The sequence below is a fragment of the Chlamydotis macqueenii genome, chromosome 1 (genome assembly GCF_036417535.1).
Source record: "Chlamydotis macqueenii isolate bChlMac1 chromosome 1, bChlMac1.mat, whole genome shotgun sequence".
NCBI lineage: Eukaryota > Metazoa > Chordata > Aves > Otidiformes > Otididae > Chlamydotis > Chlamydotis macqueenii.
Window position 1 is genome coordinate 120,485,829 of NC_141556.1, and position 132,814 is coordinate 120,618,642.

At 45.3% G+C, this 132,814-nt stretch overlaps 4 protein-coding genes across 4 annotated transcripts; 3 read left to right on the forward strand and 1 right to left on the reverse strand.

Annotated features, from left to right (window-relative positions):
* The first annotated feature begins 12,235 nt into the window (after positions 1 to 12,235).
* On the forward strand, positions 12,236 to 39,131 carry LOC147602258 (uncharacterized). Its single transcript, XM_086753201.1, has 14 exons — positions 12,236 to 12,386; positions 13,344 to 13,418; positions 14,176 to 14,427; positions 15,421 to 15,533; positions 15,866 to 16,085; positions 16,264 to 16,413; positions 16,717 to 16,800; positions 17,504 to 17,746; positions 19,734 to 19,817; positions 20,417 to 20,529; positions 22,183 to 22,387; positions 23,715 to 23,846; positions 36,754 to 36,786; positions 39,075 to 39,131. Exons 1-13 carry the CDS (start codon positions 12,236 to 12,238, stop codon positions 36,774 to 36,776), a joined length of 1,845 nt encoding a protein of 614 aa, XP_086609327.1. The 3' UTR covers positions 36,777 to 36,786; positions 39,075 to 39,131.
* LOC147602259 (uncharacterized) lies at positions 12,395 to 13,262 on the forward strand (the record flags this gene model as incomplete). The annotated part of the gene is made up of 2 exons (XM_086739895.1): positions 12,395 to 13,010; positions 13,183 to 13,262. Coding segments are annotated over 2 exons (696 nt in total), but the record flags the coding sequence as incomplete, so codon positions are not given.
* A 6,756-nt stretch (positions 39,132 to 45,887) lies between the features above and the next one.
* On the forward strand, positions 45,888 to 104,676 carry ABCG1 (ATP binding cassette subfamily G member 1). The gene is made up of 15 exons (XM_086765775.1): positions 45,888 to 46,002; positions 49,066 to 49,309; positions 80,704 to 80,821; positions 81,587 to 81,719; positions 83,127 to 83,177; positions 86,189 to 86,334; positions 87,012 to 87,135; positions 88,224 to 88,338; positions 89,031 to 89,179; positions 89,364 to 89,465; positions 91,541 to 91,709; positions 92,464 to 92,564; positions 93,041 to 93,199; positions 94,581 to 94,699; positions 96,091 to 104,676. The coding sequence occupies exons 1-15, from the start codon at positions 45,961 to 45,963 to the stop codon at positions 96,317 to 96,319; spliced, it is 2,001 nt and encodes a 666-aa protein (XP_086621901.1). The 5' UTR covers positions 45,888 to 45,960; the 3' UTR covers positions 96,320 to 104,676.
* Positions 104,677 to 110,644: 5,968 nt separating this feature from the next.
* LOC104485076 (uncharacterized) lies at positions 110,645 to 113,971 on the reverse strand. Its single transcript, XM_010127330.2, has 3 exons — positions 113,815 to 113,971; positions 112,626 to 112,772; positions 110,645 to 111,060 (listed from the first exon to the last, which is right to left on the reverse strand). Exons 1-3 carry the CDS (start codon positions 113,888 to 113,890, stop codon positions 110,645 to 110,647), a joined length of 639 nt encoding a protein of 212 aa, XP_010125632.1. The 5' UTR covers positions 113,891 to 113,971.
* Between the last annotated feature and the right edge of the window lie 18,843 nt (positions 113,972 to 132,814).

Genomic DNA, 132,814 nt, shown 5'->3' on the forward strand with positions numbered 1-132,814 from the left:
CAGCGCCACCACGTCCTTTGGCCTCCCTTCCACGTCGTCGGCCAGCCCCTCCACGACCACGATGGCAGGTGCAGAAGGGAGGACAGCGACTGTGCCCACGCCAACCACAGAAGGGACATCACTCGGGCTGTCTGCCGGGAGCCACGCGACCAGCCCCACATTCTCAAGCTCCACACCCCATGCCACTGGCACCGGCATGGGCACAGCAAGTGGCAGTGCTGTCTCCCTGACTCTCAGGCCCAGCTCCACAGCTTCCACCAGCTCCTCCTCCTCCTCTCCTGCGGGCTCCTCAGCTGACACTCTCAGCCCGCAGCGAAGCAGCACCAGCAGCACTACAGAGGCGGGCTTGGCCACCACATCCCACCCATCCACCGAACGCCCATCCTATTCTCCTTCCTCCACTCTGGCCGTTACGAGCGTTGGGACAGCCGCTCTTACGACAGAGGCCGTGACGCACAGCCCAGCTGCCAGCACGCCCAGCCCCAAGCCATCGGCTTCCGCCTCCGGCACGTCCACCGCCTCAGGTACCACCCAGGCAATTCTTTCATCCACGCTGGCCGCTACCGTGGAGACACAAACAGTGCGGCTCACCTCCAGACCCCTCACGCAGGGCCTGGCCACGGCGGAGGCCGGGACCACTTCACCTTCAACGAGGAGCCCCATGCCTGCCACGGCCTCTGTGGCTACCCGTTCCACGACTGCTCCCGGCCAAGGAGAAAGTCCCACCACGAAGCAGGGCAGCGGCACGCCAACTGAGCCCAGCGCCACCACGTCCTTTGGCCTCCCTTCCACGTCGTCGGCCAGCCCCTCCACGACCACGATGGCAGGTGCAGAAGGGAGGACAGCGACTGTGCCCACAACGCCAACCACAGAAGGGACATCACTCGGGCTGTCTGCCGGGAGCCATGCGAGCAGCCCCACATTCTCAAGCTCCACACCCCATGCCACTGCCACCGGCATGGGCACAGCAAGTGGCAGTGCTGTCTCCCTGACTCTCAGGCCCAGCTCCACAGCTTCCACCAGCTCCTCCTCCTCCTCTCCTGCGGGCTCCTCAGCTGGCACTCTCAGCCCGCAGCGAAGCAGCACCAGCAGCACTACAGAGGCGGGCTTGGCCACCACATCCCACCCATCCACCGAACGCCCATCCTATTCTCCTTCCTCCACTCTGGCCGTTACGAGCGTTGGGACAGCCGCTCTTACGACAGAGGCCGTGACGCACAGCCCAGCTCCCAGCACGCCTAGCCCCAAGCCATCGGCTTCCGCCTCCGGCACGTCCACCGCCTCAGGTACCACCCAGGCAATTCTTTCATCCACGCTGGCCGCTACCGTGGAGACACAAACAGTGCGGCTCACCTCCAGACCCCTCACGCAGGGCCTGGCCACGGCGGAGGCCGGGACCACTTCACCTTCCACGAGGAGCCCCATGCCTGCCACGGCCTCTGTGGCTACCCGTTCCACGACTGCTCCCGGCCAAGGAGAAAGTCCCACCACGAAGCAGGGCAGCGGCACGCCAACTGAGCCCAGCGCCACCACATCCTTTGGCCTCCCTTCCACGTCGTTGGCCAGCCCCTCCATGCACACGATGGCAGGTGCAGAAGGGAGGACAGCGACTGTGCCCACAACGCCAACCACAGAAGGGACATCACTCGGGCTGTCTGCCAGGAGCCACGCCACCAGCCCCACATTCTCAAGCTCCACACCCCATGCCACTGGCACCGGCATGGGCACAGCAAGTGGCAGTGCTGTCTCCCTGACTCTCAGGCCCAGCTCCACAGCTTCCACCAGCTCCTCCTCCTCCTCTCCTGCGGGCTCCTCAGCTGACACTCTCAGCCTGCAGCGAAGCAGCACCAGCAGCACTACAGAGGCGGGCTTGGCCACCACATCCCACCCATCCACCGAACGCCCATCCTATTCTCCTTCCTCCACTCTGGCCGTTACGAGCGTTGGGACAGCCGCTCTTACGACAGAGGCCGTGACGCACAGCCCAGCTGCCAGCACGCCCAGCCCCAAGCCATCGGCTTCCGCCTCCGGCACGTCCACCGCCTCAGGTACCACCCAGGCAATTCTTTCATCCACGCTGGCCGCTACCGTGGAGACACAAACAGTGCGGCTCACCTCCAGACCCCTCACGCAGGGCCTGGCCACGGCGGAGGCCGGGACCACTTCACCTTCCACGAGGAGCCCCATGCCTGCCACGGCCTCTGTGGCTACCCGTTCCACGACTGCTCCCGGCCAAGGAGAAAGTCCCACCACGAAGCAGGGCAGCGGCACGCCAACTGAGCCCAGCGCCACCACGTCCTTTGGCCTCCCTTCCACGTCGTTGGCCAGCCCCTCCACGACCACGATGGCAGGTGCAGAAGGGAGGACAGCGACTGTGCCCACAACGCCAACCACAGAAGGGACATCACTCGGGCTGTCTGCCAGGAGCCACGCCACCAGCCCCACATTCTCAAGCTCCACACCCCATGCCACTGCCACCGGCATGGGCACAGCAAGTGGCAGTGCTGTCTCCCTGACTCTCAGGCCCAGCTCCACAGCTTCCACCAGCTCCTCCTCCTCCTCTCCTGCGGGCTCCTCAGCTGACACTCTCAGCCCGCAGCGAAGCAGCACCAGCAGCACTACAGAGGCGGGCTTGGCCACCACATCCCACCCATCCACCGAACGCCCATCCTATTCTCCTTCCTCCACTCTGGCCGTTACGAGCGTTGGGACAGCCGCTCTTACGACAGAGGCCGTGACGCACAGCCCAGCTGCCAGCACGCCCAGCCCCAAGCCATCGGCTTCCGCCTCCGGCACGTCCACCGCCTCAGGTACCACCCAGGCAATTCTTTCATCCACGCTGGCCGCTACCGTGGAGACACAAACAGTGCGGCTCACCTCCAGACCCCTCACGCAGGGCCTGGCCACGGCGGAGGCCGGGACCACTTCACCTTCAACGAGGAGCCCCATGCCTGCCACGGCCTCTGTGGCTACCCGTTCCACGACTGCTCCCGGCCAAGGAGAAAGTCCCACCACGAAGCAGGGCAGCGGCACGCCAACTGAGCCCAGCGCCACCACGTCCTTTGGCCTCCCTTCCACGTCGTTGGCCAGCCCCTCCATGCACACGATGGCAGGTGCAGAAGGGAGGACAGCGACTGTGCCCACAACGCCAACCACAGAAGGGACATCACTCGGGCTGTCTTCCGGGAGCCACGCGACCAGCCCCACAATCTCAAGCTCCACACCCCATGCCACTGCCACCGGCATGGGCACAGCAAGTGGCAGTGCTGTCTCCCTGACTCTCAGGCCCAGCTCCACAGCTTCCACCAGCTCCTCCTCCTCCTCTCCTGCGGGCTCCTCAGCTGACACTCTCAGCCCGCAGCGAAGCAGCACCAGCAGCACTACAGAGGCGGGCTTGGCCACCACATCCCACCCATCCACCGAACGCCCATCCTATTCTCCTTCCTCCACTCTGGCCGTTACGAGCGTTGGGACAGCCGCTCTTACGACAGAGGCCGTGACGCACAGCCCAGCTGCCAGCACGCCCAGCCCCAAGCCATCGGCTTCCGCCTCCGGCACGTCCACCGCCTCAGGTACCACCCAGGCAATTCTTTCATCCACGCTGGCCGCTACCGTGGAGACACAAACAGTGCGGCTCACCTCCAGACCCCTCACGCAGGGCCTGGCCACGGCGGAGGCCGGGACCACTTCACCTTCAACGAGGAGCCCCATGCCTGCCACGGCCTCTGTGGCTACCCGTTCCACGACTGCTCCCGGCCAAGGAGAAAGTCCCACCACGAAGCAGGGCAGCGGCACGCCAACTGAGCCCAGCGCCACCACGTCCTTTGGCCTCCCTTCCACGTCGTTGGCCAGCCCCTCCATGCACACGATGGCAGGTGCAGAAGGGAGGACAGCGACTGTGCCCACAACGCCAACCACAGAAGGGACATCACTCGGGCTGTCTTCCGGGAGCCACGCGACCAGCCCCACAATCTCAAGCTCCACACCCCATGCCACTGCCACCGGCATGGGCACAGCAAGTGGCAGTGCTGTCTCCCTGACTCTCAGGCCCAGCTCCACAGCTTCCACCAGCTCCTCCTCCTCCTCTCCTGCGGGCTCCTCAGCTGACACTCTCAGCCCGCAGCGAAGCAGCACCAGCAGCACTACAGAGGCGGGCTTGGCCACCACATCCCACCCATCCACCGAACGCCCATCCTATTCTCCTTCCTCCACTCTGGCCGTTACGAGCGTTGGGACAGCCGCTCTTACGACAGAGGCCGTGACGCACAGCCCAGCTGCCAGCACGCCCAGCCCCAAGCCATCGGCTTCCGCCTCCGGCACGTCCACCGCCTCAGGTACCACCCAGGCAATTCTTTCATCCACGCTGGCCGCTACCGTGGAGACACAAACAGTGCGGCTCACCTCCAGACCCCTCACGCAGGGCCTGGCCACGGCGGAGGCCGGGATCACTTCACCTTCCACGAGGAGCCCCATGCCTGCCACGGCCTCTGTGGCTACCCGTTCCACGACTGCTCCCGGCCAAGGAGAAAGTCCCACCACGAAGCAGGGCAGCGGCACGCCAACTGAGCCCAGCGCCACCACGTCCTTTGGCCTCCCTTCCACGTCGTCGGCCAGCCCCTCCATGCACACGATGGCAGGTGCAGAAGGGAGGACAGCGACTGTGCCCACAACGCCAACCACAGAAGGGACATCACTCGGGCTGTCTGCCGGGAGCCACGCGACCAGCCCCACCTTCTCAAGCTTCACACCCCACGCCACTGCCACTGGCATGGGCACAGCAAGTGGCAGTGCTGTCTCCCTGACTCTCAGGCCCAGCTCCACAGCTTCCACCAGCTCCTCCTCCTCCTCTCCTGCGGGCTCCTCAGCTGACACTCTCAGCCCGCAGCGAAGCATCACCAGCAGCACTACTGAGGCGGGTTTGGCCCCCACATCCCACCCATCCACCGAACGCCCATCCTATTCTCCTTCCTCCACTCTGGCCGTTACGAGTGTTGGGACAGCCGCTCTTACGACAGAGGCCGTGACGCACAGCCCAGCTGCCAGCACGCCCAGCCCCAAGCCATCGGCTTCCGCCTCTGGCACGTCCACCGCCTCAGGTACCACCCAGGCAATTCTTTCATCCACGCTGGCCGCTACCGTGGAGACACAAACAGTGCGGCTCACCTCCAGACCCCTCATGCAGGGCCTGGCCACGGCGGAGGCCGGGACCACTTCACCTTCAACGAGGAGCCCCATGCCTGCCACGGCCTCTGTGGCTACCCGTTCCACGACTGCTCCCGGCCAAGGAGAAAGTCCCACCATGAAGCAGGGCAGCGGCACGCCAACTGAGCCCAGCGCCACCACGTCCTTTGGCCTCCCTTCCACGTCGTTGGCCAGCCCCTCCACGACCACGATGGCAGGTGCAGAAGGGAGGACAGCGACTGTGCCCACGCCAACCACAGAAGGGACATCACTCGGGCTGTCTGCCGGGAGCCACGCGACCAGCCCCACATTCTCAAGCTCCACACCCCATGCCACTGGCACCGGCATGGGCACAGCAAGTGGCAGTGCTGTCTCCCTGACTCTCAGGCCCAGCTCCACAGCTTCCACCAGCTCCTCCTCCTCCTCTCCTGCGGGCTCCTCAGCTGGCACTCTCAGCCCGCAGCGAAGCAGCACCAGCAGCACTACAGAGGCGGGCTTGGCCACCACATCCCACCCATCCACCGAACGCCCATCCTATTCTCCTTCCTCCACTCTGGCCGTTACGAGCGTTGGGACAGCCGCTCTTACGACAGAGGCCGTGACGCACAGCCCAGCTGCCAGCACGCCCAGCCCCAAGCCATCGGCTTCCGCCTCCGGCACGTCCACCGCCTCAGGTACCACCCAGGCAATTCTTTCATCCACGCTGGCCGCTACCGTGGAGACACAAACAGTGCGGCTCACCTCCAGACCCCTCACGCAGGGCCTGGCCACGGCGGAGGCCGGGACCACTTCACCTTCCACGAGGAGCCCCATGCCTGCCACGGCCTCTGTGGCTACCCGTTCCACGACTGCTCCCGGCCAAGGAGAAAGTCCCACCACGAAGCAGGGCAGCGGCACGCCAACTGAGCCCAGCGCCACCACATCCTTTGGCCTCCCTTCCACGTCGTTGGCCAGCCCCTCCACGACCACGATGGCAGGTGCAGAAGGGAGGACAGCGACTGTGCCCACAACGCCAACCACAGAAGGGACATCACTCGGGCTGTCTGCCAGGAGCCACGCCACCAGCCCCACATTCTCAAGCTCCACACCCCATGCCACTGCCACCGGCATGGGCACAGCAAGTGGCAGTGCTGTCTCCCTGACTCTCAGGCCCAGCTCCACAGCTTCCACCAGCTCCTCCTCCTCCTCTCCTGCGGGCTCCTCAGCTGACACTCTCAGCCCGCAGCGAAGCAGCACCAGCAGCACTACAGAGGCGGGCTTGGCCCCCACATCCCACCCATCCACCGAACGCCCATCCTATTCTCCTTCCTCCACTCTGGCCGTTACGAGCGTTGGGACAGCCGCTCTTACGACAGAGGCCGTGACGCACAGCCCAGCTGCCAGCACGCCCAGCCCCAAGCCATCGGCTTCCGCCTCCGGCACGTCCACCGCCTCAGGTACCACCCAGGCAATTCTTTCATCCACGCTGGCCGCTACCGTGGAGACACAAACAGTGCGGCTCACCTCCAGACCCCTCACGCAGGGCCTGGCCACGGCGGAAGCCGGGATCACTTCACCTTCCACGAGGAGCCCCATGCCTGCCACGGCCTCTGTGGCTACCCGTTCCACGACTGCTCCCGGCCAAGGAGAAAGTCCCACCACGAAGCAGGGCAGCGGCACGCCAACTGAGCCCAGCGCCACCACGTCCTTTGGCCTCCCTTCCACGTCGTCGGCCAGCCCCTCCACGACCACGATGGCAGGTGCAGAAGGGAGGACAGCGACTGTGCCCACAACGCCAACCACAGAAGGGACATCACTCGGGCTGTCTGCCGGGAGCCACGCGAGCAGCCCCACATTCTCAAGCTCCACACCCCATGCCACTGCCACCGGCATGGGCACAGCAAGTGGCAGTGCTGTCTCCCTGACTCTCAGGCCCAGCTCCACAGCTTCCACCAGCTCCTCCTCCTCCTCTCCTGCGGGCTCCTCAGCTGGCACTCTCAGCCCGCAGCGAAGCAGCACCAGCAGCACTACAGAGGCGGGCTTGGCCACCACATCCCACCCATCCACCGAACGCCCATCCTATTCTCCTTCCTCCACTCTGGCCGTTACGAGCGTTGGGACAGCCGCTCTTACGACAGAGGCCGTGACGCACAGCCCAGCTCCCAGCACGCCTAGCCCCAAGCCATCGCCTTCCGCCTCCGGCACGTCCACCGCCTCAGGTACCACCCAGGCAATTCTTTCATCCACGCTGGCCGCTACCGTGGAGACACAAACAGTGCGGCTCACCTCCAGACCCCTCACGCAGGGCCTGGCCACGGCGGAGGGTGGGACCACTTCACCTTCAACGAGGAGCCCCATGCCTGCCACGGCCTCTGTGGCTACCCGTTCCACGACTGCTCCCGGCCAAGGAGAAAGTCCCACCACGAAGCAGGGCAGCGGCACGCCAACTGAGCCCAGCGCCACCACGTCCTTTGGCCTCCCTTCCACGTCGTTGGCCAGCCCCTCCATGCACACGATGGCAGGTGCAGAAGGGAGGACAGCGACTGTGCCCACAACGCCAACCACAGAAGGGACATCACTCGGGCTGTCTGCCGGGAGCCACGCGACCAGCCCCACCTTCAGAAGCTTCACACCCCACGCCACTGCCACTGGCATGGGCACAGCAAGTGGCAGTGCTGTCTCCCTGACTCTCAGGCCCAGCTCCACAGCTTCCACCAGCTCCTCCTCCTCCTCTCCTGCGGGCTCCTCAGCTGACACTCTCAGCCCGCAGCGAAGCAGCACCAGCAGCACTACTGAGGCGGGTTTGGCCCCCACATCCCACCCATCCACCGAACGCCCATCCTATTCTCCTTCCTCCACTCTGGCCGTTACGAGTGTTGGGACAGCCGCTCTTACGACAGAGGCCGTGACGCACAGCCCAGCTGCCAGCACGCCCAGCCCCAAGCCATCGGCTTCCGCCTCGGGCACGTCCACCGCCTCAGGTACCACCCAGGCAATTCTTTCATCCACGCTGGCCGCTACCGTGGAGACACAAACAGTGCGGCTCACCTCCAGACCCCTCATGCAGGGCCTGGCCACGGCGGAGGCCGGGACCACTTCACCTTCAACGAGGAGCCCCATGCCTGCCACGGCCTCTGTGGCTACCCGTTCCACGACTGCTCCCGGCCAAGGAGAAAGTCCCACCATGAAGCAGGGCAGCGGCACGCCAACTGAGCCCAGCGCCACCACGTCCTTTGGCCTCCCTTCCACGTCGTTGGCCAGCCCCTCCACGACCACGATGGCAGGTGCAGAAGGGAGGACAGCGACTGTGCCCACGCCAACCACAGAAGGGACATCACTCGGGCTGTCTGCCGGGAGCCACGCGACCAGCCCCACATTCTCAAGCTCCACACCCCATGCCACTGGCACCGGCATGGGCACAGCAAGTGGCAGTGCTGTCTCCCTGACTCTCAGGCCCAGCTCCACAGCTTCCACCAGCTCCTCCTCCTCCTCTCCTGCGGGCTCCTCAGCTGGCACTCTCAGCCCGCAGCGAAGCAGCACCAGCAGCACTACAGAGGCGGGCTTGGCCACCACATCCCACCCATCCACCGAACGCCCATCCTATTCTCCTTCCTCCACTCTGGCCGTTACGAGCGTTGGGACAGCCGCTCTTACGACAGAGGCCGTGACGCACAGCCCAGCTCCCAGCACGCCTAGCCCCAAGCCATCGGCTTCCGCCTCCGGCACGTCCACCGCCTCAGGTACCACCCAGGCAATACTTTCATCCACGCTGGCCGCTACCGTGGAGACACAAACAGTGCGGCTCACCTCCAGACCCCTCACGCAGGGCCTGGCCACGGCGGAGGCCGGGACCACTTCACCTTCCACGAGGAGCCCCATGCCTGCCACGGCCTCTGTGGCTACCCGTTCCACGACTGCTCCCGGCCAAGGAGAAAGTCCCACCACGAAGCAGGGCAGCGGCACGCCAACTGAGCCCAGCGCCACCACATCCTTTGGCCTCCCTTCCACGTCGTTGGCCAGCCCCTCCATGCACACGATGGCAGGTGCAGAAGGGAGGACAGCGACTGTGCCCACAACGCCAACCACAGAAGGGACATCACTCGGGCTGTCTGCCAGGAGCCACGCCACCAGCCCCACATTCTCAAGCTCCACACCCCATGCCACTGCCACCGGCATGGGCACAGCAAGTGGCAGTGCTGTCTCCCTGACTCTCAGGCCCAGCTCCACAGCTTCCACCAGCTCCTCCTCCTCCTCTCCTGCGGGCTCCTCAGCTGACACTCTCAGCCTGCAGCGAAGCAGCACCAGCAGCACTACAGAGGCGGGCTTGGCCACCACATCCCACCCATCCACCGAACGCCCATCCTATTCTCCTTCCTCCACTCTGGCCGTTACGAGCGTTGGGACAGCCGCTCTTACGACAGAGGCCGTGACGCACAGCCCAGCTGCCAGCACGCCCAGCCCCAAGCCATCGGCTTCCGCCTCGGGCACGTCCACCGCCTCAGGTACCACCCAGGCAATTCTTTCATCCACGCTGGCCGCTACCGTGGAGACACAAACAGTGCGGCTCACCTCCAGACCCCTCACGCAGGGCCTGGCCACGGCGGAGGCCGGGACCACTTCACCTTCCACGAGGAGCCCCATGCCTGCCACGGCCTCTGTGGCTACCCGTTCCACGACTGCTCCCGGCCAAGGAGAAAGTCCCACCATGAAGCAGGGCAGCGGCACGCCAACTGAGCCCAGCGCCACCACGTCCTTTGGCCTCCCTTCCACGTCGTTGGCCAGCCCCTCCACGACCACGATGGCAGGTGCAGAAGGGAGGACAGCGACTGTGCCCACGCCAACCACAGAAGGGACATCACTCGGGCTGTCTGCCGGGAGCCACGCGACCAGCCCCACATTCTCAAGCTCCACACCCCATGCCACTGCCACCGGCATGGGCACAGCAAGTGGCAGTGCTGTCTCCCTGACTCTCAGGCCCAGCTCCACAGCTTCCACCAGCTCCTCCTCCTCCTCTCCTGCGGGCTCCTCAGCTGACACTCTCAGCCCGCAGCGAAGCAGCACCAGCAGCACTACAGAGGCGGGCTTGGCCCCCACATCCCACCCATCCACCGAACGCCCATCCTATTCTCCTTCCTCCACTCTGGCCGTTACGAGCGTTGGGACAGCCGCTCTTACGACAGAGGCCGTGACGCACAGCCCAGCTGCCAGCACGCCCAGCCCCAAGCCATCGGCTTCCGCCTCCGGCACGTCCACCGCCTCAGGTACCACCCAGGCAATTCTTTCATCCACGCTGGCCGCTACCGTGGAGACACAAACAGTGCGGCTCACCTCCAGACCCCTCACGCAGGGCCTGGCCACGGCGGAGGCCGGGACCACTTCACCTTCAACGAGGAGCCCCATGCCTGCCACGGCCTCTGTGGCTACCCGTTCCACGACTGCTCCCGGCCAAGGAGAAAGTCCCACCATGAACCAGGGCAGCGGCACGCCAACTGAGCCCAGCGCCACCACGTCCTTTGGCCTCCCTTCCACATCGTTGGCCAGCCCCTCCACGACCACGATGGCAGGTGCAGAAGGGAGGACAGCGACTGTGCCCACGCCAACCACAGAAGGGACATCACTCGGGCTGTCTGCCGGGAGCCACGCGACCAGCCCCACCTTCTCAAGCTCCACACCCCATGCCACTGCCACCGGCATGGGCACAGCAAGTGGCAGTGCTGTCTCCCTGACTCTCAGGCCCAGCTCCACAGCTTCCACCAGCTCCTCCTCCTCCTCTCCTGCGGGCTCCTCAGCTGACACTCTCAGCCCGCAGCGAAGCAGCACCAGCAGCACTACAGAGGCGGGCTTGGCCCCCACATCCCACCCATCCACCGAACGCCCATCCTATTCTCCTTCCTCCACTCTGGCCGTTACGAGCGTTGGGACAGCCGCTCTTACGACAGAGGCCGTGACGCACAGCCCAGCTGCCAGCACGCCCAGCCCCAAGCCATCGGCTTCCGCTTCCGGCACGTCCACCGCCTCAGGTACCACCCAGGCAATTCTTTCATCCACGCTGGCCGCTACCGTGGAGACACAAACAGTGCGGCTCACCTCCAGACCCCTCACGCAGGGCCTGGCCACGGCGGAGGCCGGGACCACTTCACCTTCCACGAGGAGCCCCATGCCTGCCACGGCCTCTGTGGCTACCCGTTCCACGACTGCTCCCGGCCAAGGAGAAAGTCCCACCACGAAGCAGGGCAGCGGCACGCCAACTGAGCCCAGCGCCACCACATCCTTTGGCCTCCCTTCCACGTCGTTGGCCAGCCCCTCCACGACCACGATGGCAGGTGCAGAAGGGAGGACAGCGACTGTGCCCACAACGCCAACCACAGAAGGGACATCACTCGGGCTGTCTGCCAGGAGCCACGCCACCAGCCCCACATTCTCAAGCTCCACACCCCATGCCACTGCCACCGGCATGGGCACAGCAAGTGGCAGTGCTGTCTCCCTGACTCTCAGGCCCAGCTCCACAGCTTCCACCAGCTCCTCCTCCTCCTCTCCTGCGGGCTCCTCAGCTGACACTCTCAGCCCGCAGCGAAGCAGCACCAGCAGCACTACAGAGGCGGGCTTGGCCCCCACATCCCACCCATCCACCGAACGCCCATCCTATTCTCCTTCCTCCACTCTGGCCGTTACGAGCGTTGGGACAGCCGCTCTTACGACAGAGGCCGTGACGCACAGCCCAGCTGCCAGCACGCCCAGCCCCAAGCCATCGGCTTCCGCCTCCGGCACGTCCACCGCCTCAGGTACCACCCAGGCAATTCTTTCATCCACGCTGGCCGCTACCGTGGAGACACAAACAGTGCGGCTCACCTCCAGACCCCTCACGCAGGGCCTGGCCACGGCGGAGGCTGGTACCATTTCACCTTCCACGAGGAGCCCCATGCCTGCCACGGCCTCTGTGGCTACCCGTTCCACGACTGCTCCCGGCCAAGGAGAAAGTCCCACCACGAACCAGGGCAGCGGCACGCCAACTGAGCCCAGCGCCACCACGTCCTTTGGCCTCCCTTCCACGTCGTTGGCCAGCCCCTCCACGACCATGATGGCAGGTGCAGAAGGGAGGACAGCGACTGTGCCCACAACGCCAACCACAGAAGGGACATCACTCGGGCTGTCTGCCGGGAGCCACGCGACCAGCCCCACATTCTCAAGCTCCACACCCCATGCCACTGCCACCGGCATGGGCACAGCAAGTGGCAGTGCTGTCTCCCTGACTCTCAGGCCCAGCTCCACAGCTTCCACCAGCTCCTCCTCCTCCTCCTCTCCTGCGGGCTCCTCAGCTGACACTCTCAGCCCGCAGCGAAGCAGCACCAGCAGCACTACAGAGGCGGGCTTGGCCACTACATCCCACCCATCCACCGAACGCCCATCCTATTCTCCTTCCTCCACTCTGGCCGTTACGAGTGTTGGGACAGCCGCTCTTACGACAGAGGCCGTGACGCACAGCCCAGCTGCCAGCACGCCCAGCCCCAAGCCATCGGCTTCCGCCTCCGGCACGTCCACCGCCTCTGGTACCACCCAGGCAATTCTTTCATCCACGCTGGCCGCTACCGTGGAGACACAAACAGTGCGGCTCACCTCCAGACCCCTCACGCAGGGCCTGGCCACGGCGGAGGCCGGGACCACTTCACCTTCCACAAGGAGCCCCATGCCTGCCACGGCCTCTGTGGCTACCCATTCCACGACTGCTCCCGGCCAAGGAGAAAGTCCCACCACGAAGCAGGGCAGCGGCACGCCAACTGAGCCCAGCGCCACCACGTCCTTTGGCCTCCCTTCCACGTCGTTGGCCAGCCCCTCCATGACCATGATGGCAGGTGCAGAAGGGAGGACAGCGACTGTGCCCACAACGGCCACCACAGAAGAGACATCACTCGGGCTGTCTGCCGGGAGCCACGCGACCAGCCCCACCTTCTCAAGCTCCACACCCCATGCCACTGGCACCGGCATGGGCACAGCAAGTGGCAGTGCTGTCTCCCTGACTCTCAGGCCCAGCTCCACAGCCTTCACCCGTTCCTCGTCCTCCTCTCCTGCGGGCTCCTCAGCTGCCTCTCTCAACCCGCAGCTAAACAGTGGAAGTCCCACCACAAAGCAGTGGCGGAAGACAACATCAGGGTTTCATGCCAAGACATCTTTTTCTCTCCCGGCTACATCATTATTGACCTCCTTCACAACGAATTTTATTAAATCAATTTCTGTCAATTCTTCCTTTACTCTTCCTTGCTGTAAGTATTTTTATATTTAGTACTAATTTTATTTGTTTTTGTTGAGGTTTTAATTAAATGTTTTGTTTTATTTTATTTTATTTTTGTTTTTGCCAGTTTCAGCCCTTGCTGATATGCTGTGTGGTTTTTGTAACAGATGTAAAATGCTGTGTAGTTGTGTTTTGTGGGTAAAGTTCTGGAACTGGGAACTTCAACTGTTGGTCTTTATTTGACTTTTGACATTTCCTTTATGGAGTATTAGAAAAATTTCCTTCTTTTGTAGAATACTTTCATATTTATTTGTGATAATTCTGTTCTTGTTTTTTTCAGGAGTTATTCTCCTCTAGTGAATGTCTTGTTTTTGCCAAGTGGCTGTCTGCCTACTTCAAGGAAGATTCATTAATGAATCTTTTGTCATTTTTTAATAGATAAAAAGCAAAGCAAGGACAGAAAAGTACAGATTGCAGCCTTTTCCCATTTTGCAGACAAGAATATTGAGGACACGATTTCCATTTTTAGAGCATAATAGTATTCTTCTAGCTTTGAACACAAATCTAAGGAGTCAAATCTATCCTGATTTCTAGTTGTAGTGCTCTCATGGAGTTCAATAGGAGATACGCACATGCATGATAAGGTGTAATTTGGACTTTCACACCTTTATAAAAACATTGCAGAGACTTTTGTTTTCAGTTTCGCATTTTGGCATTAATACTTTATTCCTTACAGGCACACAGACTATAACTACAAGTCTTACAGTGTTTTTCTTTTTGCTTTTTAGCTCCTATCACTTTTTCCATACGGCTGGAGAACGTGACCAGTACAATGGTACAGTTCAGCTGGAAACCTCAGAGTGGCACAAGGGACAGCCCTTACAGAGTGCGTCTGCAGGGAGGCTCTTCTGAGACGGAGAAAAGTCTAAATGAAACAAGTATTATATTTGAAAATCTGCTTTCTGATCATGAATATCAAATATCCGTTAATGTTTCAACTTGTTCTAAGAACGTCCATACCTCCTTGACAGTTCGAACAGGTATTTCCCCAGGAACGTGTTGTTTTTTTTTTTTTCCAATAGCAAACTGACACATACATGGCCTGAAGCTGAAGCCCTTTTTCACTGAGCATCTACCCAGACATGAATAAGCCATATAGTGAAATGAATCGGTAAAGGGAGGCCAAAGTTTCAGACACTAAACGACCGCCTGCAAATTTTTTGTGAGGCCGAGATCCAAAGCCTCCTTTGTCCTCCCGCAAAATTCAAAACTTTACTGAACTAGAACCACAGTGCTTCAACACGTCAGTCTCTCCCAGCTGCATACTCTTTACTTCCCAAGCCTGTCCTGCTCCTGCATCTTCACATGCAAGTTGTGCCCACTTTTGTGTTCCCAGTCACATAGCAGTCAGTAGGTTTAGAGCCACAGTCCTCCTGTAGCCACTTAGCCCAGGAAAGCCCGGAGTCCTGCATCTCCTACTGCTTGCTCGCTTTACAAATTCCAGCTTCTTCCTCAGTAGAAGCAGCAGCTGCAGTATGGCAAATGCTTCCAGTAGGATATACCACTGTAGTTAAGTTCACCTATTCTCTTACCTACTGCCTGGAGTCTTGCGCTGTCCTCCCATGGGACACCATCTGTGATTCTGGAAGCAACTGTGCCAGGTACAAGAAGCGGTATGTTGGAAGGAGCAGAGTCAATGCACTGCAAGTCAAGAGCAGGCCTCTTGCAGGGACTGATGTTCAAAGCTGCCTTGCTATGAGGCACATAACCCAAAGGTACTGTGGTCCTTCCCCTTCGCATCATGTAACAGCTTGTTCTTTCAGAGACACCTCAAGTAAAAGGTGAGGAATACAGTGGTTAGTGTGTGGTACAGCGTATTTCTGAGATACATTGCAGCCAACTGTGGTTCAGGGAGTTAGCCTGTTTGCATTCATCTCTGGTCTACTCTTATCCTTAGAGGTACTTAGCTGAGGAACCATTTTTAAACAGTACCTATACTTTGTCTGGTTATTCTGTCTCTAATATCTCCACAGCTGCTGAAGTCTTCAATGGAACCACTAGGATTACCAATGAAGTTTTCGATCCTCAATATTGGAACAAATCCAGTACAGCATTTAAGAATTTTGAAACGAAGTTCATTGAGGAGGTATTTTGCTTAGGAATTCTAACCCCGAACTTATTTTCTATTGAGCTCTTAGTAATGTAAGTAATCAGGAGGATCTGAGTATGAATAATCTTAAATGTGAGTAGGAAAGATCGTGTGATGGTTAGAACAAAGCTGTACTTATTAAGGCCATACTTCTCATTTATCTTGTGGTCCTCTGATGCCCTGGTTTAGAAGAAATTCTGTCTGGGAGTTATACATATTCCCCTACTGTGAGAGATGCTTCTAAATGAATTACGTCCAGCATATTGCTCTAACAACTCTTTATGTTAAAGGAGAAAAATTGATAATAACTTAAACCTTTTACCTTGCAGATAAAAAAAAATCTGCCATGGAAGTTCGTAGAATTGATGAAGGAAAACAAAATGCATGTCGTCATTAACAGCATCAAGAATGGCAGTGTGATAGTGCTCTTCGACATCGTGTTGGATGTAGGAGAAAATGTGACAGGAACAGAGATTTCAGATGCTTTTATAGAGGCCCTTAACCTGAGTACAGTATTGACAGCTGATCTTAAAAAGACTGTTATAGAAGGTACGAATTTGTTCATCACTGTCAGTTCAAGTAGAAGTGCATATTTCACTGATGGCAACACCCAGTGAAATGGGGTTTAGGTGGGGAAAGGCAATTGCAAATAGCATTCTGTTTATCTCTTTTTCCAATGCTGACTTAAAGCCTTGTTCTTCTTCTGTTTTGTTTAACTTCACTGTAGCAAGGAATAGTTGTCAACCAGGATTAAACGACTGTTCCCAACAAGCTACCTGCACTGCTGAAGGAGCCACTTATTCCTGTCAATGCAAAAAAGGATTCACGGATTACAGTCCCCGAGTTCCAGGGAGAGTTTGTCAGCAAAACCAGACACGTAACTGCTTTATATAATCTTTTTTTATTTTAAAAAAAAAAGCTTTAAAAATTTGCATATAAAGTCTTTTCCCTCCGTTGACCCTCCCTCAGGTAATAGTTAATTATGATTTCTTACACTTTGATGGCCTTTGATGGATTGGATTTTACAAGAGAATGGGTATCACAGTTAACTATCTAGGCAAACAATGGAGACACATTTTCTGGGCTTGTTTTTTGGAAGTTGTTTATGAAATTAAATAGCATAAACTTGGTGAAACATAAAAGAAATTCTACTTACTGCCTCAAAATTGCTATTCTACAGAACAGACGACTACAGTCCCTCCAAAACTTACAGGATCCACAGCTAATTCCATTTTCACTACTACATTTCCATCAGGACTTTGCAGTAAGTAAATATTTGATACTGAATACTAGAAGAAAAATTATCCAAGATGAGTTATTAAAATCAGATACCATATTCTTGTTCATCAGTCATATCAGCTGTGAAGTAAAATCTCTGGATATAATTTCAGAAAGGGAAGCCTGAAAGAACTGCTGAAAATACAGAGTCATACAAATATCAATCAAGACAGTTTCTACACCTTGGTAAAGCCTTCCTGAACCCAGTGAAGATCCACTGGGTGCCCACCTGCAGTGATAAACCACTGTGATAGGTTATTTTTCTTAATGTTATTATGAAGCACATTATTAAATGCCTGTCTACTGCTCTAAACTTAGGGTTTCCTGGTGGCATTTTAGTAATCCATCATTCTGATGGTAGCAGTATGAGTCAAATAGCAGTCCATCTCAGAACACTCATCAGAGCAGCTGCCTTGCCCCAGTGAGAAAGACTAGAAGCAAGTAGAATGTCACCTATTTGTGTTTTGGAGACATCAAATAAAGTACATTAATGTATGATTTACATCTATAGAGACAATCGTTTATTACTGCTGTTGTGGGAGAATGAGGTGAAAGGCTAAAATCAGCCCTTAGAAAACTCACAAAAAAAAATGTATTGGTTTAATTTGTATTTTTTTTTGCTTCAATATTAAATGTGCACAATTGCAGAAGTGAAATGAACTGCTGTATGAAACTTTTTCACTTTGCAGTGCCAGTGTCCATCAAAGTGCAGAATGTGACTGAGGAAGTAATACAATTCAGCTGGACCAGTGGCAGGAGAGGCAGCTTGTATACCATCTCCCTCAAGGATGGAAACCAGGAGATAAATGAAACCACTACAAAAGAGACAAAAGCTATGTTTAAACATTTACTTCCTGGTCACGTATACACAATATCTGTGGCAGAATTCTCTTGTGCTGAGAATAGATGGACTTCAGTCAGTGTCCGAACAGGTATTTCCTTGATCATCCCAGCATTTCTTTTTAATGAATATACTCTCAGAATATCTCTCTACAACCTGAGCAACCTGATCTAGTAGGGGATGTCCCTGCTCCTTGCAGGGGGGTTGGACTAGATGACCTTTGAAGGGCCCTTCCAACCCTAACCATTCTATGATTCTATGATTCTATGATTTGGATTTGATTTCGAAGACTACTATTCCTGTAGGTTGTCTTTATTTATCTGACTCATCTCCTTACTTGGATAGGACTATTTGGATTAAACAGGAGTTTGCAAGAGAAAGTGCTTACTTTGTAGAATTTCTGACCATGCTGTGTTGTTGAATCAGACAATTCTGCACAAAAATCCAGACATTTTGGTGGTAAATTTAACAGGAAATATTCTGGTAATGTGAAGTTCAGGTTGTACATGCTTTTGTGAATGAAAGCAATCATTAATTGTCATTGATATCTTTTAAATTTCATCCTAAGATATAGACATTAAGACAAACTGTTTAATTGTATCACTGTACTAAAGCATAAAAAGTAGAACATATGCTATATGTATCTGACAATTTCAGATACATTTGGAGAGTATCTTTTGGGAAGTGTAAACTCCTGGATGTTTACGTCCTTTCCCTCAGCCAAATGCTTGCCTCCCAGGTGACATTGTCCTCCTTAGAAGCCATTTAAGGACTGTACATATAACCTAGATCCAACATTTCAGCATCCAGGGCACTCAACGGGACCTTCTTGGTTGAAGTGTCTGTGCACTGATAGTCGTCATGTCATAAGTACCTCTGCAAAAAAAAAGTTGCAGGCAGAAAGGAACTTGCTGTTCTTGAAAAATCTTCCTCTGACCACCTCTGACCCCACAAAAGCTATGTAGTGCCCTGCCCGTAGAGCAGTGCTGAGCTTGACATCCATACTTGCCTCTTAACAAGGTTTACAAGTGGTCTGTTTATAGCTATGTAGTTATAAGGTAAAAACTATAGAGGATTCTCATTTATAAACGATCTTGAGAGGCCTTAGACGTGTCTCCTCCACTATTCCAAATGAAAAGCAGTTCCAGACATGCAGTGCTCTGATGTTTTGAAAACATTTATCAAATTGCCATCCTAAAAGTAGGAGCCATGGAACTGCTAGCCACAGCGTCTCTTTGTTGCAACCATTTTTTTCAGCTCTCTAATGAATTGTCTGATTATTCTCAAAACCCTTCTAGGGCAACTATTCTAGCAGTTGAATGTGGGGTTCATTCTTATGGACTTACCCTCTGTCTTAGGCTGTAGGACCACAGAGCCAAGGAATTCTCATTGTAATTTCCATTAAAATCTTTCCATACTGCAGTCCAGTGGCATTCATTTATCAGTTTCCCTATTCTCAAAAAAAAAAAAAAAATTCTGTTTCCTGTTGTAATCTGAAGCCATTAGCCCTACCAGAAAAATTAAAAAGAGCAATAAGGACCAAGTAATCTGGATTTTATGTGGAGTTACAGATTATTTTCAATTCTGTGAGGAGAACTAGAGTTATATCCAGTGAGCTAACTGTGTAAAAACTGCAGTACCACCCTTTACTACTCTTTTGGCCCATTATAAGTGCAGATTAGCCTGTCCAGACAAACATACTGAGGTTTTGAAACTCCATGATGCATATTGTTTTCAAATGAAATTGCATGTGACTTTTACTTCTGGAAATTAGATCTAGTTTACCTGAGTTGTATAAGCATGTAACAGCACAACCTACATCTCTAACTCTCATAAGAAGTTAGAGTTCTCAACATTATTTCAGTAAAGTTCCCAAATACCACCTACCACCTGCCTCTCTTCTGATACACTCCATTTTTATAATCTGCAGTTCTAAGTCCTCACTGGGCAAAAGGAACTGCTGCTTAGATGATTCCTTGGCCATGATTAAATGCTTTCACCTATTTAATCACTTTCTTACGAGCAACAATCATGCATGCACAGAGGCAATTATCCTGATTTTAAAATTTATTTTACAGATGCTGTTTCCTGTTTCAACACAACTGAGTTTTGCTTACCACAAAATACTGGCTGTCCTGACTTAAAATATGTTGTATGCTCATGTAAGTTTTACAGAATTTTAACATTTGTTTGTTCGTAACTATGGGGTATCATTTCACAATATAGTCTCTTTCTTGAGTATTTCGTCATCTACTTTATTTTGTCACTTCACATACCGTTTGAAGTTCACACTTCTTAGGTAAGGAAGCTGCCTTCATCAAACTTCAGTGGCAGTTTCCAGCTCTATTTTCAGTCTGAACTTTTCTATTTAAAGTATACTTCTCTTGCCTTAGTGCTCATTCAGCTCTTCAGGAGGATTTAAAGATACTCAGTGCCTTGCAGAATCTAATAGACTGATCTTGCTTCTGCTGAAATCAATGGGAGAGTGGCTGTTGACTAGGGAGTAGGATGCACCTTGAATAATATATGAATGCCTAACAAGTTGTGAGGATTGTGATGGCTGACAAATTTGAAGAGGAAGAGATTCAACTCTGAAGGTTCAGAAGCCAGTGCACTAGACACACGATACACTTTCTTATTATATCATTAGTTTCTGGTTTTATCAACTAGTATTACAAATACATGAGATAATAAAGTCCAAAAAACAAGTGTGGAGTGACATCCTGGGATTCACCTAATTGTTTAACTTTTTTTTTTCCAGATTACCAAACATTTGCTTGCAGTGTTTTGTTAAAAAGCCAGACATTTAATTACACGCTTTACAACTTGGATAGTGAAGACTACAAAACATTGTCTGAAAGTATCAAAACAGAAGTAAGTTGCTGCAGTCTTCTTTGTCATCATGAATGAACTAAAAGAAAAGTTTTGCCATTAGTAACATCAGTGTCCTGGATTCATTGATAAATCAAGATTGTGACAGGAGAAAAAGAGAATCCCTCCCTGATAAAACAGTATAGGAAGCACAAGAACTGTATTGACCAAAGAAGAGAAAGCGTGTTGCCCAATGAGGAGGGGTATGTTCTGTAACTCGTCCTCAAATGTAAGATATTTAGAGAAAGGCACTTCAAAGTTATGTTTTGTAAGCACAAGGAACATCCCATTGTGTTTATTTTCTCCCTCCTTATTAAACAGATGCCTGTGGATATGGAAAAATAATAGTACTCAAAAACATTTCAAGACATACTTGGAAATATGGGACCTTTACAAGTGTGTAGTGTTAGTCCAAATCATTGTCAATTTGCATCATGGTAGCAGTTGCAGGACTGGAGGATGTATCAAGGAGTCCATATCTGGAAGGAACTGAGGAAAGAAAGTGGAAGCTTAGAGACCATGGGTGAGCTTAGTAAAGCTGACATGCAGAAGCAGCAGTCTGCTGCTCAGCTGTCTTTGGCAGGATGTTAAAGAAAAGGACTAATGATTTACACACCTATCAGGAATTCTCATATATATATATATATATATATATATATATATAAGCGCATGTTAGAGAGGTAAAATGACTGTGAGATTGGGGTAGATTGCTTTTAAATAACTAACAAAGGAAATTATTTTTAGTGTGATTATCATACCTTTTAGCTCAGAATCTCCACAGATTTCATAAGTAGTAATTAATTTGTCCTCACAACACCAACTTGGAGGTGACCTTGTCTTATGACTGCTAGCACCTTCATTTCATGGATAGAAAATTTACTTTAGTAAATTTAAAAAGCTTCCTTCATCCTGACTGAATGTATCAACCAGTCTTGCTTAGAAGGGAGGACTCCTTTTTCTTGTCCTATATCCACATGAAAGCACTGGGCAAGACTGTACTTTTGGACACATCAGTGTAAACCTGAAATCATTCCAACTGGTGTAATGAGAGTACACTTAGTTTATGCCAGAATGATTAAGGGACAAATCGGACCCTTGTCTCTCTTTGCATAGTTATTCTGTATCATCATGACTTTGATCCTTTGGTGACAAAAACATTTCAGCTGTTCTAAACCTCTAACATCAAGTTCTGAGCTGGTAGTGTGTGCATGACCATGCCTGAAGTTTAGTTGTACATGTTAAAAACGCTAGAGGACACTGAAGATAACTTCAGAAATGTTAGGTGTGCTTTATAGATTCCAAATTTTGTACAGCTGGGGTCCCATATGGGTTTGTAGCTTGTGGAGGAGGATAACTAATTTCAATGCATTATCCACTGATAGCTACCTAAACAGATTACCGCTTTGGAAGTCAAACTTTGATTTCATATTTTCAGTCATAGACTGTGTGTTGTTCCAGAATCCTTCTTCAGTAGGATTTTTAGTGGTATAGAAAAAAATTACTGTCCTTATTCATTTATTTGTTATTCCAAAGAGATTACCGTGAAATAATTATAAGTGCAGAAAATGAATATCCTGATGTGTGTATGATGTGTGCATTGCTGCTCTGCCTCAGTTGACTAACAAATGGAAAAAATATCAATTTCAATTTACACAGGTTGTTAGAGAAATGCGCATTAAACTGAAAGACGATCACTTTGATATCATTATGCTTGGATTCAGACCTGGGAGTGTGATTGCTTCTTTTATTTCTCTACTGCAAAAACAAGAGCACATCGATGCGAATGTTATACAAGCATACTTAAGTCAAATATTAAAGAGCAAGTTTGGTGACCAAACTGAAGTAACTGTACAACGTAAGTGCTGTTGAAATGGCTTCTCTGTCATAGTGTGGGGATTAAAGGGTCAAATCTCCTGCTTTTCAGAAAAGCTGATAAATTCTTTATTTTAAGAGATTCAATTATTTCAGGTAACCTATTTAAACATTCACAGAACACATAGTCCTGATATCGTGTAGATTATGGATCCACTTTAAGGAGCCACTGCACATACCCAGTTCCAGACTCAAAGGATGGGTTCTCTTCACATAGAAGGAAGGCTATGTGACTGTCTTGTTGCAGTGTGTACCATCTTTGTACCCTCCACACTGATCCTAAAAGATTGGCTGTCAGCAGAGAAGGGGATGAGACTTCTTCGGTAGTGGCATCTGCAATACTTCTCTCTGTATAGAGCTGTGAAGGAAGGGTTCACCTCTTCTGTTGGACAACCATTGAAAATCCTTGGCCTCTGCTTCCCTCACCAGAGGCAGTGTGGATTTAGCAACAAAAAGTACTGCAAGATGCAGAAGGCCTGAGAGGGAAAGTAGAAATTGTGCAGAAAGATATTCCTCCAAATTCAGTATCTGTAATGTTCACGGTAGTGGTAATGTGCTTACTGCCTTGAGCTGCTATGAGTTGTGGGAGTTCCCATGTGGGACTTCCCATGTATGAGTTTCCATTCATGAGATTCCATGCAACGTAGATGCTCCTTTTGTGCCAGTTAATACCCTCCCTTTGTAAAACACTAGCTAGCACTATGATTTAGTCTATGTGCCGTTCCACGTGTATCTTTACCCCAGAGATGAGGTATGCTTACATGTGCTACAGGCCTTTCATTGCCTTTATCTGTCAATCAGGAAGCTTTCTGGTTTTGGCCTATCAGTTCAGAGACTTTGGTTTCAGTGGACTGTCTTGTGGAGCAATACATGGGTAGGTGTGAATACAGCTGGTAGACCAGGTCCCAGTTAATTTCACGAAGTTGCTTGTGTAAGTATAAGGAGGACTGTGAGGGTTAAATTATGTACAGCTCCTTTTCATACCTTTCTCACACCTTGGAGTGACCCTTTGTTGAGGTACAGAATGGAGTTCTCTCCTTTCAGAACCTCCCAGACACTTTCCACCAAGCAAATCCTCGGAGCTGCCGGTTACGGATGTCACCAATAGATCACAGGGACCTTCAGAGACAGAGAGGTCCATAAAATTTCCTAGTTAACAAATCTTTACTACGTACAAAACTATTTTTGATATTATTCAAAAGTTTCAAAGCTGTCAGTAAAATGCAGCTGTCACTTAGGGCTCCAAGCTTTCTTACACCTACTTTTACTATTTCTAGCTAACATTTCTAAAACATGTTTAAAATTTTCCGCTCTAGCTGCTCAGTCATCAACTGGGGAAAGTTCCGCCTGGAAAGTGGCAGTGATTGTCCTTGGAGTTCTACTTGGAGTTGCGTTAGTGCTGATCATTCTGGTAACATCGGCTTACATCTATATGAAGAAAAGATCGGGTAAATATTTGGTTGAACCCAAAGGACTCTTGGGACATTTTGTTTACAAGAACTTATAATATAAGTCATCAGTTTCATTTACATATTTTGGGTAAGAGGAAAAATTAATATATTTGTCTTAAAATCCTATATTAATTGTTTACATTAACTTAAGATAACTCTACCTGCTCCTTCTCAATGTCCATCATCAAATTCCTGAGCTCCTAAAAACTTGTAATGAATCATCCTTTTAACATTGCTCTCAGGTCCAGAGTGGGGAATTTTCCTCGTTGTACATATGGTAGAGTGAGGCACAGAGAAACTTCTGTTCAGACTATCCACTGCGGGTATTGCAATGATTCCTAACGAGTGACTACAAAGACAGACAGGATCCGAACAACTCAATATTCTTATATTCAGATGACACAGCAAACAGACTGACTGATCTTAGTACCTGTGGCAGGTCACCTGACCACAAAACTGAACCCAGAGTCATCTGGGTGCTTTATGCACTTGGCCAAGGGTGATTTACCTCACCTGAGATTTTTATCGCCATATGAAGATGCCTCTTTCTCTCCAGTGACTGCAGAAGGAGCCCAGGGCAATTAGCGTTCTAGCACGTGCAGGTTGGTTAGGAGTCTGAAGGGAAGTGGGACAGGTCCGGGCTATACAGACTTGCTATAGGAGTCTCTGGTGGAGCAGGAATTTGATCTGGAGGCTTCTGAATTCAAGGTTAGTTTCTTTAATTGTTGGGCTATGAAGAAACAAATGCCTTTGTGTGAAAAACGTATAGCATGCTAAATACAGGTGTGGTTTAATAGGAAATCAGTAATTGCATAGCCTTAACGTGTTACTAAATGGGGGAAGGGAGATAAAAGGTTAATTTGGGCTGAAGTATTTTACTCATCTATTTTTGCCTGTCAGAAATGGTTGCTTGGGCAAGGTTGTATCATATGGTGCCATTTTGCCTTGCTGTTGGTAATCCCAAAGTAGAGTCTGCTAAAAGCAACCTGGTGGATCCTGTGGCATTGGACCAGACCTTGCGCTTTAGAGCAATGCAAAGAAATGGTCTTTATGTGTTTTCACCGCTCTCAGCTGCAGTCCCGGTGAAGTTATAGTATGTTTCTCCTGTGGTGTATGTTTTCTGCTTGGAACATGTTGTTGAACAAATGATACAGAGCAGTATATTGCTCTACATATTTTTAATAGGATTTCTATATTTAATCTCAAACCAGTTCTCCCTGCGTCTGTGTATTTTGTCTGTATGCCAATGCTTTGCACTCATATCAAAGCACTGAATATCCTGTGATGTTGAGGCCTTGGCTTCTGCCTCCCAAGCAGTTCAGGCCCTTTGTCTTTGCCGATTGCTTTACAGTTAGTTGGCATGGGTTAGAGTAAGGAGGTGTCCACAATTGTAGCATGTTGTGGGACATCAGCAGACAAAGGACTTCAGCAGAGCAGTGGTGCACAGGCAACTCTGCTGTCCTCTGGGTGCAGTCAGTGTTAATTTTTTTTTAATACCTCCTTTCCTGCGCTACAGTATGGCTCCTGGAGGAACCTTGCTGAGGATCCTGGTTAAGCAGAAGGGTGAAGCCATCTTATGCACTGGCCTTACTGCAGAAAGGCTGATTTAGTTCAGGCTGCATCATCACCCTCATGAGGGAAGTCACAGCCTTGCTCCTCTGTCCTTGGCTTAGCAGCAGCGTCACTGTGCGAGGCCAACGGGCTGTGCTGCTTGAGAAGGGGAGGCTGTGTGAGTACCTAGGGCGTCTCTACGCATAAAGTTGTGTTGGTGGTTTATGTTCCTGTCTGGAATATTACTGGGTTTTTTTTGTAATGACCTATGAAAGAGGGGGCTTGCATGACTTACTCTCCCTTTCCTTCCATGTATTATTAGCTTGGCTGTCCTTCTGCTCAGGTCTGGGGTATGGAGTCACAGCTCACCTCACTGATGGAAAGTCAATGTGATTAATATTTGTTAAACTTATTTTATGTGGGTTTTAAACATAGCTAGCTCTGGTGCTATATTCACTGAGCAGTCACTTGACAATGTATTCTGCCAGTGAATACAAGTTCTCCAGTGAGCTGTGTGTTGAAAATACAAATGAGCACTCTTGCTTATGTTAATACTGTTTTCTTTCTTTTTTGAGGGGTCTACTTTGAGTAACATACTCTTGTTGTGAGTAAACCTTTCTGATATCCTTGCAAATAATGTTGAAATAAAGACCATGTACAGCAGGCTTGTACTATGGAATCCTGGGACTTTTTCATGCAAAATATATTTAAACTCTCTAAAGAAAAGCGGTATTTTAAATGATTTGCTCAAAAAAAAGCTTTACAAATAAAATCTCTATTTTTACAATTTTGCATTCTGAAGGCACCTGCTGTTCTTGTTTTGTCGTGTAATTTGGAGCCTCTTCTAGCTGCAGGAGGGGAGGGTGGCCAGTACTATCCACAACAGCTAACCTTGGTTCAGAGTACAATTACACACAAGCACAATCTCTCTGAGCTAGATTAAACAAGAGAAGCTAGATTCTAATGGATCTAGCCTTTTTTTTCCCCCCTACTCAAATACCAATCCCCCTACTACCATCTCGAGGTGTCTGGACTCTGAGAACTATCTGAAAACAAGGGCAGGAGTAGCCAGAGCTCCCTTTTCCACAGGAGATCACTTCCTTGCTTCCAAGCAGCATTCAGACAGGCTCGTGTATATTCCCTACTCAGAGAGATGCAGGCCCAGCAAGTGGGACAGGGAAATAAATGGCTGATGGTAAGATACTCAAAGGTATCTAGGTAGCTGGCTTCTGTTGATGCCAGTGGGATTTAAGCAGCCCCTACATCTTTGTGGGTCAGAGTCTATACAACTGAGGAAAGGCATTTTGCCTGTTTCAGACTCACATTTTTTTCCCTGGAACTGACTCACATTATTACCCAGAAAAACTTGAGCTGCTCTGGCTTCAAGAGATAGGGATGAGCCAGTGTCTGAACAGCAGAACTACACAAGTCTGGTTTCATAGGGGATGGCATCCTGCATGCTCTTCACTCCATCACTGCAGTAACGCACCTTCCCATGTCCATGACCTCCCCTGTCCCCAGTCCATGGCCATTCCACGGTGCCAGCTTTTTTCCCACAGTGCCTCCAGTCTTGCCTCTTCCCTCTAATCCTCTAGACCTGTTTGGCTGTGCAAGAGATGGCATAGTCTGGGCAATGGCTGAGCAAGCAGTATTAAAAGCCTCTGATTTTCACCATACTTCAGTGACCTCAGTATACTTGAGACCTGTGAGCCTCTCTCTGGAGGCATCTGCATTGTTTCAAGTTCAGTTGCAATTGGCCAACACTTGCAAAAGTTTTTTGGAAGGTCAAACAGCTGAATAGACAGATGGGCTGGCAGACCAATTGTCAGCTCAGTCACACAAGTCGTGTCTCCTTAGACAAGTAAACTAAATAATACCTGGATAAATATTAGTTTGGGAGTTACGTAGTGCCCCCAAACTTTTCAAATGCATCTCCCATGCTGGGGATCTCATGATTGTCAGCAGGGCTGCTGTGGAGCCTGATAGGCAGCCTGGCTGTGGGAGGAACCGAGTCAACAAGGGTTACCGGGGCCATCATCTTTCTGGATGTAGCACCATACCTGGCCCTTGGCTGCTATTGTTGTTTCCCATCTGAGAAGCAACTTGGAGCTCTCCTGCTTTGTTTTTCACTGAAGCCTGATGGAAGCACTCCAACCCTCGGTATATGTTTTATCACTTCACTTTGATATAGATGGTCAGAATCTCTCACCATTTACATAGTCTATTGCGCAGGAGGAGAGGAAAGTGTTTTCAAACAGAAGAAATTCTGCAGATAATGGTGCAGAGGTGAAGAAGGTTCTGGGACAACTCACCTGTGGGACTGATGGGATTTCCAGTGCAGGGGAATTCTCTACAAAATACTAAAAGTTAGAAGTAAATTGCTTAAGTTCATAAATGTGGACGATAATAAACTAAGAAATAAGTGGAAATTTTAAAATGTTAGAAAGCATATATTGCAGGACAGCATGAAATATGTGTTAATCTGAAAGTGCAACACTGACCAGCACACATTAACCATAGCTTAATATATCTTCTATATTTTATAGAGACAGGAGGAATGTAGCCAGATAATGATAACATGTTTTGCTCACGTGAACCTCTGCAAGACATGCCTTCTGAGTCTTTAAGCCGGCATGCAAATGAGAGTATCAGATAAGGTTCACCACATCTGTTAAACTTCTACCCTGTTCTGCAGCAATTCTGAGATTTGGATGTTTCCTTTCTTGGCAATGTAGCCTTCTAGCCACTGAAGAGGCTCATGACATGCTATTATTCTTATGAGTGTCAGTGGTATAAGTATCTAGAGAAATACTCTAGCTTGCTATGTAGACAATCGCTATGTCATTACTATGTCGGCTCAGAAGACAAGACCCACCTAACCCAACAGCTTTCAGATAAGAGGCAATCTCTCTCTTTTGAGGGACTCATCCTATGGCGGGTGATATAAATCTCTGCTGTCCAAGTTTTTAGCTAGCTTCTAAGTGCTAGGCAGCTAAGCTACCATTCCCATTGTGTATGTTGTGATCAAGGTGACGGTCTTAGGAAATACTGTGTTCTGTTCTTCTTGAAATAGATAGCAATCTGCCAGCTGACTTCCTGGTGAGACTGGGGACCCAGCTGGCCTCTGGCCTCTGTCATGTCCTGTGATAGCCCTGGAACTGACGAGATGAGACTCAAGTCTTCTGTTGATTTTTAAATAAGTTCCCTTTTCCACAACTTCTTATTCTAGTTGCTGGCAATAACCAAAACCTTTGTTCCAGCTTAATAAGTAAGTTATCAGAAGCTGTGATGAAAAAGATGGTGCTATGAAACCGATGGTGCTATGAAACCAGGACCATACTCAGCTGTTGCACTGCATTCCCATGGGCACAGGCAGTTCTGAACTGGTGTAGTCATGCCGTGGAAGAGCAGGTTGTGCAGTCATCATTGCCTACCCGATTATGTGGGCTATGCTAGGGATTTCCCTTAGTGCCCTTGTCATTGTAGACTGGTGATGGAGAGTGAGCACTAAACCTTCTTTAAAGGGGAGAAGCAAAGCAGCAGGACATGCTCTCAGACTCAACAAGAGAGGCCTGGGAAAAACCAGGATTGTCATCTCTCTCCTGTGCCCCTCCAGCCTGTGAGCCAGGTGCCAGAGGAACTGGCTGATGAGGGCAGAGAAGCCACCAGGCCAGAAATTCCCTCTGCAGAGAGCTGGCTGTACAACATGGTGAAACAGACACTGAAGTGAGACACTAAAGGATCTAAAGACACTCAAGTTAGACAAAATATCGACAAGAAGGGTCAAAGCTACAGATGATCTAAGACAATAGCATAGTGCTGTGCCTTACTCAAGCTTACCTGCTTGCTAACCTCTCCCCAAACAGCAAGAAAATGCTTTGGGACCTCAGGATATCCTAAATATATATTGACCTATAGATGAAAGAGTGCATGCATGCACTCAGCATGGCCTGGAAAAAAATGAACTGCAGGATTTGGGTCTGGGTAGGACCTCGGCAGCTGGTGCCAAGAAGCATGCACAAGCTCCAGAGACATGAGAGAGCCAGTCCTCCCAGCCCACATTACCTGCACACGATACTGCCCGGCTTGACTACGGACTGTGGCTAGGCCTTATGATAGACTTTGTAATAAAGAACTTGCTGACATCTGCTTTAAAATGTAATAGTGTGGAAATAATTTAGCAATAGAAATATTACCATTGGTAATCCAAGCAGGCCTGCGTTATTTTTATTCCTCTTCTTGAGAGCTTGGTTGTCCCAGGACATTGCATTCTGGGGACCCAAATTGGTAACACACCTGTTTAACTACCATTGACTGAAACTTAACTACCAGGCTGAAACTGGTGCTTCTGCCTGCTGGAAACCCAGTTTCCACTTTATGAGCAGAGTCAGACAGCACTGCTGCTGAAAAGGGGTTGGGTTTAAACCCACCCATCTGCCAGTCGTTTCCAGTGCTAACTGGTTCTTTTAAGGACTCAGTTTCCAAACATTCAAGAAATTTAGGGCTGTGCTCAACTTGCGGTTAGAAAGCCTGCAGTGAGAAACTGGGCTCTGGCCAGCTCACATCCCCTTGGCTGTCTCATGGGCCCAGCTAAAAGATTATCCTGAGCAACTGAAGCTCTTTCATGCTGTAGGGCCTGGGTCACATCTCTCTTCAGTTACTGTTGCTGTCAGGGGGACATGCGGTCTTCACAGTCAGATATATGTGAAATTGTGCTAGAAAATGTAGCAATAACGAATGTTTTAATTCAGAGAAATGTAAGCTTTTGTTAGTGGTAGTGTACGTGCCCTGTTCTAAGCTGACTGTGATCCTGTGCTGGCAGCAACGCTAATGCAGGATTACAGACTACTCAGAATGCTTTTAGGAAGCTTTTGGTCTTGCTAGTGGTTCAAGGCATTGCCTACTTGACCACTCGAGTCACTGAAGGCAAATTCAGCTTACTTTTCTGCAGTTCTGTGCTCTTCCAGTTTGGTCGGAGCTGTTGCAGTGAGCCAGTGCAGCTGCGTGATCCCACAGCAGATGTGCACAGCCAAGCAAAAAAAAAAAAAATAAATCTCCAGGGTTAATTAGAAAAGGGTGCGTGTGTGTGGGCAGACTTCAAAGCTACTTTAGTGCCAATTATTCCTTCTCCTACACTTCCAACTTCATAAAGGTGGGCTTTTTTATGATGAGACTAGATGAGTATAACAGCACATCTGAGTTTCCAAAAATCTTGTTAATGCCTTGATGAGACATGGATGGAAACTATCGGTTCATGAAGGCACCCGATGAAGAACGTGCTGCACTGTGCAGCAGTGGCCACCAGATGGTGACCCTGTACCGGTATCAGCTGCTCCAAGACCTGTTTGCACTGAAGTCTTTAGTAATTCCCGAAATCCTGTCTCAGTCTGCGGGACAGGGCAGCCTGGAAACTTACTTTCCTTTCAATGGTCTTTGCAACGCTTAAGTGCACTTGCGTCCTCACTTAAAGCCATGCAAGTGTCTTCTTTTCCAGCGTGTGAGATGGCATAAGAGTTGGGAAGTGAATAAATTTCATCACTTCGAAGAGGTGACATGGAGCAAAGAGATACTGGACAGGCAAGGGGAGCTTCTGGTGCCTGCGGGTCACCTGGGCTGTGCCCTGGCAGCAGACTCTGTGGCCGTGCTGTCACAGGCACGAAAAGTGATGCAGCTTTCTAGTTACACATGCAGTTAAGCTTATGGAGGAATTACGCTCAAAAAAGAAAGGGACCAAGACGTCTGTGGGAATCTCAGTGTGATCCTACCTGTCTCTTTGAGCACCTAAACACCAGTTTAAAGCATAGTCCTGAACTCTATGAATACGCTCAAAGAAAAAGGTATTGTTTCCTCCCCATGCTCCTCTTCTGCTCACTTTTATGTGTTCTGGGTTGGTGCAAGGCGATGCGGGAACAGAGGGTGGCATGTTGGCAACGCATGAAACCAGCGCACCGGTCAGAGAGCAAGGCGCAGTCATCTGCAGCCTGAGGCAGGGGACTGATGTGCTTGTTGGACTTTGCCACTGCTGTTGTGGCAATGCAAATCACTAACTCCTTGTCACTGTGGTCCGGTATTGATAGCAGCTCCTGAAGTTTTATCCACCTCATTGCAACAATAAGCATCCTATTCTTCTGATTAAAAGCTTAATTGTACATCAAGTACATTCAAAATCTTAATTCGATTCCTCTTCTCACATTCAGAAGGCTTATGCAGTGTATGGACTCTTCATCTTTTCAGCTGTTCCTCGTGGAGATTTTTACATTGAATCCATTGAGTCAGCAACTTAAGTAAATTAATACTTAAAAAATTGATAATTTTATGAGTATGGCCAAATTATCTATGTAAAAAAAAATTCCTATGAATCAAAAATGTAATTAAATATTTGCTTTCAGATAATTAAAAATCATTATATTCAACTGTCATTTTCCTTAACTATCACTCATTTTCCTTAACTATCACTAAGGTGATTTCACATCTAATCATTCCACTTGTCTAAGGAAACGGATAGCTGCAGAGTGCCAGCTATCAGTGAGCACGTTTGCTTTTGAGTATCACATACAAGAGCCTGAATATTGCACCATTAGTTTTTAAATCCTAATTAGTGTTTAAGGAAAGGTCCTTTTCCTTCACTTCTGCTGAATGGTGCCTAAATCCATGACTCACTGAAGTCAACCCAGGAACAAGGAAGTAAGAATGCGTAATTGGTGACATACATGGTGACAGGAGGCTATCTGCTTGCCTCAGCTTCGTCACTGCTGCCTCGCTCAGTCTATAGGACAAGTGCAATAGCCCTACAGCCACGTGGTATTGGGCTGTCCTACAGGGCCAAAGGGATGGGTGCTATAATCTGTCGGATCTCCTGTCTTTCCAGAAGTGGACTCGGGAAGAGCAGCTCGCCCTTTGCCCAGGGGTGGGGAGCTGGGGGTGGCCACCTAGCAGAACTATCTGGGAGGAAGGAGCCCTCCCTGCAAGAATCACGGCTTTGTCCCTTCCCAGAGATGCAGCTGTATTTGCTGTGTGATGTTCTGACAGGGATGAGGACATTTGTCTTATATTGGCCTGGCCTCTGTTGTCAATGGAGAAAAATGAGCACCTTCAGGATGTGATTCATCTGCCCTGCTTTAGATGTCTACTTCAGATGAGATGAAATCACCCAGAAAGGTCTGCTTCTCTCCATTGACTCTAGAGGGAACCTAGAGCAACACTAACTCATAAACACCTACATTATGAGACAGCTGCAGGTGCTTAGACAAAAGCCTGCTCCTCAGCTTTCACGCCTATGGGAGAAGACAGCAGCTTTGTCCACCATGGCAGCACCTGCTGGGGTGGGTCAGCAGGTCTGTGGGATGACAGGCCTGGGCAGGACATCACAGTGGGTCATCGAGAGAGAGCAGCAATTTTTGTAAGCATAGGGAGTTCAGCAGTAGCAGCACCTAACTGGGAACCTGTGGCTCTGCAGGCACACAGCTGGCACAACAATTTTTCTCTCTTCTCCAGGATTTTGACAACAATGGTCCACAGGGTCTACTTACTACAGCACCTTTCATGACTGGTGTCTCCCTTCCTCTTTTTGCTTCAAGTATAACCGGGAGGGAGGTCTTACTAACGGGACTTTGGCCTTGGAGGATGCCATGTGGGATGGGACATACTTCCCTCACGTCTTTCCACCCCAAATCCCTCTCACCATGCCTGTCAGGACTCATCTGACTCCAACAAACATGTGTTAGAGAAGATGTGCAGCGGCACCAGCACACTATTGCACGTGACCTTGTCTCCATCACAGTGCTGCAGCCTCCCATCTTATGCAGCCTGCATGTAGAGCTGCAGCAAAATCATGTTTATCAGCAAAGGCTGGGCAAGCCAGGACCTAGCAAAGGCGTGTGTGTGTGCAGATTATGCAGGAGGAGTGAAGAAGACAGAAAAAAAAAAAGGATTAAAGTAAGGACAAGCTGAAAATTCTTTTAATGCTAACTTGTCAGTGCATATTCTTAAAGCCAAGGAAATTAGTTAAAGAGAGTTGTGACTGCTTTACTCCTTCATGACAGATCACTGCCCAGCCTTGCAAACTCACTGTGCCTGCTGCATGGGGTCCTCAGAGCAGTGAGGACGCAGGGATGTGCTATTACTGTGCAAGCCTGATGGGAGATGCCTGTTCTGATTCTCGCTGTGAGCAACCTGCCTGCCTCAGACAAGCAAGCTGGCGGCAGGAGACGTCTCATCTGATAGCAGGATGGAAAACAGATAAATCCGTCCTCCTCCTCTTTTATATTTTGTGTGGGCATGGAGCCCTGTGGTTGGCCTGTTACTAACAATGAGTGCGGTCACACTGCTCTGAGAACAATTTCCTCAATTCTAGCAAACAATACTGAAAAATGTAGAACAGAAAGTTACTTTGCAGTTTATGCCATGCTTGAAAACTCCCTTTTTCTTGAGTTGTTCAGTCTCATGCTAGTAACTGGTTCTTGCATCGCCATAACAACTCAGTATTTGCTGGGTTGTCCTTAATGCCTTTTACAACACGATGGTGCAAACGTGTGCAAGGTGTATTTACAGCTCGCTTACAGGAAAATATGGTCTAGGCTGTCACTGCCAAAAATATCTAGCAAAGGCAGCTCTCGGGTCACTGTAAAGGATAATCTGATTTTATTCTGCTTGTGCAATGTCAGAAGTGATTGATATCTTAAATATGAGGAAATGGAGTTTCCTGCTTTGTCCGACAGCTTGTACTGCAATTGTCTCTCTCTCATTCCCTTTTATTAAATGATCTCTCCATGGGTAGCTGGGAAGAGTCTCCCTTTTCATTCTCTACATTGTAAAATGCAGTTGGTAATTACTTCACATTAGTCATTCTTTCATTAAGGTTACAAGCACCACATTTAGTGAGTTATTTATTTTTTCAGTTGACTACTCAGCTCTTAAACGAGCCAGGGGAGTTGAGGGGCTTACAAGAGAGTGAAATGGCTATTCAATTTTGGAATTCCTCTGGCACAGACTCAGAGGACACAACTGGCTGTCATTTTTTCAGACCAAAAGCATTACACTGGAAAACTGCCAAAGCCAAATGGCTCTGCAGGAACCTGCTTGCTTTCCTGTCAGCTTGCTCAGCCCCTGGCTGGGGAGGCTGCAGGTGCTGGCCTTCAATCCACTGCGCCAGCTAGGCTGGCAGGGAGCTGGGCAGTGAAAACTTCCATCCATGACCTGCCTCAAGGCTCCTTCTTTTCCTAACCCTCTTCTCCTCTTCATCTTCCTTCCACAACAAAAATCTAGTAGGCTGCTACAAAACTGGAAGTATATCTTGGATAAAATGACGTTGAGACCTTCCCACCCAATGTGGTGTTACGTTGTTATTTCTGTCAAGCCTGTCATCCTGTACTCAGAAAAGTTATCTGAGCTGAGTTTGAGGAATTGCTATGTTTGTTTGGGATGCTCAGGTGTGTGGTCTTGCCCTTAATGACACAGCCTGCTGCCACTGAGTGCACGTTACACCACGAGCATATGCGTGCATGGTCGCAAGTAGCTTCTCACCAAGGGTGCTCTACATCTGGAAACTCCAGATGTCCACAGTGCATGTACAGATGACGTGGAAAGCAGATCTGAATAGTTCAAAACAGGAAATGGAAACAGAGGGATGCTCACCGTCCATACACTACACAGAGTGCATCTTGGTGGTAATAAAAGTAGAAAGATTTTAACACGGGAGATGTGTTGTGCTCTGCAGCTGTCAGTAGTGAACCAACACTGTCATTTTTAAAAGTACCTATCTGGTAACAGTTAAAAGCATTGTGCCCAACACAGAGTAGCTAGGCACTTTCTGTCTCACTGGACTGGAACCCAGTGGTTGCTGAGGACCACTGATCCCAGTCTACCTGTTTACAAGCAAGGCAACAAGAGAAGAGTCCCAGCAGTGCTCTGTATATGGGACAGCCCCACCATGAACCCGACCTGACTCATAGTACTGCAGAAAACAGCAGAGTAATTTAATAAAATTTGGAAAGGAGCTGCATGGTGTGAGTAAATCAGTGAAGACAAAGAAGTACTTTTCAGGCCCTTCAGATGGAAGATGGTGCTACGTAGCACTTGCTGGCACTAAACTTGTAAATCATTGGCCTGGGGAGTTTACAGTTGTGACTCCTAAAAGCATCTCTACAGAGAATCTTGATCACGTTGAATGAAACTTGGAGTCCAGGGGGAACCTCATTATTCCTAAAAAATGTTGCACTAGAACTCAGAAAAGCCTGGAGCAATTATGTTGGGGTCTGTGACACCAGCTTAAGTCAAATTAAAAGAATGGCTTGAATAATGAACTGTAATATCAAACATGATGTGTAATGCCATGTGCTGAGAAGACTGTGCTTTTCCCAGTCTGCTCTAGCCAAATCAGCCCTTTTCTATGAGCAGGTAGCAGCCTGATTTATGAAAATATATGCATGGTCACATGTGATATAACTACACTCTTGGGAGGTAAACCATCACAACTTGGTATCCTACAACAATCTGTCCAATACTGTACAATACCATAAACCAAGATAAATAGTTCAGCAACTGGTAAACTAACATACCTCAAGGGAGTCATCACTGGCAAAGCTTCTAACGGGCATGCTTTGATTAAGATTCCACCGGAGATAGTGTTAGGCCTGAAGTAATTAAATATTTGCATTGGTGATTCAGAAATAAATACAACTCCTCCACTGATTAAGGTGTGTGACTTATGCAGAATGGTAAACAAAGAGGCTAGAACTGTTGCATGCAACGATCTTGACTTCTTGATAAGGTTGACCCACTTAAGTGAAACGTATTTAAGTAGCTGACTGCAGAGACACACTTTTAGGAATAAGGAATGAAGGTCATGCCTACAGAATAGGATGTTGTATCCCAGCAGGAATGGATTCAGAAAAGGATTTGGCAATCAAATGGTAAGCAAAACAGCACGAGCTCCCACAGTTACGCTGTGCCCAAAAAACGTTAATGGGTTGCTTGGATTAACAGCACATAAGCAGGGCAGAAGTAAGGTAACCTTAACTCTGAATGTGGCGTTATTGGCGTCAACGCTGGAATGCTACATCAAGCTTTGGCATCTGCTGCTCTAAAGAGAGGCTGAAAAGGTATAAAAAAGAGCCACAAACGGTTAAATGGCAGGAGAAATGGCCTTACAGAGAGCCCTAAAGGGTTTAACGCATTTAGATTATCAAAAAGAAGGCTACAACTTTATTATTATGTCTAAGCATCTACCTTTTTGGGACTGAGGGAGGGAAAAGTACCAAACTGTAAAGGGCTTTTTAACCTGGGTAATTACACAGGCAAAGCGATAGTTGAAAGCTGGGGTAGACATTTAAATACTCTACAAATTCTTTTACAGGAAACGACTACCTGGTGGAATAAACTATCAAAGGTAATCTTGCCCTTCTTTGATTTGGTACCTTCAAATAAAGCTAGTATACCTGTCCAGAAGAGAGCTGAACATTGCTGACTCCCGTACAGGGTAATTGAGCGTGGCTGAAGGACCGGTGACACACAAGGGACCAGACTAGCAGATACAGCCTCTTAGCCTGACACGTGTCACTCTATCAGTGGCCAAATATATATGAATTAGGAGAGGCTCACCGTGAAAGGCTTTCACGTCACGCCTGTGGACTGACTGAGGAAGTCAGGCACTACCGAATGCTACAGCTGTGAGGTTTGTGACGGTGCCAAATTATTTGCAGGGTTCCAAGTGGACCACTCTCCAGCCTCTATTAGCTGTGCCAGGGACTCCAAGGAGCTCATCTCGCCAAACTGACAAACTGTCACTCTGATAACCATGACAAATTTGAGTGTGGTTCAGTTTGGCTCCCTCATGGGTAATGACAGCTCTACTTCCTTGGGAGGCCTCCCAGTGACCAGGCACCTTTTGCAGAGTGCATCACACTCATTTCTTGCTTCTAGATGTAATTTTGGACAAAAGCAGTACCAAGTACATCTAACAAGCCAACAAACATGTACTGAGCTTACCAGCTCCTCCTCCTTTCTGCATGTAGTCCTGGCAGGTGGTTGACACAAGTGTGTTGGGCCTTTGTTCCCCTGTCAGTCTCATGTGAGCTACTGGAAAGAATGAGTGGAACAATTTTCCAATGCCTGGTTGACAACTATACAGTTTTGAGGGGGTTTGTAGCTTTCTTCCTCTGAGCTAAAGCAGAACAAGCAACTTCTCTCTGAAACTGAGACTCCCAACAGACAGGTCTTGTTGCCTGGGAATCACGGTCATTATCTCCCAGGGATGTCAGAGCTGCAGGAAATGAACGTATACATCTGCAGGGAGCTCAGAGGGAGGTTCGTGTCACTTATAAACTGATCTTTGACATGTGCCAGATGGCATGATAAATAACCAAAGTTTCTCTTCTGAGTCTTACATCTCTCAGAGAGAGTCTAAAATCCCAAATCTTCTGCACTTTGGCTGCCAAGCATGTACAAAACCACCTAAGGCAGACAGGGCTGGGAAAAGGACTGTTTTTCCTTACAATGTGGAGAGCTGGAGTGCTTTTCTGGCAGGCACAGTAACTGCTCCACCTAACCTGGAGCAGGGGGCAGTTGAATCGGTGACTCCTGTCCTCTGTAAAAGAGCTGTACATTCTGGGGTGAAACTCCTGCCTTCATGAAGTTGTTCCACCTCACATAGAAACGCAAGGGGAGGGTGGCATTCACACCCCTTCCCCACTTTTTCAAAGCACAAAAACTGCAAGGGGTGAGGGACCCAACGCTTTCCCCACGGAATACTAATTTCAGACCTTGTCCTCTCCAAACGGGCCTGTCCAAAACCTTTCCTGAAACCAAGCAGAGACTGAATGAGTGCCCAGTGGCAGGGCTATCGGGTCTAATGAGATAGATGCTGTTTGCAGCTTTCTGTGAGAAACACAGGAGTTGGTGTCATGCCTGAGAATCCCCTTTGGAAATAGCTTTCAGGGACTAAGTCCAAGTCCTCCAGGCATGAATCTTTCCTTGGCATGCCCTTCTGCCTAACTTTTCCTGCTGATGTCTGTGTATCCCTTTCCCAGGTGCTTGACTCTCTCCCATGGCACTGTACAGGGTGCCTAAGCTGGCAAAGGATTTCAGAAGATTGGTGCCACATCTAATTTTCAAGTCACCATGTAAATTGATACTGCAGTCTTTTCATCAGACTGTGAGAATATTTCCTTCACCTAATCTGCTCATGACAGGCTTGCTGAAGTTTTTCCCCTTGGTTATCCCTGCATGAGTGCCATCACCTGCTCTTTGTGCTCAGACCCTGAGGCAACAGCCTGGGAAGGTGCAGTCCAGGCAGACATGATGCCTAAAATCCAGCTGCTCTTAGCTGTGACTTCCAGCCATTAGTCTGAGCACTGTGTCCACATGTCTGGTTATACTGAGGGCAGTATGATTTGAGGGGGACTGCACTGTAGGAATGCAGAAATACATCTGAAATAGCCTCTGTGCTGGGGACTTTTTCTCTAGAGCCCTTTTCTGCTTCCAGCACGATATATAGGTGACAGAAAAATTTGCTTTCTCCTCTTATGATAACAGAGGGAAAGTAAATTTGCTGTGAGGGTGCTATGTTGACATCAACTGAAAGTAGTGAGTCCATATAAATTATGCTCTGTTTCTGACAAAAGAACTCTATTTGTTCCAGCAGGAAGAGTGATGATGTGTTTTCTTGCTCCCTCCTAGAGTGCCTTGGGATCGGCTGGCTACGGCAACTGAGGGCTACCTAGATACAGAATAGCGGACCACCATCTCCTGAAGAGCTGAGCTAATCCATTGCACCTACTATTACTTCTTTCCAGTGCTACCCCCCTCAGTTTGCTTGAGACAAAACACTCAGACAAAAACCCCCTTGCATCAAAGTGAGCGCTGTGCGCCCTACTGATTCCCGTGAGTACGACGGAAAATAGCCACAGAAATGAATTGTAGTTACAACTGGTCAGAAATGGGTTGGTGGTTTACTCTCGAATTTCATGCCTCTGGATCTCAGAGGAGGGACATTTGAGTACCCAGACATAAAAATACTGATAAAATCTCACCTAAAATAAACATGTGAAACCTCTTGTGTTATTCCTGGAAATGTTAGCTGAAGACAAAAATGGCATGAGAACACAGCTTAGGTGGTATCTGTCTCTCTAACACTGGCCACGGCTATGTCAAGTTAGGGGTCTGGAGGCCTCTCCAGTTGATAGGGAAGCCAAGATGGATCCCGAATCCGTCCCAAATCAAGGTACAGGTTTATGAAGGAAATACTGAATTTTCTTTTGGGGATGCCCATTTCTCTCCACTGACTGAAAGAGAGTCTGCGTGACTAGCTTAGATACCAATTTTCCAGGCAGCTAAAATTAGAGACGAATCCCACCCATTACACAGTGTATACCTAACCTGAAAGGAATGACTGATTACGTTCTTCAATATTAAATAGATCTGAAGGAAGATCTGTTTAAACTGACTGATCACATTCTTCTCAAATAGCATCAGGTGAATATTTCCAGTACAGATAGGGAAGTATTAATGTCATGTATAAAAAGACATGACAAAATTGAGAGGGGCTATGACTATTGCTCCAATAAATAGGGAAGGGGAACAACAGGAAGGGAGAAGAAAAATGTGACTGAAGTCAGGGATTTATTGTATTTTAGTAAGATACTTCTTCAAATTTCCAGCCCACTGCCAAAAAGTACTGTAAGAGCCTTTTTAGTTGGAGACCGGGTGCAAAGCTGCTAATAACTTTCTAGTAGTAAATGAAAGTTTGATATGTCACTGGTGGTTTGTTTGACGTATCACCTGAAAGTAATATGGATGTTGATGTCTTTCAAGTCCTAATATACGGGAACTTAAACAGAGAACAATATCTCTTTATTTAAAATAATTCTCTTCCAGTAAGACACTGATTTTTTTTTTCCTCACTATGCTTTCCTTTCCTCTGTCCTTCTCTTTTCAAGCACAATGAAGACTCATGGCTACTAGCGGCCAGAAACCCAGGCTCTCAGCCTTTCTCAGGATCAGACTACAAGCTTTTTCTCAACTTCACTGAATCACAGAATGATAAAATCATAGAATGATTTGGGTTGGAAGGGACCTTAAAGATCATCTGGTTCCAACCCCCCTGCCGCAGGGACACCTTCCACTAGACTACATCACTCAAAGCCCCATCCAACCTGGTCTTGAACATTTCCAGGGATGGGGCATCCACAGCTTCTCTGGGCAACCTGTTCCAGTGCCTCACCACCCTCGCAGTGAAGAATTTCTTCCTTATGTCCAATCAAAATCTACCCTTTTCCAGTTTAAAGCCATTACCCTTTGTCCTATCACTACATACCCTCATCAGAAGCCCCTCTCCAGCTTTCTTGTAGGCCCTCTTTAGGTACTGGAAGGCCACAATAAGGTCTCCCTGGAGCCTCCTATTCTCCAGGCTGATCAGCCCCAACTCTCTCAGCCTGTCCTCACAGGAAAGGTGCTCCAGCCCTCTTATCATCTTTGTGGCTGTCCTCTGGACTCGCTCCAACAGGTCCATGTCCTTCTTACATTAGGGGTCCTGGAGCTGAATGCCTTGCTCCAGGTGGGGTCTCATGACAGCAGATCAGAGCGGGAAAATCATCTCCTCATCCTTAGGCTGTTCAAACCTACCGATACTCTTTCCCCTCTTATTTCACTAAACCTATGGAAATAATTGGGGTAAGGCATAAGAAGAGAGGAAACATACTTCAGAAACCATCCAAAACTGTGTATATTTTCAAACAGCAAAGTGACACTCTGTCTGCGATAAGCTGCTGTTGTTGGGTTTTTTATTTAGGTCAATAACTGCGTGTGTTTCACAGTGGGGTATGTTTTTGGGGGCACTCAGCTCCTTTGATTTCTTAGGTAGATTTAGAAACATAATCCTGAAATGAAAATCCCAAATGTTTTTATTTGATAAATGTTTTTTTTTTTTAAAAAAAAGGACATTTTTCTCAAAAGCTCCTTAAACCCTTTCGATAGAATTCCTTAAACTCTGCCCAAACCAGTTTAAATTAACCGCAAGTTGCAAATAGTTAAAGCCAAGATATTTTTTGAATTAAAACTCCATCTAAAATACTTTGTCTTTTATAGTTAATACTTTCTTTTTCTCCTCTGCCTCTTCTATGCTTCTCAGTTGAACTTTTCTTACATGTTGTATCTCAGCAGCTAAGTCCATGTTAGCCTCTGCATTTCCCCAGGCTATACGCTTCTATACGTGAACCAGTTCTTGTACAGAGACACCAAAGCTATCAGTACTGCAGCAAAATGCCTCCCGTGGCTGTGCTGTAAATCTACCCTCTCCTGTCGTTTGTGCATTTCCACTTTGCCCTGCCCTTCCCAGTGCATTTCCGCTTGTAATGTCCTTTTGCTTTCCTGTCTACTGTCTGTAATGCTTACCATGCTGTAAAGCCTGGAAGCTACTACTATTTCCTCATCTATTTTAGGAGCCAGAGTTTTGTCCCTGCCTGCTTGTCCTCACCTTCATTTGTAGCTTCCCTTTTTTTTTTTTTTGTCCTGGATTTTTTTTAACACGGTTTTATATCTCTCTCCTCTTTTTTTTTTTTTTTTTCCCACAGAGTTGTGTTCTTGATCTTTTTGTCTGCAGGGACCAGGGGATCACCTGTGAAGTTAATGGAAGAGTTAATGAGGGAATGTAGGAACGCAGGAGACTGTTATTTTTAGCATGCTTGATCTTATGTAATCATTTTTTCCCTGTCTGGTATCAAAATAGATACCAAATAGAACTTGGTTTCTGAGAAACCTGTTTTATGCCTCAGTCATTTACAAGAAGCTTACTTAAATACTGATACTGCGGCCACCATGAAAAAGAGTAAGTCCTCAGGATCTGATAATGGAAAAACTCTGGAAAAACTCTTGTGGAAGGTAACGGGAGCAGCGCTTAATGCTGCAGAGTTGAGCTATCACTTGTCTTCGTGTCACGCCTAACATCTACGCCTCTGTGCCACCTCATACAGTAAGGGCAGTTTTCATGCACACAGACAAAAGCTGTAGGACAAACAGGCAGTTAAGCCCACACAACTTCAGCCATAATATTGATACAGAAGCCATCACTTTTTTTTATCAGGGGAACAGAATGTTGCATGGACACAGTGCAATGCTACCCCTTGCATGCTGCTGGCCTGTGAATGAGGGGCAGCAACACGACCAAGCCAGCGACGCGGGCGAGCCCATGGGGCAGCGTGGGCAGCCCTGCAGCGACCGGCACCGCGTGTCTTCCTGCGAAGGATGGGTTTGTGAAAGGTGCGGTTCAGCCCTTAGTACCACCAGCAGCTTACAGACGGACATAAAACTTTTGTTTGTGCAGCAGTTCTCAGTACTGTAAACCTGAGGTTTGTTACAGCCTTTATGTTGTTTTCCTTACTTCCTCTGGAGACTTTAAGAAGTTAAAAAAGAGGAGAATAAGCACTGTGCTGGGTCTGTATCACACATTCGTAAGGACAGAGTACCTCCCGCTCTCTCTGTGTATTCATTCCTCCTTGCAGTGAAAATATGTGACGCCTTTACGCAATTTGTTTTACTCCTTAAATGCCTCAAACATATACAGCAGTACTTCACAGCCCTTTTCAGGTCCTGTAGGGAGATAATGCAACCTTCTCAATGTTTGTAAGGGAAAATAAAGCTGGCAAGCTTGAATACATTTTAGGTGCTATAGACACGTGCTCCAAATCAAGCTACTTAAAAATTTGGACCCTCACTGGAAGAATGCTTCATAATTTCTCTTTATTTCTAATATTAGGAGATAACTGTATTTCAAATTTCTTCTCAAACACAGTTCAAGTCTTCATTGAGGACTCCTGGATGGGCATATCCATCTTTGGTCTGGTATTCCACAGCAGGAAGGCATTTCTTCCTCAATACATGAGTTATAAGTAAATAATTTTCTGCAGCATCTACAGACTGAATCCAAGGTCAAGCACAGTGAGTCTCCACACTCTATTCCTTGGCAACAGGATGTAGCCAACAGTAAAAGTTCCTACATTTCCAAGAGCGAGTCTTCTCACATGGAAGGCATATCTACTGAGGCTTATTAGCACATTCAGGAGCTACAACTATGTCAGGAAGTCCTTGAGCCAAAAATGGCTGTAGGCTGGGAAAGTATCAGGGAGACACCTGATACACGCCAGCCCTGTGCTTAAGCTCTTCTTTTGAGCACCCATCTCCCGGCCACTGCCAGGAGGGAGGGTACTGCGGGAGAGGGGCTCCCCTCCGACCCAGCGTGCATGTTCTGTGCAGCAGTTCCCTCCACAAAGTGCTGTGCCACCTACGGTAAACACCCCTCCACAGCTCAGTGAGGATAAAATGCTTACCTGCCTGCCAGGGGCTTTGTGAAGATTACCTCTGTGTCAATAGAATGCTTTGTGAGCACCAAATGTTACAGCAAGCTCCCTGGCTAGAAGATTCCTCACAGATTACGAACTTGTCTATATAATGTTTGGTAGATGCTTTGAATCCAGTTCTCAGACCCCTGCTATAACTTATCCCCTCTTCCTGCCGCTTCCAGAGGAATAGAGAGGGAGCCTCACCACACGCCAAAACCAGGCCCAGTGGGTACGTAAATTCAGAGGCACTTCAGATTCTCCTAGGGAAACTGGCTGCCTGTGGACTGGGTAGGTATACCCTTCTTTGGATAAAGAATTGGCTAGGGGGCCGTGCCCAGCGGGTGGTGGTTAATGGAGTCAAGTCCAGCTGGCAGCCTGTTACAAGTGGTGTCCCCCAGGGGTCGGTACTTGGGCCCATCTTGTTCAATATCTTTATTGATGACCTAGACGAGGGGATTGAGTGTACCCTCAGTAAGTTTGCAGATGACACCAAGTTGGGTGGCGGTGTTGATCTGCCTGAGGGTAGGGAGGCCCTTCAGAGGGATCTGGATAGGCTGGATCACTGGGCTGAGCTGAATGGCATGAGGTTCAACAAGGCCAAGTGTCGGGTCCTGCACTTTGGCCACAATAACCCCATGCAGCGCTATAGGCTCGGAGCTGAGCGGCTGGAGGACTGTGAAGAGGAAAGGGACCTGGGGGTGTTGGTTGATGCTCAGCTGAACATGAGCTGACAGTGTGCCCAGGTGGCCAAGAGGGCCAATGGCATCCTGGCCTGCATTAGAAATAGTGTGGCCAGCAGGAGCAGGGAGGTAATCATCCCCCTGTATTCGGCACTGGTGAGGCCGCACCTCGAGTACTGTGTTCAGTTTTGGGCCCCTCACTACAAGAAAGACATTGAAGCCCTGGAACGTGTCCAGAGAAGGGCAACAAAGCTGGTGAGGGGTCTGGAGCACAAGTCTTATGAGGAGCGGCTGAGAGAGTTGGGATTGTTTAGTCTGAAGAAGAGGAGGCTCAGGGGAGACCTCATTGCACTCTATAGCTTCCTGAAGGCAGGTTGTGATGAACAGGGGTTTGGCCTCTTCTTCCAGGCAACAAGCAGGACCCGAGGAAATGGCCACAAGTTGTACCAGAGGAGGTTTAGATTGGACTTGAGGAAAAACTTTTTCTCTCAAAGAGTGGTAAGGCACTGGAACGGCCTGCCCAGGGAGGTGGTGGAGTCTCCGTCCCTGGCAGTGTTCAAGAGGCGGCTTGATGAGAAGCTACAGGATATGGTTTAGTAGCTGTGGCAGCAATGGTAGTGGGAAGACGGTTGGACTGGATGATCTTATAGGTCCCATCCAACCATGTGATTCTATGATTCTATGATTCAGATGGTCCGTGGGTCTTCCAGCATCTGTCTGCTCGGTGAACTGCTTGGGCAGAGCTTTTGGCCACCAGGTAGCAGGGCTGATGAATCCAACTCAAAACCCAGTCACGGATCTAGATTCAAGTCAGCAGCACCAACACAACCCTAATGGCACGGGAGCACCACCCCTCGCACTTCACAGACAAGCCCCATCTACGCAGGGCTTCACTGAAATGCAGGCCTTCGATTTGAGAAGAAAAAGAACAAAGATGGAACCTCAGTGACAACCTTTGTTTCTCTCCATTTCCGAACCACTCTTGCTCAGCTTACAAATGGACGGCGTGCAAGGCCCAGGGCCGGAAGAGCCATTCCCTCCTCGCCCAGGGCAGGATGGCACGAGGCGCGACCGGACGACGACTCGACTCCCGGTTTCCTCGGGGAAGGCCATGCCGCCTCCACACCAGACGCAGGTGAGGAAGCCAGGCCGTGAGCCGTGCCGGTCAGGAGCACGGAGGCGATGCCCGGCAGCCCTCCTCTGCGACGGGCCAGCCGTCCTCAGCGCCCGGTCCCCCGGAAAAGTGCCTGCCGCGTGTTTCGGCAAAGGGAAACCCACGGCCTGGTGCTCTCAGTGGGGGGGGACGACGCCCACGCCGGAGGGGCTCCCCCCGCCCCCGACCCCATCCCGCCGGCTCCCCCTAGCCCCGCGGCGGGGCTCACGGGGGCGGGCCGGGGCGGAGGCGGCCCCATCGCGGCGGGAGGCCGCTCCCTCCCTCCCTCCCTCCCTCCCTCCTGCAGCCGGTCTGGGCGGGGAGGCGGCACTCGAGGGTTCGGCGCGGCGCCGGCGGAGCGGGAGCCGCCGCCAGCAGCCGGGCGGGCAGCGGGGCACATGGCATGTCTGATGGCGGCTTTCTCCCTGGGCACCGCTTTGGTAAGGCGCACCCTGCCCTCCTTCCGCGGGGCCGCGCCGTGTGGAGGGCGGGCGAGGTGTGGGGCTGAGTGGGAGGGATGGAGCAAGGGGTCGGCGGGGCGCCTTCCCGCCCTCCTTGAGGGAAAACCGGGGCTAGGCGGTGGGCCAGGGGCTGTGTCCCGCCGCGGGGTGTCCGGTGCGGGGCAGCCCGGCGTCGGCGGCGCATGGCGGGGTTTGACCGCTGGTTACCTCTGTGCCGGAGCTGAGGCCGGGGGGGGGTTCGGGGGGGGGGGGGGGGGAATTAGCGGCTGCTCCGAGCATGCTCCCTGCGCCCCGCCGCCTCCGCCGCGGCTTTGCGGAGGGTCCGGAGCTTTTGCCTGAGGCCCGGGGCGAGCGGCAAGGTGGGCGGGAGGCGGCTGGGCAGGGAGCGGGCGGAACCTCCGTGGCCGTCCCGCTGCGGGAAGCGGGCGGGCGTTCGTTCGCTCGCTGCCGTGCCCAGTGGGCGCCGGGGAGGGAGAGAGGGACCCGGCTTCTCACGGGCGAAGTGAAACTCAGTGGGAAATAAACCTGTGCGAGAGCAACTCGGGCGTGCGCGCCGGCTTTGGGACCGGAGGCTCGTCCTGTCTGAGGTGGGGGGCGTGAAATGGAGGGCGGTGGGAGAGGCAGGGCTTGTCGGAAACGGCCGGCGGAGAGAGGAGCGGTCGGTTGCTGCCGGCGGATACACGAAGGGGACTTGGCTCTTATTGAGGAGGGGCTGGGGTGCCTCTGCGGCTGTGGGAGCCACCGGAGTTGCCCATCTCTTGGCGAGCGGGGGCGATCCCGCGGCTGGGAGCCGTTTATCCGCCAGCCCGGGCCCTCGGGGGGACCCTCGCCTACAGCAGGTGGTCGCTGGGGAAGTGAGGGGGGGCTGTGACCGAGGGCTGGCAGGACCCTTTCCTCTTCTGCTGAAAAGAGGCATTTCGGTCTCGTGGGTGAGTGAAACGGCGTGTTTGATGTCCCAGGGCCAAAAGTCTCCGGCTTTGTACTCCCAAATGGTTTAAGTTGGCAGAGACGAGCAGCTTGTCCAAAGGGTGTTTCTGTTTGGATTGGTCTAAACTGGAGAAGCTCCCACCATCCCCTCAATACTCAAGGTGACCTGCCCATGGAGTCACAGTTTTTGGATGTTTCCTCTGAGGTGTGAAGGTGCTCAGTTAGTTCTTCTGAACCAAACAGCTTGTGAGTGCCAAAGTAAGCCTTGGAAACGTGCAGGAAAGAAAATCGTTAATTAAACTTCTCGTATTTTTTAGGGAAGAGGGAGGTTCCCCTCCTTTCATGGTTCAGTTCTAAGATGTTTTGCATTGCACTCATTACGTTCAAATTACATGCCATTACAGTCAACTGTTTAAGAAATTGGGAGTAAGCGTTACTGGATACCCGACCTCTTGAGTAAGTTGAGAGCACGATTAAAATCACTTTCTTGAGAAAACGTGGTAAGCGGAGCTGATTCTTACATCCAAAACCTGGGGCTTGTGCTTGAAGAACCTGAAGCCGCTCACTCTATCGTGGTTATGTGGGACTGTTTTTTTAATATTTTTCATTAGTGTTCATGGCAAGTGACTGATCTGAGCAGCACTGCTTTTATAATGTGAATGGGAAGACCACTGACCATGACAGAGAGGATGAAAATGGTGCAGTGAAAAGGAGGCGATGTGAGTTGTTAGTTGCATTGGAGGGGGACAAGTTGAAGGAGACGGTGGCATGACCTACAGCACTTTATTTGGGAGCGTTCAACACTGGTGCCTTGAAAAGCAGTGCAGTTCGTATGCTTTCCAAGAGATACCTTTGGGGACATGTAGGTTGTTGGACAGATGTAACAGCATGGAAAGCCTAGCACATAAGCCAGTTAAAGAGGTCTCTTCCAGTACAGATCTGCATTAAAAATACTAAATTTTCTAATAGACAGCTGTGCAGATGGTGGGCCCTGCTTATGACATACTCCCAACAACAGATGACAATGAACAGCCTCTGAACTGTTCAAAATTCTATTTGGCTGAAGAAAATTCATGATTGTTTTACTTCTGGGTTTGTACTCATCCTGTTGATATTGGTGCAAGGTGCCCATGCAGGGAAAAGGAGTAGAAAAAGTTCAGATTTCATGTGCGTAATAAAAAAGAAGAGAAAGGCAGGTAGCAGACCATTGTCATGGTCAGGAGAGGGGAGGAAAGATATTCAGTCCAAAAAAATGCCAAGTGGAATAGCCCAGAGTGCTACAGTGGGAAAAGCATAGTAAGAGGCATGACTGTAAGCATAGAGCATTGGCCTTACAGTGTCAGGGGTGCAAGTACCAGAGCAGGCTTTAATATGTTTATGTAGCTCAGTAGATTTCTGTTAGGGATCACTGTCAAGCAAGGAAAGCGTGCATGGATTTTGGATGGGAAACACTGTTTCCTAACAAACCTCTAGGAAAGAAGTTGTACAATTTCAGGCTGCAGTCCCCAGAACTGTCAATGCAGGAGAAAATAAGGCACAAAATAGTACATTTGAAAATTCACAGAAGTATGACTTGTGCAATTTCACATTTACAGAAGTATATTCTGATCTGAAGGAATGAGAGCTCTTAGGCTTCATGAGTGGTTGTCTTTTGAAATGTCTGCAGAAATAATTTTTCGGCTAGCTCCCTTCCCCCTTCAGCTCTGTCCCAATACCAGCCCTGTGATCAGAGTAACTAGAACCAAATTCTTTGAGTGCATGAGAAACCAAATACAATGGGGACTGTACTTAGAAATGATCTATTAATCTGGTGCAAGAGCTACTCTGTTCTGAAGATAAAAATGTGCTGTGTCTATAGGCTTTGAGAGGAAACTGATGCTAAAGGAGCTGCCCTTTGTGTGCTGCAAGTGCAAGAGCTCTTTCACCTCCTCTGTCAAGACTCTGGCAGAACAAACAAAAGATTGTTTTATTTTTTTTCCTCTCACCTTTCAGCGCATTACTGTGCTGGATTCTTGTGTTATTTAAATAATAATTCTTTTAATGCAGAAGGTTTTGAAATGCATTCCTAAACAAAACTCTCTGATCTTTGTCCTTTCTTCAACTTTTTCCCTCTAGAACGGCAGCAATTCTGCTTGTACCATGGCCGAGCCCAAGTCAGTGTGTGTTTCGGTGGATGAAGTTGTCTCGAACGGCCCAGATAACCAAGACATCCGACTGATGAATGGACATTTAAAAAAGGTGGACAATACTTTGACAGAAGCTCATCGTTTCTCCTACCTACCCCGCAGACCAGCTGTGAATATTGAGTTTAAAGAACTGTCATACTCTGTCCAAGAAGGGCCATGGTGGAGGAAGAAAGGTGAGGAAAATGTACATGTTTTGGCTAACATACAAGGGTTATTGACCATCTGGGTGGTTGTGATAGGTGGAATCTGTTGTGGAAGCAAAGTGAGTAAAGGGAGCCTGTTTTCAGAACTGCTTTTTGCTTGGCTTCTGGATGTACCCACTGCCCACAGCTGTTACCGGGGAACTTTCCCAAAGCCTAATGCAGTGGGGTGTATGACCCCTTGTACTCAAAGAAACTCTAGATACAGTCGTTCAAACAACTGCTTATTTTTGCCTCCCAATTTGAAAGTGTCTTACGTAAAGATAGTATTGCTGTGCTGCCAAATATCTGTCCTGTGATCTTGCATGTCTACAATTTATCGTTGAGGGTGGGTAGAGCATGCAGTAGTTTAGAGATGGGGGTGGGGGGAAAGAGGATGCTTTTTTTACTTCTGCGATTGGCTGGTTTGCAAAATGGTTATTTTTTTCAGTACTCTTTCAGAACAGCAAGCATCTCGGAATTTGAGAAGGCATTTGAAACCAGGATAAAAATTATTCTCTTGAAACACTATGTTTGGCAGTAAATGCTGTGAGCTTTAGGAATGTCAGCCCATGCATGTCTCTTGGTGTTCTACAATGGGTCTCTCTAAGCTTACTATTTCTTTTAACTGGTAGCATCACTGACTATTGCTAGGACTGAATCCTGAGTTTTAGTCGAGGACCAGGATGCTCTTTTGCTAGCTGCTTTGCTAGTAATACACGGCAAAGGGTTCACGGGCCCCGACACAGGGCACACCAAAATGATTCAGCTGTTGAATGCATCTCAAGGAAGTTTCCTCTCACAATCCAGTTCCATCTATAGCTGGCTCTGAGACAATTCGTCTTGGTGCTGATTTACTGACGAGATTAAGGAGGGCATATTCAGTCCTCTTCTTCATATGCTCTTGGTCTATTCCAGTTCTGAAAGGTGAGTGTAAGGTGACTCTGTCCTTTTTCATCTGCTTTGCATGCGTTCTTTTTGTACCTTCATCTGCTTTGTGTAGCCGTGTGTTTCCTAGAGAGTTTTTTGGTTTTGTATGTGTGACTAGTCATCTCTGAAAGGAGAACTAGAGTGTGCAGTAAATTCCTGCTGGCGAAAAGAAGTAGGCCCAAGAGAAAATACTGAAATCTTATGGAAAATTTTGTGTACTAAATGACATAATCGCTCTTCCTTGAGGAATTCTCTCTCAGTAATGTCAATTGGTCTGGTTGTGTGCTTTAGTTCTTTTTGAGAGATAAGCCTCTGCCAATGCGCCACGCACCTGAGCCATACTTCATACCTGGACTTGCTCTGAATCTGTAAATCTACTGGCTTAAAGGTTCCACTTGAAATGGTTTCACAAAGTAAATTGCTGCTGTCTGGAAATTGTGTCATTATCACAACACCATGACTTTAATAGTCTGAAAACGTGTGGTATGAAAAACACAGGATCTGTGGCCATGGAAGTGCTACTGTATGTGAGCAGCCTGTGCGTAGTTATTCGTTTGTTGAAGGACGTGGAAACTTGAGGCTTTCATGGGTTTTTCAACAGCAAAACTGTATATGCACAAACCTGCCTTCTTTTATTTCTTTATTAAAATTGCATGTAGCCATATTGTCTGTAGGAGAACGACTTGGTTCAGCAGCAACTTTCATAGATTCAACATTAGTTTTTGTCTTATCAGAACAAACTCAAATGTTGAAGTTTTCTTTTCCCCCAAGAAGTGGAACTATGTCAAAGTGTCTGATGTAAGATTTAAAAACTTGAGGTTTTTTTCTGGATCTCTTTCTTATTGGCCAAAAATGATGGAGAGATTCTAGACTGAGAACATCTGCCCACATTTGCTGACACGCCTGAATGACTTGGCTTGAGCAAAATTGCACGTCCTGACAGAATGTCCTGCTGCTAAAAAGTACCAGTTGTGGTATTTAACTCTAGGACGTGGCTGTGACTGTGTCACCACACTTAGATTTGAAAGGGGAGATTAAACTTTTCTGGCTGTCTGTGAGGAGGAGTTCATGTTCTCCCCTCCTCACCTGGTCTTTCACCATATGTCTTCCCTCGGACCACTAAGGACAACCTCTGAGTGGCTGTGAGGCATTGCTGTCTGCCAGCAGATCTTGGCTCTCTTTCTGCTAGATCTAGAAGAGACTTACAGTCTCTAGAAGAGGCTTACAGTCAATGCCAATCTGAATATGAGCTGAAGTGTACTCTCACTGCAAGGTAAACCACATAATGAGCTGCCTTTGGAGAACATGGCCAGACAGAGGCAAGTTGTTATCTTTGTCTTCTCGACATTGGTGAGTGCCCAAGTGGAATATCCACTTTGGGACCCTCCAGATCGACAGAGATATTGGGAAGCTGGAAAGGGTCCGTCAGGGGTGAAGAATTGGTCAGGGGACCTATGAAGAGAGGCTGAGGAAGCTAGGCTTGTTTGGTCTAGAGAAGGGAAGCTGAGGGATTGTCTGATTCTGAAGTACAACTACCTAGAGGGCACTTCTACAGGCAATGGAGCCAAACTCTTGTCAGTAGTGCCAGCTGCTATACAAGAGCCAATGGCCACATACTGCAGTTTGGGTGGCTTATGGTGGACGTTAGGAAACAGCTGTTCACCGGGAGGTTGGTGCAGCACTGGGATACAGGTCACCCAGAGACAAGGTGCTTTCTCTGTGCCAGGGGATGTAAAGGCTTTGGCTGGTCAGCCCCAGCTGACCTGATCTTGTGTTGATGATCTTCTTGCTTTGAGCAGCAGGCTGGACTAGGCAACCTCTGGAGGTCCCTTCCAAGCAACACTTCTATGATTCACTGTGTTGCTAGCCAGATTATAGGAACCTTCTATAAACAACCTTTCCTCCCAGCCACGTTCCTTCCTCAAGGGACTGACCCAACGTATTGGTTTAAATAGAAAAGTTTTTCCGTTAGAGAAATAGAAAACAGAATTGTCTAAGTTGTCTCAAATGAAGGTAAGGACCAAACTGTCAGATTCCTTGAATTGTTTTAGTTGTTCTGCAATAGAATTGTTGGTGTGCAATTGGGGATCTTTCTATTTAAAACCAGTGGGCTTGTAGATTAATTCATTACATGTAAAACTATTGTGAACACCTCTAACTGGTTTCTCCTGCAGTGGGAAACTGGGACTTTGCAATGGGTTTTAGTCAGTCTCTGCTCAACAAAAGGGCAATATTGCGCCATGAAACACTGGCAGATGTTTAAACTCTACGCTCCTGGTGGGTTCCCTGTGCTAAAAGGCATCTCTGTCATTGCCATGATATGAAGTTTTAAAATGCACTTTTTTTTTGTGAGAAGACTAGGAGAAAACACATTTCTGAAGGTGCAAATCCAGTGTAGGAAATGCAACTGATTTTTTAAAAACAGTAAAATTGCAAGCACAAGCTGAAAAAAAAAAAGGGAGATATCTCTCAGTTCACATTGTTCTTGGGTGCTGGTCATGGCAATAAGTGATAAAGGATGCTGTTATGAAAATATGCCTTTTAAATTAATGGTGTCTCTGTTCTGAAACAGAGCTTGGAAAGAAATTCTGCTATTTCTACATCTTTCTCCATGACTGTAATGAATTAGTTAAAGGCTTTCATGAGTGTCGGATCACAAAGGGAGAAGTCTAGTTTCCTTGCGAAGACAAATTGTGCCAGCATGTTAGAGAGAAATTCAGTTAAAGAGCAACAACAAAAAAAAATACTCCCTTCATTAAAAATGGTATTGCAAAATTATGTTAAGGTTAGGCTCTAAATTAACAAAAGGAGGAATAGTTAGTAATGCTGGCATTGTGTTTGGTACTTAGCTGTATTGTTCAGACAATGAAATGCACAGTATGTAACATCGTTTACTTTTTCATAAAAGCACAAAGAAATGTGAATTTGCATTGCTTGACAACAACAAAGCAGCTAAATAAGCCATCGTAGACTTCCAATTAGAATTTTTCGTTTATTTGTGTCTCAGCCTTAAAATGCCAAATTTATCTTCTGACTCTCATTTTCTCTTTAAAAATAAGGAAGGGCATTTTCATTCTCATATTTCTATGATAAATGCTGTTCTGCTCATTTTGATGAGATTTTATCAAATTCATAGCAAAGATTGGTATGACTCTGGACCTGATTCATTCCCAATGTAATTCCTTTTGAAGTTGGTGTTACTAACAGGGAAAGAATCTGGCAGGTGAGTCCTTGATCACAGCAGCTGTATCTGACCCATTCTGTTCAGTAGGAGTTCTTACCAATATGGGAATTTGGAAAAGGTTAGAGAAGTAAAAGTTTCAGAAGGTCCTAGATGACTTTGGCATTTTCCCCATAAAGCTTTTAGGGAATTAGTCTACTGGTAGAATCAACTGTTTCTTCAGTTTTGAAGGAAAGCCATTGATACATGACTTAATCCAGATCTTGTGAAGGTAAGGATCTTCCAGAACCAAAAATGTGTCTCAATCTTTGAATCCAAGCTTTGTTCAAGCACATGCCAGGGGTCTCCTGCGGGTCAGCGAGGTGAGGTTCCAGATTCACATAAGAGAGCTGCAGGACTGCTGGAGCAGAGACAGTGTGTTGTAAGAGTAAAATGAACTGGCAAAGCCAGAAAGAGGAAACTTCAGGACACAAAGAAATAACAGGGCCGCTTAGGCCTAGAATGCCTTCTCCTTTCTTTTAGGACAAGGGAGCCAGCTGGCTTGGAGGGGACAAAAAAAGAGGAGAGTCCTCCACTAGATCCGGTGTGGGCTTCTTGAATGAGGAAAAGGAAGAGATCCACAGAGCTTCAGAAGAAACTATGGCCAGAATTTCAGGATCCTGTCACAGAGCCATTTATCTAAGGGCTGAGAAAGAGATCTGAAAGTGGATCTTATCTTGGCTTCTGAACTGTCTGTTTAAATTGCAGCTTGAAATGCAAACCGCAGAAACATGTTGGTTTTACCAGTTTATAGAAAAATTATAGACGTGTAGGTTTTAATTCCAGAACTGCCTGAAAACTGTTTGCAAGAGTGTTTTGGAGAGAAGTTAGTGCCTTACATTTCTGTTGGTTTCGTTAAAAGCACCATAAAATTATCTGAGTAGAATGAGTGGATTGGGGGTAAAATTATGGATAATCCCAAGTATGAAGAGGGCACAAAAAGTACTTTGGAGACTTCTGTCTTGGTTAAATTCATTGAGCTTTACTTTGAAAAGATATATACATTCTGTGTACCCAGCAAAGGACATTTGTCCTTTTGTTTCTCAGTGGTTTTGTTATAATGTAAGATGGAAATGGAAATATTGTTCCTGCATAACTTGAGTGCATCCAGGAAGAAAGTGGTGATCAGTCGGCTTTCAAAACTCCACAACAACTCAGGGATTACTTCCCTCTCCCCCTCCCTGACTTGTTAGTATTCATGGTTAATTAGACAACGTTTTAGTTGGAAATTTCTCCGCTGTTATTTTTAGGACCATAATGACTCATTTGCACTGCGTTCAAGTGTAAGTTCTGGTAGGATTTGATCTTTAGTAACCTCTGAGGGAATGGGCTCCAGCCGGTCAAAACGGAGCGGGCTATTTTTGTAGAGCGGTTTAGTAGCAATACAGAAATTTGTGCTCAGCAGAAAACATGGTATTTCTGTTATTTTATGTTTGTTCTGACGGCTCAGACCTGCTGGAAACAGTCAGCCAGAGAGGTGCTGTCTTTTCTCACAAGGTTGTTGCTCCATAGCTTTGAGTTTCAGCACGCTAAACAGCGGGAGTGAAGGATCGTGCTTATTCTGGATGGCTCCGTTGTGGCCGATGGGGAAATACGGAGCCTTAGGCAGGTCGCTTGGTATTTGTGAATTGAGAAAAGTGGGTGTCACGGTCCGAGACAGTGTCATCAGAGCGGCTAGCTACCTCCATTTCAGCGAGGAGGTCTGTATGTTATGTTAATTCTGATCTCTGTGTAAGATGGAAACTTAACCCCCTGTCAAATCGTCAGCAGAGATTTAAACAGGCTGGGTTTTGCTGATTTGCTTTGATGCTCCGTTACGGATTAGTTCTGCTAGTGCTTGGACAGACCTGTTTCTTTTTATGCAGTTGGGCTTTTTTTTTTTTTTTTGCTGCGTCCTTTCCGTCACTTCATTTAAAAGATTTCACATGCCTTCCCCCTGGAGATATCTGAAGACCCAAATGAAAAAGGGAAGGGGGGAAGGGATCGGGGGGGGGGGTAGGATTTGCCCTAAATTGTTGGCTAATCCTTGCTGGCGGCGTCGGAAAAAGCCTGTCCTCATCCCCAGCAGGTGCACTGCGGCAGAGGTGCCGCATGCGGGCTGTGGGGCTGGCCCGCCGCGGTTACTGGCGGGCGATGCACGGCAGTAACCCGCCGGTGATGCTCTCGCCCGCCGCCCGGGCCCTGGTTGGCTGCTCCAGGCGCTGTTGCTAAGATGGGAGGAGAGGATGCGGAACAGTGAAGAGCGAAACCCGCTTTCTGGGGAAAGGGTGTGGGTTTGTGGTGGGTTTTTCTTTTTTTTTTTTTTTTTTTCTCCCCTCTGCCTTTTGCCGACAGATGGGTTGTATTGTTTTCGTCCGTTTTTGCCTGCTTTGTCTAGGAGCGTGTTTTCATCTCGGAGAGCAGGATGTATGCAAATTAAGATCCATAGGTTAGAAAGAGTAAACAAGTTAAGCTGGTTGAAACGAACTGTGATACCTCTAAAAAGCTGTTTAAGCAAATATTTTGGGGATTCTTTTTCATTCGCTTAACATGTTAGGGAAATTAATGAAAATGAAACACGCTTTTTAGCAGAGGATTTCTAAATGCATGTTTCAGCCTTGATAAAATCCATGCAGTTTTTCTCCTACTGCTTAAGCTGTCTCAAGATGGTAAAAATGTACTGAGTAGTCGCTGTTACCGGAATAGTTCACAGTGTTTTAAGTGATCTATAACTCTTCCTAGCATCCTCTGGCATGGGTTGTGTAAAACAGAGGTTATTGGGGACAAACCTTGGTCAGCCCCTTTGTCTGATCCTTCTACTGTTTCCCTGCTGAGTATGACCTTATTCAGCATTACTTATTTTCCTCCATGTTGAACCGGTTGTTATTGTTCTGTTGTTCTGGGCTTTTTTTTTTTTTGTACCTGGAGCTTTTTTTGGAAACATGTCTGAGTCTGACTCAGTGAGTTTTGGTCACTGAGTCTTTGTGTGAGTAGAAAACATTTTTCTTCTTTCTCTTTGCTGTATTGTTTATTAAAACTAAACATTACAATGACCTGACTGTTTTTCATTCTAGCTAGTGTTTTAATACAGTGAATGTTTTTAGTTGCTGTTCTGAAAGCTTGCAGCCAAGGAAGGAAGTTTTGGGGAGTTACCAATTAAAACATTTCAGAGTGCGTATGCTAGGGAAGTGGTGATGATGAGTTGTCGGGAGCTTGAGCTACGGTCTCCGCTGTTTCCATCTCACAGTAAGCGTGTGTTGGGGGCTGGCTGTAACTCACCCTGACAGCCCTCCACTACAGCTTTCTGTACACTGAGTGGGATTTGATGAAATGCTTTGCTGTCCTCTGCCCATACACGTGTCATGTCTTGCTTGAGGTGTTGAGGAGGTAGAGACAGCATGCACCATCATAATGCGTGTACGTTTTTTCACATTTCAAAGCGGAATTTGGTCCATAGTCTGAAGATGCATCTGAGGTCTGAAGAAAGGTGAAGCAAAAGCTGTTTTGCAGTTGACGGCTTCAGCCATGAGATAGTTGGTCAGAGTTCTCCACAACCTCAGTAAAAGGGAAGAGAGATCGCAAAAGCAACCAAGAAGAGAAGCTAGCTCAAGAGGAAAAATGCTGTTAGAGTCCACTTTTCCTTGTATATTTACATGCCAGTTTAGAAAGTGGCTTTTGGAAGCCGATGGGGTCTAAACTTACTTGCTTACTAAGGCAGCTCTTGTTCTCCGGGGATTTAAGATCTCAGAGTTCAGCTGTGCATTCTCTAATAAATGAATTGCTTTACACTTCCCTGTACCATTGTTCTTGTAGGTAAACTGGCTGGGAAGACAGAGTTCAGGGAACATGATACTACTCCAAATGTGGCAGACCCTGACTGGGTATACCCAGTTGCATTATAATTCGTAACTGTACTCAATAAACTGATGGCTACCTCTGTCCACTATTAGAAAACAGCGTTTGGTCTTCCTGTGAAAATTCACATCGCAAGACTTACTCCAAACAAAATGCAAGGAGAATCCCAGCAAAATATGCATGGTAGTTTAGCACATGGGGAGGAAGTGATTTGGATTTAAAATGAAGCATTGCAAACTGAAGGGTGAGTGTTCAGTCTCGAGATGGAAGTCCTTTGTGCAAAACCTAGATGCATTAGCAAAAAAGACTGTGGCTTATGCCAGAACCTCTGTGGCTTGCAGACTCTTGAGGTAGGTAGCGATATATGTCTAACATAAGACTGACAAAAAGAAGCTGGGAGTTTAGATCAGCTTACCATTATATGAATTCAGAGAAGGTCTATGTGGCCCGGCATCCCTTATCTTGACAGCCGGCAGGGCTGAATGCTTGGCAAAGAGTTCAAGAGCAGGCAGGCGTGTAGTAATATTTTCCTGGGTTCTCACAGCTGGCAACTGAGAGATTTCCTGAACCAGGTGTAGTATCTTTGTGTTTACTAGCTCTTGATGGATTTTTTTTATTTTGTAAAATAATTCACTTGCATTCTGAACCTAAGCAGACTTTAGGTGTTCATGCTGTCATCTCACTATTTGCCTCCTTTTTCAAACCATTCAGGAGTAAAGTGAACAGTACCTAGCCCGATACAGATTCCCTGAGAGTCGGAGGTAAGCTTCCTTCATGGATTGACCACTGACTCCTACTCTTTTGTTTCCTGTTGCTTTATCTGCTTTCTCATTTATTTGAGAACCAGACATCTACTTTGTTGTCATTTATTTAAGAACTTCTTAATAAAAGACCTTTGTTGAAACTTGCCCATGACATCCATGTAAGATGACAAAACATCCCTTTTTTTTTTTTAAGGTGTTGCTTCCAAAAGACATCACATGCAGTTTATATTACCAAATCTTTTATCAGAGGCTTTTGCACATGTTAGTGGGTTGCCTGGCTGCTGTACTGGCTTTGAACCTAGAAGCTAGGTTGTTGGGGTTTTTTAACACCGTTAGTACGGAGGACAGCAAAACCGCCAGCCCTTACTTAGACTGTACTATGTGGAAACTTTAGTTCTCTAGTGTGAAGGTAATTTATCAGCACAGCTTTGGTGCCTAGGACTGGCAGAGTCTTCCTCATCAACCCAGTACCAAGCTGCAGCAGGCATCTTCTTGATCTCAAAGGCTACGTTAATTAGGAAATGGAAAGACTGCGAGTCTCCCAAATCCTTCCAAATGCAGTCACTTTTTCGCCAACTTTCAAATACATGAAAAGAAGTTACAGTATAATAACATATGTATGGAAGAATTACTGCCCTCTTCAACCAATTCTTTAACTTGTTCAGCCCCCAAACAACACGTTAAGTAGCATGGAAAAGCGTCACAGTGCATACATAGAAGAGCAAGACATTTTGGTTGTTTTCAGTAACTGAATCTCAATAGCTTCCTACCAGTAAATGTTCCAATATATTTCATTTCTTCCTGAAATAATTGTCAGGAGACCTGTTGAAATATCCCATTGATGATGATTCAGATATTTGAATTATGTGCTTTAGTGCAGACTTTCGAGTTTGGTTTCACCTGTGGATACTTTGTCTCTTAGAAAAGATGATTTTAGAGTATTTGGTAGAGAGTGTAAGAGGTAGTATAAAATACAGAAGGACTAGTGCTGTGTGAGTGTCTCTGGAATGAGGACAAAATAATTCCGTCTAGGAAATGATGTGGCTGGAGACACATGCTGCAGTATCTCTTGAGTCACACTGCAGGAACCTTTGTAACTGTGTTTCCCGATTGGACTTTCTTGTGGCTGTTAGGCTTATATTCTCATTTACAGTTCATTTAGACTTTACTGATTTCAATGGAAGAAACAGATGCGCTCTGAAGACTTAATTCTCTTCAGAGAGGATAGGGATGAAGCTGTCCAAATTCTTATCAGAAAGAAGTACGTGGAATTACATAATAGTTGAACTGAGTTAACCGCTTAGTTTTGCTCGTTTTTCGTTATGCATCTGTTCCAAAGAAAAATAAATGGCAGAGACCTTGGCTTTTCAAGATAATTTACCATCTGCCTCTCATCTAGTATCTACAGCCTACATCTTTTGTGTGAGAATCATATTTCTTCCTGCTTTGCATGCTTAGAATAATAACAAATGTTGTTTATAATTGCAGTACATCTGCTACAGGAGAGAGGAGAAGACAGAACATGCAGTGGTCAGATTCTTGGGTAAATGAAAGTGAGACCTCTACTCTTGTCTCTCGCTGATCTTCAGAGGGTAGGCTTTTATGCCAGACAAAAGAAGAAACAAATTTCAGATTAAATGATAATGCCTAATTAATAGGAAATTTGAAGGAAAAAAAAAATATCTGATACTGAGCAATGGAATTGAATTCTGCCCTGTTGCATCTCTTTTGTGCTTGTGGAAGCAGTCAAGTGGATTAGGCTGCACCAACAGAGCATGGCTAGTATAATTTTTACAGTGATGCAGTTATTACCTCAAGTGCTTTGGAAATTAAACACTCTAATAGCACCAGCATGACAGGGCTAGAATTGGTAAATGAGTCCACAATTGAAAGGAAGGGGATTGAAGGTAAATATTTACTATTAGAGAAAGGGCAGTTATTTTTTCTGGGCCAAAAAGCTCCAAACTTTAGCCAACTTATTGAATATGAATACTGAGGCCCGACTGTCTAAAATAACTGTTTGAGGCTTATAAAGCTGAAGCCTGTGGGTGGCTGTCTGGGATTGATTTCCTCTTTCTTCTCCCCTTGGAGAGGTGAAGGTCATGTGCTGCCATCAGAGAAATGAGGGAGTGGGAAAGAGAAGGAAAATGCGGAGGGATGCATCTGTGCACAGCTGGCCATGAAAAGTTACTCTCTTGGGTTTTGGTTTTGACCCTGAGTCTTGGAGAACTACTTGAAGCAGAGTTTGCCCCAGAGCACGAAGTTGACAGTAAATAAATACTAAGGGTGCAGATGCTGGATCAGAGACCTTTCTGAAAACCAGTTGGGCCAGATCTGTTTTGTAGTCAGAAGTATGAGCTCTTCTTAAGAAGTTTGCAAGAATTTCTAATTCTGGTCCTTGTAAAACAAGACCGTTCGCAATAGCCGAATCTGGTGGGGCTTCAGGACCCAAAGGGATTCCTCCTGTCTCAGCCCAGTTGGTACGTGACAGCCTCGGTTCTGCATTTACAGGTCCAGTTAGTAACGAGGCAGGGCACATCTCCCCAGTAGGCACACGCACACGTCCCTGTGTGCACCACAGGCAGCCAGCCACATGGACCGGCACAAGGACAAAAGTGCCTTTACGGCACCCACCTCAACGCAGAGGGCATTTGTGCAAACCTGACCACCACTCGTGGCTTACTGGCGTTCCTTCCTGCTGGCTGCTTGTGGGTTGCACACACACAGAAGGCAGATCTCTCCACTGGTGAGTTTTGGACACTCTGTCCAATCACTGGCCCAGGTTCCAGTCTCTCCAGTTGTTGGCACCTGGACCTACAAGCCCTCAGGCTTGGAGCCTCTCACTCCAGCGGTGAGTCCGTTGCGATACTTGCTAGCAGTCATGCACGTGGGCTTGCAGTAGAGAGTGCGTTCACATGGAAAATATAGGAATAGTGTTTAGCAGGAGTACAGGTTGGGCTGCAGTGACCAGGGGCAGGGCTTGGTCAGGCAGGCGTACTGACCAGCTGCCTGTTCACATGCACCTGGCCCCTTTAATCCCCTTTTCCATTTGTTTTCTCAGGCTTCTTCCGCCTCAGTCCTTGATCCCTCCCTTTCCCTGCCTTTGGCTATTCCCCTAAGTGTCCCATGGTAAGTAATTCTCACTCTCTGTAATTCCCATAGCCGCCCCATGGCTGGTTTTACACCATCCCAAACTTCTGTTCCCCCTGCGTAACACAGCAAGTCCTATTCGCTTACAGGCCATTGCCTCCTCTTGCTTCCACGGCTTTCCAGGGAGAGAGTTTCCCTGTTGACGCATCTTGGTGGGCCTTCCTCCAGGAACAGTGTCCTGTCCTTTTCCTTTGAGGATCTTCAGGGTGGCTGATTCAGGCTGCGTTTGCACTGGGTGGGTTCGTAGGGTTTGTCCTCTGAGCCTCAACTTGGTCTCTGTGCTCAGTGTGACTGGCCTGTTATCATGTAACTGAGCAAAGACCATTTTTAGACCTTCTTGGCTGATTTGATTTTTCTAAGCTTTCTATTTAAAAATAAATGAATGAAATAGTGTGCCTGGCCAGTCTGTTGTTTAAGTCTCTGGAAAGTTTCCCTGTGATGCAAGTCATCGTTGAAGTGGTACTCACACCAGCGTGTTTTTACCCTCACATGTGGAAGTTTCAGGAAAGCTGTGAGTAACTGCAAACAAGGAATCGAGTTGCTGCCATTTATGGTGATAATAAATCAAGTTCTCTTGTCTTAAAGGCTGAGTTACGACTGTGTATGTGAGCTGCTATATTAAAAATAGTCAGAGGAGCTTGACTAAAGAAGACTGACAAATACTTGATTTCTTGTCCGAGAGAAAGATGGCATAGACCTCAAGGAGAAATACATACCTGAATAGTCACATGTCCATGAACCCTGGGATTCCTGTCAGACTAGGTGTTCATAGAGAATGATTGTGTCTTGTCCAGTAATAGTGTGACAGCTGGGGACACTGAAAGAGAGATGAGACTCCAGAATATGCATAATAACACTTAACATATTTAGTCTCTACAGAATCATAGAATCATGGAATGGTTTGGGTTAGAAGGGACCTGGTTCCCTAACCAACCCCTCTGCCCTGGGTGGGGATCCTTCCACTAGATCAGGTTGCTCAGAGCCCCATCCACTCTGGCTTTGAACACTTCCAGAGACAGGGCTTCTCTGGGCAACCTGTGCCAGTGCCTCACCACCCTCATAGTGAAGAATTTCTTCCTTATATCTAATCTATACCTACCCTCTTTTAATTTAAAGCCATTACCCCTTGTCCCTTCACTACATGGCCTTTGTCCAAAGTCCCTCTCCAGCTTTCTTGTAGGCCCCCTCGAGGTACTGGAAGGCCACAATAAGGTCTCCCCGGAGCCTCCTCCAGGCTGAACAGCCCCAACTCTCTCAGCCTGTCCTGATAGGACAGGTGCTCCAGCCCTCTAATCATCTTCGGGCCCTCCTCTGGCGTTATCCTCCAAACAGAAGCATTAAAATAGTTCTCCTGAATCCCATATACTCTAAATATGCCATGTACACTTAAAAACAAGCAAATAAATAAAGGTAAAGCAGGCTTTCCTGTACAGGAAAATGCCCGTGGCATTTTAACACAGAGTGTTTGATTCTTACTGACAGGTAGTAAAAATAAACTCCCCAAGCGAAATGAGTTGGGGCACACATTCGGCACACTTTCTGCAATAAATAAAACTAACTTTGAACCCAACCTACAACTCAGCTCAGACATCTGTACTATAGCATTTCAAAAGTACAGAGCCAAACGAACCTTGAAATCACCGAGATGGCATAATGGATAGAGCTTGTTCAAGGAATAGGTATCGACAATCTGCCAGGAGTGTTGTCTCAGGATAGAATGTTTTGGACCAAATTCGTCCCTGATACAAATTAACTGACATGGATAAAGCTTGCTGGAGGAAGAGTATGGCCTACTACCTAAAATTCACTTTTTCACCCGTTAGTATGGTTTAATGCTAAAACTGTGTTCTGAAAAATAGAGAAGCTAATGCATTTCATGTGAAATGTCAGCGTTGAGTGTCAACCAGTATGCTGTTTGGGCCAAACGAGACTTTTGCCTACCAGCATCATAAAGCAAAGCCCTTCTTTTTCCCAGTCCCTCCCATTACCCACAGTTTTAACCTAAGAAGACTTGTCCTAACTTGGATTCCAACTCCTGTCCAGATATTCAGCATTACAAATGACAGAGAGCAAGGCATGTTTATATGGTGGTGGAAAGGTACCAGCAGACATCATCCAATCTAGGCATGTCTCAGAGCATCAGAGGCCCCCCCTTTCAGAGTGCAAAAAGTAACGTGTTGCTTCTTCCCAAGATTCCTAAATTTTCCTTTTAGTAATCTGTGAGTATATTATATGTGCATTGTCTTCTTTTTTTTGTATAAATATGTTTAATATACTGTGTATATATAGGTACATCTAATATATTTATATAGGTATGTGTAAATATGTGTGTGAGGATATGCACGCATATCTGTCATCTCTGTTTTAATATATATATGTGTATATATACACATACACCCATACACTCTGGTATATTTATTTATGTACCAAATCTGTCTTTGTGTCACTATAACAAATATTTTGAAGATAACATTTTCACAGAGGTGTATATTCCTTCTCCTTTGTAGTGACAAGATGATACAATTATAGAAAAGCAGTAACAACCTGAGGGTTTTTTTTTAAACTAAAAGCAAAAGAGTATCGGTTGCTTAGAAGTGGTTCAGGTCCGTTGCTACTGGATTAACAGCATAACAAGTTTAAATAGCAGGAGAAATGACTGTAGAATGGAAGCTGTTTTATCCACCTGAATGCCAGTGGTGTAAATAAAACACAGCATTTTGCTGATGCTTTTCAATAGGGGCTCACTGCATTCCGTAAGTTGAGTAATTTTCTGCTCTAAGTTATTTCTCTCATAATCAGGTTGCTTGTGCTTTGTTCTTGTTTTCTTTAGAAGATGTAAGAAAGAACGGGTTGGAGCTTTCGTGTGTATCAATGATGGCTCCAATTCATACATGTTTGGACAATTTTGCCTGTTTGCAACTGCCAGTATCATTATCTGAATTTCCTTTTTCATTAATCTGAGCATCGTTGCAACTCACTTTCCTGCTGGGTGTAAAGGAGAGTATGCTTACGTGCCAGATAAACGTGTGCTACTTCTGTTTGTTCGAAGAGTGGTTTGCTGGCGACAGAAGGAAGGAGTGTATCTCTTGGGTTGCAGAAGAAAAATAACAAGGTTTTATGTGAACTACCAGGAACGTGTTCTTCAGTTTGCGAGAGCCACTGAGAGAGTGGTGCGAAGAACAGGAATGTGGTACAGATATTCTTCTGGCTGATTTTGCTGGGTGCTAGAATTGCCCCTTGACTGCACCAGGGAAGGCAAATGAGAGGGTGAGCACCCGAGATCCGCAGATGGGAGGGTGCTTCCCAGAAGCAGCTCTGTTCCCTTGTGGCTGCATTTGCCTTCCCTGAGCGCCTCTGATGTGGAGAAGGCAAAGGGCTGAGGAGGATATTGTCTGGTTGTGGTCAGCCTCTGAGAAGATCCACACTGCATACCCCTCACACCTGACCAATCTCGGAGGTGTGAGCGGGAGTGCTCCGCGGTCTTTTCTTCACAGGGATGAGGGGAGTGGGATAGGGGTGGCAAGAGCTGCGTTGTTGTCACTGCCTTTTTTGCTAGCCACACTGACACTAATACACCTCAGGATTTGTGTGAATTGCCCAGTATGTTTTAAAAGATTGTCTCTCCTGTCTCCTTTTTTCCCGCTCCCCTAATAAACCGCATTTGTGGCCGTGCTGTGCAAGTGCTGATACTAGAACACATAGGAAGAAGTGGCTCCAAATGCTTCCAGGGTGTTTACAACTGTACACAAGGAGAGGAGATTGAAGATACAGGCAAGATTAACCTCTCCTTTTGTATCGCAGTATCATTATCTAATTAGATCAGAAGCAAAGCCTTGCAGCTTAGTCAGTATTAAAGCGTAGGCAACCATTTCAGGAGAAAGCCTTTGAGAAGAGCAATCTTCAGCCGTCCACCTACACCATTTTCTTTGCGGCTTTGCAAGATGGAAAAAGTGCCAGATGTAAACCTCCCTAAAGGCAGTTGCATGTTCTTTCACACATTGCCTTTAAAGAGACTTCTGCTCCCTGAACCCCTGATTCTTGGACGATCCTCACGGGCGACCCTTGTCTTTGCCGTCCCTGGGCTGCTGGGGCAGAGAGAGAACAGCTCCAGTGGCATTCAGTGGGTCAGACCCCAAGGAGGGAGTCTGCTGGTTTTGAATCACTCATGCTAGTTTATTACAGGCACAGGTAGCCTTTATCAGGAGATTTGAGCCATGATTCAGTTGAGCTGGATGGAGAGGGAATGGGAGGGAGCAGGGAATTTCTCCCAGTTGCCAGAAAAGGTCCTTTACGTGAACAAAGACTCTTGTCATCCAGTAGTTGCTCTGCCTTACTGCAGAAGATGGCCAAGATAATTCAAATGTATAGAGATCCTGCAGCTGAGGCTCTTGCCACACAATTCATAGGTCCCGTGCTTGGGGTTTGTATACATGGGGACTCAGGCATGATTCTGTACTTTTGTTTCTGCATCAGGTCCAAAACAACTGTCTGGTTTAAGTTCAGCAAACATCCCTCTAGAAGAGCATGTCTCGTGCTGTTTCCCCAAGCATTCTTCTAACATAATAGATGGTGGGATTTTTGTGGGCAAAGCCAGACTGTGGGTTTGATTAAGTTTGAATTTACCAGTCTTTGTGAAACTAATCCTGGTGTGACCGTCACTTTTTTTTGATGTATAAGGGTCTTAATGGCAATGCTTTGGATACTTGCAGGAAAACAGACTGTAGCAAACTCTTTGATTGTATTGGGACAATTTATCATCAGCAAATAAATGGAGAGAGTGGGGAGAAGAATAGAGTAGATCAGATTCTATCCCTGCTCCAAGATCTTGATCTTTATGTTTGATTTCAGTTGACTAAGAACATGGGAGCATGAATCTGACCAGGGCATGTTGAGGCTCCTGTGGTGACAGTAGCAACAACTGTAAAACATAGAACTCCTCTTACAAGTATCACAAATACAGAAGTAGAAACTCATCTGTTAGAGGCAGATAGCAGAGCTTCAGAGCAGTTTGTTGGGTTTCACTCAGGTCTTCCTTGGAAGTGGAGTGCTGACTCAGTTTTAACATGTACGTACAGAAAATTTGAAAAGTAGTAATATTTTCAAAATATTGTGATCTGATGACAGAGCACTCTTCTGCTCTTGTGCCGTTAGCTGGGTTGTTGCAGCCCCTGTCAGCATTACATGATCTCACCTGTTGGCACAAAGACACAGGTGGTGCATTCACCACTTGCACATAATCATAGAATCACAGAATGGTTTGGATTGGAAGGGACCTTCAAAGGTCATCTAGTCCAACCCCCCTGCAAGGAGCAGGGACATCTCCAACCAGAACAGGTTGCTCAGAGCCTCAGCCAACCTGGCCTTGATCAAAAGCGTTTAGCTGGTGCTGAAGTGAAGACTAATATTAGAGGTGTGCTTATTTTTCCACTTGCACGCAGGCTACAACTGTCATTAGTTGCCCTTTTTCTGTCACACACATTTAGGAAATTTTGTGTGAAAATTTTGAACTTGCGTGCGTTGGCCTTGTGTGGCAGCGACTGCGCGGCATCTGTGGTTCGGAGCAGGCTGCAGCTGCTAGAGCACTGTGTGTAATGAAGCTGCTCATCTCACAATGGGATTTTAAATGGTGTTTGACTATATCAGATATTTTTTAAAATGTGGATTGCATGAGCAGTTACTGTCTAATAGAGAGTAAACCACATTTTCCCTTAGGCTCTCGTAGCATTGAGGCAGGCTTGACAGCCAGATTCATCTGAGTCCATGTAGGTTTCTCCTGTAAGAGGCTGTGTCCTAGTGAAACAACAACCTAGGCTCTCTTTATAGACAAAAGAGATTTCACTGGCAGTCAATGGAGTGTAGGTTGCTATTGATTTCATCCAAAACAAGCCAAGCAAGTGACTCCCCAAATTTACTAGAAGGAATGGCTGTGCAGCCGAGCACCCACGCCGCCCCTCCCTCACTCCTCCCAACTGGGGAGAGTATCAGAAGACCAAAAGCTGAAAACTCATGGATTGAGATAAGGGCAGTTTAGTGAGGTAAAGCTGCACAAATGCAAGCAAAATCAGGAGTTTATCCATTGCTTCCCATCAGCAGGCAGGTGTTCAGCCCCTTTCTGAAAAGCAGGGCCTCAGCATGCGGAAAGGTTACTATAACCGTGAACGTCCCCCCTTCCACCTCCTTTCCCCCAGCTTTTATTGACAAGCACAATGTCCTATGGTATGGTATATCCCTGCTCTCCTGGCTGTGTCCCCTCCCAGCTTCCTGTGCTCTCCATCCTGCTCTAAATAAAGCCTTGACTCTGCGCAAGCACTGCTCGGCCAAAATACTGGTGTGTCACCAGCACTGTTTCAGTCACAGATCCAAAACACAGCACCATACCAGCTGCTCTGAAGAAAATTAACTCAGCCCAAGCCAGACCCAGTAGAATAGCTCATGTGCACCTAGTTAATAGTTCACTGTAGATGTTTGCAGCTCTTTAAAATAAATCCCACCTTGAGGTTTTGAGGTCCTGATATATCAGTATTCCTACATGGAAGGTTTCCATCTTGTAATCTCTGAATCTTGCAGAATTGGGAGTTTTACAGGAACTGAGTCCAGAGATACATATGGTTTTTAGGATCAAAGCATGTGTTTTGAGATGACATGGATATTGTTGTAACTGTGTCTCTTTGTTATTTCATTTGAAGTGACGGTATTTGCAAGAAAACCATGTAAGCAGCCTGGACCCTTACCTCCTTTTTCTTTTGTGTGTGTACTGGTATGTTAATACATAACATGGAGAAATGACTTACAGAAGTATGTCAAGCATAGGTAGACTGGTCATATAGAAGTCATACAGTAAGAGAATAAAGAAACATCAAGGGACAAGTCAAGCTTCATTTTCTGGTAATGTATCCAACTGGCATTTTTCTGAAATTGTCAGTTTAGTTGGTAGTCAGGAAAAAGAGGAAAGATGTTGGCTTGACTTTGGAAAATAGAGGTATTTTGGAATATGGTTTACAGGGACATCTTATTAGAAGGGTGTGAGAACACTAACAGTGTTTATGTGAGCCCCTCTTACTAGTGATGCACATCAGTCTTCAGGCCATTGACATAGCTAATTTATTTTGATGAACTTCCAGTTTGTGGAGGAAGCAACTGCTTTCACTGCCAAATTTCTCCTGTCCCAACAGATCAGTTGGATCAGCCTGCATTCATCCTAAATCTATCCATAGCTTTCCCATTGCCTTTTCGTTGAACAGTTGAGTAACCTAATTGTAAAGAAGGACAAAAGGTGTCAAAAAAGTTACAGGTGTTACTGGAAGTGAACCATTGCAGAGATAAAGTTTAAGGGACAGGACTGTTAACATAGTACGTCTCCCAATGAGCCTATAATGAAAATTCCTCTGAAAATTTTTCATATCCTTTCTTTTTAATTGCAAAATGGTAGTGCATCAGAGTAGAAAGATGATGTTTCTTCACTCTGTTTTTTTTCTGACTATGTATTCATGGATGTTTGTCAAATCAAGAACTTTACACTTAGGAATAGGAAGGGAGAAAGCCCGATCTAGCTGATAACCAGGGCACTTGAAAGTTCAAGAGACCCGAGTTGGAGTTCTTCATCTGACTCAAGGACTTGGACTTGGTTCACCTTCATCTCAGTGTGTCCCACTGGCCTCTGGAGTGACTTGTTACTGGTTTGTAAGAAAGCAACCAAACAAAAGATCCGTCACCAGAACTCCAAGTCGAGTTTGCTGTCTGCCTCAGAATAAGCACAAGATGGAAACTTGCGTTGGAAGTCCTGCTTTTGTGAAACTAGTTAGTGCTTCCCAACTTACTCTATCAATAATTTTGTAGATAATTTAGAAAAGACAGGATTTCCAAAATGCCGAATGATTCTGATGCCGTATTTTAGCAGGTCCTGAAATCGTGAATTAAAGTTCATTAGCCTTTTTATAAAAATTGAAATAATTTTAATGTGTACATTTGAATTGTCTTAATATGTGAAAGAAAAGTTAGTCAATTTGATGATACATGTATTGCAGTCTAAGTACAACTGTCAAACGGTTATTACTGTTTTCTGTGTGAAGTGCCAGAGAGTTTTCCTCTTGAAAACTCTCATCTTTACATGGGACATATTACTGATAAAACATTTAATTGCTTAGGAGATACGGTTAGCAGCAAGAGCCAAGCTTTGTTCGTGCTACCCTGTAAGCTTCAGCTAATCCATAACATAAAATGTAGGTCAGCTGGAGCTTTATAAAACAGATGGAAATTTAGTAGTTTATGGTAGTTCAGTGGATGTAGGTCCCCACAAGGCTGCCAACTTCTCCAGTTCCAAATTGTGGAAAACAGAAATCAGACAGCTGAAAGCTGCTTATTCTAACTCATTTTCATTCCAGAAGCAGCGATGCCCTGTGCAGTTGGGTTTTGTTTGTACCATATTCAGCACTGACATGCTACAGAGGATGATAATTAGTTCAGTGGTGTTTAGAGGATTTTATATTTAGTTTGCTGACAACAAAAAGTGTTTTAATTTGGGCAACTTTCATTAGTGTAAATATTCAAGAAGAGAGATAAAATCAGAGTTGTTGTAAGTCAAATGGAAGAACTGGAGGTAATCATGAGTTTATTTCTACACACACTTAATGTTTTCCTTTATTTTTATATGCAGGATCATAGGTTGTATGTGTTGCTAGATTAGTGGTAGAATAAAGTAAATATGTCAACCTGCATTTCTATGTCATGAAAGTGTTGAGGAGAAATGAGCGGAATCGATATGGCTATTTCTAAAAATAAAGATTTCCCAGGATACATGCTCCAGCCGTCCAGATGGCTGGCCATAGGCATGTCCTGCTGCTGTAGGAGCTTCTTCAGCCTCAGTCGTTCTTGTGAACATGACTCCGCTTCTCAGTCACTGAGCTCTTCCAGTTCTGGAGGCCATTTGCTGAAGTTTATCCATGTCTCTGCTCCTGGGTGTGTGTATTAGAATTAAAGACTTAATGCATGAGTTTAAAATCTACTTTTTTAATAAAACCACCTCTGATATTTGCCTCTTGAGTCTGTTTCAAAGGGTACTCAAGGGTTTCAAGCATTCCGCAGCCGCTTGTGGGAGAGAATGGGATGGGGGCAGTGGAAATGTGAGGAGGTGGAAGCGTTCCTTGCGATTTGCAGTGCAGAACTGGTCTGGGAGGGTGGCAAGAGGCAGGAGAAGGATGTGCAGGAGTTGTCCAGATCAGATGGCTGAGGTGCTTGGTCAGCAGTTACCTGTTCTTCAGAGAAAGTTCCTGCAACAAGCTACCATCACTATCGCAGTTGAGTAAGACTACTGTTAAAAATGGTTTTTTTTGTTTGGAGTTATTGAGGCTGACTTGTGAACTGTGATTTTTTTAAAAGATCAAACACTGCGGCAGCTTTTAAATTGCAGTGACCAGGACTGATTTTTTAAAATGCAAGAAATGTGCCTCCCCGTGTCTGTAAGGGCTAGGCACAAAATGGTGTCTTGTGAGCATGTAAATCATCTCAGAAGTCTGTATTTTAAAGAACGACTCTTGTTTCTAGTAGTCTGGGAAAAGTTACCTTTTTTTCCTATGCTGTTTGCAGGAGGCATTTCATCACACTCCAGTTTAAACTAGAGTCTGTGATAAAGCTGTATTCAGAAGTTTTAGGGAAGGCTTTTCTTTACACATCAAACTCTTCAGACTGGATATTGCCATCAGGCCCAGCTTGGAGGAAAGAGGTGACTTCTGCTGCTTCTGCTGCAACTCTAGAAGGCCCCAGGGCCTTCCTCTGTAGCCCTTATGCAGGTAGGTAAGAGGAGCGAGCAAAGTTTTCCTTCTGCCTTTTTCCTTTCCTGCTTTCTTGCTCTGTGCATGCAAGACCCAAAGTAGTCTTCTCTGAGGGAGGAAGGGTGTCCTGCCTCCCCTGTTGCAGAATAACCCGGCAGGATCTGCACTTTGAAATGAAGGCAGATGGGGCAGTTCAGTTCGTAACAGCTGTTGGGCTATTTTGGAATATTTCCTACTTGAAGATTTTTTTCAAAAGGGAAGGGATGTTGGGAAGGGTTTCTGGTTTTATCTGTTTGTAAGACTGTGAATAATGCTATTGGTACTTTGAGGTATAAAGGTACTGCAATTATAAGAAATTGCTTTCTGCCTGACTGGCATACGTAAACAGCTTTCATCTCTGAATGTATGTAGCAGGCTCGTGACTTCAGTTTGTCATTCAAGGGAATGTGTCAGCCTTTCATTTAGAACTGTGTTGGCTCTTCTTTTGTCAAGAAAGACCTTTCTTGCACGCTTAAGTAATAGAAACAAAGGCAATTTTTGAAAGGCAGTAAAAAGCAATTATCAAACAAGGATTAGGCTATGGATATTGCTTTGAAAAGACATTTCCACTAGATTCAGAAGAAAGATGAAACTGTGCGTCATTCATACATGGGGTTTTTTTTTTCCCCCTTTCATGTTTTCTAAGGGTTGAAGATAAATTAGGGTAGCTATTTTCTGTGCAGGCAAAGTACAAGCTATGCCCCAGATCTGCAAATGCTTCAACATGTAAATACTCCTTCTGAAGCCATCAGGTCTTGTTGCAAGTACAGATTTATTTGCATTCATCTTTGGAGGTTACTTTCGTTCGTTGACCCGTTTAATTGTCATTCCCTATCCTCAGCTGCAGGCATATGGCTTCGCGTGCACGCGCATGGAAGATGAACAGCTTTAACTCTCTCAGGCGGAAACGTTCAGCAGAGAAAAAGACGAAGAGCCGAATCTTGCCGTGGACATATCTGATCAAAATTAGTAGGCAGGACCCGTATATAATCGTAATCATGCTGTAGGCCTCAGTAGAAGGCTGTAACCTTGCAGCCTTGCTGTAGAATGGGATAAAGGGAGCTGTACAGAAAAGGTGGATACAAGGAAAGGCTCAGAGCACCTATTCCAGTGGGACTACTGTCAATGATACGAGATATTTCGTTAACAAGAAGGATATTTAGTAGTTACCTGGACCTGCTATTGCCTCAGATTGCATTGACGGGTTACTTCTGTACTTCAGCTCTGCCTGGTTATAGCCGAAAAGGGCGTAGACTTAAGGGGGCTGACACAAAACCCATTTGTCTTACAGCATGGTGGGGAGGTGTAACTGATGATTGCAGGAGCAAGTAGGTGCACCCGTGATGCTACTGACTCCTGTTCTGTTCCTCTGTACTCTTGGAGGTGTGAGGTATTTCCAAAAAGTCTGTAAATTGTGTGCCCACTTCAGTCTTGTGTTACTTGCTGGTATGGGTTCTGTGTGCGTGAAACTCATCTTGTTTATAGAGAAATATTGCCAGACCAGGAGATGTGATACAGCCAGACAAGGTGGGTGAGGTTGTATAGTCTATTAAACCTTCAGACTCAAAATTCTGTGGTTGCAGAGCTTGCTGCCTAACAGACTGTCATGTCTAGGTAGTTATTCTGAGGAAAAGCAGTATTCAGATACTAAAATAGTGTGATGAGCAGCCTGCGGAATAGAGAAAGAGCACAGTGCACCCAACCCTTATTTCAAAGTTTCAAAAGAGTGAAATCTTTACTTAGTCAGGGCTTTTTTTATTTGACTGCACAACGTGGACTGTCAGATCCAATGTCTTGCATAAGTTTAATATCTAGTCCAGGGATCTGAGAGAACAATTAAATTAAAGGGACTTTTCACATCCTTTATAATCTACAGTTTGGTTTAAGAACTAGAGCTAGAACTCAGTTTCTGCACTAGATTGCCATCTTCTCATCGGCGTGTTCTCTTTTATTATGCAACAAGCCTTACAGTAACTAGGGATTTCATGTTATAAATCTTGACTTGGGAGCTCACGATCTCTCTTTAGGCTCGAACTTACTGTGCCTTTTACTGACTTGCTACAGGAGGAGGTTAGAGGATAACATTTAGCACAAAGAAAAGTGGACTCATAGAGGTCGTATCATAGGCACCTACACGAACAAAATTCAAAAACTACTTTGAAGTTTCTTCTCAAACATTTGGCTTTTGATTAAGATCTAATCTTTCAAAGCATATTTGGATTTTTCAGGCTTTGAGATCCTTCTGGTTAACTTTGAACCAAGTGCTACCAATAAAGTGATGTGTTCTTGAGCTAGTCAATAGCTTGAAGCAAAAATTTAGAATTTTGAACTGTCCCTCATTAGCAGAGTGTGGAGTAAGTGCTAAATACTAATGATAAAGTAAAACCATGTTGTCTGATACACTTGTACACCCTGAACAAGGGCAGAATGCTCTTTTTGATGTTTGCAGGAAGCATCTGATATATGGAGTGCCAATCCAACTTGAAGATTTTGAATGTGTGATTGATGTGCTTAATTGCCGCAACCGTGCAGGCGAATGAGGGACCGCAATCAAATTGACATTTAAAAACTATACAAAATGTCTTGATATCTGTTTTATTTGCACCCGATACTGAAATCAACCATAATTTGTTGGCAAAGGATGAGATTTTTCACAGTATTTAGAGATTTGGTGTCTAGTTTAAGCTAATTGTCCTGAGCTCCCACTATAGTTAAGGGAAAAATGCACTTCCAGAGGGTTATTTATCCCTTCCCAGAACAGGGATGCGAAAGAGGTAGAATTAATTACCTGTTAGGTGTGCTTGTTTCTCTCTATTGGTAATAAATGGGTCCTAAACAAGAAATTGAGATTAAATGTCAACATTTTAGATGTATAAAATTAGGCAGGTTGAACGCTACAAGACTCGCTGTGAGCATGGGTTAAGCTCTCCGTCTGAGTTATGAATAATCCGTCCCCTGATCACTAAGTGGGAAATCGGCTGTGCATCAAGAGCAGTATGTTTAAGAAGGCCTGGCTGTGGGTTATATTAAGAAATGCAGTTTTGTCCGCCACAAAGAAAGAGCTTTGCTGCCCAGGGAGATTTCTTTTAATTTTTTTTTTTTTTTGGTAAAGCATGGAAGAGTTAGTTTGTTTTTAGGTTGAGAGGAATGGATTCATCATTTCTGAGTTGGAAAGGACTTTGAGGCAAGGGAATTTGATTTGGTGACTTGAAATGCTCACTTAGCTTTTCTGCCCTCTCTATCCTCGTGTTTTGGTGCCTGGCATGCTGTTTTATAGATATTTACATAACGAAGGTCGTTTCTCTGAGGCAAGGTACAAGAATGCATTACAATTGTAAATTCCCTTAATTGTCCTAAAGCAGGGCTCACAGCTTAGACAATGGAAAATCCTATCGTTCTACATCCCTGAGAGACATGTGAATAGAATAGTAATACATGGATTCTAAAGCTAAAGTGGAAAAATTATTCATAAAAAAGGTTTATTCACTTGTGATACACAAATGATGGTGGAAGCCGTGAACCAATGACCTGTGAGTTAACATACAGGTTTTATTTGGTAGACAGTTTCCTTAAACATGTTTATTATTTCTAGTGTGACTTTGTCCCCCAGGCTCAGCTTAGGGCAATATGAAATTAGGAAGGTTCCTATTATTAAAACAATAATGTTTTTTCACTCTGTTTGTCAGAAAAGCTGTTTCTGGAACTTAAAAGACCCCTCTTTTTCTTCCCAGGTATCGATACCTGTAATGCATTTTACTGTAAGCCTGTTGGAACTCAGTGGGGAGCTTGGAAAATAAATGTCCATTTAAATAATCTGTATAGAGGTTTTTAAATAATTCAAATTATTTAAATAATTATCAATTGATACAGATAATCCCTTATTTCTGAGAATTTACAAACTCTTATTAAACATTAACAAACCCTGTCCATACTGCTGAGAGGAAAGCATTCTGTACTCATGAAGCAAGTGAGGAACACTGTGACCTGGCTGGTTAATATCAGAATTAGAAAAAATTATCTCCCTGAATATATGCCAACTTATGGAATCTCCTTGGCTTTGAACTTTTACCTTTCATTTAGGTAAAAAGCCCCAAGTGTTTTCATCTTATCATTGGGAAGTGATTTAATTTTTGTTTCATACAAAAATAAAGCAAACAAGCAATCCAGTTTGGAATGGCCCAGCATGAATTGTGCATAAGGGGTAATTTCATTTGAGTGTAAGTCCTATTTGTGTTTCACAATGGAAGAGAAAAGGAATCTCACGAGATGGATTCCTGGGTGGCACAAACTGTTGGCAGGTTGCCAGCTGCTGAAAAGGCTGTCCCACCTCCTCACTCTGCTTGTGAGCGGTGCAGTCTTGTCCTGACAGTGACAGCCCATGCTGCTGGAAACAAACGCTCTTTAGTCTTAATTTCCAAAAAATGTTTTCCAGGTAGACAGGCTTGCTGTCATAGAATCATAGAATCTTTAAGGTTGGAAGAGACCTCCAAGATCACGAAGTCCAACCATCAACATAACACCACCATGCCTACTAAACCACGTCCTGAATCTACACAGGATCTACACGTTCTTTGAACACTTCCAGGGATGGTGACTCAACCACTTCCTTGGGCAGCCTGTTCCAGTGCCTGACCACTCTTTCAGTAAAGAAATTTTTCCTAATATCCAACCTAAACCTCCGCTACCACAACTTGAGGCCAGGCTCTTGTCCTGTCACAAGTTATTTGGGAGAAGAGACCAACGCCCATCTCCCTACAACCTCCTTTGAGGTAGTTGTAGAGAGCAGTGAGGTCTCCCCTCAGCCTCCTCTTCTCCAGACTGAACAATCCCAGTTCCCTCAACTGCTGTCCTCACTGGTTGTTTAGGTGCACTTGAAAGCCAGCTCAGGGACAGTGATGGGAAGGTGTTCTGCAAAGGAAGGGCAGAAGGACACTGCCCACTTCAGTAACAACATCATCTTCTGTTGCTCTAAGCTGCTTCTGAAACTCTCTGCTGCAGATAGCCCCAAGCCCACAAACTGGGCCACCACCTTGCCATAGCTACTAGTCACTCCGCACATTTATCTCTTGGTATGCGTACGACTGTCATGTTTACATGCACAAACTGGATGGCTGTGTGACTGCTGAATTGTGAAATGGAGCTGTAAATCATCAGACATTAATTTACATGCACAATTATGTTGTTTATGTGCAAAGAAGAGGAACCTGCACCTCTTTTCATGTGCAAATAGACTATGTGGTCGTGACTGTGCTCTCCAAAAAGTAGCACAACAAATGCAAGGTGTTTACTGTCACTGCCCTCGATGCTCTGCAGCACCAACCTGCTGATCTTCTGCAAGAGCAGGCTTGCTTCTGGGGTTTAGGAAGCTGGTCACGCCGTGATGGGAGGGAACAGAGGAAGTAAAGCACGAGGAGGTGAGAGAGACTCCATGGGACCGCGACATGGGTACCTTTGTCCAGGAACTTTACATAAATCTCTGTGCTGCCACTTCTTGCTTACCCCTCCCCCATGGGGATAAAACTCTGTTAGATGAAGCAGGATGGCATAGTCTCTAACAGCAAATGTGTGGATGTTTTGCTGTGACAGTGACTTCATCTCAGGGGTGAGAACTTCTTCTTGATTGAGATGGAGAAAGTGAATAATAGTTTGCAAAAGACTGGGTGAGAGGACCTCATTGATATATTTACATCTATGTTTATGGAAAAAGCTTTTTAGTGGTGTCAAAATGATGAAGAAATATGTTTCTTAGCTAATGTTTTATTACATCTACAAATGTTTCTGGTGGAAGTCTGCCCTTGGGCTGTTATCTGTGTCTGTGTGTGTTTCTCATCGTGTGCTTCTCTGTGGAGTTTCTGCCAGCATTTCCCAGCTGTTCAGTTTTCTGATATCAATCTAAAGAGTCTACAAATTAAATGTCTGCTGGATATCATGAGGATGTTTTCCATGTCTGGATGGACTTCTGCAGGCTCTTTCTCTCATCCATAAGTGACTACATTTCCATTTAATGACATCTGACCTGTTTAGTCTGTTTTTCCCTTGCTTGCGTTGTAATCACAGCAGGTAATCCAGGGAATGGTCTTTACCTGTCGAGGTGTGGGTATGGTATTTCTCGGGGGCAGCAGCAAAGTCATGAATTTGCCAGGAGCATTTTTTCGTCATAGGAGGACTCCCTACTCCTCCCTCAAGGGAAAAGGTGTGGATGTGACATCTTGATTCCACTTCCCTTGTTTGGGTTTTGTGTTGGAGAGTTCCCTGGATTTTGGTGTAGTTTTTTTGTTTGAAATACGAGGAAACGAGATGAAGATTCAGCCTATAAATTTTAGAATAGAAAAATGCAATGGAGTTTCTTTAATGGAGATGGGTCGGTATACAGTGCCAAGAAATCGCTGCGGTTTCTTCTAATGATTTAACTAACAGTTTGACTGATGGTACTGTAAAAGAAAAGGTTTGTGTATTTAAGTTTAAATTGCTGTTTAAAAAGTATGTTGCTTGTTGCAGGTATTAAGGCAGATTAGTAATACAGTGCTTGCCAGAGGTGTTTCCAGATGGGTGTTTCTGAGCAGGAATACATCACATCCCATCTAAAAAAGCACCACAAAAAGACATTGAAGTACAGTCCTTTTTAATAAAGAAATGGTGCACTTCTACCTGGCTGCAGGTAGGGAGTGTGGAAAGAGCAAATTATGACATCTTTGGATTTGACATTTAAATGCCAAACAGTATTTCCTGGCTCGGTTTTCAGTCGTTCATAGTTTTGCCAAACTTGAGCCATTTGTGTTGAAATTTCCTATGTTACCTATTTACTGTAGTGAATTCGCTGAAAAACCTTTGAGAAACTTCAGGCCAGTGGTATTTGCAGGGCACCAACAGCTATTTCCTACCTTCAGAAGAGCTTGTGATGAAAGAGAAGGAGTTCAGATGTATGGGGAAGGGCAAGTCCTGCTCTTAATTGCAGCGAGCAGGGAAAGCCTGCTGTGCTCACCCGGGACCCGAGATGGGCTCTTGGTGCCTGTTGATGGATGCAGAATTAGGTTACGACGCCTAGAAACTTCTAGGAGTCTGTGTGACATTTCTCTGATTAACAAATTAGTGTATTACCGGCAATGAAATGGGAGTGAATGAAGCATTTTAGTTAAAAACCTAGAGACGGTGTTTACCTGAGGAAATTCACTGTAAGGGTAGGAGGTTTAGTTATGATTTTTTTGGTGCTGATTCAGACTCGTTGTGAAGCTTGTGCTCCTGCCCTAAGTATGAGGAGGGGGTGATTTGCTTCTTTACGGAGTAATCGTAATTTTTGTGAAAACGGTAAAACCGAATCTCCCTAGAAATCCTTGTAGAATCTACAAGGAAGCAGATAAAACCATCAACACGTTTCTCCTTTGCTGAATCCATTAGCAAAAATTTTGGTGACTTGAACAGCAAGAGCTCCCCTGGTATCTTCATCAGTACAAGAGGCCACTCTGGAGCAGCTCTTTAAACAAGGAGCTGCTGTGGGCTTTGTGCTGCAGCCAGGCAGTGAGGGAAATCCGCCCCTGGAATGGGGATCTGTGCAGGCCAGCCATGGGCTCCTGGCTGCGAACCTGGTCTAACATCACCGTGCTGGAGTTTGCTTTCCGTGGGAAATCCTAACACGGGAAAATGAAACACATTTCGCTTCTTGGGAGAAACAATTGAACTCTGGAATGTAGGGTGAGGTGAAACTATGACCAAAAATTTTTGTATAGCTTGAGTTTTCTATTTCAGTTTTGATTTCTTGCTTTTTATATTATATTTTTAGTGGGTTGGACTGAGGAAGTTGCTGAGGGCTTGTTCTGGTTGGTGATGGTGTATTAATGTCCTGTTGACAAATTTGTATTTTAAGTAGTTCTTGAAAACTGGTATTTGGATTCCCATGAACATCGGCCCCTAAATATATTTTTAAGAGTGAAGTCACAGGAACTCCAGGAGGGGACACTGGAAACCTGAAAGGATCCAAGCTATTTTCCGTTGGCAATCAAAACGGTTATAAGAGAAATAACTGGAAGTCATGATGCTAAACTTGGTCTTGATGTAAGTCCAGTCCAAAAGGAGACAGCTGCTGTGGTGCTCGAACTGAATGGCCCATAATATGCATCCATCTAGAGGTGAGTTCGCTTTGAGGTTTAGCCTTTCATTAAACTCTGGGCTACCAAAACTCCTCGCTGCACGGGTCATGAACCTGTGGCCTAAGGAAAACGAGGTGGGCCAGCTAAACTGGGACTGAAGGTGGTCAGAAATCCCTAATATACAGCAGATGGATATGAAAAAGTCCCTGTACTGTAAAACTGCAATCCCCTCCAAATGCATAATCAGTTTCTCGTGAAAGACATGTGGCCCAATATGGAAGTTTTAGGTCAACTGATTCAGTTAAAGATTAGCCTCAATATTCTGAAAGAGAAGACTGTAGTTACTTATGGACTTTAATTCTGTATAAAGGATTATACTGGGCACCACGCTGCTGCTACAGTGTCAAATATTTTTGTGGATTTGCTAAATTAACCTTTGTAACAGAAAGGTTTCTCATGTGCTTCCAGTCAAAAGAAGATGTAGTTTTGAGTTTGTAGCAACTTAAAATGCCAATAACTGGGATTCTGATCTAAAATTCATGGTTTATTCTATTTCTTTGTAAATCACGTTCCTTTACTGCTTTTCATATGAGTTGCAGAGATTTGTCCCGTTCTGATTTAATATGGTGTGCAGGATACTTAAAATGGAATTCTCCATCAGAGGGGCAGAAACAAGTGCAGGTAATGGATACAACTAAGTCTGAATCTGGAATTCTCATTGGAGTCAAGTTTACTTACAGCTAGAGTAACATGGAGTTTGTGGCTTTAAATTAAGGTTCATTGGCAAAGGTAATTTATTCAGTAATAAAGTGAGATATTTGAAGCTGACGTGGTTTTCCTAGAACAACTTTGCCTGAAGACGTATTTATTGTGGCATGATCTTGTGAAGTGGATTAATCTAAATGAGAAAAAAAAACCCGTATGTTCTTAATCTGAAATAAGCATTTCCCTGTGACTTATTTTTATAGAGTTCTTATGGTCAGTCTCCTTGCCTAGATGAGCCTTTATAGTTCTTACGATATGAGAGCCCTTATGGTAAGAGTAGGAAGCAGAATTGTCTTTTCCCGTATGCCTCCTTTTGCTGTGTTTCTTGCCATACCTCTTTTAGTGGGAAATGAACAAAAGCATAGGGCTCTGCCTTTGAGATCGTGGCTGCTAGTCTCCAAGAAGCTGTAGTTTAGGTGAGAGGGCAGAATTTTGGCACGGAAGCTGCAGTGATTGGAGGGTGGTCTGCTCCAAGGCTGTGGAGTTACGTTAGCTGTGGAGTATTACAGTAACGGAGACACCAGCATCCTAGTAAAATACTCTGAGAAGACACTTAGCAAACGGCTTCTTTAGCCCTGTTTGAAAATTTTCCTAGAGTGACTCAAGAGTGTGTGATCCTGTAATCCCACTGTACTACTTGTGTAGTGGGAGGAGGCTGCTGCTCCCGCTCAGAATTTGATTTTTAATAGTTATTGCAGTGTGCTGATCTTAGCATCAGCATCTCAGTAGGTACCTGCTAATGCCTATTTGTCATCATTGTTTAGAGGAAATAAACTTTCCTTGCCCACCAGACGTGATTGTAAAGGGTTCAGTGAACTTTTCTTTCTTCTTTCAGGTTATAAGACCCTTTTGAAAGGAATTTCAGGGAAGTTCAGCAGTGGAGAACTTGTTGCAATTATGGGTCCTTCGGGAGCTGGGAAGTCAACACTCATGAATATTCTGGCAGGATACAGGTTAGTAACGATGAAAATCCCAAGTAAGATAAGATCACATAGCCACACATGGCTTCTTGGAGGCAATAGTAGAAGAAATCTTGCAACAGTATTTATAGAAAGCAGGTATTTCACAGATTTTGAATTAGATTCTTACTGCTTATATTTTTTCTGTTTTTCCTGTTCTCACCAGTTAGGAGTTCTTTGTTAACAAGTCAGATCCAAAAATAGAAAGCAATTTAAAGTCCAAAACACAAAAAATTTTCCCCTTTCTAGCTGTGTAACGAATCTGACTCCGTGTGTTATGTTTGTGGTATTTTAAAATCACGTTTTATAAACACTTTTAAAAAATTACCCTTTTTAGTCGCCACTTTCGTAATGTCGATGTCTTCTTGACCGGACTGCAATGTGTGAAGTTACTGTGGTTCATCTTCCTGAATCACCTGTTGTATGGCCAAATACAAAGTGTTTATGTGTTGTTGTCATTGAAGTATAAGGAACAGGGTAGAGAAATGTAAAAAAAATCACTTGAATGGCTTAATATTTTTTCAGACATTCTTAAAAGACAGCACACATTTTGTCCTAACTTCAAGTAAAACTTTCAGCAGCACTGCATGAAGCCTCTTATGAAAGAGAGTGTCATTATGAAATAAATTAGTTTCTCTCCACTATATCTGTTTTATTCCATAGTGGGCAATAATTACCTAAGACTTGCACATACTGAGGCCTGTGGCAGCACAAATGAAGGCAAGATTTACCCATGGTTATTTTCTTGGTTCGTTTCAGAGAGACGGGAATGAAAGGAGAAATTCTCATCAATGGACAGCCTCGTGACCTGCGCTCTTTTCGCAAAGTCTCCTGCTACATCATGCAAGATGACATGCTACTTCCTCATCTGACTGTCCAGGAAGCTATGATGGTGAGCTGTTTCATGCTCTAATTTATTTGGGCGGGAGAAAATGGAAAAAATCTCTGTGTATTGTACACATGTTCTTACTCTTGGTAATGCCACGAGCCGTTATCTCTCTTTGGTGCCACTCAAGGAAAGTGATTGGACTGCGATGATGCCTTGAATTCCATTTCAGGCTTATCCTTCTAGGGACTGTCTGAGCTTCTTTAGCTGTATTGTTTTCAATTTGTGACCAACATCATCATTTGGAAGAAAATCTAAGACTGTACTCCTTAGACCTCCCAAAGAATGGAACCTGCAATTCTGCACAGAATGAGCCTTTGTAGGCACCATTTTTTTGTCTTGGGTGGCGGTGGAGTAACTTTGTCTCTCCCTTTCTCCCTGTCATCCATGTTCTGACTGCAAAGTGCTATTTTGACTTGGACATGGTCTCTCTGTTACTTCTACTCTTTTGTGCCTTTTCCTTAATAAAGGCATTGTATAAAATATCTTCCAGTTCTTCACAGGAAAACAACAGGAATATAATAATTCCAAGACTTAGAGGCAACGAAAATTCTTCTTACTGTTTTTCATAACATCAAGAAGTTTACTAATTGCCATCTTGACCAATCAATCTGGAAGTGCGTGTTGCTCTGTTTCAGAAATGGGACAGTTTTTCTCAGAGGATGTTATGAAAATAAGGCTAAGGTTGCTCATAGTGTATGCCAGCATCAATTCACAAATTTTAAGGCCGGAAGAAATCATTGTAGTTTTTACATGGCTAATTTTCTGCAGAGGCTCTTCTTTGTGACAAGTTTTTCTTCTTTTTTGTTTACTTCAGCATTGTAGTCAGAATCCCATTGGACTACTTTTGTAGAATTGGGCCCAGATGATATTTACTGTCTAAATTAATCAATCAAGGCTCTGACAAAAATAATTACTTAACAGTTTAATTGCTTCTAATAAGGGTTAATCATAATGTTTTGTGGAGCTGCCTCTTAGGACAGCAGATGACATCTTTCACAAGATTATTTATTTCTGTATTCAGTTGTCACATTCTGGAGAAAGGCAGCGTTTTTTGTTATCCTTATGATATGGATGAAGCACAAATAAACTGTGGTTCGAGCATTGCCTGGGAAATTAGTGGCTGTGCAAAAAACATGACTCTCCCGTCTTCCTCTCATGCTCTTCGACTTAAAGAATTACCTTTCTAATACGCTTTTTGTCAGATGCTTGAGTGATTGCTTAAGTTTATACTCAGTTACCGCTGCACATGCATATATGATGCTTGTGATTTGAACATTATAGTTCAACTTAAACTTTCCTGCTGAGTGTTGTTTAAATGGTATGTTGGGATGTTTGCCTGAGATATCCACTGTAACTGGTTGTTGTGCTTCAGACTAGTTGAATATCAAATTCTATTGTATGGCATTCCAGGTATCTGCTCATCTGAAACTTCAAGAGAAAGATGAAGGCAGAAGAGAAATGGTATGTTTGCTGTTCATCAAACTAAGAAATTTTTGAGGATGCTAAAGAGATCCATGAAATGAGCTCTGTAAAGCAGACATTTTATCTAATGTTGAATTGCATTGGATCAGTAATGATAGAATAAATCATAACCTCAAAGTTGACAGGTATCATCATGAGGGAATGTTTACTACAGTCTCCATGAAAGTTGCTTTCAGTATGAGACTGAATAGATAATTGTAAAAGATGTACTGAAATAAATTCACAGGTTTTGTAGGATTCCTTTTAATGTGCCTTAGCACCTCAGATTCTCTTACATGCATGTCTGAGGGCTCAGGAATCTCATGTGTGTCAAGATAAACCAGTCATGTCTGGCACTGGTGAGTGTAGGCCTTAATTTTTCCAAGGACTAATGAAAAACTCAGCAGTTCTTGTAACTGCTGCAGAAATTTCTGCGCTTGTGTTTGAAAACATTGATCTTTATGGCTTGCTGGTGGGCACATTGTTATGTTTAAGTTATTGTAGTTAAGATACAGACTAATGTATTTTGAAGCTGTGTTGGGTGACTGAGGTTTGGACAAGTAGGAAAGTGAGCTAAAACATGGGGAATGAGTTACACAATTTACTCTTGCACATTTGCTGCACTGTCCTGCTTCTGCCTATGGCTGACATGACTTTCCTGAGTGGGAGAGAAGTCCTGGTCTGTTTCTGCCCATGGAGACCTATAACCCAGCTGAACCTGCACTAGGAAGTGTGCTTCTTTCACCCATCTGATTGCCATGATTCTCCTCATCATTTGAACTGAGACAGTGCTGTCCTTTCAAAGAAAATACATTGAAGGTGTGTGAGCAGACAGAATGGCTTCTGACGTTAGCTTGTGCCTGAGGCAGCTTTCTCAGCTGAATTTGGTTACCTAAGTTATACTTTAAAGACCCTCCGTGGGAAAGTTAGGAAATCATGCAGGTGACTGGAAGAAGCCACCTTGCAGGACTCCATTGAAACCAAGTTGTGCTGGAGGAAGGAAAAGATGAGGGGGCACAGGAATGGGAGGTGGAGCATGGACAGGAGAAAGTTGTGGCCTGCTGTCTCAGGAGCATGAGAGGCTTCCTGCTCTTCCCCAGATGCCAGTTTAATTCATTCTTTTTTGTTTGATGGAGGCCTGAACTTGACTTGTTGGACTTCACCGTTTCAGAGGAGTCTCTTATTCTAGTAAAAGATGCCTCTGGCGGTAGCTGGCATCTGATTCTTAAGCAAACGTATAAAGGAGAAGGTGAAACTGCTTCTGACCCACTTAGTGAAAAGTATACCCTTTGCCCGAAATGTGAAAACTATGGCAACTTAAAAGCTATTTTTCTGTCTGTCTTTTGTCCATATTTATTTCCAAATTGGAACATTTGGCTTCTCTTCAGTCTCAGAGAATCCTTGAAAATCAGGAAGAGCTCCAGAGAGGGAAACTTACAGGAATCAACATATGCTTGATAGCTTAAGATTGCTTTGATTTCTCTCAAATACTTTTTTGAAGATAGAATAAACACATTTTTTGATTGGAAAATACATTTGTTTAGAAACAGCTCTTAATTGTATTTGTACTTTGAAAGTCATAATTCATTTACACTTTAGTGAGTTAGGCCAAGCAAGTTAATTCACTTGTTCACACTGTCACTGTAATTACAAACAGCTCTTGGAGGGGAAAAAAAACTGTGCTGTATGCGTTTATTCAACACGTATTAGAAGGGCAGCCATTTTCTGGTTAGTGTTACTGGCCTGTGCTGGACTAGGTCATTCATTTTATTGTTGTAAATTGTAAATTGTAAGATAAATGTTTATCACAGATAAATTTTATGAATTTCTGCACGTGTTAGCAAGATTACAGATGCTTGTTTAAAACAGAGACAAGTGAAAAATCCAGTGAACCATAGTTTGTTTCTAGTTGACCTAGATTGTAGGTCCTGTAGCATCCTTCCTAGAGATGAAAGGAAGGAGATAGTTAGGTTCTTCTCTCTAAGAACAAGGGTTAATGGATTTTGTTCTTTTTTCTCTCTTCTCACTGAGAGAGGTAGCTCCTGGAAATCAAAGTCAGGACAAGTGAAGGGTCAAGCCCTCATTGGTCTAACCAATTTTTACCATGTTAGCTACCCTGTCTGGAAAACTCCCTCTGTCCAGGCAACTATTATTTTAAAAAATGACAGACTCCTTTTCCTATACTTCAGTGAAGTATTAAATGTCTGATTTTCTTTCTGCCTTTAAAGTGGTAGATTTTTTAATTGCATGAGCAATATAGCTTGGATTCAGTCATTTTTATGTCCATGTTTTTACTGATGTCAAAGAGCTATTTTCCTCATATAGGGCTACCAGACCAGATGTACATCCCTGAAACAGAAAGCTGGTGTTGTTCTCCTTTTGCTCCAAAGACCCTAGGACAAGCTATGCCCTTCCTGAGGCTGTTTCTTGAGGAAGTCCCAAACATCTGAGAGTATTTGTGACAGCTGAATTGGCTCTAAGGAGAATGAAAACACTTAAAATCAATGGCTGCACTTTAAAGAGTAGACTGTGAAGAAGAGCTGAAATAAGAGCAGGTCATTGCTCTATAGAAACCACTAATTTTTGTTATACAGTTCTTCAGTCCCTTGTAAGTATAGCCTAGAAGTTCTATTGAAAGAAGCTTCTTGATTTCACTGTGTAATAACTCCTCACATGACACAAAGCTCTTTTGATATCGGTGCCATATCCAAGGGGTTCTGTAGAAGAACTGATGACACTCCATTTTCACAGGCAAGTCTTTCATACTGAGACAGGTCATTTAAGACAAAGAAGCAGAATTTGGGTCAAAATAGTAAATGGTAGGCTGTTAAGCTTCACTGAATCTAATAAATGTTTAGGATCCACCTTTGCTGCGTTAGATGGAAAAAGGCTTTGGTGTGTGAATGGTGAAACAAAGTCTTGAGCTAGTTTACATTCACCAGGAAAATCAGTAAAGAGACTTGTCTTTTGTGCTAACAAATTTAAATGACACATTGTTGTGCTTGCTGTAGGTAAAGGAAATATTGACAGCCCTCGGTTTGCTGACATGTGCCAATACAAGGACTGGGAGTCTTTCTGGAGGCCAGAGAAAGCGTCTTGCCATTGCTTTGGAGCTGGTGAACAATCCTCCTGTCATGTTTTTTGATGAACCAACCAGGTACTTCAAGGCCAAAAATTAAAGATAGACAAATATTGCTTTGTATAGTAGAACAGTGCTGCAGAAAGGTTATTCTCCTCTAAGTCCTTGGAAGAGGCTCATTTTTTGTTGCCTGTAAGTACTGAATTAAGGCCACAAGAAATAATTTGATTTGGATGCTTAGTGCCTTGGGTCACTGCTGTAACTGACAGACCATGGGACTATAAATAATTTTTAAGGGAGACACAAACTGAAACAGGAAGGAAGTGAGAGAGGAAATTATTTTCAGATTGTGGCATGAGATTTATTTTTCAAGCAAAGGTAGCTTGAATATAAGCATTTTAAAGTGTGACTTTTAATAATGAATGCAGCATATTTAGAATCAAAATCTGTGATCAGTCTAGGAGGAGCTATAAATATGTATCTATTCATTAAAGTTGGGAGAATTTAAATCTGCAGTCCTAAAATGTAGAAGTCCCTTAAGGCAGCTCTTATTTTTCATTCTCAGGCATGCTTGCAACTTAATTAAAAGACTGATGGAGAAATACAAGCATAACATTGGCATATGATGAAATGAAACTGCTACAGAGAAAGTTTATAAAAGGATAATAGTGAGAGACCAAAGTAGCAAATATATGTGCTAGTTTTGAGTGGTGCCTATGGACCTGTGGATAACAAACTTCTTTCCTTTTACTCAGTGGCTTGGATAGTGCGTCATGTTTTCAGGTTGTCTCTCTGATGAAGGCTTTAGCCCAGGGTGGCAGGTCCATCATCTGCACGATTCACCAGCCCAGTGCTAAACTGTTCGAGTTGTTTGATCAGGTATTCTTCTCAAACGCTTTTGTCTTTATGTGTGGTTTAGGTAGGTTATACTTTCAAGGCTGCACTCCTTAAAGTAAAAACATGAATAATTCTAGTCTATGGTTCCAAATCACATAAAGAAATTAAATACATGAGCAGAATATACTTTTCCTATATTTTTTCCTTCTTCTCTGCCCATTTCCATTTTCCTTTATTTACATGTAATGTTTTTAAAGAATCTGTCTGGTATGTTTGTGAAATCATGATTATTGCACTTGTGATTTTCATGCCTTCACACACCACTGCTCCTGGGCACAGGGCTGTCAGTAAAGTAAATCAGAGTAATTTAAGAGTAAAAGAGCTTTAGTGCCAATGTCTGCAATGTTGCTAGTACACATCCTAGCTACACAGGTGTAAATTCAGAAGAGTTTATTCATATGAAATAATTGAAATTAAGTCAGTTGGAGATCTTTTCTCCAACCTAACACTAGTATGTGGACCATGCGTGTTTAGGTTAGATTTAAATTTACTTTAATCTTGTTAGGAAGTTTAAATCAGACCTCTGAAAGCTAAGAGAAAACCAAGTACACAATAGCTGAACAAGCTCTTCCAGATTACCAGCCTGGCAAGGAGGTTTATTTAAAGTCAGCAGTGAGGCTAAAAGTAAGAATAATCAAGCTGTTTCCCACTGCTGTCCTGTTCCACCTCTTCTTCCATTCCTACATTCAGCAGCCTCGTCTCCCAGCCCAGAATATCCATAATATGTGGAAATTAGATGGCTCAGCTGTACAATTTCATGCCAGCATGTGCCAAAGGCTGAAATGAGTCTGTTTCTGTGTTAATGGGCCCTAAGTCCTGGAAAGAATGTTTGCAGAATTCAAACCTTAAGCATTTCATTTTCCATTAGTTGTAATTCCATGCAAAGGTAGTTCCATGTGGTGACAAATCTTCCCAAGATGTTCTTCCTGCTGGAACAACAAGAAGTCATTATATTCATGGATTGCTGTCATACAGATAGTAGGTTCAAATACTTTGCTATTATTTCATGTTTTTCTTTTTCCTTTTTTTTTTCCCTTTTTTCTTTTTCTTTTCTTTGCCTTGTTTTTCAGCTCTATGTTTTAAGTCAAGGTCAATGCATTTACCGTGGGAAGGTATTAAACCTAGTCCCTTACCTGAGAGATTTGGGTTTGAATTGCCCAACCTACCACAATCCAGCAGATTTTGGTAAGGAATAGTTAATTTAATTTATTTTGTATTTGATTAGCACCTTCAGGGTGATGGGGACCGTGATGTGTTTTATATTTTTGTACATAGATACCTATGTGTGTGTGTACACATATATACTAAAATTAAAAATAAAATTATTCAAATTTTTTTTTCTAAGTAATTCAAGTGCCATCTAGTGGTAAAATTTAGTGAATATTTCTCTCTACTGAAAGTCCAAGTCCAGGAAATGAAAGGTAAAATGTACTGTTTAGTGTTTCATAGAAATTAATCTTAGTGGCTTTTCAGAGTGGCCTTTCAAAGTGGCTCCAATATTCTGATTTTTTTTATCTTTAACAGTACCATTGTGGTATTGTACAGCTAATAGCACTGAGGGTTTTCTCATTATTGTTTCTTAATTCCAAGGAAGCAGTAAGGACCACAAAAATAGACTTCTGTAATTTTTTTTATTAAGACAATCCCATATTCACTACCTTTCCTCTAAAATGGTTCATTTCACTTCCAGGATGAAGAGAACTCTCTGAAGATTTATAGAAAGATATATTTAAATTATATGTGTACACAGATTAATTTGCATGTATTTTAGACAAAATTCCTCTTTCTGTCAGTGCAACAGAACCAAGGGGATCTAATAATAAGGCTTGTAACTAGTCAGTAGAGTAAACCGGTAACTTACCTTCTTGTTTGTGTAGTTATGGAAGTAGCCTCTGGTGAATATGGAGACCAGAACAGCCGGCTGGTGAGGGCAGTACGAGAGAGGATGTGTGACACAGACTACAAGAGAGATGTTGGTGGAGAGAATGAGTTGAATCCCTTCCTCTGGCACCGGCCCTCTGAAGAGGTATTTTGTATATCACAACTAACGGGCATGGCTTGAGGTTGGAGGGAGAGGAAGAAAATTTAAATCCTCAGTCAAATGGAGGTGGTTTCTGAGCACATTCAGCTGAGGAGAGTGGGGTTTTGTGAATGAAAGCTAAGCAAGATAGTGCAAAGAAAGAAGTTAATTCTTTCATGTGTTTACGCAGGATTCCTCCTCCACAGAAGGCTGCCACAGCTTCTCCGCCAGCTGCCTAACCCAGTTCTGTATCCTCTTCAAAAGAACTTTTCTCACCATCATGAGGGATTCGGTAAGACTGCCTTTATGATAACTTTTGTAGCTAAAAGGTCCATTCGGTTGATTGTGAGGTAGTGTAATACATCTAAAGGTCCTGTCCAACAGCCTGTGCATGAAGATTGTCACAGAATTTTAAAGGAAAGAGATTGATCTTTCAGTCATGCTGTTAACTGTACCATCTTCAGTTTTTTTTCAGAGGAACTCAGAAGCATCCAGGCTAAAAACCTAAAGCCTAAATCCCCTCTGTACTGGTAGTTCCCTTATACAGTTATTTTTCCTTCTGAAAAATGTGTGGGAGATTGTACTGGTGTGTCGCAAAATTAGTTTTTCCATAAAATTCGGAGTGTCAGAGATAATAATTCCAGTGTGATATAAGGTTAATAGTCTTTCTTTTTCCTCATGATATAGAAAATTGGTAAATAATAATTTTGTTTCTCTGAAAAAGGAATATTTCTGTTTCCATACATTTAATGTCAAGATGAAGTAAGTATCATAATGAAACGTTTTATTCTCAAGTTAAAAAACATACTTTTCACCTTTCTTCTTAAAAATAAAAATCCCTTTCAAAATCTCAAATCTTGCCGTTTTCATGTAAGTTGATTAAATCTTTTGGGTGCCTAGTTTTCATTATCAAAATGCAATGGAACTTTTTTTTTTCCTCAAGAAAGTTTTTGTTATCTCTAAGTAGCTGAGTTGTTTGTGAATTTAAGAGATCGGAAGTATTTGCATTGTCTGATTGGTGCTTCTGCTTTGAAATGTCCTGTGGATAGGATTGTCCCTTCATTACCAGGCATTCATTAAGGAGATGAGCTTTCTCCTGTTGGAGCTCCTCAACAGCAGCTATGCTGCTCTTGCCCTGCACCCGAGAGGTATCTCTTTGGAAACTGCTGTTTGTGGTGTAGGCACATCCACACAGAACTTCAGGCCTGCAAGAAACCTACTGGACCATTGTGTCCAGGCCTTTCCTGTCAGATAACCACAGTATTCCTTCCCTTTCAGAAAGGGAAACACTATGTTGAGTGCCATAATAAAAGCAATCAGCTGTTTTCCCCAGTGCTCTGGTTGGGAAGATATGGCAGATCCATGCTATTCTGCTGGTTAGGAAGCATCTTCTTACTTTCAGACTGTCTGTGTTATGCCCAATTGTTGTTTCGCCAGCACATTTCTTTGTCGTGACTTGTTCTTCTCCCTTACTGTTTTACATTACAGCGCATTTGTCATTCAAGGGTTAATTAAGTTGTGGAATTTTGCCTTCCTGGAGTCTGGAATAGTTTGCACATCTGATCTAGTACCAAATATTTGGTCAGAAATAAATTGATGTGTTCGTGTGGGAGGGCGATTGTAATCCAAAGCATACATACAGCGTCACGTTCTCCATGTTGCTCACCTAGATGATCAGAATATCTCTGGTACACATGGAGAGTATATCTAAGAGGTGTGCAGACACTAAGCGTGGATCATGGTCCTCAACTCATGTCCACCAAGGGGAAACTGTAACTTGTTTTCTGATGTGTAGATGGAAGAACAGTCTTGTTTTTAAGATTCTTTTTTCCTGCTCAACTGCGAAGGCTTGCAGTTGTTCCACATTCTATTATTTCTTTTGTTCTTACATACCTCTTGTAGGAATACTGTATTGCAGAGAGAAGGCACAAAAGGCTAATTTATGCCTGATTAAGGGAGTTTGGTCTATAAAAGCCTGAAACACCTTTTCTGCCTCCCTTCTGCTCCAGTAAATTTATGTTTTAGTGAGAAAGTCTGCTTCTCCTGATTAGTGATGGCCAGTGTCTCCATGACATTGTCAGACAGTAAGATTGCAGGTTGCAGCAGCATTTGCAGTTTCTGCCTTTGTTTACAGGAAGAAATTTTCTATTCTGTAATAGACGTGTCTGATTCACACTGGGAAGCTCATTACTGTAAGTTTTCCTTAGCTGAAGCCCAGTTTGCCGGTAGGAAATGAACATTTCTATATAAGTTCTTCTGGACATAAGTACTCCTTTTCTCAATCTGTATATCTGATTTCGGTCATATTGCCATTGTTTTTGAGATAAGACCTTCTAATCAGAAATGCTACTCATTCCTTGCTTGTAGGTCCTGACACACCTGCGTATCACCTCACACATCGGTATCGGACTGCTCATCGGCTTGCTTTACTTAGGCATTGGCAATGAAGCTAAGAAAGTCCTCAGCAACTCCGGCTTCCTCTTTTTTTCCATGTTGTTTCTTATGTTTGCTGCGCTCATGCCAACTGTCCTTACCTGTGAGTACTCTTAAGTCAGTGGACAAGGAGACTGCAGTAAGCTGGGAGGGTGTTGTAATGTATTTGTTTTATATAAGATAATGTTTGACTTGTGCTTCTACTTCTAAGACAAGTGTGGGGGTTAATCTTGCACTCACTGAACTGCTGTGTAGAGGCAAGCAAAGACAGGCTTGTCCAGTGGCACCTCTCCCCAGTTTTGCCAGTGTTTCTAAGCCTGACAGTTCACTGTTACAGTTCTGGACGGGAATTTCCCCTTTTCCTAAGGTGCCAGTGCATCTCAGGTGTGTCATGAGCTTGTGATTGGTCTTAGGGAAGCTGTAATAATTTTTCTAGGACTTCTAAGTCATGACTTCTGCATGAGACCAGGTATTCATGTGGTGTCAGAAGCAAACTCTTGCAGTATGGACTGTTCCATACTTCCTCTGGGAGCAGTGTTACTTTCGATTCCCTGTTGGACCAAAAGGAATATCTGGATTCTTTAACAGCATTTTTGTTTCCAAAAGCTGCTTTGAAAGAGGTTCACATCATCTGAGTAGACTGGTACATATCTTAGACAGTGAGCAGCTCTCAGGGTTGGCCTCTATAACATTTCATTGCAAATCATTGAAACAATTTTTGGTCTGTCAAAGGCCTCAAAGTTCCACTCCCACTATGGGACTGCAGCAGTTCAAGATTAGATATGGATAAACTATGTTATTATGTGCAAGCGTATTGCACACTGACAACCTAACTTACTAATTTGTGTTCTCTGCAGTTCCTCTTGAGATGGGAGTATTTCTTAGAGAGCATCTGAACTACTGGTACAGCCTGAAGGCCTACTATCTCGCCAAAACCATGGCTGATGTTCCTTTTCAGGTATATCCTCTATTCTTCAATAAAACAAGAAACATTTAAGTTCATGGCAAGTCCACTTGCCAAGAAGATCAGTACTGGTATTTTATCCATCTAAACAGTGGAGAAACTGTCCATATGTGTGTGCTGAAGCTTCAGGTCCAAATCAGAAGAAGCACCCTAAGAGTAAACAGCAGGACTTCACAAAAGCCAAGACCTGACTCAATATTTTTTTAATAAACAGATGACCATCTTTGGTTTTGTGCAGAAAGGGAATTGGAAAGGGCTGTGAGTGAGTGGGATCTATTTTCTGATGCCCAAGTAACAAGATAGATGCCACAGTCTATGGCAGATGTATTTATTCTCCTCAGCCATGCCTGTCATGTAATGGAAAGGCTGAGAGCTGTGGATTAACTAGAACTCCCCATGTTTTTGTCTTATTCAGAGTAACAGTGAATGTTTGGCTTTAATGGACTAACTCCAAGTGTATCTCCTTGCAGATCATGTTTCCTGTGGCTTACTGCAGCATTGTGTACTGGATGACTTCACAGCCCTCTGATGCGCTCCGATTTGTCCTCTTTGCAGCCTTGGGAACCATGACATCTCTGGTTGCTCAGTCACTGGGTCTTCTCATAGGTGCAGCCTCTACATCCCTCCAGGTACGGATGGTGTTTTGTGGTGCCACAGGAAACCCTGCTGTCCCGTAACACTGACTGCTTACTGTGACTGCTGCTGTGTCCCCAAAAAATTTGTTAAGAGATGACAGGCAAAAAGTTGTCTTGGTCTGATAGGGCTGATGCTTCCCACTAGCATCAGCTTAAACAGCATGTACATGCACTGGATGTGAGGCTCTGAAGTTCCTTCCCCCTTTGAATGGGGCTGTGCCTGCCCCTGCTTGAGTGAGTTGTCACTTGCTATTCATCTGAGGCTCAGCAGATCTTAGAAAGTGCAGGACTGAACAATTTCTATGCATCTGCAAAGTGGAGGTAGGTTCTGAGGATCAGTAGCTCAGGAGAGGGTTCTTCCATACACATACAAAATGCTACAGGCGGTAAGGTAGAAGACGACTTGCCCAGAAACTAAACTTCTGCAGAGGGAGGGATTGAAGCAGCTGTTGGCATGACTGTCACACTGGAAGCTGGCTGTGTAACTCATTCTGCTTCCTGTAAAGAGATGTGCTGAGGTGACTATTCCACAGCAGAACTGTTTTGTGTTGCTTGTGATGGCAGATCATATTGACATTAATACGCATTGATGCTATCAAGTTTTCTGCAGTAGAAGACTTGATTCCCTCTCTGTGCCCCCCTGTGGAGACCAGCATAGCCCTGTTGTGTGATCCTTGTGCTTCTGCTCTCCCTGGAGATACCTGTATGGCCCTTTACCCTGGAGGGGATGTAGAGAGGACACGCTGGAGTTGGGCCAAGATCTGTCTTCCCCATCAAACCCGCCCAGTTCCTTGTCCTCTTCACCATGTTTTAGGAAGAGTTGGAGCTAATTCATGTGGTATTAATGAGGAGGGAGGCCTGTGTGTCCTCAGTGGGGAGCGAGTGAGAAAGGGTAATATTTAGGAAGAGGCATCTCATACCCAGAGAAGCAGGGGAATCACAGTGCTCATCTTGCTCTGTAAACTTCTGGGTGGGTTCAAGTCCTTTAAAGGACAAATCCCAGCACAGCAGCATCGTCAACTAGTAGAAGGGCTTAGGAAGAGGAGAGGGACTCCTTTTCTTCCACTAACACCATTTAACCTCCCCCTCACAAGAAATCTTGTCCAAAAAATTGAGCAATTTCCTGGTGTTTGGAACTGGTAATTTTTGGGGAGTAGCATTAGAAGAAGGACTTGAATGGCATTGCTCCTCACTGCCTGAAGAGAGAGTTTGCGCTGCCTATTTGGATTTTTCGTAGAACAGAGGATTTACTGTAAGTTTGCTCTTTTAAGTTGATTTCCTCACTAGAGGTCAGGACATCAGAGGAAAGAACAAGTTAATTCTCATTTTTATTCTGACCGTCTGGTAAGAGACTGTCTATTCTTTCTCTTCACAGGTAGCTACTTTTGTGGGCCCAGTTACTGCCATCCCAGTGCTTCTGTTCTCTGGATTTTTTGTCAGCTTTGATACCATCCCAACATACCTCCAGTGGATGTCCTACATTTCCTATGTCAGGTACTGCTAGGAAGGCCATTAACCTCCCATCTTGGAAATGCTGTTTATTTGCCTTTGCTTGTTTGGTTATTTTGGGTGTCAGAGACGAATTCCATAGCACATTCTTCTAAGAGTATAGATGTGCATATGATGTGTACCACATTATCGCACTGCATTTTATGTTGTATATGATATGAAATAAATAGGAACATTCAGTATCGATTATCACCTGCAAGTCCTTGAATTCAGTGGGATTGCACGGCATGCAAATCTCCCTGGATTTTGCATTGTGTATTTCTGAAATAATAGGGACAGTATGCCCAACTGAGAAATTGATGCCAGCACTTCATTTTGGAAGAAAAGACTGTGTAAATCACTGTTCTACCCTAGGTAGACTTGTTGGATAGTGACGTGTTTTAAAGTTCTGCCATAGCACTGCCACAAGAGGCGTGGGATTTGTGTCATCTTTAATCTAAACTAGTGTTTTAAGAACCATAGGCACCTTACATCCTATGCCTACCGCTGTCACTGTCTGAGACAGCTATCTTAAGATGAGATGATTGCTCTCAGGAATTCTCTGGAGGCTAGCGTGGAGGGATAGTTTAGATTAGGCACTTAAATGTTTATAGCTGAAATTAGGTGAGGTGATTTTTTTTCCCACTCTCCCTTTTCCCTACCCTGCCCAAGGTACACTAATACTGAGAAAACCCAAGCTGAAATATCCTCCCATTTGGCAAATGAGGTCTTACCCAGACACCTATCAAAGATTAAGAGACCGCACCCCCTGAATTAGTAGCTAGAATTCAATGTGTGACCTTAAGCCATTGTCTAGCCCACATGGGGTCTCCTGAAGCCAGCGGGAGCCATGGTACGCATAGGATCCATGAGGGTGTATTTCCTTGCAAAGTCAAATCGTAAGTGCACCCAGTGCCAGGTGAGACATGGTAACTGTGCATTGTTAGTGAAATTATAGCACATGGAAGGAAAAGGAAAAGATGTTCCAGACATGCCAGTTTTAATATATTTCTGACTTGAAACCATAATTGTATCCCTGTATTTTAGTTTCAAAAAAGGGAATTGATGATGTCACTTTTAAAAGGAGAATTTCTGAATATAAGCTGAAGGTAGTCTGCTTTGTATTATAAAGTTTTTCTTTGGAAAAATTGCACTATAAACTAAGTGCAAGCAGTTAAAGGCCAAACTGTCCTGATTCAATCTTACGTAAAATGCCAGTGACATGTTATTTGCTTGATTATAACAGGGATAGAACTTGCCCCAAGACACATGTGTCAAAATTATATCAAATCCCTCAGTGTTTCCAGCTGATCTCTCATAGGGGTTGCATTGCTGGTGAATTACTTCTAAACAGATCATCAGGATTTTTCCTTGTAATCCATCCTTCTTCTTTCCAGATACGGGTTTGAAGGAGTTATTCTCTCCATCTATGGACTGGATCGAGAAGATCTGCATTGTGACAAAGATGATACTTGCCATTTTCAAAAATCAGAGGCCATTCTGAGAGAACTCGATGTAGAAAATGCCAAACTTTACCTGGACTTCATCGTTCTTGGAATTTTCTTCTTCTCTCTGCGCCTAATTGCCTATTTTGTTCTCAGATACAAAATCCGAGCAGAGAGGTAAAGGAAAAACAGCAAAAAAGATGCAGTAGGAAGATCTTTAGACATGCAATAGAGGGTACTTGACATTGTCTCACTGCGGCAGGCCAGTCTCCAGTGCCCAGCTAGATGCTGTTATGATCTAGCCCGTAGAGAACCACAATGGGATAGTGGACATATAGTGTTAAGCCAATCAGTCCAGTTGGGTTGGGTCGTGTTTTCATTACACTTTCTAGCTTTAACTAGGAAGAAGAACTAGAAGGGAATTTTACACTGCGGAGTATCAATAAGGAGGCAGTGTAACTGTAGTAAAAAACCTGGCTGCAGGAACTTTTCTTGTGAAAACCACTTTCTTGATAAGGTAATACTAGTCCTGGTAGCCAGGATAGTATAATGTCATCTATAGTTGACAAGGTAATGAGATGCAAAATGGAGAATGCAAAGAAAATAGGATTCTCTCATCTTTTTAAATTCAGAGTTTCATCTTTGCAGTTTTCTATGTATTATTTTGGAATTCTTTTCCACAGAGTTACCCCTTCTGGCCAAAAGTCTGTACATGTATTAATTAATAAGGTAAAGATATCTTTTTAATATGGATACTTTTATAAAACAAATCTAAAGTGATTCAAGTTATTATTTTTGTTTCTGTCTAAATTTAGATTTCTGGTGCTTTACTTGTCGAGCTGGTCTCATATCTGAAAATTGTAATGATAGAAGGAAAAGGCAGATTCTGAGTCTGCACTAAACCTGTGGTCCATGTTTGGAAGCAACAATAAATAGCAACGGCAGTCAGACATGTTTCAGCTGTCGCTGAATGATTGAAAAGACGTTCTTTTGCAGTGTCTTCTAAATGCTCAATATTTGGGATATTTTAAATACTAATTCTGCTCATTATTTGTTTGATCTACCTCCTTTGAATGAAAAAAATCAAAGCACTCTAAGGCTCATTGTTTCTTAAATTGTGAAAGCAGAGTCTATCCCTAAAGCCTGAGTGATTATTAAAGCCTGATGGAGTGCAAGAGCTATCCACAGCTCAAAGCTTGGAGTATTGTGTTAAAACACTTGTGACTGCCTCATATGGCAGGCAGTGTTCATTATATCTGTAACACACTATGTGTAGGACTTTCCTGAAAATATGCAAATGACCTTGTATTACTGCAGGTTTAGTTATTCCAAACACTTTTGTTCTCTTCCCGAAGTCTACATACGCAACATGGGAGTTAATAGCTAATTGATCTAAAGAGCAATGAAACTGTTGAAAGACGCACGCGTTTGTTTTGCATATCTCACCTTTGTAAATTTGGCAGGGGGAATTCTGGTTCCAAGTTGATGTGAATTTTGTCACTGATTTTCGTGGGTTTGAATTTTCAACCCAAAATGAAATTGTTGTGCCCATACTCATGTTGGAAACCTTGGTGAACTTCTGTGCAAATTCCATTACTTTCTGCCATTACTGTGCATTTACCTTAGTGTCACAGGCCTCTGAGTCAGACCTGCAAAATCTGTAAATGTATTCTTCCTAGTAGGATGATGAAGTCTTGTAGATTGGAAGTAGCTTGATGTCAGCAAACCATTCAGGAGCTCAGCAGCTCATGACAGAAGAGTAGATGAAGAGAGACCTTGCGCGTCTGCTGATCACCAGCAGTCACAGTTCACAGACTGTTTTCGAGGACTCTGTGGCTCTGCCTATACTAGTAAACTAAACAGTGCCAGGGTGAGCTCTGTTAGTCCTCAGACAAGTGGGGCTAACAGGAATGGTCCCTGTGCTGTACAAACTTCTAAACAGAGCCCAAGCATTGTCTGGAAAAGCTCTTGACTGTGCTGGACTGCAGCTCTGACATTGAAGACTGAGGACAATCGTTTCCCAGTTTTCCTGGCCCATACCCAGGCTCTGTTTCGTTTGCCAATACAGACATAGACCATGTGCATCTGTTAAACTCAGGATGCTTGATTTAAGATTGCGTTCTGGAAACCTTTAAGTCAAGTCACATGTTTTAGGAAGGTTAGCTGAAGTTGCCCTGAAAATAAGATTGACCTTTAAAAGCAAGATCAATCTTTACTGTGGAAAAAAAAGAAAAAAAAATCCTAGACAACCTCTTTGCATAGTTTTGTTGTTGATTTTTCACAAAATGTCTTGGAGCCAGCAGAGCTTTTATGCATCTCTGCAGCTTCTCCAGACATAATCACAAGTTACAGGCCCGTATGGCGGTAAGATAGGAGAAATTAAGAATTTTGGGTATGGTAAGTAACTGTGAACAATTTTTAAATAAGTTACAAGCTGAAGTCCTTGGGCACAACAGGCCTTGATTATTTCCAGGGTGTCAATATATTTGTGAATATTACAGGCGGTTCAAATGCTGTTTGCAAGCAGACAAAAGACTCCCTTTGCCAAATTACTCTTTCGTTGCCCACTACTGGTCCGGCTGTAGGCTAGCTGAGTATGAGTGTGATATCCATAGCATTACATACCTTCAGGGTTCATGTTTTGTGTTTACCAACACCATTTACCAAATACCACTTGAAAATCGCTTGCAGTTCACCAAGTGAAATAACTTTGCTGACGTTTCAAGGCTATATTGACTTACACAGTGACAACACTGTCTTCTCCCATCTAGACCAATTTAGCAGCGTGAGTTACTTGGGTACTGTCTTGTTATCTGTGCCTGTGCCTCTGTTTGTAGATTTTCTTGTTTTACCTCTTTAGTCTGCAACATGTTGTCCTATACCGTACCTTTTTATTGTATTATGGTAGCCAAAAGTCTGGTGCTTTACGGGTGTTCCTAAGAAAACGCATGCTCTGGAATATTTTTTGTCACTCCTTTTTTTATTAGATACGCTTTTCCCCAGCCATCTGCTGGCAGCATTTAGCTGAAAGTTACTGTTCTAAGGAACACTTTCAGACTGTAGTATCCCAGTAAAGAAATAAATTAATTCTGTTGAAACTCAGTGCTACACATAAATGAGATAGATAATCATTCTTTCCCTCCTTAGCTCTAAAATTAACTAATGATATTTCTTTTGCCACAACTGTGTGACAGAAGTCTTTAAAGTCCATCCCAGTTCTGTTTTCATATACTGCAAAGATTTTTAACATAGTCTCAACTTGGCTTTTTCCTGTTTACGTGGAAATAAATTCTAACAGGCTGGTACAAAACGCATTGCTGGGTTAATGGACTGAGCGTGCACATGCTGTAGTGTTAAGCAAGGACATTGTGAAGCTCTGGAGGCCTCATGTGAAGAATAATGAGGCCAGCAAGATTCTAAAGACTTCAGATCCTCAATTTATATAGCCACATATAAATAGCCATAAACTGCTTGAAATCAATGCTGTTATTACCATTCGGCCCAGTCACAGTCTGGCTAAAAGTTGCATAAGAGGCTAAAGGTTTTTTAAAGGCCTCTTGAAGACTGAATGTATGATTTCTGGTGGGATTGCAGGAAGACTTCCATGTTCTGTTGGCCTCCTTGTTTTATTGGGACTTGTTTAGTGCGTGTTGCTTTGGTTACTGTGTGCATCAGTTAAGACTTCATGTGCTTCAAGTGTTTTTTTGTTGTTTTGCTTTGGGGAAACTTGCAAATAATCTGAAAAACCCCGAAAATTTTACAAAAAGAACTTGAAACATTATTATTTACAATTAAATAAAAGATTTGGAAAGCCGATACTACTCACATAAGACATAGAGAAAAATTAGTCTTTATGGATCAAAGGGAGTAACAAAAGAATATCTGGTGCTGAAATCCTGTCCACTCCTTAGTGTTTGGAGCCCAAGATACCTTTTTTTTTCGTTAAAGGAGAGGCATATATATACACATAGTCGGGAGAGCTGGCTATATAAGTGGGAGATAGTGAACGCTTGAGTCAAAGTACCGGGCGTATCTGATGATGGGCATTTTGTTCTACTCTTTTGTGTCAAAGTCTTATGTTGTCAACAGAAACGAATGTTCATTAAAAATCTGTTTCTAGAAAGCAGTGTGGTACATACTGACCTGTACCACCCCAGCGATCCTCGCAGAGGAGGTCCTGTCTGGCCTGTTTACTCAACACTAGATGGGTGTTTCCAACTCTAATGGGATCCTTTGAAGCCCTATTCCAACAGAGTGCTTAAGTATCTTAGTAACTTCTCACATCTGCATTGTCTCAAGTGAATCAAAGGAACAACTCACGTCTTTAAAATAAAGTGCAGACTTAAGTGCTTTGCTGGGTAAGGGCTGTATTGCACAGGAAGGCTGAGGTGTTAGCTGTCTAAACAGACTCAGAGACTATACTGAAAAATCCTTTTGCTTTGGGTTAGTCTTGAATTAATCTTTTCGAATCACAAAATACTTCTTTTGAGGGGAAGAGGAGAATGAGAATCAAGCATGGAGATGAGTGTATATCTTTCTGTATATTTACTGTTACTTTGCATAATTGCTTTTGTTATCTGTGTTGTCTTGGTAAGGCAAAAATGAATGTTCTACTTTTTTTCTTTCTGTACTAGAAATGCCAATCCAGGACTGCTTTACATTCGAACAGTGTCAGCATTTATTTTTACTTTCCAAACTGAGCAGGAAGGGATCTTAATTATTTTTCAGTATTAACTTTTATTGGAATATGATTTTATTGTTTTGTCTTCTGCTCTGTGATCATATTCAGGAATTGTAACAAAGGGCAGGGGTAGAGACTTAAGGTGCAATGATGGTGTTTCCAAACAGAGCTCCTCAAAAGATGTATGTGAGGAGGGTGCAAACAGCATGCACATCTCTTTCTGCAGCCTGATCCACCTTCTTGCGCATTGCCTTTGCTCACTGAGGTCCATTCTCATTTGGTGGCTGTGTAGGAGAGAGGGTCAGGCGTGTTTGTCCTGCATAACACAGGAGAGCCCTCCAGCACTGCAGGGTTGGTTGTTAGCTCCTTCATTGGGGTCAAGTTAGTTCTGTGGGGAGTTTTTCGTACCTGTGGGATCTGCTCTGATGCTCCTTGATCTTAGTGCAGCAGAAGCTGGTTTGGAGTCTTCTTCATGGAGGTTGAGCACAGCATTTCCTGTCCCGGTCTCACATTGGCTCTTCTCTGGTGTATCCTCATTCATGGAGGATTTTGAAGTGCATTGGCTGTCTTGTGTTGAATGAGACGTAAGCACAAGCTTGAAGGCTTTCCCAGTGCAGTTCTCCTGACCTGTGTTTGTTTGGGGCCAAGCTTTGTGAGTTGGTATGAAGACGGCTGAAAAGGACATCAGCTGCAGGAGCAGCAGCGAGGCATAGCTTCCTTCTGCATGCAGGAGCAGAGCATGGGGTGCAGGTGGCCAGTTGCAGCATTGGCCTACTTGTTAGGTTCCAGGCATAGAGTAAGAGAAAATTGCATGCATGCTGCTTTTAATTATGGATACTGTGATTCAGCCAATGAAATGTGATTCTTTTTCACCAATTGGATAGTGGTTTTGGAGATGGTTTATCTCACGTAACCATTGCTGTCTAAAAATGAGAGGCCCAGTCTAAGTTAATCATCTACTCTTCTCTGTAATAAAGGAAAGAAACAGCCATCTTCAGGACAAATGGACCTGAGATACTTCCATAGTTCCCTGAGGCAGATATTTTTCCTAGTGACTTGAGTTCTGGTCCATACAGTGAGTTTTATTATAGCAGTTGCCACATTTGAAGTCATGCCTTTTCCCAGCAGGGGTTCAGGGCAATGTCAGCTGGAGCAGGACTGGATCCTCATTTTGCCAGTTTTTGCAACAGCCCTGAAGTGGATAAATTTAAGTGTTAGCAGTGTAATTCAGATTCCTGTATTTACTGAGCTCTAGTGTGCACATTTTTTCTGATTTCCCAAGCTCCTTCTCTAGTTAATGGGAACTAGACAGGCAGCTGCAGAGGCAATTCTTCTCACTGAAGTTAGCATCTCCTTTGTGGTCCTTCCTAGGCACGTGTTTTGGGCACTGGCAGAAGGTTTGGAACTAGGTAATGTGACAAGAAATATGGTTTGCCCTCAGGGAGGTACATAGCTCTTGCACTGAGGATGGAGGGAGCCAAGGAAGGTACCTTTCCATGTCTGCCTGCTCAGGACACATCAAGGTAGAGGAGATGAGCACCTGTATATTGCAACTTAGACCTTAAAGCATTGATGCTTAGACCTTTGGAGCTCAGAGCTTTGGAGCTGGAAGCTCAAGCAATTCCTTGCTAAAACAGAAGCTTGTTAAAACTGGGCTTGCATTGTGGGTACCATACCCAACCATAGCCAGGTGCGGTGTTTGAAGTTATCTTGTTTCGGTAGCCCCGCTGTAAGTTAGAAAAGGTCTGGACTTCCCCCTAAACTCTGGGCGTTAGGATTGTTGTTCCCTTTAACATTCACACAGGGCAGCAAAGGTCCTTGCTAAAAGCAGGAATATTAGAAAACGTCGAGGTTGGTTTTGGCAGCAGCCAGCCTTAAGCTCCTCCAGAGCGGGTTGGCTGTGGTAGATAATCGGTTGGTATTTCTGCACAGGTGATCTCGGTGGTGGCTGCAGAGAAGCTGTCCCCCACGGTTCTTTTTTCTTTGAGAAAATTATCTTCTTGAGTGTATCCATTTTCCTACAAGAACAGCCCAATAGGGTGCAGTTGCTCAGGAATTTCTTTCCTTTAAATCTGTATGGACAGCCATTTATAAAGTATGATAATTTGAAAAGCTGCTGGGAACTAGAAGCAGGCAGAAAATGACACCGTGTCATGTCCTCTGTAACAGTTTGTGACAGAGTGATCGTTGCTGTGCCCGTGACACTGCCACGCAGCGCTAGTGAGCGCATAAATGAAGTGCTGAGTGTCGCTGAAGTTCATCGTGAGCTCTGCTGGTCATGGACGGGGACAGCAGCATTTTCAGGGATCAACTCCTGCTGTCCTGTTCTTAAATACCCGTTTTCGTAATACATAAAGAGATTGTTGTAATGGATCCCACCGATGGTACTAATTGTACTGATGGTACTTTCGAGCATGAAATCTAGCTTCAGTGGTTTTATTATTTTGAAATCTTATAATGAACCATAACTTCATGCAGTTGTCAGCTGTAGAACTTTCCTTTCAGAGATTTAGATTTCTGTTGAGACTTATTGCCAGCACTGTAAAACAAAGGGTGACCAGTCAAAATACGTATCCTTTGGCACAAGAAATCCCCGTGGCTCAGCCTGCCAGCCTGCGTTCTCTGCATTGTTCATGCCTTCAAGATACATGAAGGTTTTGTCAATCCATTTTCTTTCTGGGGGCCTCCATGCAGCTCAGCCCATGCTTGCCAATTGCTGTGTCCTTATTGCTGGACATTTGTGGTTGCTCTCCACATGGGGTGTAAAAATGAGCCGCTTGGGAACAGGGTGAGGTAGTTAGGGATGGAGAGATGACTTTTTAGATTTCTTTAAGCTATCGAATACTTAATGTTCTGGATCTGTAGGTGGGCTTCTCTCCACTCTTTCAAGAATAACAAAAATCTAAAATGTCTTTTTAGGCAAATCGCAAGGCAACATGGAAGTCTTTACTTTTAATGTTGGCGGGTTTTTTTACTTCAGTGGCATCTGTGATGTCTTTTTTCTGACCCCATTGTGACTTATTTTAGTAGCCTATTTAGAGTAATCATTATACAGACTCCTTTCTGCTACTTGCAGAAAAACAGCTTTCCTGGCCTCAATGAAAATTGTACCAAATGTGAATTAGTTGTTGAGCAACTTAAAAAAATATTGAAAAAATGCTCTTAAATTACGGTAAAAGTAAATTAAATTTAAGGAAAAGATTACACTGATATATCTGAAAAGAAAATAAACAAGTCCTGCAGTGCAGCCAGGCCTTTACCTGCGTCAGTAAAAATTTGTGAAGTACTTTATTGAGTCAGGCGACGTTATTGTGAGGTACTGCCCTTGAATCTGTTACTGAATTATTTAACACTTGTTCTTTTGTTTTTAAAGCAAGAGTCAATGCAAGGTATCATTTTAAATCAGCGTGCTAAAGTGTGCATATTCTGTATATCTAATATGTCATTGTTGTCTCCTGTTTCTGTAATGCTTTTGCATTACTATGAATGAGTTTTATTATGCTTCTCTAGAGACTATTGCTGCCTGCACGCTGTGATATATTTGCACTGGTGTAGATATATATATACATATATATAATTATATTATATAAACCATGTCTTTTTCAGGTTGCTTGTTACCTTTGTAGTTTACGCTTACTGGTACAGTGGACCTGAGTAAAAATGTGGGATGTGGGGCATTCTGCAGATATTACAAAAATAGAGAAATCTTTGTATATTTCTGTATACTTAATACCCGTAAGAAGAGATTTGTATGTGCATTATTTTCCAAACTAGGGCTTTGTTTTCTGAGAATAGAGAACATTTATGATAATGTAACAAAAAAAAAATCAAATAAAGTGTTATTATTTTCAGACAGATGCCTTTGTCCCTGTTCTCTCTCAAGGGGAAGTGGCAGGTGCATTGGCAGTGGTGTGTTTTCACTGCCTGCTCCTGGGTTCTGGCAGCCATCAAGGACATGGAATTGCCTGTTTCAGATATTACATTGTCATGGTTTCAGGTAACTTCCAATACAGGCAGGTTACAGAAATACACAGTAAAAATTCTTCAAAATGCAAGTGCAGTCACATTGGCTCAGAGCAAAGGTTTATATTGCGCGGTACCTGACAGTGAACAACAGCACTGCAGAGGGAAGAGTGCAAGAACAGGGCAAGCATCGGGGGGTGTTTCCCTGACAAACCCTACACGATTCAAGGACTTCCTGAGCCAGTGGGATTATCTTGGTATTCTCTTGCCCTTGGTGGATTTTTCTTCCACAGACTTAATGTGCTGTTCATCTTGACCATTCTACCTGCAAGTGGCAGCAGAGGTTGCCCATGCTCTTGCATTACAGGAGACAGTCAAATATCATTCCCTCTTTACCTTCTGCTTGGCACTCCAAAATATATAGATTTCCTCCTCTCTTGTTCCCAGTGAAAGAGAAACCATGTTTTATTCTGCCAGTCACACCTATCCATTCCCCATTTTATTACAAAACACTGTTCTCCTTTGTTCAGCCACCACACTCATGCTATGTTCCTCTGCGGCCTGCTGTGCATTTCTGTCATTGTGAAAGGTCTCTTCAGCTAGTTTAAAAACCCAGTATTTTTCCTCTCATGTTTCTCCTGAAGATCCACATTGTCCAAGGAATGACATGCTTACTGTTTCTGCCATTCTGAACAGTCTCTAAAAATGCAGTCCATAAGGCACTGGGACTGCTGCTTCTGGGCAGAAAACTTAACCTGTTTAAGGCCCCAAGAGCAGCAGTGTCAGAAGAAAGGTTTCTGTGTAGGTATCCATTACTTTGCTGTACACTTTGTTTGTGTGGGTGGCTTTTGGTGCTATTAAGCTGTCTGTCTGTGTGCTGGACTTCAGAGCAAGTCTAGACAACATCGCTGTTCTTGTGCCACCCCTCCTGACCACCACAGCAACAAAATCACCTGCACTGGTCACCACAGTTAAAGGATAACAGACATAACTTTCACAGATCAGTTAAGTGTCAAGTCCTAGATAGCATGAGCAGTGATGCTTAAAGGGTGAATTGCCCTAAGGACGCAATAGGATTGCATTTTCAAAACTAACAGCAAGACAATTTTCTAATGCTGACAGAAATCATACTTTATGTTATGTTTTATAGACCTACAAATAATACTAGATTGAAGGGATTATGGTCCCAAAAACTAGATGCCTCCCCGTGCTAACTGTCCTTAGATCCGCAAGGGAAGAGGAGGAACAGAGTCCTTTGTAGTCTGAGTGGCAACATAAATTACTGTAAGTGTTTTATATTACAGTTAATGCTATGAAATGTGCCAACCATAAACTCCTCATTAGCAACACTGCAAAAATTAATATGCCTCACATGCAATTGCCATCCACTGTGTACTGCAAATGGATTCATCAAATGAGGAGTTTTTTAAAATAAGGGACACTTAATGTTGTGTTTTCTAGTAGTTATCCATTTAAAACCTGCCTCATAATGCAGGTTGAAAGGCATTAGAAGCCAGGGAAGCTGCTATGGTAAGAAGGATCGCCTTTTCCAGCATGGGGGGGTTACCAGGATCTGTGCAGTGCCCAGGTCAGCAATGAGCAGCTGTCATGCTGTCAGTCATCAGCACCGACACCTTGTCCTGGGAGAGCCTTAACAAAGGGCTTGGCCGGGAAGTGTGGGTTGCAAGCTCTGTTTGAGGCAGAAAAGCTGTTAAGGGATGGATTAGTCAAATTGGCACTAATTGCATCTATTTCTTTTTAATTTTATTTTAAATTTCATAGTGTTATTTGGATTCTTTTATTTTTCCTGTGCCTTGAAGATTTTTTCAAGATCTGTGAACTTTTTCTGCAATGTTAACTTTGCACAATGGCGTTGCTGGGTACCTGACATTTCAGTTTTGTGCCTGTGCCCACACACACAGAGGAAGGCTGAGAAGGAAGTCAATACTTGATCTCTTCCACAGATGGAAAATATTATCCAAACATGAAGCTGATCCATTGTCAGCCTCTGACTGTGAAAACACCCCTCAGAGTTGCACTATTTCCCCCCACTTCTTTCTGGCACACAGTCATTCTCTTGTCCCACTGCCACTTCATCTGCTCTGCTGGGCAGCTTGAATAAAGCTCCACCTCTCCCTAGGAACTCCTTGCTCATCTCCACCAGCATCTGTAGAGCCAAATATTAAGTAGATTTCATGGCTTTATCAAGAGTCATACAGGGGCTTTTTGTCTTTCTCCTGTGTAAGAATCAGAAAGTAGGCCCAAAGTAGTTGGAGAAGAAACAAAAGCTACAGTAAAGCTTTTGATTTTGCTCCTTCTGTTTGTTGAAACCTGTATCCTAAATCCTGGTGAAGCATCCCTTGGATGGGGCGTAATGCCAAGTCTGAAAAAGGGTAACAAGCAGGGGAAATCCTACTTTGTGGCAGGAAGGAGCATGTGTCCTGGCTGGGTTTTGCTCACCAAATTTACCTTTCATGAGGCTTCCCGGAAACGCCACAGACCAAAATCATCAAACTGATGGTACCTGCTTTCAAGCAACCGTCAGTCTACTCTTGTGTTTAGTCAGACCCAACTAACTTTCACGGGCTTTGAACCCTGGGAATTTCCTAGAGTTTCTGCAACAAGTTCAGCAATGAAGGCATTTGGCTCAGCTGCAGTGAAATGTTTTGATTCAAGACTTCCAGAGTTTCATTTCAATTGTGGTATTTCAGTATTAAATTCCTCAAAACTTCTGTGTTCCAAAACAACCTCCTGGAAACTGAATCTCTGGGTCTTGACATCATCATTCTGCCTGGTTTTCACCAGGGCATCAGGTTTGATTCTTGTGTTTTACCTTCTGCTACCCAAGCTATTTAATGGCGTCATGGTCAAGTTTTCAAGCTTTAGTAAAACCAGTAGCTCGTTGAAGACTTGTGGCAGAGCCATGTGATTTAGCAGCTCTCAACAGAGATTTCAGTTTTTGTATTCTTTTTCATTTTGGTTTCACACCTTCTCTGAAACCTTCCTTTTGAACGGGAGCTTTGCCAGAGGAGGTGTGTGATACTAGCTGTAGCATGGAGCATACCCTTTCCAGAGATGTTTTGGAATGTGATCTGAAGTAAGCGGGCACATTGAAGTACACATTTTTGGAGGTGTTTTAAGTTATATCCATTTTTCAGATTGCAGGTTTGTTCTTTGTTGCTGGCACCCATCTGCTCTGAGCTCCTTGTCTGTCCTAGTTTTCTCCCCTGTTAATTCTCCCTGTCAGCCAAATAGAGCTTTACTGCATTGATTCAAAATGGATGACTTCAGAGACCTTTTCCTTGGCTACAATTGCTTTAAAAAACAGCGGAATATCCTCACTCACTGAAGAACCACACAGGCAATCAGTCTGCAAAGTTGAACATTTTCTATTCAGCCTTGTTAGAAGCTGAAGCGTTGGTTGCATGCAGCTATCGTGGTTACAGACAGTTTAGGACTATCAGGCATTTGTGATTTTAAATGTCATTCACTATCTGTGTAACAGCCTCATCAGCGCAAATGCTTTGTGTCATGGAGAATTGATTCCTATTATGGTAACATCTTTGCTAACGAAAATCATGTCGCTGACCTACTTTTTTCCCCACCAGAAAAACATTCTGAACTTTTGTTCGCTTATTCAGCACTCACTGTGTGGTGATGTGGGTGTGCAAGCGGAGTTGCACAGATACAAAGGGTAAGTCTTCACTTGCGCTTCTCATATTTCCTTGCTAAAACTGATTCACATTTGTGACAGTCCTGCATTTTGTTAGAGAACCCTCATCACATGCTTTTCCTCCAGCTCTCCCTAGATGACCCTTTTGGTCACTGATGGACAGAGGGCTAGATGAACCTCTGAAATGACCCAGTGTGGCCACCCATTAGCCTCAGGGTGTTGTGTGTGCACTCGGATTTCTGTCCATTATGCAGATAATTGGGTAAAGTGACCAGCCTGAAACACAAAAAACAGTTTGAAAGTTTCTGTTTAAATTTCTTTTTCTAGTGCTTGCTCCATGCAAGCAAAAACAATGAAAAAAAAAAGAAGATTAAGAAAGGACAGAAAAGGACCAGACTTCACATAATCCAATAATATGAAGCCATTTCAATTGCATTGGCTAGTGAAGCTTTTTGATCTATTGATGCAAAATAAATGAACAAGGGGTGCATGTCTACTTGCGTCAATCTGCTGGCCACACTGTGAGCTCTGAAGTGCAGTCAATTGCCAGCAGCCAGGATGCCTCCGTTGCTGTGCAGTGGTTTGTCTTTCTTGGGCCTTTGCCACAAGGTTGGCTAAGAAAGCCAGCATCAATTCAGAAATCTGTGCCAGAGCAGTAGCGTTCCCCATCTCTCTCTTTTTTTGCCTGTCCCTTCAAGGCGACTCTCTCCAGCATCAAGAGGCACTAATGGGAAAACCCAAGGAAGGAGGGCAGATACACACAGCGGCTTGTGTAGGCACCCTTTGGAGCTGGGTGAGGAGGGCTTTCTGGGCAGTTCAGTTTGCCCTGCTAGGGACATCTGAACTAGCCAGATGACTTACAGCCCAGAGGTGCCTTTTCTTCTCTGAGGGCTGTGAATGGGGCCCATGGTGACTAGCTCAGGTGTGGGAAGCCCACAGAGTGGCCCTGAAGGTGAAGAGAGGAAGGTCCCTCCATCTGTAGCTACATCTCTGCAGGTCCTGCACACTTCTCTTCAGTGTGCATTCCTGTTTGGGGATCTCACTTGGCTCTACCTTGGCTCTGCCTGCCGTCTTCATATCTTCAGCAGCTGCAGCTTTTATTCTGTTTTTGCCAGCTTGTTTTCTCACCGAAACTGTTAATTTTAAGAATTCTAGGTGGTTTTTTTCAAGTGCATTTGAGTGGGTGTGGATAACAGTCTACATAGAGAGACCTCAAGCATTTACTTAACGTAAATTCCCAGAAAAACCATCGTCCCTTGGGACTTACTGATGATGACAGAACCCTAGGTCGTAATTCTTTGTGCTATGAGCAACTAACTCTGATTTGTAACCTCGAATGTCCAGAGCAACTGCATGACCCAGTGCCGTGGCTCAGCATGCTGTTGGGAATGGTTTGCTGGTCAGCACACAGCAGTTTTTGCCAGGGATACCATGCCCAGGGATAGCAGCTCGGTGGTCAGCTAACAAAGGTACCCTTCCCTGTGTCTCGAGCAGGAAAAAAACCAACGGACCCGTGCCTGTAGCTACATAAAGGGAAACACTGTGTATTTTCAGTATTCAGAAGGGCGAGTGGCCCCTGTGAAGTCACCTATCAGCTAACAAATGCAAGCTGTCACTTGCAAGTGTCAAGTGTAACTAACACAAAGAGCTGAGTGCCGTGTTCCTTTCAGAAGTGTGAGTGACTACTCTCACTTCAGCGGGTTGCTAAGATGCCGAATTTCCTGGGAAAGAGAGAAATACACAGGTTTAAAATAAAGATAGCAGAGAACTCAGGAATTGTGTCTTAGTTCTTTTATTACGGGTAAAACCTGCACGGCACTAGCCTACTGAAAGAATAAAAGCTGCAAGTAACTTTTCATCAGAAAGGAGTCAATTCAAGGTAAAAATGATGTAGAAATGAGAGCTGTTGCAAACTATAAAGTCTGAGTTGAGACCTCCAGCTGTTGTTTTCCGTTGGAGTGGGTCCAACGATCGCAAGGTTCCTGATGGAATTTTCTCCTTTAACAAGCTGGGAAGGGAAAGAGGAAGAAGCAGCTTAAGGGACATGTTTTCTCCACAAATTACACAAGATGCTAGGAAGTGTTTGCCTAAATGTGTGACATCAAAAAAAGGCAATTTTTTAGCACTTGCTTTCACTCCCCCATCTGCACATGTGCTTCTTGACTGTGATTCAGATCAGTGAAACTGAATTATGGTGAATTGTTTCCAGTACAAAACACACAGTGGGGTGGGCTGGAATTGACCGGGTCAGCAGCCAGTTTAGCCACCTCTTCCCAGTTCGTGCCCTGGGTGAGGAAGCTCTGCACCCGCATGGGGACAGGCCCACTCCTGTTCACTCCCTTGAGTGTGGCCTCCCGCCACGCCAGGCTGGTGGAGCACACCAAGCCCAGGTCCCGCCGGGAGCCATGGTGCATCTGTGGGGATGCTTTGGACAATGTCTGGTGCAGGACTTTACCTTCCTCTACCACCAGACGGTAGAAGCACCAGGGGACACCAGCAGGCCGTGGCCGGAAGCAGCAGCCCTTCCTTTCGCACTCCTGAGCCGAGATGCCGGGGTAGCCACAGTTTATCCTGGGGTGAGAATCGTCAGCACATATTTTCCTAACTGCGGAAAGCAAAAATGAAGGAAGGAAGGAGGCCATGTTACTTTATGCTCTGTTTACCTAGCGGCATAATTCACAAATTAAAGGCAGGCCATGAAGGTGAGGTCAGTGAGCGAAGGTGACAGCCATGATGGCCTTCCCCATCCACACTCATTTCAGGCAGCAGGTTCACCCAAATCCTTACCATGCCTGTAAGGCAAAACTAAATACCAAGGGGTGAGGAATTGCTGCTGCACCCCGGGGTCAGAGGGGGCAAAATTCACCCCTAGAAGTGCCTGGCAGACAGCTACCCAGCTTTACTTTCCCTCGATCCAGCAACAGAGGCAAGAGCTGAATGTCTCCCATAACGGTACCACAGAGACTAGCCTTGGACCAGGGTATATTCATGACCCGACCTGATGCTAACCCCGGAGCTGCCTGGTTAACACAGGGAAAGGAAAACCCAGCCCAACTCAAGTTATGGAAAGGAGATAGGTCATCACAGGAACTCACGTCTCATCTAGGCAATTAAAAGTAAAACCACAGGCAAAGAGGTTATACCACCTGGCTTGACTAATTCAGTTTTCCTCTCCTGAAACAGTTCTGGTCAGAAAAGCAATTCTATGAAAATGACACTGTAAGCTGCTGCCATTTGTTTTTCAAGATTTTGACGAAATGCAGTGTTCTAAAGCAGAATTATTTTTTACCTCTGACAACTCTGAGCCCTGTTGATCAATCTTGATTCATACCAAGCTCTTTTACTGGGTAACGGTGTCTTTGCACCCTCACACTTCCTTTCATTTCACCTGGGCGACTGCTGACATTGCCCTGAAGTTCTCCTAAGCAGGAGCTGCACAGTCAGCCCAGCAAATGCAGCTTACGTTCAGCAGTTACGCACAACACACACCCGGTCCTTGAAGGACTGGGAGAGCAGCTCTTACTCTCTCTGACGAAAAAGAGGACAAAAAATGGAAGCAGGAGTTGAGAAGTGGTAGAAGAAAGACTCTACTGGAGAAAAGGATTTTCCCTGGGATATTTTGGAGATTTCATTGAATGAAGACTGGGAGCAAAAATGGGAGAGAAAATAAGGACTACCAAGTGTAATTATGCTGGGAAACAGGAAGGAAGTGGCAATTATTGAAAGAGGCCAGAGAAAGGAGCCAAAAGTCTAGAAGTTACAGTGTGTCTGTTGTCTTTTGTACAGATGTCAGGCAACTACAGATGGACTCATCTACTCAGAACTTTTTGATTTCTTTGACATGCAGTTGCTGAAACCCATTTAAATAAGTGCTGAGAATCCCTTGCTCCACTGATAAGCAAGACCACAACTGGCAGTGAAATGTTTTAAAATAATCAGCATGGAGTTTTTGATAACTAGAAGCCTGAAGGAAGAGGAAAGATCTTGTGTGAAGAGGATGAGATAGAAGGGTAAGCAAGGTTTAACTTTGCATTTTTCTACCAGTGGTCTCCTAACAGAGGTTTGTGCTCACTTCATTGGTCTGAGAAGAAAAGTAGAGCTGCTCCTCGTTGTACACATTTCTGCATAATCAAATACTAGGTAAATCAATGTTTCTGGCACATATATTACCTCTCTTTGCTTTAGGAGCAAAGCACCAGGGAATGCCAGGGACTGAAGCGTTGAAGCAGCATCCAATTCTCCGGCACTCCCCTGCTGAGATTCCTGGGTAGCCACAGTTCATCCGCTCCCTGGGGGCCACTTTACACTGGCATCTCGCTGTTCGGGACAGAAGGAGCAAGCAGAAAGGTGTCAGTTTGCACACTTGTTAGCGGAGGTGCATTTATCAGGCGTCCACTGGGAACAACGATCTTTCCCTAGACTCTGTTTGTCTTTGCAAGTGTACATTTTCTGTGGCTTTCTTAGATCAGAACTTGTGCAGTTTAAAAGCTGCTTTTGGTGAAAAGATGTCAGGTGAAATGCTAGATCCCTTTGCGGCTGGGGTGAAACTCCCACCAAGTTCACTAAGGGTTGTACTTCACCCAGTGCAAATCTGTGGTCCCACCTGCAGCCACCCCAGCCCAGCACAGTGGGGTCTGTAGACCTCAAACAGACTACATCAAATGGTAAAAAACCCCACAACTTCAAATATTACAGTAGTATATGTTTGTTGCTTTGCCCATCTCACGTGAAAAAAAGAAAGAGTTAAGGGTCCAGTGGATATTCGAAGAGGTGTGACAATGTAAACATCAGGTGACCACAAAAACACAGGATTATGTGCAAATGGTTGCAGCTATACTTTTAATATTTTAAGTCTGTTGCACAGTCATCTGCAACCAAGAAATTCTGGAGATGTCCCTAGGTGTCTGCCATTGAGTTACTCGCTTTCCAATTCTTAAGTTGTCTAAATGACTTGTCTTTTATTGATGAGGCAGATAGACTTCTTTGAAATTGTATTCACATGGCAAAGTAGCATAAAATAAATGTCAGAAGACTAGCTAGACAAAGCTAGCTCCTGTTACGCTCCTGGTCCTGTTCTAGCAAGCTCCTGGCCATGTCTGTCCCTCTGCCTTTGTAGCAGGTTCCTGGTTATTCCACCAACACAAGAGCTCACCTGCAGTCTTTTTTATATCGCCACAAATTTCTCTGAAAAAAAAATTAGAAAGTAGACTCTGACTTTGGTAATGGTACTAGAGCAAGACATTCGCTGTCTGATATGGAAACTGGAGACATGCGCTCGCTGCAGTGACGATCAGTAGGATCAAGTAGGATCAGGCCCACGTACATACCTGTGAACACAACAGCAAATGATTGTACTTACTTGGCACTCCCTCTGCCAAGGTGCTGAGGGCTACGAGGAGGATGGCGGAGAGCACGCAGATCACTTTGAGATCCATCGCTCTTGGAAGGCGGGTGGAGGAGAGGTGCCGCTCTCCGTTGGAGCGGCTCGTTTTATACACTCCTCGTGTTTGCCCGGCGAGGTCTTGATAACATTGTTTCACCCCATGCTTCACCCAGAGGTTGGGTTTTCTTTTGTTTAATTAGGAAATGTTGCCATCCATATTTTGATATCCCTGAGATAAATTTCTAGGCTCCCATGAGCTATTGATCATGTATCTATTACGTACCTTCAGATACATATCTATTACGTGATCCCATAACCTATTAATGGGACATTACTGCATGCCTCTGGCAGCTGCAGCTGATTTCATTGCCATTAGAGTATTTTGGATCTCTGGGTAGATTTAAATGTTTGCCACTACAAAAAAAAAAGATATACATGTATTTCCTGTCCAAGTGTATCTTTTCTGCCTGGATTTTTCCCAGGCCTTAAGTTTTTGTTTATGCTTACTCTGAAATGGGTGAGGCAGGAGGGCTGGAAGAGTGACACCTCCAAGCTTGAGGAGACCACACAGCGAACCTGTGCTGGAGAACCGAGAACTGCTGCGACAGACCTGCAGAAATACATAAACACAGATAGTGGAAGGTGTGACTGTGAAATACCGAGCCCGGCTGAGGCCGCTGTTTCTTTCCACATGAGGCAAGTTGCATCAGTTTGGAATAGGAAAGAAGGAAAGATCGGGGCGGGGGGGAGGGTGGGGGAAGAAAAACCACAAAAAAAAACCAAGAAGGACAGCAGCATAAAGATACTCAAAGAGAGGAAAGGAGAGTTTATATATGATTTCAGCCTGACCCATAGGCACTGTGCTCGTCCAGAGGTCAGACCCGAGTGCCACAGCTGATATTTTGGAGTTGCTGTCCTGCGCAAAGAGGAAGGTCAGGCTCCTGGAGCAGACGTTCTCCCAGACTGCGGGTCCTGCCCCGAGGGGGTTGTGGTGTGGGCTGCCCCTATCCTCTGCCCAATCCCCAGAGCAGAGTATTACTTTGCAACCCATCCAACACCATAGGCACAAGATTTGCCAAAACCAGACTTCTGAAGTACCACGTTTGACCTAATTTCCCGATTGCTTTTCTCCTGGTTTCAAAAGTGCTCTCCAACGCAGCCTTTGGGCTGTGTCAGGGCAATGAGCCTTGTGGCTTGGACTGCCTCATCAGGCTTTAATCTCCCATGTGGACCTTTTTCTACCGTTTACTGTAACATTTCTTAACTTCTAGCTACTTCCCAATGCTTGAACACAAACAGAGCAATGCCAGGGAGGGGGAGACAAGCAGGATGCTAGGACCAGCTCCACCCCCTCCCCAAAGGAGGCACCTGCAGAGCAGGCAGGGCCGGCCGCAGCCTCTGTGGTGCTCTGCCGCATCTCTTTTCCCACAGGAAAACCACCAGGGAATTATTCCTGTTCACCACCAAAAAAAAGGGATTCAATGCATTTTTTTTTATCTTTCACAGAATTGTGTCTTCATGAATTTGATTAATATATACGAGTTTGGTTTGTGCCTCTTTCCTTGATGAAGTTCAAAGTGAGAACTTCTAACTTTTACAATTGTGTTTCAAAGGTAATTTATTTGTCAAAAAGTATTTTGAACCCTGTGGGAGAGATTTTGGTCTACAAGAGAAAAAATGATAGACTTAATTTTTCTGCTGTTTAACTTATTTAATACTTTGTGGACATCATTTATGTCCATCTCTAGTTAATATATTGTTGGCACTTCTCATTGAAGGTCATTATTCATAAACTGGACATTTTGTGTATCCTTCATTTCACAAGATACCAAGCTGCAGACAGAAGAGGATTGTGTTCTAGCACTCAGCAGTTCACACCACACCTTTTACCTCCATCACTGGAGAAAACGTGAGACTTCAAACTTAAAAACCCCATTTTCTCCTCATGTGTGACATTGACAGTGCTCCCAAACGCCCATCGTGATGAGTGGTCAGTGAAGTCGTCAGTAATTTTTCCATCTGCTTTCTGCTTACAGTGCAGGGGGTGAGATGGGCTGAAACGTTGCATGAGAGGAAAGCAGTCATCCCAAGAGCTTTCAGACCTCCATGGAGTTCTCAATAGATTATCGGCCCATCGCATGAGTCAGGCGAAACTGCTGATAACATTCATCCCTCCTGCTTCTTACTGGACATAAATTATGTCCTTATCTGTCAGCTGTCACCTCTTAGGCCCAATCCCAACTGCATGCACAAAGGCAAATCTACCACTGAGTTTCTGCTGCGGAAAGAGATTTTGATTGGCATCTTAAAACAAACACACCGAAAGAAATAAGCTTCTTGCTTTCTGCCAGCGGGTTACTTTAAGATCTTTAACATGTTTATATAGCAAAGCCTTGAAAACTATCTGGGGTTTCCCTGTGAATGTGTTTCCTTCCCTGAGGCCAGCACCTGCCTAAACTTTTTGGTAACTCAGTGTAGGACGTTCAGGCTCGGGGAGTGTCTGTGGACAGAAGGGGCTTGGAGGGCTCCTTCCTCCTCTCTGGCCTCTGTGTCCCTCCTCATCACCCTCCCCAGTCCCACAGGGCTTTTAGCTGAACTGTGGTGCTCTCACTTTCTTCACAGCAAGGAAATGAGAAATCACCATGGCTGATACAGACCTTCTTGCTGCAGATCAGTAACAGGAGTAACAGGCTGCAACTTTTTACTCTGAAACTGCAGAACTTTTAAAGGATGTAGGTTGGTTGTTTTTTTTTTTTCTGTTAACTTAAAAACAAAGAACCAGCAAACAGCAGCACAAATCAGTTTTTTGTCCTAAAGGGAATTTCCTGTTGTCGTAACTGTTAGTGTAAGTAATATAAGAAGGATGTGGACCTGTTGGAGCAGGTCCAGAGGAGAGCCATGAAGATGACCAGAGGGCTGGAGCACCTCTCCTATGAGGACAGGCTGAGAGAATTGGGGCTGTTCAGCCTGGAGATGAGGAGGCTCCAGGGAGACCTTATAGCTGTCTTCCAGTACCTAAAGGGAGCTTATAGGAAAGATAGGGACAGACTTTCTACCAGGGCCTGTTGTGATAGGACAAGGCATAATGGTTTTAAAATAGATGGAGGTAGATTGTGACCTTTAAAGGTTCCATCCAACCCAAACTATTCTATGATTCTATAAGCGCTGACCTGAGAAGTCTGTCATTGGGCTGACACCGCTGCATGTAAGCCTACAAAATAAATCCCAAGTTTTGAGTGCTCACTAAAATAAATCATCATAAAAGAGAACAAAAATTAGAGACAAAGCAAGGGAGAGTCTTCAGCAATTTTGCTCCTTCCAGCTGCGCAAGGCACACTCAGCAGGAGGAGAGACTCAGGAGCAGGGATAGTCTGACAGCACCACACCATCGCTTAGGTGAACCTCACTACATGCCACCCATTCACTGCACCACTGGTTTTTATAAGAATGTTTCTAGAAAGCATAGCAAAGAGCAATAATCTCCTTCCTTACCTTTAAGCTTACTGCTTGCCTTGCTCTAACATTCACTAGTGCCCACTGCATCTCCCTTCCTCCATCCCATTTTCAGGTACATGGCGGGTGGTGTGGGGAACAGGCAGCTCAGGTGCCTGCTTTCCCTCCTGGTATGGCCTGTAGGGTCACAATGCTTAAAGGGTGTATTTTTCAGGCTGTACTGCCCGCAGGGCCCGTAGGACCATGTTGTGGGGCTGCTCTACCATGATGAGTTATATGGGTGGTTTGCGTACAGAGGTCTCAGAGCTCAACTGCTGAAGGCAGAGGGGCATATCTCGATGTGGGGTCCCTGTGATGACCCCATTGAGACAGAGACCAGGGCTAGGGGCTGACACAACTCTGCCCATGACAGCCTCGTGGGGTCCAGGCAACCTTCTGTGAAGGTCTATGGCACCCCCAAGTGACTGCCAGCACCTGGCTCTGATCTGGTGCAAAGAAAGCAGCAGGGACACGGGACAGCGAGGGCAGGGACAGTGAGGGGCTGGGGCTCCGGGGGTCCCTGTCCCTCCTGGGAACTGCACACAGGGAGCTGCAATCCCAGCTGTGGGCACTGTGCTATGCCTGCGCTCCGGGCTTATCCTCTCCCTGTGCTGGGAGGTCCCAGCCACCGGCTCACACAGCGAGTGTGTGATTCTGACTCGGTGTTTATTTTTGCAGTAAGGAGGTGAGGCAATTCCCCCTCGCCATGCAGTTCATTGCAGCGGTGCCCAGGGGAGTGGGAGCGACTGCGCATGGGCAAACCACGCACAGCACGGCATCAACACAAACCATCTCCGTGTGTGTATGCACAGGGTACCTGCACAGCTGCTGCATCTGTGGGCGGGATCTGGGCATCCGAGGCGGGCATGTTCGTCTCAGCATGCATCTCTGGATGAGATGCAGTGGCTGGAATTAGGTCCCCAGCTACCTGCAGACCTTTATGTTTTCAACAGGCACATTCCCACATGCCACTCATCCTTGGAAGGCACAGCAATGAGCTTCCTTGCTGCTCATGTTTAACACCTAGAGAAAATCAAATAAAGATAAATTAATTAAGGGGCTGGATTTGGAGCTGCAGGTTTCTGCATGCAGCAGGGATCCTGGGCTAATGGCAGAAATCATTCCGGTCCTCCCCAACCCCTGGTGTAAATTAGAGTTACCTGGATGTTGAAAAACTTGTAATAGAATCTTCAAAGTGATGCTGCGGTCAGTTCCTAATGTTCCTTCCTGTTCTGAGCCTCTACTCATTTATTTCTGTGGCAAACAGATCTGGGAACGGGAATTTTGAGAGGCCAGGAAGGTTTCTGGGATTGTGCAGGAGTGTACATTTGAACAGAAGCAAAGTAAGATTTGCAGCTCCGTGCTCATAACAAGCATCATGGTCTCAGATTTGTACTGAACTTCCCTAGCAGAAGTTACTCTCTAGCTCATGTAGGAAACTCCCGTGTTTTTGAAGCTTAAAGGTAATATTGTGAGTGCGTGCGGGAGGTGTCTAACCCTGTTCTTTTTAGAACATATTGTAAAACATGCTAAAAAATGTTTTTTCGTTTTGTTTCCACAAATCAGGCAGGAGCTGTGCTGCAGCGTGTAGGTGTCCGTGCAGAGTGGTACAATCTGTGCTGCTCACTTGGGTCACCCTTGCTGGGCACGGATTGAGGCTGGCTTTCCCTTTTTCTTTCAGGGTGGCCCTTATCTCAGAAAAAAATTAGCCAAGCCATGCTTCACAGGGAAGCTTAAAAATACCACATGTGGAAAAACACTGCCAGATCTAGCTATAATGTGTGAGACTCTAAAGCTTGAAACTCTGCATGTTGTTAAATATAGGCTGAAATATGGGAGAGGTGAGATTTTGGAAAAATTTCAACACTCATTTATATATGTACACCTGTGGAATCAAAGGTTTTGCAGTTCTCCAGTTGCATGATTGCTGCCTCGTTTAGTTTTGCAAGCCATGCTGCAGAGAAAACTGTTGCATAAAAATGTCAACCATCGGAGCAGAGCCAGGTACGCATCACTCGGGATAATAGAGGAAGCAATGAGTCAGGTGAAATCTGATATAGAGAGGAACTATGTGACCCTTCTGTACACCTAAGTTTGGATGTAGTTTACTGCAGCGGACAGTGTCCCACCACACTTCTTGTCTCCCTAAGTTGCTAAATTGACCCTCAGCAGGACCAAAATCTGAACAGGTCTCTAGAAGGGACTAGAGAAAGAGAAAGAAGCCTTGAGTTGTAAAGGGAAAAAAAAAAAAAAAAAGAAAGAAGAAGAAAGTAGCAGGGACAAGAGGTACTGTATGGTCTCTGACGACCTGTTGTGTAAGGTGTGTTGGTCCATGCACTGGAAGCAGTGGAAAAACCCTGGCGTTTCTGGTGTGAATGAAGGAGAGGTCTGTTAGCCTCCCATATTTTTAAATGAGACTGGGGCACAAAAGCCCTCAGTTCAGGAAGTCATCTGCCTATCTACCAAGTAACACCGTGTGTTCGAAAAAATAAACGGAGAAAACCCTATGTCTTAATTCCGGGAATGGACAGTTCAAAGTAACCATTGAGATCCACCATTTTGATAAACATACCCCTCCAAGATATACTACAGCAAGGTGTCAAAAACAACTTTAATCTGGTGTGTACAGACTTCTCCAGGGGAATTTTGTAAAAGAATATGTAATTTCTACAAACCATAGACAGTCCTCGAGGAGGGCTTTTGTCACATTTTGGTGTCCAACCTCCTTGCACAAAGTAAAATGAAAAAAATAATTACCTGAAGTTAGTCAAATACGTAGCTCAGAGCTGAGTCAGACCTAAAAGCCTGAATTTCAACAGCCAATATATTGCAAAAAGTTTTGATTGCAACTGCAAAGCTCAGTGCCAATTTAGAAATACAGATCTGAGCCTATTATTTTTCCTAATGCTTCTGGGTTGTCCAGGCAGCCCATGATATCTGGATCACCAGCATTCACCTTTTTCATGTGAGCACCAAAGCAACACCAGAAAATACTTATCGCTTCTGAGATGAGGTGGGGACCAACCTGTGGAGAAAAGGACACACTGGCTGTAACTAAAAAGGCAGGGAAAGATGCATTTATTTTATTTTCTAGACCACATCAGTTCTGCAGTGACCCAGATAGGGGAAGAAACTCTTCAATTGGGCCTGAGAAATGCGGAAGATCTGATTCAAGACCTGGCCATTGAAAGGTGTCTTTATAATAGTGATTGTGATGCATTCCAGTTTATGATGCCCCAAGCAGTAAAAAAAAAAAAGCCCAAATCTTGATCTATTACCTTCCTAAAAGGGAAACATATAAACCAAGGAGACTTATTAAATGTAATGTAAAGGAAGAGAAAAATGGGTGAAATGTTTGCAAACAGCAGGGTTGCTATTTAAAGACACAATATGAAAGACTTGGGGTAAATATTTACCATCAAACAAAAAAAATATATGAAAAGGATGTCCTGAGGCATGCATCTAGACCCAGAGTAATTAAATGGCAGAGTAAAGGAAGCTACTGGAAGAAAAAGGACTTTTTTCAAAGCCAAATAAAGAAAACATTAAAAAAAAAACCCAAAACTGACAGCAGGAAAGTAAAATCATGAAGAGTTAAACAAATAACTTCTTTTAAGATAGGAAACAAAGGTCAGCAATCACAAAGGAGAGGAGAGGATTTTTGTTGTTCAATGTACTCATAAATTATCAGGAAAGCTTGGTGAATAATGAGGCGATGAATATGCTGATGATTCAGAATTATTTTTCATATTTTTCAAAAGTGCAAGTAATTGAACAGTTGCAGAAATATCTTAGAAGACTGACTGGGTGATAAATGGCAAATGAAAGGCAGAGTGGGTAAGTGCAAAGTAAAGTGCATGGAGGAAGAGTAACCTAATTATATAAACACAAAGATGGGCTGCAAATTAGCTATTGTCTCTCAGATAGCTTTGCATCACTGTGGATATGCCAATTGAATATTCAAAGTGTCAAAAAGGCAAATTGAGTTCTAGTAGTTAATAGGAAAGGGACTGAGTACAAAGCGACAAACATGATTTTGATACTGCCACAATCCCTCTTGCTCCCATGCCTGCATCAGTTTGTGATGCTCTGGTTGCCTCAAGTTAAAAAGGAAGAAGTGTAATCGGAAGAGATGCTGAGAAAAGTCCTCTGGCTCATAGGAGCAATGAGCTATGGAAAAGATTTTGAAGAGTGTAAGGGTCTTAGAAACTAAGTTGTCACAGGACAGATGGGGAAGTTTTCTCCTGGATAAATAAAGGGGTAACAAGCAGAGGGAGGGAGCCAGTGGATGGTTTTCACTGGGGGAAGAAGTCACAAGGAGGCTCCTGCAGACAGTTACGCTGGAACCTTTGCAGCTTAACAAACTCATAAACCATCTGGAAGAGGAGACGAGAGGGTAAAATTTGTTGGCGACACAATATTTCTGTGTTAGCAAAGACATGAGCCACTTGCTCAGATGGATTGTGCAAAATTGAATGACTGCAGAATAAGATGACAGGTGATGCTTAGTGTCTGTACATATGAAGTGATGCACACCTGGGAAAGGAGCAATCCTACCTTTTCAAATAAAATGATGGGCCCTGAGCTGATTATGATCACTCGGGTATGTGTGAGTGCGATGTAAGTATGACATGAGCGTATGAAGGATAACAGTTTCATGAAAACACCAGCTCAGTGCTTAGCAACCATGAGAAAAGCAAATGGCAGGTTAACAATTATTAGGCAAGGGGTAGAGAATCACACAGATCCACACTGTTGTGCTGTCTTATAAACCCACAGTATGTCCACTTTTTCTCAATCTCCAGCCTGTAAAAGGTCCCATGATGGGGATGGCGGTGTGGGACAGCATCCACACCAGGAATGACCATGTACACCAAGTCTCTCAAGGCTGCGAGCTCCATACAGGTCACAGGAAGCAGAGCTCTTGTCTCATCTAATATAAAAGTCTAAATGGCAGGTTAGAATCATGTGAAGGAGAATGGTTCTTCACCAAGCATGTGAGTACGATGCAGTTCAGCTGTGGAACTCCCTTCTGCAGGACATTGTGGATGCTAAAACTTCACACAAGTCTGAAAATCAATTGGATTAACTCCTTGAGGAAAAATTGTTTGCGGCAATTAAATCCTCAAACTACATGTCTATCTCAGGAAATGTCTAAGATGAAAATTACTGGAAGTTGGAAGAGTATTCTGGGAAAGTGTCACTGCCCATATGACTTGCTGCTCTTGAGGAGAGGACACTGTCTGGCTGGACTTCAGCTAATGTTACTCATAATTTCTTAGAATAAAACAACAAAAAGACATTCAATGATGCAGGGGTGGTAAATAAGAAGAATATGGCGTATGACTGTATTCTCTGTACTTCTTGAAGTTTTCCTGTAAGCACCTGCAACTGGCCACACATGACACGAGGAATTGGCTTAGTCTGGCCGATCCTACAGTTTTACCATTGCATCTTTTGATTTTCATCATTTTTTAGGAGCATCTTTTCAAACTCTCCCAAATTGATTAGTTTAATCATCTGGTGAAAGTTTTGAGATAAAAATAAAGAAAATCTAGTTTGTTTTTAATTTTGAATCTGGTAAAAATGCCCCAGTTTGGAGAATGGAAAATGCTGTGTGGAATTTCACAGATGCTTCTGAAACTCTTCGAAACCCAAAGCAAACCCATCCCTTGCATATCAGTTGCAATTACTAGAAGAAAGACCCAAATCTAGTGCCGCTTGTGAAACGTAGAGGGCTTTTGGGTTAGTTCTCTCCCATGGTGACTGGTGGGAGGGTGGGAGGGGTGCTGACAGGTGCAGTGAAATTGCACCTCCTATGGTGCCGCCAGCGAGGGGCATGAGCATGCCAACACCTCTCACCGGCACCGGGGACAGGGGACAGGGAGGCACCAAGACCAGTCGGCAGCTCTGAACAGTGATGGGCTGAGGGCAGCTGCGTGAAGCAGCTGATCAATATTGCCTATATTGTATCATTTTAGCATAATTCACTCATTAATGTGACAGCATTTGGCAACATAAATAGAAGCATGCGGGGGTTAGTAGCCATTAATCCTGCAAATTAAAGGTAAATGTTCCCCTTTTAGTTTTCTTGTAGCTTCTTAGAGTGGACAGTGAACTCTGCTTTTCACATCACTTGTCAATAACTGAATATTACTGAGGACACATGAGAAAAAAAAAATCCATCATTCTCAATTTCTACTATGGGAACTGTGGGTGATCAAAACTTCGAAAACCAGGCAATGCAGGCAAAGGGCTGTAAGGTTATTTCTGGCACAAAGAGATAAATACAAATGAGAAATTCTTGAAATAGGAGAAGCAGGAAACCTAGGAAAGAATAAGGGAGCCTAAGACATTATGTGGGAGGAAAAGGTCATTTCAGAGAAGTTTTGTCCCAGCTCTTTCAAAAGCGGGTAGCAAAAAGATGCTGCCTAAACTGCTGTCTCCAAATAACAGTGAGGACTGGAGGAGGCTCAGAGGGAGGTATGGTGTGGCAGGATCTGTAAAAAAATTAGAGGGCAGAAAGTGACCTGGGCTGACTCAGCTGGGCTGCTAGCAAAAATTACCTACTGTTGTGGCATCCAGACAATTGCTGCTTTTAGCAAGTTTCAGTTATTGCTCTTTTCACTGATGACAGTGAGTGGAGGAAACACTGGCCAGAAAGTGTTTCTTCTGTAACAATTAAATGTGGTTAAAAATAGAGGGAGACATATTAAGCTCTAATGTTAGCAAGAGTACGTGAGGATTAATGGGAGAGATACTTCAAGGGACAACCATCTCTCTGTATAGTTACATTCTTCAAGGGAGCTAAAAAAAATAATGAAAGAAAAAAGTAGATTTTTTTTTAACTTCAAAAGAAAAAGAAAGCTAGCTATAAAATTCCTTTGAAACCTTTCTTTTAAGGATGTGAGCTTATGAAGTGAACTGTGAAGTTTTGGCAAGCATCAGAAAAGGAAAAAAAAAGAAATTGTCTTCTTCTCAAAACTAAAAATGTTCTTAATAAGAACATTTTTCTTAACTGTATGTTTATAGTATGTTACTTCAGGTGAGAGCATTGCAGAAGCCACAGAGGTCTTCAACTCAGGCCTAGGTGAGCACGTTGGGGGTCTCCAGCTGTGATGGGGGATGCCTCGGCAGGGGAAATTACACTTGAAGCTGCCCTCGCTTACCTGGTGCAACCCGACAAAAGCAGATGCAACACACTGGACTAGAGCTGAGGTGCAAGAACTAGATCAAACATACCCGTCAGGATTAAAACATTGCTCGTTAGAGTTGTTTGGGGTTTTTTTTTCAACATAAAGTTTTGTCAGGGTGAGTAGGTTGAAATGGAAACTTGCAAGGGTTGCATTGGCATAACACTGCTGTGGCAGTTCTTCCTGATCTGAAGGTATTTTGGAGTGGCACAGAGAGCAAGAGAGCTCTCTGTCAGCTCAACAAAAAGCCATTTGCAGCAGTTCCTGAAGGGAAAATCCATCCAGGCTTTGGGCTTTTAAAAAACCAAAAATACCACAGTTGGTTCATGAACTCCCTGAGTCAGGAATACCCAGCAGCTGGGAGTATACAAGAAGTGCCCTCTTCTTGTGACCGTGGAGGCTGGGGTCTAGGGCTGAAGGCAGCACAGTTTTTCTCTTTCACACTTGTTGAAAAGGTGGCATCAGCTCAATCTTTTCTCTTTTCATATAAGGACCTACCTCGGATCTGTGAGGCAAAGTAAGAGCTAAAGCTAGAAAAATCCTTTAATAGTGAGAACCCGTGGCCTTCTGGTGCAAATAGGAAAGCAACCACATTTTGGTGATAAAAGATATTGTTCACATTTTCTGCATTTTCATGCAGACAAGACAGTAGCCCCTAAGAGGGCTCACTCCTTGATCACTGGATTAAATCTCTCATTTGTAGCACAATAAAGTAAATTGTCAAACACATTTCTGTCGACAGTAGCAAAACAGCAATTGATTCATGCACATAAATACAGGGAGGAAAACGTTAATACTGCAGTAAATCAAGCAGCTTGTCTCTCTATCATATTTTGCTTTTCAGATGTGAGACCTGAATTCTCAATGTCTCTCTGCTAATGGAAAAATTCTAAAACCTAATTAAAAAGTCTCTCTTCAATGGGCTGTGGAGAACTCGTAGCAGTGAAACTGTCTCTGTCAGACAAATATGCTATTGATAGTCCTGTGGGAACTAATGATGAAGGGACTACAAACAAGAACAGAGAGAGAAAAAGGAAAGAGGCAGTACACTGGGCGCCGTTTCAGACAGCTGGATGCTGGTGCACAGGGAGGAAGAGGAAGGGAGAGGGCTGGGGGTATGCTGGTGTCAGTGCTAACAAGCGCCACTCTGGGAGAGGTTTCAGTGGAAGAATCAAAGATGTCCTCTGAGCTTTTACCTTTTCTCAAGGAAGGGGGTGCATCTGTGGTTTTGGTTAACCAAAAGGGCAGTAAACCATCCTGCCAGGCATCACTGTCTGGTAAAATCACAGATCCCTCTCAGAGGTTCACAATAAATACTGAGACCCAGCATCAGACCGTCCTGGATGCTTTGTTACCTCCAGTGGCATTTGGCCACCCCAGCAACCATCCAACAGGTAGTTGTTTCCTGACAGCCCATGCCACAGCCTGGGTCTGCTCTAGCTCTGTAGAAGGCTTTTGGGGAGTTCAGGGGCTGCTGCTTCGCTGGGGCTACACCACGAGATATGGATGCTGGGGGTGACCTGCACTCAGGGCTGAAGGAGGACAATGTTGTAGGTGGTGAGAACAATGCTGCTGGAATCAGCTGTGCACAGAGCCCCATCCATCACTAACTTTCTCCTGTTGGTCTTGTGGTACCTGAATTACAGCCCTCAGCTGCACCTTGCTCATAGGCGAAGGCACATTAACTGCATCCAGGCTAGACAAGAAGTGCTGGTGAGATTCAGTGACCTGTAGTCACAGCCATGGAGGCTTCTGGCTGGCCTTTTTCAGCAACAACATCTGTGAAGCAACATGTGTGCTGAGGGCAGGCTTTGCCATTGATCAACTTCATGCAAACCCCGTGAACTTCAGGCTGAGTCCATAGCGTTTCTCATTTCACCAGCCGGAGATCAAAGACTGCTTTTCTTCCCAGAGTGAAACCAGTTTTCTAAAAGCAGGAACAGGTTCTTGCCCAGCTGTTACAGGCACGTTCACACCAGGCAGGCAATGGAAAGCAAGCCAGCCCTCCCACCAGTCCTGCCCCACTGAAAACACTTCCTTGGTGGCAAACGTCCCTCTCCCACACACAGCCCAGAGACCTGCTGTGTCTCATCCTGAGCCAGTTACTGGTGCAGAGCACACGTACACAGGACTTTGCAGCTGAGGCCATTGCAATGGCAGCACCCATTGCTGACACGAGGGCCAGCAAGGTTTAATTGCGTATAAACTTGACAATGAGTTTCTGGTTGCTGGAGCCTACTGTTACTTTGTTCTACAAATGCTATTTTGTGGTTTTAGTCTCAGGCTGGCTGGACTTTATTTGGAGAGGTTCAAAACCTCTTTATTCATCTCCTCGATAACAAAGGAGAGCTTTAGAAACGTCGAGAACATGAGGCCCCTATAAGAAAGTGCCTGCTTTCTGAACAACAAGCCAGGTGCCCTCACCTTCCTGCCAAAGATCCTTCTCATTAGGCAATAGGATCAGCTGCTTTCACCTAATGTGCACTTAATTGTTTGCATTAAGGAGGGCCACCTGCAAAGGGAGAAACTGAGAGGGGAATTATGTGAGTCAGAATGAAGCCCCAGAAGTTGGGCCAGGTGCCCTCACCTGAAGATTTTGGGGTTGGAGTTTTTCCTCTCATTCTCTCCTCTAGGCTGGACTGGAGGTAAACCCCTGGTTCAGTCCCTTTGCTACTTTAAAATACTTTTACTTAGTGAAATTACATTAGTAGTAAGAAAAAGTTCTGCCAATAATTTAATTCAAATTATTTGTTGCCACCTATACAGCCCCTGATGTTTGTGTTGGGATCTATTCAGAATAACTATTATTTAGTAAATGCTTTGTTTGCCATTCCTAAGTGTAGCTTTATACAAACTTTGATTAGATCATTCCCTACCCAGTTATGGGAGCCAACATGCTGGTCAGAAATTTTCAGTCAGAGGTTTTGTTCCCATGCTGTAACTAAACTTGACCATTGCAACTGTGTGGTGTAACAAAATGATTACTACTTTAAGGGTTAATTTGGTCAAATTTTTTTGGTACTACATTAGTCCCAGACACTTTCTGTGTTCAAAAAAAATGACCCCTATTGTTGGCCCTTGGGAAATGCAGACCTGGAGATGCTGCGAAGCAGTGACCCTGAGGAGATACCCTCAGCTAAAATGCTCCTGAAAAAAAGAGCTTCCAAACAGACTTCAAGTGGGAGATGTCATCAGGACATCTAGGAGGTCTTGCAGCAGGTAGCCTTGGCAATGAGGCTTGCTCCCTTCCCAATGAGCCTGTCTGGCCACAAAAGGAGCTGGGAAGAAGGTGGGCTTCACTGGCTTTACATGGCCCCAGGGTCAGGGCTTCAGCTTGGCATGAACATTTGATTCCCATTCACATTACATGGGTCATCCTAGAGTCAACAGGGCTTCCTGCTGCTGGCCTGACCTCATTCACTTCACCTTTTAACAGAAAGAAAGAAAACAAGTTTACACGTGTTCTTGAAGATATCAATTCTCGTGCTGTGGTCATAGCAAAATGGGTGGATGAGGACAAATGGTTTCATATGCTCCATCTGTCATCTTTATGTTCCCCTGTAATATAGAAATGTGAGTCATCTATCTGTAGGACCAATGGAGAGAAAAGAAACCCTTAAATATTCTCTCTCTTTCCTTTGTTTTCTCTCTTCCTCTTCTTAGTTGGTTAAATCAAAGTGGCTCTGGGCATAGAGACCTCTATAAAGCAGATGTGCTTTAAATCCTATGTTTTGCTACACTAACATTCAGGCCATTCCTGTCTTGAACTCATTACTCTCCCATGACAGAACTGGAAGGAGGAGGAGGTTTAGGAGAATAAAATAGTTTTCTCTTAGTATCCTTTTACCTTTTTAGATATTTAAAAAACAGAAGTATACATGCCACAGTGAATACTTGCTTTAACATAAGCTTCAGGTTCCCGGTTGGACTAGAGATTACCCCTTCAACTACATGTCACCTGAAGCTCAGTGTGGACTAGCGATGGTTTTGTAGAGCTTGATGTGACTGCACCTCACCAACCGGGGAAAACAGCCCAGCAGAAGGCTTATGCTGACGTTACTGGCTTATTCCTGCTTGGGCTGGTGGCTTTTAATCCAATGCATCCTGGAATAGCGTCCAGAGAAATGCGGCAGCAGCCCCAGACTTAAAGAGTCAGTCACCTTTTTGGCCGCCTTTGCAAACCAGGAGGCAGCAAGGGTGTCTCGGGCCGCTCCGTTCACACCGTTTCTGTGCTTTTTCCTGAAAAGGCAAGGTTGCACATACTGGGTCAGGCCTCTACCCTGAGCTTTGGGGGCCAGCCTTTTCCCTGAGGTCTTGCCAAGCCCCGTTTGCTCAGAGGACACAGACAGCAAGCCTCGTCTGCAAGAAAGGAGCAGGAGGAAAGCAGATTTCAGCAGGTCCTTTGTCTCACCCCCTTCCCATTCAATTAAACTTAGAAGATGTCTTCCCTCTCTGGGCCTCCATAACAAGACTCCTGGGCCTAAAAGTTAGCAAAACTGTTTTTGAAATCCTCTTCCACAGGCTGTAGGGTAGGGTTAATTATTCAGAGTTGAAGTCATGGGAGCACACCCCCTCCAAAAGGCAAGATCCTTGTGGGAGATGGGGAGAGACGGGATCACAGTGTGCGTTTGGCAGATTTAACCCTGCGCCCAGCACACATCTCTGCTGCCCCTGCCTTTGCCTGCACCAGCACCTTGCTGCCTGCCAGAGAGCACAGCCAGGACCACCTTTTCCTTCTTCAGCAATACTGGGACAGGAAATACAAAGGGACAAACTACGGGAGACAGACGTCTTTATTTTTTCTTTAGAAGCTGAGCACATTGGAACTGAAGAAGCGCTGCTCATCCAAAGTGCTGTGCCCCTGCTTCATGAGAGGGCTTTGCGCTCCCTCTTCTGGCATGTGGACCCAGTGTGCAGAAGGAGGAAGAGGGACGAGGGTGGTGATTCCCTGCAGAAAGGCTGCTTGTGGATGCTGGCAATGGGGGGGCCCTGCGTGCCCTGAGCCCTTCTCTGCCCTGCTGCCACCAGCCCAGCTCTCCCCAGCCGTCCTCACCCACCCGGAGGGCCTTCAGCTCCTCTCTGCAAGGGAAACCACTTGCCTCTCTTTTGACAGGAGCCTCCTGCCCACTCTGCCTAGGTGCAGACCCCAGTGGGAGGGTCTCCTTAAGCAGAAACTCTGCTTTCTGGGTTGTGCTGGGGAAACTCTTCAGCAGGGCCTGTTGTAACAGGACAAGGAGCAGTGGTTTTAAAATAAAAGGATGTAGATTCAGACTGGATATAAGGAAGAAATTTTTTACAACGAGGGTGGTGGAACATTGGAACAGGTTGCCCAGAAAGGTGGTGGATGCCCCATCCCTGGAAACATTCAAGGCCAGGTTGGATGAGGCTCTGAGCAACTTGACCTAGTTGGAGATGTCCCCGCTCCTTGCAGGGGAGTTGGACTAGACAGCCTTTAAAGGTCCCTTCCAACCCAAACCATTCTATGATTCTATAAATGACCCTGATGATGCTTGCTCGTCGGTTTGGGCATGCCAGCATTCCCTCTTCGCATCAGGGCTCCATTTGGTTGTCTGTACCCCTAGTGCCGGCTGCACTACCCCATGGCTTCTGTGGCACTCCTGAGTGCTGGTCGGTGTCACACAGGACCTGGGGTCTTGCTGTAGGCCACCCAACACCCAGGTGTGAGTGCCGAATCCAGCCCTCAGCCTCTCTTCCCTGTTACTAATTCTGTGCACAGGCAACCCAATTCTGCTTGTTTAAACAGTTCCCATAATCCAAGCACTAAGGGTCCCTCACAGTCATTCTCCTGTTTCCCCTGTCCCCTCCTCCTTCCCCCTACCACCATCTGAGCACACCCATGCCTGAGCTGCCCCACAGCACTCCAGCTTGCTGCAAGAGAAAGAAATGGATTGTTTCCAGTTAGATTGTTTCATGTACTTAATGGCCTCAAGATATAATTGTTTCCCTTTGGCTTGGTCTGACAAGTGGGTAACCCTGAGTTCCTCCTACCCCTTGTTCTTGCTCCCAAGTCGTGCTCGCTGGGAGGAGGAGATCTCTGCTATGGGTGCATAGTGATGTTTGCCTCCCTTGGTATCCCCAAATGCCTCCTCCCACACTGCAGCCCTGGTAGGTCAGGCACTGAGGCTGCACCACACCATGGGCTATCTCCTCAGGACAACCTGAAGGCTGCACGTCATAGGGTGTCACCATCAGCAGAGGAGAGGGGAAGGAGCAACCTCTCTCCTGGGCCTCTCGTTCACGTCATGGCCATACCTGCCCTTGCTGCTGTGCACGTTGGCAGGCAGCCAGGCACATACCTATATACCATATACAGCTGTCCTTCAACCCGCAGTGTTGTGCTGCGGACCAGAGAGCAACAGAGCTGCTGGTGGTGTGATGTTTAGTTGACCCTGGGATCCATTCTGTAAGGTTCAGCACGGATCTTAAAGTGTGGACGTGCCAGCGCTGAGCCTTCAGCACAGCGCAGGTCCCAGGGAAAGCCGTGGACAGAAAGGCCTGCCACTAAAAACTGAGGAAAACTGGCAGTGCTTCTGGTGGATTCTGACTGTCTGGAGACAGGTCTGAAGTACCAGGGCACATCTGGGATGGCTGGGTCAAAGCAACACATCTGTTGTAAGCATTGTGATGGCTCTGTGATGCTTAGAAGCTCAGGGTTTTCCCTTTCTTTTGAGTGCACATCACATTGGTTACAATCTGTCTAAGGCAAAGGATAAGGTAAACAACATGTGTGTGTGTATATATCCCACACAAACATATGCACACACAGACATACATACATACATTTATATAAAAACATAGAGATACATAAATATTTTTTCCTAACTAATCAATGCAGCCACTCCAAGGTTGCATTTGATATTTGACCTACCCGGTCAAAAATAAAAAATAGCCGTGAACTCAGGGGTGTATCGCCTGCCACTATAAATATGCCCAGCACAGGTCAATCCTTTAAGCAAAGGGCTACTTGGTGAAGTAGGTTATGGTCTTGGCTTGCTCTCAGAAGCAGAAGATGCTAACCTTCACAGTTTGATAGTTTCTCTCTCTTCATATTAGTCCCTAGCACCTGTCTGTACGTATGGCCGTAACATGGCTGTCCAGACTCACATGCCTCTGAACATCATCCCAAAGAGCCTCCAAGGAGGTGACACTGTGCTGGTCTGCTTCCCTGTGGAAGCAGACTGCTGGCAGTGATGGCAAGTTGCAAACATCAAACGTTAAAAGCTGGTTAGGAATAAACATGAAGCAGGGTTTGACTTAGCTGTAATGTGAGAGCAACGCCACCGAAACTGCAGGCGATGCATCAGGGATGGTCTGTGTGAAAAGCAAAGAGGGCTTATGCAAAAATCTTAGCTCCAGCACACCAGTGATGATGGGCTTGTCTTCAGCCTCCTCCAAGGCAAAGCCAGGCCTTTTCCCCTCCATCCACCACCAATGCTCTGCTGCAGCCACGTCACTGAGGACGCCCCAGGGACCAGAGGTCGAGCTGAAGCTCCCTGCGCCATCCGGAGGTCTCAATCCTGACAGCTTGTTGCACCCTGCCGGGACACAAACTCCCCAGCAGGAACCCTTTTTTCGTATTCTGTAGAGTACTGACCATATACGTCATAACGCAACCACTTGAGAGACCCTCTGACTGATTCTGTGGCTCTTACACCCCTGTCCCAGGGGAGACAAAGGCACCTGCATAAAGAACATTTCTGAGCTCGGTACAGCAAAGATTATGCGGAACGATGCCATAAAAACTTATTTAAATAAATCTTACTTATATTATTAACACTAGATTAACTAAATATTTTTAAAATCTCCTTTACATCTTTATATTGGCTTATTTTTGGAGTTCATTCAACATGAAGAACAAAACTTTAATAGACCTTTTGTAAAGTAATCCTTTAAGGATGTTCCCAATGCCACTTTATTGTTCCTGATGTCACATACATAAGAGAGTGAGGGCCACCCATGTACAATCTGAAAGCAGCTATGTAGCTTCACTCCCTAAGTCTCTGCTAGTAGAATGGGGATGCTCCCTTTGAGCTGCTGAATGGTTTAAATCCAAAATTAAATCTGCTTTTCACCAACTCAAGAAAGAAAAAAAAAAAAGCTGCAGTAATTCCCAATCAGATTCAGAAAACAGTTAGATTTGAGCTGCTCAAAAAGCAGTGCTGCTGGGAAACCAGATCTGCCTGTGACTGTGCTAGCACAGCTAAGAGAAACACAAATCACTGGTGTCTTGGACCCCTCCCCTCCCTCCTTCTGACAAGAACAACATGGGA

Excerpts from the sequence above, each read along its gene's own strand:
- LOC147602258 (XM_086753201.1), top strand. The coding sequence starts at position 12,236 with ATGATGGCAGGTGCAGAAGGGAGGACAGCGACTGTGCCCACAACGCCA. Across the intron at positions 12,387-13,343 it reads TGCCACCGGCATGGGCACAG|CATCATTATTGACCTCCTTC; the intron begins CAAGTGGCAGTG and ends CTCTCCCGGCTA. Across the intron at positions 13,419-14,175 it reads TTCCTTTACTCTTCCTTGCT|CTCCTATCACTTTTTCCATA; the intron begins GTAAGTATTTTT and ends TTTGCTTTTTAG.
- ABCG1 (XM_086765775.1), top strand. The coding sequence starts at position 45,961 with ATGGCATGTCTGATGGCGGCTTTCTCCCTGGGCACCGCTTTG. Across the intron at positions 83,178-86,188 it reads ATGAAGGCAGAAGAGAAATG|GTAAAGGAAATATTGACAGC; the intron begins GTATGTTTGCTG and ends TGCTTGCTGTAG. Across the intron at positions 91,710-92,463 it reads CATGCCAACTGTCCTTACCT|TTCCTCTTGAGATGGGAGTA; the intron begins GTGAGTACTCTT and ends TGTTCTCTGCAG.
- LOC104485076 (XM_010127330.2), bottom strand. The coding sequence starts at position 113,890 with ATGGATCTCAAAGTGATCTGCGTGCTCTCCGCCATCCTCCTCGTAGCC. Across the intron at positions 112,773-113,814 it reads CTTGGCAGAGGGAGTGCCAA|CGAGATGCCAGTGTAAAGTG; the intron begins GTAAGTACAATC and ends TGTCCCGAACAG. Across the intron at positions 111,061-112,625 it reads TGCTCCTAAAGCAAAGAGAG|TTAGGAAAATATGTGCTGAC; the intron begins GTAATATATGTG and ends TGCTTTCCGCAG.